At 35.4% G+C, this 111,165-nt stretch overlaps 1 protein-coding gene and 1 long non-coding RNA gene across 2 annotated transcripts; one reads left to right on the top strand and one right to left on the bottom strand.

The window, feature by feature from the left end:
* The first annotated feature begins 25,944 nt into the window (after nt 1-25,944).
* LOC116446512 lies at nt 25,945-30,875 on the top strand. Its single transcript, XR_004241255.1, has 3 exons — nt 25,945-26,182; nt 26,587-26,772; nt 28,809-30,875. It is a non-coding gene; the product is annotated as an uncharacterized LOC116446512 (long non-coding RNA).
* A 3,124-nt stretch (nt 30,876-33,999) lies between these two features.
* LOC116446511 (sodium channel protein type 2 subunit alpha-like) lies at nt 34,000-104,621 on the bottom strand. Its single transcript, XM_032114476.1, is given in 30 exon segments — nt 34,000-37,286; nt 38,124-38,398; nt 39,489-39,556; nt 39,558-39,590; nt 41,286-41,423; nt 42,621-42,674; nt 44,990-45,271; nt 47,144-47,266; nt 51,450-51,623; nt 52,618-52,772; nt 53,379-53,499; nt 63,407-63,892; nt 64,784-65,140; nt 66,375-66,548; nt 67,680-67,918; nt 70,435-70,567; nt 71,452-71,799; nt 75,067-75,366; nt 78,238-78,444; nt 78,597-78,738; nt 79,609-79,672; nt 79,972-80,244; nt 81,287-81,378; nt 81,886-82,014; nt 83,611-83,700; nt 84,581-84,699; nt 88,286-88,602; nt 94,814-95,068; nt 95,642-95,888; nt 104,357-104,621. Coding segments are annotated over 27 exon segments (6,033 nt in total). The 5' UTR covers nt 88,553-88,602; nt 94,814-95,068; nt 95,642-95,888; nt 104,357-104,621; the 3' UTR covers nt 34,000-36,096.
* Between the last annotated feature and the right edge of the window lie 6,544 nt (nt 104,622-111,165).

Below are 111,165 nucleotides of genomic sequence, written 5' to 3'. Positions count from 1 at the left end.
GCTCCTTCAAAAAAAATCTCTAATCATCTCCATGACAAGCTACAAGCTGACATGTATTCTTGTGTGACTAGTCAGATGACATGACTCAGCAAAGAAACTTTGAGAGGCCTAAGATGCAATTCCCATGATTTGTAGCAGTTATTTTCTTTCTTGGAGTATACAAAGAATTTTGTGTAAAAACAGAGAATTAAGCTGTTTTAAAGCAGAGTGTGATAAAGCATATAGTAGGTTTTCAAGGTAGTCTTCTACCAGATTCTCTATGTTTATTACTGTAGCAATTTCCTCGTGAAGCCTCTGTACCTAACACCCAAGTGCTCTACAATAGTGTCCTGAATAATGTGATTCTGTTTTAATTCTTGTTTGGAGCATACATTAGTTACCTTAGAAAATACTTTGTTTTGTGCAAATACTTTCTCATGTATAACCTTATAATTAATCAGATGCATCCTTCAGGCTTTTTTTGACAAATTAATTCAAGCTCCCACTATGCAGCTCTTAGTATGTGATGGGGCTGGTGCCTGAATGTGGCACCCACCTATTTAAGAGTCCTAGAATTTTACTTCAGTTGGTCACACTGAAATGATTCCGAGTAGTGTTTATAAACTTAATAGTTTTAATTCCGTATAGTAACAGTGAATTAGGGCAAAGAATAGGCACTTCCCAAAAGATTGGGCAGAGGTTCTTTTTCCTATGCTATGAGACTAGTTTTTGATTACTTGGATTGCTCTGTGCTTCCTGTTGTGCTTTGGAATGTGGTTATTGTATAGAAAGCTTAATACTGGTTTTATTCTTAGTAGTAAGACTAGCAGTACATTGTGAAAAAAATTACAGGGTGCACTGCAAGTCCATAACCCACTGTTTACATTATGTTCTTTGGGAGTTTGTTGTAGGACAGTTTGTACAATTGTTTACCCCTCTGGTTGCAGTGCAGGATCAAGCTCTGAAGGATGCCAACACAATTAAACCGCAGGAGTAGGACAATTATAAGAAAAAACACACCAGAAGGCACCTTCCAAAAAGATGGGCACAAAGGAAGTTGTGTCTAAAAAAAGGGAACAGAAAGAACCCTAAATTTCCATGAAATGTGGAAACATACCAAGGAGACCAAAATGAGTTAGAGCAACAACCACCAAAAAGGAATCATTATTAGTACCTTTAGTGTTTATGAGCAGAAATTCTGCAAGAGAATCCTGAGGATCCACAGAAATTTAAGGCTGGGTGGGAAGAGCAATCACAATAAAACCAGAACAGAGAAAGTAAAGAGTTGGGGTTTTTTTGTCTACTGGAGAGCATCTTGGGAAATTTTTCATGGCCAAACACTTTCTACAAGGAAGACCAGACAGAGAATATGCCTTAAATTTAATTATCAATAGAGTGACTGGAAAATATAAGTAGTAATGATTTGGGAAGATCAGATGTATTCATCTTGGAACCATAAATTAATTTGTGGCTGGGGAAGGAAGTGCTAAGGTTTTGCTTAATGTCAGTGGTACTAGTGGTATTGAAAAATGGCGCATGTGACATGAGTATGGCTGCCTGAAAGAACTCCAAGAATGTTCCAGGAAACTATGGACAAACATGCCTGACATCTCCACTGGACAAGGTAGTACAAACTGTAATAAATATTAGGATGAGATGGTGTTGAACCATGTTGGCAGAGCTTCGTGGAGAAGTGTACACTGTTACAACTTTTGCTTTGCCAGTGTTACTGCTTGAGAACTAGATTTGTAAATGCCAATAAAACCACTGTCATCTTTCACAAGCCTTAAACATATTAAAGCAAACAAGGCATTAAAAAAAACCAAAGAAGAGTCAATACTATAAGCTCTTTGTGTACTCCAAGGATGTCTAGATCATCTGAAGCCATATAAGATAAATCATATAAGATTAGACACAAAGCAGGCCTAGAAAAAGAAGTCATGTGATGCAAATTGACAGATATAAAAAAGAGACTGCATTTCTTTTTATCACTAAGTGAAGGAATAAAACAGAAAAAAAAGAACCTTTTTTGTAAGGAATGATTGTTATGATCACATGACACTTTAATGTCAGATTCTTTAGTCTTTCCTAAAAAGGTCAGTAACCTTTTACTTTTTAATAGTGTCTTTGTCTTTGAGGTAAATATATTTTAAAAGGACTAATGTTTTCAACAGCAAATTAGTTGAGCTGTGAGATACATAACAGTCCGCCAGGAAGAGATTATGGACCATTTTTAAAAGAGATTTTGTTGAGAAATGAGCTTTGGTGATGCATGTGAGCAATGAGTGGAAACTGTCCAGCTCTATTGTGCCCCCTGCAAAGATGGTCAGGACTACAAGGGAATGCAACCTCCGAATATGACAGCTGTGGGCAGTCTGCCTGCATTGCTTAGCTGATGATCTGAATAAATACCAAGCGCCTGATCTCCTGTAAGGGTGTATAGAGCTTTACAGAAACTACTCAAAAGAATTATGGTTTGAGGAAGATGTTTGTTTATATTCTAAAACTTCTAAGCTGGCCTTCATAAGAAGCTGTAGTATTTGTGAAGGTAGTGGACAAATGCTAAATAACTGACCTGGAAGTTATCGGTACAGCTTTTCCTCTCCTACAAGTTGAAGATACCATAGTCTGTTTTGGAGAAACATAGAGTCTTTAAGCTTATCATTGATAAGCCTTGTGTATTCAGTTTTGGTAACCTTTTGTTGATGGTTCTCACTGTGGAGCCTGGGGCTTCAGTCTTACATGATAACGTTTTCTGCCTCATGTCCTGCACTGTTATGGTCAAAGGAAGTGTATGGAGGGAAGACAAAATCTCAGACTGCAACTGGTGATGCCTTACTAGTTGGTTGTGACAAATAATATACTATTTATTTAATTTAAGTCTCACATAAAACCAACTTCGAGAATTTGAAGCTTTTCATATGAATTTCTCTTATGGCGAATTTGAAATGTAAACTCATTTTTTGTCTCTCTGACTCATTAGCTCACAATATCTGTAGCTGGGAAAATCAAAATCAAAATTCTGGTTCAAAATAGCCACAATGAAACCTAGAGAGCAGGCACACTGGTGTGGGAGAGCTATACTAAGAACTCGTGACTCTGAACTGGGAACTGCCTTGCTGTGTTACACCCTGTAACTCTTCAGCTAAAGTGTATGAGGCCAAAAAGAACTGCTTTCCTAGAATTTGCTTTCCTAGAAGTCTCTTTCATCTTTCTTGAAGCTTGGAAGTTTTTTCCTTGTGTTCTTTTGAATCACAGCAGCTCTACTGTTGGTTCTTTACTACAATTGAGAAATTAAGTAAGAGAATAAATGGTTTCTTAATATTCTGATTACTCAAAGGTCAGTGATGTGGACAGCATGTGGGTGCAGCTAACTGTGCTTCTGTGTAGCTAAGGGTCTAGGATTAAAGGGGATACCACGTTTTTACCTGCTGGACTACCCTTGTTGTGGGGGGGAAAGAGAAGTTGAACGGAGAAGTAAATTGTGTCTCCTTAATTGCTTGCTGGGTATGAGCTAGAATTTGAATGATGAGGAAGTTATAAAAAGTGGGATTTGCTTGAAGTATTGCTGTAACAGATTTTAGACAAAAGGACTTAAAGAGGAGTAGGAGAACTAGAAGCAAGAAAGTGAGGCACAAGTGAGTGATAACTTACTAGCCATCAGCTCACCTGAAGGCATTCAGTGTTCAGAGAACAAAAGGCAAGGCCACAGAGGCATGTTTGGCAGGCATATATTTATGTTTACTTTATATTTAGAGGTGTTTTTGTGAAGTATTCTTAGTTTCTTTGCCTCATGTGTGGTTTTGATTTATGCTGAGTGTAATGGCACTGTGTTACCCATTCCTTAGCTTAAGTGATTCAGTTTTGTTTCTGAGCTGTAGCAGAAGATGCTAATATTGCAAGTGCTGGTATTCTGCTGGTTGTTACTGATTCATTGGTAACGTGAAGCCATGTGCAATCCTAGAGCTTTTACTATGGTATTTCTCCAGTGCCTTAACAGATCCTATACAGAAGCAAACTAAGTTTCTTTGATTACTGCTTTTGTACTTTTATTTTTAAAGGATTGAAATAGGTGTTACGGTATTAATTTCTGTTACTAGTGCTTGTTGTTTCAGCTGTGCTTTTTGTGCTTTAATCCTTGAACGTCTTCAGAACAAATCCTAGTCAATGTCATAATTGCCTTCCTTTTTAGGGAATATATCTTCTGTGTTTTCTGAAGTGGATGGTGAACGGATTCCTTGTAGTAGCATAAAAATGCTGCCCTTAATATGGCAAGCTCTTGGTTTATTTGAAAAACTAAGGTCAAATTATTCAACGTTTTTCTTCTAGTTTAGAACACAATATACTGTGGAGTATAAACAGACCACATTTCTTCATCTTTTGACATGCAAATCCCTTGTATCCCTAAAACGCAATATTGATTCTTCCCTGAAGTTCTTTGCTTTGTTTTTAACTCCTCTTTGCAGAACGGACTGGTTCTTGCTCAGGTATATACTCATACAGCTCATTTCTAAACTATACCGCGAGGAACTCGCCCAGCAAGGGGAAGGAGCACAGTTTTTTTTGCTGGGCCTTAGAATTCGGCGTTACCGCAGCGCCCCGCGCCTCCGCTGCGATCGGCGCCGGCGGGCTCTGCCCTGCCGGGCAGCGCCGGGCACCAGGGGGCGCTGCGGCACCGCGCTGCCGGGGCTCGGGGGCGCTGCCGCCGGGCGGGGCCGCGCTGCCGGCCCGGGCTGCCCGCACAGCGCCGCGGCACGGCCAGGAAATGCTCAAAGCAGCCGCTGAAGCCATTGTGGGCGTTTTGCCGTGCTCGAAGAGATTTACCAGGGATGGAAAATAAAGATAAAATCACGTGATCGAGTGTCGTATTGTAAAAACATGACAAAATTTATGTAGAGTAATTAAGATGATTGTGTCAGAGATTAGTCAAACTCCTGTCTTTTGTTGAATTGTTCAGAGCCATCTTTGTAAATTGGCATTCCTTACAACTGCCTGTCCAGTTATGAGTCTTGACCACTTTCAAACTCAGGTTTTTCCCTATTTCTATGCAGAGTGGTGAGATAAGATGTTTCAAGTCTAATCAAGGAAGTTGGTGTTTGAATGATGCTATGTAGGTATTTAAGATATTTATGGTGTAAAATGTTACAAGCAGTAAACTGATTATAGTTTATTTACGATGTACCAAGGGGCAGAATATTTTTGCTATCCTTTTGGAAACTATGAACTCCCCATAAGTTTTTTCTTGTTTGTTATTTTAAAATATGGTTTATAGAGACAATATGAATGATGAAATCTTGGGCACAGAGAAGTCAGTGGTGAAACTCCTAAATGCTCTATGGTATTGTATGAATATAGCAGAAGAACTAACCAATTCCATACACCTGTAGGATGTTATGGATTACTTTGTTATGCTTCTTGTGTGTTTTTGTTATTTGTAGGTGTGATAGGCTTGTTTGTGTGTATCCTGTGGTTGGTTATGCAGTAATGCAAGTTTGGAATCCATTAGTAAGTGAAAGATGGATGTGTTTTGAGAAGAAGAACAGGTAGTTTTTTTTACTTTCAAAAGAACTAGCCAGGGGAAGGAAGAAAGAGGGAGAAGACTAGAAATGTACTGTAGGAAGGGATAATTTTAAAATGGTAGGGCAAAAATAATTAGGAGGAAATCAGGCTTATCAAGTATTATTTTGCTAATGACTTCCCTGCCATTTAGCCTCTGTTTTGACTGCATTTGCAACCTCTTCTATTTTTCTTTCAGAAGCATTTTCTGATTTGCCAATCCTAATGTCTTATCTTAGTTAGGTGATTAAGTGCTTCCCAATCACTATTCACTTTGTAATCATATCTGATTGCTAATTTTAATCCTAAATGAAAACATTACATTGTGAAATGCAGGCAAGAAGTAGCTGGCAAGAGTTGTTGATTTTATTTTAGAGGTTGAAGAGCTACATGCAAATATTGTTTCCATTGAAGTTCAGTAAAACATTAGATCTCCTTTTAAGTATCTACTTGATATAAACCAAGAGATTTGGTAAACATATAGAGAGTAATGTTAGGTCCAACATACTCCTACTGGTATGTAGGGGCTCCATATAACATACAGAGATTTTCCATTAGCAGTAGCATGTGGCTGTACCTTACAAATCTCTCCTCTTTGTCAAAGCTTATATGACAGATGGTTACAGTGACACCTTAGTTCTGTCTCCTGCTTCAAAATAGATTTGCTGTCAATTAATTCAGACTAGGAGTGAAATAAATTTGGTTATCTATTTTTTTATTGGTTACTTAATACTTACTACTGTTAGCTTTTCCAACTTGTTTGTTTGTTAACAGTTGGCAGGATAAATCATGACCCATAACTGAGCTTCTATCCATTAATATAGTGTGATGAATTAGATCAAATAAAAAAGTTGCATTCAACACTCTGTGTAATCAACATCATGGAACAACAGTGAAAATATATAGCAAAATTTTCCAAAGCACTGACAAAAATTAGGAATGAAAAGGATTGTATTTTCAGAAAGGTATTCCTAATTTCAGCATATTCTTCTCTTATGATGTTGCACATGCAGTTCACTATCTGTGCATGAGTTCCCTACTGCTAAAATGAGGGCAATGATATTCTCCATTTTATGGAACTACTGTGAAGAAAAATCCATTAATATTTTATCTCAGACATTAATGTGGTATATGCTATAGAAAATGCTTCAAGTAAACAAAACCACAACCACCCACCCCCCCTACCCCCCCTCCAAATCTACTACCTTTATCTGAATTTGGGAAAAAAAGGAAAAAGAAGTATTTTTGGTAAGAAGTTAAAGGATAATTTCCCTTTGAGCATTGAGCTGAATTTTTTCTGCTTTTGATCCATTTGGAGAATGACTTATGTAGGAAGAAATCTGAGAGAAGTTAGAAGTTGCTAATGTGGAGCCTGCATGAAGTTGCTAAAAAGGAAAGCTATGTAGGAAGAGCCTATAATTTTCATTCCTATCTTTGGACTTGGATTAATGCCCAGAATAGTGACAAATAGAGCATCACTGGGGAAAGACTGAGAATAATCTTCATTGGCAATAACAACTAACTAAAGGAGTGGATAACTGCGATTATAACAATAAAGTATTTGCTGATAAAAACAATCCTTTTCTATTTTCAGTAAAGATAACTGGCAAGAGAGACTTTTGTAGCATTTTCAATGGGAGGAAGAAATGGAAAGGTTGATACCTGTTTGTATGTGCAACTGTGTGAATATATGTATGATCTATACACACATATCTCTGTTCAACAGACAAATTCAGATGGAGGTTTTATAGATTATCTTCTACCTCTCAAGGCCAAAAATATACTTTTTCTAGGAGAGTTACTGAAGAGGCACTGTTTTGAAGGGCTCGGCATATTAGGTGCATATATACCTGAGAATACCTTTTTCATGGAAGTAGGGGTGGCTTGTAATATGGTAGTGGTATTTATTTAATTTTTCCTCTCTGTAATTTAATCTTCTTAGTTAAAAAAAAAAAAAATACAGACATAGTCTATTTTAAGTGTTAAGTACTTCCCCACACATCTTAGTCCCATTTTGCTATTAATGCTATCCCTTTAGACCTCTGACTTTACCCTGTGCTTCTCAAGAAACACTACCTCACCCGCTGCCTTATTTCTGCCTTCCTTCAAAAGACCTAGGCCTACAGAAAACCACCATGTGCTGTCTGAGTTGATAATATCCTCTGAGAAAAAGGGAATGGACTTTACTGGCTGTCTTTGAAGCCTGAAGGAACAATAGTGGCCCCTCTAGTTCTCATGTCTCTAATTCAAAATTCAAGTCATTCTGTCTCTGTTTTGCAGGCAAAGTATTTATGACGCGGCATGTGGCTCTGGCTTTCTTTAGGAAAGGTTTAAGTGAGACTCTGGCAAAAGAATAACAACAAGAGGGACAAATGGAGCAAAACTGTAGTATTTTGTAATAAATAACTTCACATACGATTTTTAAAGCTTTGTTGGGCTTGGTTTTGTTTGTTTGTTTTTTTAACATGGTTGCATATATGGAAATGGAAAGCAGACCATACCATCTAGGTATGTGTATAGAATACAGTGTTACTCTAGCACTGCATGAACAAAAGTTCCCCTTGTGTAGGGAGGTAATAGTGGTAAAGCTTGTGGGTTCTTGGATTCCTTGTAGTGCTTTTGAACCGTGGTTCATCTAAAAAGAATGTAGAATTGCAAGAAATTCACTGCCAATTCTGGCCAAAAAGCATCCAGAAACAAGACATAAAATTTGAACAGTGGACATATTTTCCTTATCAAATGGAGAATTTACTTACAGAGATGTCAGCTTTTAAGTATTTGTGCCTCTGTAAAATTCTTTGACCTTATGACTTTCCTTATTTTTGAACATTGTTCCCGTCTAGGAAAGGGTTAAATTATATTTGAGAGGGTCTATCCAGGTTGGGTCTATGTTGAAAGACCAGCTGACCACTGAATTCCCTTCATGTTTAGTATAACAGAAGGTAGTCTTCCAAAACATCTTCCTTTATTATATAAAAGTATGTTAATGCAAACATGCATGTAAAGTTAGATACCTTATTTTTTAAAATTCTTGCATGTCCTGCATGTTCTTTCCTAGTACATATAAAATATGATTATGGCTATTGAAACAATTACATTTTCTATAAAGAATGTCACTGTCTTACCTCTTCTATTTGGGGTATTTCCTACTGTGCACGTGGAGTAAAATGAAGGAAGATATAGTAAATAATTAAAGTAAAATATAGTAAATATAAAATTTTTAAATAAGCATCTGTATTTACAGGAGTAATTATCACTATGTGATCAAATATTTTAGGCAATTTCACATATCTGCCATGCTTCTACATATAAAGAGGCAGAATTACTTAAGGCAAACCCATATATATAAATTTATATATATATATATATGTGCTTATGTATATTTTTATAATAGAAGCAAGGGTTAATAGGTACTAGCTGGTAGAGAAATCTACTTTAGGGCTGAAAAGTGTCACTCAAACTAGCGACATTGCTGGGGAGGTGAAGACATGCTGTACATATTAACTGGTATGAAATACCCTGTTGAAGCCTGTTGTTGACACGCGTTCTTTAACAACAAGAGTGTGTTTGCAAGCAGAAATAGGAACATGGGATGATATGGCTGAGCAAAATACAGTTCTCCATATTATGTGCAGTTGCTAAGGATATAAACCTATCAGGGATATCTCATTTTAGGAGTTCAGAGAATGAATAATAGCTCTATGACTAACTATTAATGATATGGATTAAAAAAGAAGCACTGTTGGGTAACAGAAGGTAGAATCATTTTACTATATGCAGTGATGAACATTACCTTGCACAAACAGTACAGCCTTGAAGTAGGGTGGGTGGAGGTGCAGCTGGGTGGGAGGCAGAAAAGGATTGAGAGAATATGATTTATGGGTGAGAAATTTTTACATTAGAAATTTAACACTAGAGATGCTGCAGACTGAGCTGTGAGTTTCCAGATGCTCTCTGCTTTCAATTTTGGATTAATGACGGTTATTTCCACAGCAACCGTTTGTGACATTGCAGAAAGGACTACAGCTAGAGTTTTTCCATTGTTAGACATAGTTGTGGATTACAGCTATTGTATTGCTTTTTAAGATGATCCATTATCAATCCCTTTCCTCTTTTCCTCAATGCATGTTTTTGCTAACATAATATATGCAAATAAGCATCACAATTGTATAATCAAAAATTAGCTAAACCGTTTTGCCCAGGCTTTCTAAATGTTCATTTTGTAGCATAGCAGTAGAGATAGCACATTATTCAAACGTTTTAAAGATTATTTTAAGATTCCTGGTGCTGCCTTAAAAGCAGAAGTACAACTGATTATAAAATTGGAAATATCTGCATGATTGACGTGATAGCCAATAGGTTACTGCTGCAGTTAGAATCATAGAGTCCTTAAGGTTGGAAAAGACCCCCAAGATTATTGAGTCCAACCTTTCACTGACCACCACCATATCAACAACTCATTTGGTTCAGAAGTGCACCGATGTGGTCACAGTCATTATAGGTAGGATAAGCATAGGTCTGATAAAGCCAAGAAACACACATTGTTATGAAGGAATTGAGTGTCTCAATTCCTGGTACAGCCAAGAGATGGAATTGCATGATGAGTTATAGTAGGTTCTTCCCACTTAAAATAATAGTTTTGTTATTATTCTATGAATAATTATTGTTGAACCTTCATGTGATAGTAACAGCTTGTCTGAATACTTTCACTTCAGTCAGTTTTATTTGCAAAATAAATATTTAGTGGTCCTGATCTACAGTGCCAGTTCAGAAAAGATCACTTGCAGGTGTGTTAAATCCTTTTTTTCTTGCTGAATCCTCCAGCAGCAAAAAATTAAGGCCGAGGAGTTCTCTCCCATGCTGGTAACTGCTATGTCACTCCTTTCCCGTGGTGCATCTCCGTATAGAGGAGACTGCACACTGTTGAAACAAGTAATAGTGAGCTATTGCATTACCACACCAGCACACGAGAGTGCAGTGTAGGGGCTGCACAGACAAGGATGTAGCAACCAAGAATACAGACATAACTGATGTAGTAAGTCTAATTTTAGGTGCAAGAGCCTCAACAGTTTCTTTACAAATAACAAGAAAAACTTAAAACTATCTCAGTAGATATTATAAATGAGCAAAATTATTTTCGGTGTTATTTTTTCTCTGTCTTGAATTCGCATTTTTTTGTATGTGTGTACAATTTATTAAAAGAGTTACTTAATTCGTTTTTTCTTCTCATATTGTAAAATACTTCAGTCACAATTTCCATATCTATTTTGCAGATATCTGTGTTTAATAAATTTCACTGCATTACATTTTTTAAAAGTGATGTTTAATAATGTAAGCAGATACTTATTTCACTGAAGATGAACACAGTCTACAAAGCAAATATCTAGTATGACACATTTTAAAAGCATTTCTTTGTGGACTTTCTTTTGAATAACTGTTTCTGGAAATTTTATTTCCTTTGAACTAACAGCAGCTTTTGTATGTGCAGCATTTTGAGGTGTAAAGACATTTATTTAAGTCCTGCAACACATGGGTTGCAGTACCTACATAGGCATAAATACCCTGAGTGAGCACAGAATGACACCCAGCCAGATACACATAAATGTAAAATGCATGCTACAGTACTTGTCAAATCACTTATAAATAGCAAGGGATCAATTTATACAATATGAACCTAGTTATTGGTCAGCCTTGGCTCCAGAAGTACAGCTCACCTTTTACCCTGCTAATTACATACATTGGATTTAACTAAATGAAATTCTCTATGCCTTGAGCTAGATGAAAGACCTTTTGAGTAATACATCCTTGACAGCAGAACTCTACTTAGTATTGTAGAAGGTGACCTGGTCCTTCCTGAGCTGCCTGAAAGCACTTAAGTCATGGGGGATTAAAAAAAATACATTTTTACAAGGATATTTCTTCGCTTGTTACTTCATTTCTCCCTTTACATGTCCAATCTGAATGGATCAGAAAGTGGGGTTTTTTCTTTCTTTTAATTTTTTTTAGATTGCACTTACCTTTAGATATATTTGGTCTAAAGGTCACTTAATGGAGTTAAAACTCCAGTGACACAGACTTTGATGGTGCTGGAGCACCTAAGCTTACATGCAGAAAATCCTGATGCCAGAAATGTGACATCACTAACTTCAATAATTTCTCTGGATAATGCTCTTAAAAATACATATGTAATTGTATGTGACCTAAATTAACTAAAATGTGGGATTATGCATAGTAAGACACTTTGGTCTCATAGCAAGGGTCTGTAGCCTGTAGAGTCAGAACTTGGGCATGTTCCCTATATGCTTTGTTAGCAGTTCAAAGCGGAAAAAGTTGTTCACGACAGAATTTGATTTGCTTTCAGAAGGAGTCTTAAAATTTTGGCTTCTTGTTGCAATACTAGTATCAGAAAGAAAATCCAACATAACTTCCTTATGTAATACAAGGTCAGTAATGCTAAAACCAGTTGTAGTGTTTTAGATTTATACTTGAGATGTTTGCTTTAAAACACTTATGCTTTGCTTCCAGACCTGTGTGTGTTTGTGGAGACCTAGTTCTGTCAAAAGGGAAATGGTGATAAAATATGAATAGTATTGTTAATAGTACAAAGATAACTCAGTACAAAAACCTCTTTAAAAATTTGTGCTGCAGATTGAGGACACAGTAACTTAAACCTGTCTTTAGATAGTTCCTACTTTAAATCCATGTGCTCTTAGGCTTTATAGTACTCCTATTTCTTTTCCATGTTCCTGCAGAAAGTTTCTGATTGCCAATGGTCAAATACAAAAACTGTACTCACAAATTGTTTAATTTTATTCATATTTATAGAATTTGTTGAAACAAGAAAAATATAAATAATTAATTTCAAGCCAACAAGCTGAAGTTCTTATGCTAATTGGTAAAGAATAACATTACAACTCAAAGTTCAGTTGGAGACACGTCACTAATTGATGTGTACCCTGGGCATTGATACTGGGGCCAGTACTGTTCAACCTATGTGTCAGTCACCTGGTGATGGGACAGAGTGCACCCTCAGATTTGCAGGCAATACAAAAATGGTGAAGAGTTACTACTGTACACCAAGAGGTTGTGCTGCCATTCAGATGGACCCAGTCAGGCTGGAGAACAGAACAGAGAGGAATCTCATTATATCAACAAGGGGCAGTGCCGAGTCCTGATAGTACATGCTGAGGGCCAAATGGCTGGAGAGTGGCTACGCAGAGCCCACCAGGACTTTACTGCTCCATACAGACTTAAGAAAGAAACTTTCTAGTTGCAGCTTTTGTTGGATTAGTCTGTCAGCATATAATGAGAAACGTTCATCTGACACTGAGGCATGACAGTAAAAAGAGAGAATGACCTAATAAAATACACAATTTTCACTCAATATAAGCAGGTTTGATGGAAACATTTACAGACAGTCTAAGATATTTAATGAATTGAAAGATTCAGAACTGAGAACTATGGAGGTTAGAACAGCTAGATGGCCACTGTAACACAATTTCTTTGCTTTCAACCCTATAGATCTCAGGTCTTCTTTTTTAAGGCCCATTATTATAGAGATAACTAAAAACCTATAGCAAAGGCAATTAAAAAAAATGTTTTTATTCATCACCACCAATTCAGTAAGATAAGATTTCATAGTAGATTAAATTTTTTATCTAAAACCTGATTTTTATCATTATATATATTAAAAATGCTTTTATTCTTTTTGCTAGGCTTTTTCTGCCCAGTTATAAGCATGTATAAAGTGTCAGTTTTCTGCTATAGTAGATGGAAATTTTCTGCACTTGTAGTCTATTGCCAATGGTGCAGCTACTGGCAGTAGATAATGTTTTAAGCATTTGCATCAGTGAGCACATTTTACAGGCACTTTGAGCTATCCTACCATGCATTTGAAGGAAACATTGCGTCTCTTTTGACCACAAATTGAATTTACTTGCAGGTCTCCATGTTATAAAATATGAAAAGATTTCTGCCAAATTCATTTTTGTGTTTTAAAGTCTCTCTTCCTAAGACAAACTGAAAGGCATTTTGAATTGGGAAAGCCCTTGCTTTCCTGTAAAAGAAACGAGATTCAATATGGTATATGAATACTTGGGGGAGTATACCTGTAGAATTGCTTTTAAGTTTTCAAAACCACATAGAATTCAAACCCAGAAGTTGGTAGGAATTAAAAATTACTTTTATTTTGCAAGATAAATTTGTCTATTACCCTCTAAGCACCTCCCCTTTTAAGAAATTGTATTATTCAAACCAACTCTCTTCTACTGCTGCATTAGGTGCTTTGTCATGAATAGCAAAGTTCTGGCAGGTCCAGTGCTGAGTGCCATTTTTCACCTTCTCCCTTTAAAACTGACAAGAAACAAATATACTGAGGAAGGAGTTTAAGGATATGTAGAAGTGAAAGTTAATTTTGTTTTATTTTTGGAGGCTATCATTAATAGCTTCTTTTTTTACAGAGACTTTTAGCTATGTGCAAGCAGCATTTATCAGGTCTAAGATACTGCAAAAAAGGGAAATGGTAGCCTAGAGAAGACAGGGTAGGCACACTGGAATTTTTTCAGTTCCTGAAGTATATTAAAATAGGCATATTAAAGGCATAGTATATTTTAAAAGGCAGCAATTCTTGGTTTGTATAGGATGTTGCAGAATGTTTTGGGTTTTTAACTATCCTTGTAAAACAAATCTCAGTATGTTTTTTGTCCATGATGATTTATTCTCTGGGAAAAAAAGCCCAGTGTATTGTCACAAATTAGTGAGTTTTCATTGAACAAGGAATAAACAAATAGATTTCCATGCTTTTATGTTCTATGTAATGTCTGGTCTAGTGGTGTCAGAAGTTTATGGGTCCATTGCTTTTCCTGCTTCTTAGGGTGCTACTGGTCTTTTGTAATTCTGCTAATCCTATCAAGTATCTAGGTCTGTTCTCCCTCTTTGTGTCCTGTAGATGTTTTGAAGTTCCAGTCCTAGGAAGATTTATTTGTGTAATCCTGTATATAATTAAGGTTTTTTGTTTTTACAGTTGAGTAATGTCAAGCTTAACTTGCCTAAAGTTTACAGATCTGGAAAGCATAACAAAAATTTTAATACATCCATATTTTATAGGTAGATAAACTTTTGGGTCAGACTAAAAACTCCTGAAGCTATTTAAGTCACTTGTTTGCTTTAAAAATGTGCATTTCCTTATGCAAGTTCCAAATTTAAAATTCTTTATCTTATAGAATTAAAACTGCTTCTCATTTAAGTTAAAAAAGAGGTCTAATGTAATTCTTTTATGGATCAAGATCTGTTCATAAGTGTTTCTGCAGTACCTTCTGAAATCTTTGCAAAACCTTTTGTGCTCCTTGATAAATAACATCTGTATGTGAAATTAATATGCATCAGATGACTTGTGATACTTTTTTGTCAAACTGAGTTTTGCAATGTAGATTTTTGACATGAGTGCTTGATTTTTATATTCTGAAAATGAAACTACTTGTAAAGTGGACTCCACATGGTGTTTCCATTCTGTGGCAGAGAGTAGGTGTTCATCTGCTAGACTTCCTGGCTCTAATGTAAAGAGAATAGGGAGAAAACAAAGGGATCATGTCGGAAATCTGTCAGCTAGCCCAGTAAACAGAGATGGAAATGTCAGCAGCTTATCTGCCAGGAGGGATGAATCACTTGTGCCCGTGTCTGGGGAGAATCAGGATGGAGCAAGCTGATTTGCCCAGCCATGTGCCCAGAGGTGCTGTCCCGGGAGGGAAACTGGCTGTTGGCTAAAAGCTGCCAGGTTAACCTGTAATCTTTCCTCGGATGGTACCACAAGCAAATGAATTCTCTAAGAGAACGAGAGGATGGTAGAAAGGTAAAATCCAAACATGTTATACTAAGGCAGAATTCTTCAATAACAAGATGTATATGATTTAAAGAAATATCTGTTAATATGTAAAGCTGTTCTTCTGGTGAAAAGAATACTGGAGTTGGGCAATTTTGAACTCCAATGCATGTAATGTCATATGCATGATAATACATTGAATCCAAAGAGCTGTTTCTCTGTATGGGGTTTTTTTAAAACTTCTAATTCTTGCTATTTTCTCTTTCTTGAAGGGGTTTTTATTGTTATTTTTTTCTTTTAGGGTTCTAGTAGTAATTCTAAAAATTCCTCCTTGTGAGAGTAAAAGAAGGTGTGTAAATCATAGTAAACAGAGTGATTTTACAGGGCTGCAGCTCTTATCCAAATATTCTGAGATTGGGTATTAGACTTTGCATTTATGACAAGATTATGATATTGAAGAGAATGGTATGCAAGCCATATTATCTCACTGCATTTTAAGAATGTAAAAGGAATATATTCTGCATGTAATTGGTAGATGATAATCACATTGCTTCAGTATTCAGTTTGATAATTGGTATGTGAAACACAGTTTTCATTTGTCATTATTTAAGGTCTAAAATTGTTCTTGAGTCTTTTTTTTTCTCTTTTTGCCTTATAACTTTCACTTTTTCAATTTCTCTTTTCTTCTTGAGTGAGTATGCCAGAATGTGATGCAGGACCATGTTCCAGGCTATGATAAATACATCTATGTTACTGTTGGCCAAAACAGCTACATAGGATCTGCATGGAATGCTCCCTTGTATTAGGAGCATCTCATTTACATTTACCTTTGGATACCTGTATTTTATATGTTGCTGATTTTTTTCTTTCTGTATCTCAGAATGTCATATAAGCCTATTAGAAGACTCTGCAAGGCATTTGATGTCAACACAGTTACTTTGATCAAATAAACCTCTATTCAGAGAAAAGTGATGTTTGGCAAGACTTAGTTCTCCTTGTGCTGTTTCGATGCTGCTCAGTTATTTTACCATCTCCAACTCTAAACTGATTGCAGTCTTTATTTTCTGTTCTGTGATTTTACGCAGGATCAGTATCAAAGTAACAGCATATATTTACATGTCTGGTGTCTTTCAAGCTTTGAAAATACTTTGTATTAATAAGAAGAAAAGGTCTAAGTAAGTGATAATTTAAAAAAAAGAAAAATTGATACAATATAAATACTGAATTAAGATAAATATAAGGAGCAGAAAGTACATAGATGTATAGTAAAGAAAAACTAATATTTCTGTGCTAATGGCAACCTATTCTTCTACATTCCGTTAATGCATCAAGATCAGATATTTATGTAATCAGATAATGCATTTGTACTTTTGAATAATATTTGCGTTTTAAATGTACATTCACAAAGAATGGCAATACATACTTAATTTTAAAAGTGGATTAGTGTCCTGGGACTACCCTATTTCCCATCCTTCATCTTTACCAGTTATTCCTTTTATGAATGCTATAGTCTGTGGAAGCAGAAATGTTGTGTTTATAGTATTGTGCGCTTGTCTGTAGAATGCCACATTTTGTCATGAAAATAGTTTATATGCCTTACATAGAACAAGTAGACTTTCCATGGGGAAAGTCTAGAACACTTGTTTATGTAGATGTTATATGTATTTGTGTAACACATACATTTGGACTCTGAACACAGATGGAAGTAAAGGAAATAAATAACAGTCTAAGCCAAAAGTGTGAAGTCCTGCAGAGGAGCTGGTACCTGGATACAGTCCTGTTTACTTCAGCATTTGTGCTTTGACTAGAAAGCCATCCTTTGGAGCAGTGGCAGGGATGGAGCTAAGTTTACTCAGTATAGTTTTTTTTAATAAAATATATGAAGTTCTTGCACCTTTGTCTTCCAGAACATTTTTCAGGACACGAAGGAGTATAAATTACTTGGGTTTTTAGCTTCCTTTTAAATGGATGTTGTAATGCCCTGTGGTCCTTGGGCAAGTGTAATGCTCTTTGGTCCTTCGGTCCTTTTTCCTGTGTTTTCCTGTGTTTGGTTTACAAGCTCTTTGGAAATTATTTTGCTCTGTATCACCTTTCTGCTTGTAATAAGCAACTAGTTCAATAAATAACAGTAAATCCATCATGAAATGCATAGTCAAATAGTAAAAGATGCAAATGCAATAAAAAAAGATTGCTATCAGAGGAAAACAGTAATGAGTTTGTCTCTGTAAATACTGATGTTTGAAAGTCACCTTTCATGTGGAGTGTTTGTTGCAAGATGAGTGTCTTGAATTCCACACAATAATACATAGGTCACTTAGTTCATCAACTCACGGGTCATTTCTTACTTGAAGAATATCCTGTGAAATTACGCTTTGTGTACATGGTTTATAATTTGAAAGGAGCGGACCAACCTTATCTCCTGAATTGTTTACACCTACTGTTCTTGTATATTTCTTCTTGTATATTTGTATATTTGTATATGTCTTGTATATTTGTATATGTCTGTGATTTGTTTTATTCTAAAAAATATGAATGCTAATTATCTGCTGTTATTTTGAGTTCCGATGTGGCTTTGTATTAAATATTAGTTAATGTGTAACTGGGTTTTTTCACAGAAATTCAAGGAAAATAAGAGTTTGTTCTTTCACACTTGTTTAAATTTTAATTGCCTTTTCAAGTAACAAACAAGCTTCAAGCTAAGACTTGCAGATGTTGAAAACTAGGTCATCTTGTTTATGCACAAACTCTGCTTACTGCTGCAGAGTGATGGTCTATAAAAACACATTAGAAGGATTTTCCTAGGATTAGACAAGTCAATAAGAGTTTTGGAGTATCCTTATTGCAAGTTTCCATGAACTAACCATTATTTTTTATTAGTTATTGACCTATTGTAATTCTGGTTTTTGCTTAATTGAGTTTACTTTATTCATCCAGAATATGATAGTTAATTTTTAAGGAGACTCTTCACTAAAAATGTAAGCCATGGACTCAAACACTGGTATTTAACCAGCATTGATCCATTACTTTCCATAGTTTGATCTCATTTGTGGGGTACCTTTACACAGATCACCACAAAGAGAACAGGGTTGTGCAAAACCACATAATCATACATGGCCATTACAAAGCCATCTTTTTAGCCATGAAATTAATTTAGAACGTGGTGATTTAAGGATCCTTCCTTCTGTCACCTCATGTTAATCAGACCATATGCCATCAGCCATTCAGTTTGCTAAAGTGATGCGTAAACAGGCCGACAGTTTTTGTCTTCACTGCAAAATCTTTTATTTGACCATAAATCAGAAGTAGAGGGTAAGTGGTAAAAAGCTGATGTCACAACTACACATGAAAAAGGTTTTTAGTGTTGCAGCAGAAGTTTGTAAGTAGTTTGTAATGATTTTTAGATTTAAGCTGACACTTATTGAGAGAGAGTAAAAAATTTCAGAATCACAAATAGTAAACTAGGGTAAACACAAAGGCATAGTGAGAGTTTTGAAAATTTTGTTCTTTCTTATCTGTTCTGCCTGTTCATAGCCAGCATCATCAGTGAATTGATTCTAGTGAGTTAAAGTGCAGCCTGGTTTCCTAATGAAGACCTACATGCAGCTGGGTTTTGTTTTCTTTCTGGGAATCTCTTACCATTTTATGGTAGTAATAGCAAAGATATTAAGAAAATTGTATTGGATTTCAGAGATTTTTATGTCATCTTGGCAAAGAGCACAAGAACAGAGCTTCATTTACCCCTACTAATATCCAGTCTTGTTCAGAATAAATAACACAAAGCTATATGAGAACTGAGAGAAAATTGTTAATGTTTTATTAGTCTTAACTCTTCTATATTATCTATCTCCGATTCTGTAAATGAGAAGAAGGTTCATGCTACACTCCATATTAATACCAACTCAAGAGCCTGAGTGTTTGTCTCTGGGACATACCTTTCTTTTGTAATTTTTGTATTTTTTATTTATGTCAACTTTTTATTACTCAGAAATAGGATCAGAATAGATATCCTGGAATCTTATAGTAATGCTTGGTAGGTTGAGAATATTGCCCACGTGAAAGGCTCTCTCCATTTCCCTGCTTCCTCCTGTTCTGCTTCATATCTTCCTGTCTTCTTCTACTTTAGACACATGAATATATGTAAATAGATGATCTTGTACTATTTGTGTTTCTTTTTTATTCCATTACTTTCTGATAGTGTGTGGGGTTTACTCAAAACAGTAGAATTTTAAACTCAGTGGAGTGGTAGAAGAGGAAATGGAGAAAGTTGACTTTTTTGTTTCGAGCATTGCTCACTTAGAAAATTTATTTTATTATTTGAGATGAAATTTGCAAAAACAGCTAGGCTAGGTTGATAGAGTTCTATTTTTCACCAGATGAATGGGTTTTTAACAAAACCTTTTCTTGATGACAAATAGCTATCTCTTTTAAAGCTAAATAACTGAAAACTGGAAAGGATCCTGTTTTCATCTGAAATTGTCCATGTTTCAATTTGAATAATACTGTAGTAAGTAAATAATTATCAGTGTTGATGTCACTGCTTTCACTTTTCTTTGTGCACTGGATTCTTTGACTTCACTACGTGGTCTGCTGCGAATCCTGAATCTTACACTGCCTTCTTTCCCCTACTTCACCATGAGGGAAGAAATAACATTTCCTAGTTATTTTATTCATCACTGCTTAACAGATCAAAACATACTATAAAGAAAAGCTTGAGGCACATTTAAGAGCACATTCAATAGCAGCCAAATAACTGTCCAAGGATTAAAGCAGAATTTAACCCTTGCTAGCATTTCATTGAAGTCTAACCCATGATTGTTTTTATTCATTTATGCACAGATTTCAGTTGCATCACTCAAGAAGTTATGCAGTGCAGTCAGTACTAATGCCGTAAAGTAATTGTATAAGATCTCTTCATCTCATCTCATCTCATCTCATCTCATCTCATCTCATCTCATTCAGAATTATTAAAACAACTACAAGGATATTGTTGATCATACTGGCTCCTGTGTCTTGTCAGAAGCTAGATTGGAATTGCAGGTACAGGTGATATGTTGTCTTGGAAAAATTAATACAGTTGGAAAAGTGGCATTTGGTCACAGAAGCCCCTTTTATGGATCTGAAAGAGAACAACAAACTTCAAAATTAAATACCATGGAGAATAATTGGTCTCAGATAATATGAGAAAGGAAATAGGTGATGCTATGGAGAGAAGCACGGAGAGAGGATATAAACAAGGAATAGAGGTGCCAAGATGATCATTTACTTGGGGATAGTAATAGGTAAATTGTAGTTTGTGGAACAAGAACGTGTTTCAGTCAGCACCAGTAGAAAAACCAGAAATAACCTAGCTTGATCTTCAAGTTCTGTTTCTTGAATTTGAATTTGGAAGGGACGAGAAACAAACCAAACCACAAAATTTAGTGAACGATTTACTTAAGTTTGTCCAATTTGCAATCCAAGCAAATGTAATTTGTGTGCGCAGCACTGAAGCGAGACTATTATTTTAGTGCAATTTTAAAGGCATTTTCTTCAGAGAGTGCTTATAGTTGTTCAAGTTCCTCTGAAGCTACTTTTCATGTATTGTGTATTAATTTACTGCAAGGAAAATACAAGACTGTTGAATAAGCTGTGATTTTTTGTTTCCTGGGAGGTTTTATTTTGGATTGTTTTTTCCTCTTTACTGCTCTGGGGGAGATATCTTGATGGTACTTGTCCTCTTATAACAGTTGACTTGCTTTAGAGACTGTTTAGACATGTAGGTTCTGTGCCACTGATCACAACCCTTTGAGACCTGCCATTCAGCCAGTTCTTAATCCACCTCACCACCCACTTGTCCAGCCTGCACTTTCTGAGCTTGCCTAGAAAGACACTATCCCACTATTGGGGGATAGTGTCAAAAGCCTGCTGAAGTCTAGGTAGACAACATCTACTGCTCTCTCCTTGTCTATCCAGTTGGTTGTCATTGTATGAGGCAATCAAGTTAGTGAAGCATGATTTCCTTTTGTTTGCTTTGTCACCTTTGTGTAATACTGCTGCATCTTTCTTTAGGAAATTTTCTGAACTGCACTTTCTTTATGTATACATAATACATGCACATAATGAGAAAAGGCAAAGTCACAGATAACTGTAGAAATTTATTTCATGCGATACTGTCATTGTGTGAAGCCTTTTTAGAATATAATTGTATTCAGATATCACACCAACACCGGTTAGGAGGCTATGACTGGTACAGGATTGTAGTAAGAATTTTAATTCAAAACCATGTCCCATATCTAGAATTTGGATTTGGAAACAATACTTAAAGTGAACTGAACCAAAAACTTGGCAGTAACTCCCCTGAAAGACTAGTAGATCAAAATCCGTGTCTTAATTTTGTTGCAGGCTTCCATTTCTGATGATACATTTCACTGAGATTAATCAATGCCCCATGATGTAACTGAGACAACACTCATAAAGTAGCAGAAACAGCTCAGGTGGATTGTAGAAATAAATATAATATATGGATATAAATATAGATTTTTCTTAGCTAAACCTGTGTCATACTTGAATTTGTGTATCTGTTATAGTACTTTATAAAAGTGGAAGAAGGTATTTTTATCTTTGAGCTGGTAGGTATAATAATTTTTTGCATGGGGAAGGCAAAATTTTGACTCAGCAGGCTACCAAGCTAGTCTTCCATGAAAATTTTTAATGTCATCATTAAACCAAGAATATTTCTATATTTACTAATTGCCCCCGCAACATCTCCTCCAAATCAGCTACACTGGAGGTAAAAGGTGACCCAAGAAAGGTCTTCTGCTGATCTTGCTCTCCCTGTGACATAGCTTTGCACCTAGGCAGATTCATTCAAGGACTCAAAACAGTAATATGTTTGCAATGCTTTCATGTCTATCTGCTGCTAGGATTTTTATCTTTGTCTGGGTAAACAACCAAAAGCTCTGTAGACTTTTTTCTCAGTCTGAAAATACATCCCAGATGTTCATTAGAAATTTTTTTTTTCCTCTTGAAAAGCATTTTGGAGGCACATGATAAGCTATTGAGCCATACTTTCTATTGCTATTTCTTCAGACTTTTTCTCATTTTCTTAAGTGAAGCTGGCTATTTTGCTTTAGCTAGTCCATAAAGATTCCAGGTTTCTCTTCCAAGAAGGAAGCTAAATTCTCGATACTGCTGAAGAAAAATGTGAATCTCTTCCACAATACTTACACAAGTGACACACATCATGGCTCTAACAATGATGGTTTAAAATGCTATTTGCCCCTCCTTTGAGTCCATTTAATTGTTTTTATTGAAGCACCCAAATTACCTTTTGCTAAGACATAACCAGAGTTTTGATTTCTAATTGTTCAAAAAGCAAAATGTATTAGACAGGTGATGTCTCCATACTAGTGTATTACTTCTTTCTAGTAGGAATATTCCTAGGAAAGCACCTCAGTCTTACAGCTTTGCAAATAGTCATTATCATCAGAGGTGAGGAAAAGTGTCTTAATGGAATACACTGAAATAAATTACCTGTATCTAAAATAGAATCAATATTTTACTGTTAATTTTATAAAGAGTTTCCATACTTCATGTCTAGAGAGAGATTTTCATTAGAGTAAGAACAAATAAAGGACATGAAGGGTGATAGAAGTTTGGGAGTTTCTGCCAGGGACCAACGTTTCATGACACTGTTGAAGTTAATCACCAATTAAACTAATATAATTTTATTATATTTTTGTGTATTAATGTAACAAAATTCCACACAGAATAGAAAGAAGAGCTGTTTGCATTTTAGAGCAGTATTTAAGCACATTTAAGATTTTTTTTTTCTTTGATGGTCATAATTTTCTGGTAAGTTTTATGTATCTGTGGGGAAACCCTTTTGATGTTTGTACCATTGCCGATGCCATTTGGACTTTACCTTTAGATTGGCACTTTCTCTATGCCACGTACAATTTAACTGGCAGCCAAGGCAGTAATGAAGTTTTTACTCAGCACCTCACGACTGATCTTTCTCCCTGTTTGGAAAAGAGTCTGACTTTTATTTCTTTTTCTTTTAAAATTGTTTTTAAAATTACACTAATTTGTTATGTAGTTAACTCATAATTTATAACTGTTTTTCACAACTGTAATTTATTTCAAGGTAACCAAGTTTCCAGCCTAGAGTGTCTGTCCAACTAGAATTACTATTGTAACTCGGGTAATATTCCTCTGTGGTTACTTCTTTAGGACTTACAATACTCATTGTGTATGTCTTATTTACCAGATGGTAGGTTGTATTTATGTCTCACATTTTTTCATTTAGAAACCTTTTGGTAGTTTATATACAAATACAAGATGCTAATTTGTCTGTAATAAATTGTATGGTTGATAATAAAAAAGTGTGTTGTGATATATACCCACAAGATGGCAGATTAGCACATGTGACCTTTAGCATTTGAATATTGGTTTTAGACACGAAGATTTTATGTTTATTGATGCCAGAAAGCCTTTGTCTGCCTGTTAAATGGGTATATGTTGGAAGGAGAGTGACTACGGGCAGAGTGCATGAGCACCTCGCCTTTGTCAGTTGTAAGGATTAGACAAAATGGAACCAATTAGTATCTGAGAGCACTGAAGCACTCTTAATTTCTCCTGAATATATCAAAACGATGCCTTTCTGCTAACCACTTGAAAGATAAAATGTTTGCTGTTTACAAATGATGTAGTAAATGATGCAAGAACATCTGAGGTGTCTCAGTGGAGGAGGGAAAAGCTGAGGATGTCATCTACCTAGGGATTACTGAAGCTTTTGACACTGTTTTCCACCTCATTCTCCTGGAGAATCTGGCTGCTCCTGACTTGGATGTGTGTACTTTTCTCTGGGTAAAAAAGTGGCTGGGTGGCTGAGCCCAGAGAGTGGTGGGGAATGGAGTTCTGTCCAGGGCTCAGCACTGGCACCAATACTGTTCAATATCTTTTTTGATGATCTGAGCAAAGGGATCAAGTGCATCCTCAGTCAGCTTGCAGATGACACCAAGTTGGATGGGAGTGTTGATCTACTTGAGAGCAGGAAGGGTCTGCAGAGGGATCTGGGCAGGCTGGATTGATGGGCCGAGGCCGATTGCCTGAGGTTCAGCAAGGGAAGGAGCCAGGTCCTGCAACTTGGGGCAGAAAAACTCCAGGCAGTGCCATAGGCTTTTGGGACAGAGTGACTGGAAAGCTTTTCAGGCCGAAAAGGACCTGGGGTGTATTGGTTGACAGCAGCTGAACTTGAGCCAGTGTGTGCCCAGGTGGCCAAGAAGGCCAGTGCCATCCTGACCTGTATCAGCAATAGTGTGACCAGCAGGACCAGGGCTCTGACTGACACCATGTACAGGGCACTGGTGAGGCCACACCTGGAATCCTGTGTTTAGTTTTGGGCCTCTCTCTCTCCAAGAAATACATGGAAGTGCTGGAGCCCATCCAGAGAAGAGCCAGCACATGTGAGTAGACCCATAAGAGATCCAGGTATGTAGTGGCATTTGCCCCTACAGGAAAACAGAGGTCCGGCCCAATTCAACAGTACAGCCTCAGAAATCTTATGTACTGTCTCTGATGGTGAATCTAAACCACAAAACAGAGAATTCTGCAGCTTGCTTTTTAATCCTCACCCTCCAGTTCACCCATTTCAGGGAACTTGCTGAACACTGAAAATCCTTACCAGTCTGCATTTCTTTCCTGGGGAAACCCAGTGTGCTGGAAAGAGAAAGGAGATACTCCCACTGTGTCTTACCCAGTGCAAGCTCAGCCTGAGGTAGGGGCATGCAGCCACATCTGAGAGCTGTGAGGTGCTGCCTAATGTATGCATAACCTGAAGTACAGTCTAGATATCTGGGATAAGGAAGAGGAAATGCTCTGCTCCCATTCTATTTAGGCTGTCTCCTTTCTTTGCTGGGATGAATTTCAGCTGCTTGTTTCGTTATTTATAATGTTTACTGCTTCCCTTCACTGAGCTGTATCGTGCTAGTAATTTAGCCAGTTTCTCTGTGATTTTTGGTCAGCTGATGTTTGGAGTCAGTACCAAAACAGGCAAAATGCTGCAAGCTGGACATTGTTAACAGCAGGAAAGCAGTATTTAATAGTATGTGTGCATTTTCACTGGAATAAAAGCAATGTGTGTTAACAGTTGCAGCCTATTTTAAATTCTGTTTCTGTAATGTCTACATTTTCAGCTTTTGGTCATAAAGCATCCATTTTTATGATTTTATGACTAAAATTGCATTTTGAAGAGTGAGAAGCATGTTAATTTATGAAGATTTTTATGCCACTTTGTTTTATTGATTCATTTTCATAAGCCATTATTAATAAATCTGTAACTTTCTTAAGATTTTATATTTTTAAAAGTGTTGTCATTTTCTTTGGTTTCTGTTCAAGTCAGGCTAGTCGGAAATGTGCTGTATGCATTCAGCAGCAGCAAAACAAAGCTTTGCATTCTGGCTCATTGCCTCCATTGCAGGGGCAGACAGGTGGTGATGTCTTGTCACCATGACTACACACAGCCCTTAGGGAGGGCTCTTGTAAGATGATAGTAATTCCTAAGTGGGGGGAAGGGCATGAAGATACTCTCCTTCTAGCTGTGGGTTCTTTTGTATGGGTTACACATGATTACGTCTACCCTGTCTACTCTATTATGTGCGTGCGTCCTCCCTGAAATGCAGGAATGGGAAAGAATTGATCGCTGCAGACAGCGAGATAGGGGCTGCTTGCATTTGCCATTTGAAATCTTTACTGGATTGGAAAGGCAGGAGGACACTCGCAGTTGGACTGCCGGAGCTTTTGCATTGTATTGACCAAAGGTTTTCCGAGTGAGGCACTTCAGAAGGGAAGGTATACCTATATGCTGAGGTGAAAGCATTTTAATACAGCAGTGATTTAAGGTCATTGGTCTGAATAGGAAGGGAGAGCTCTGTGGCTATGACCACTTCTACCAGCAGAAAGTAGACACATATGGTGGGAAATGTTTAATGAGAATAAACAGGAAAAGTCCTTCAGCTCAGTCTTCCCTCAGTATGTCCAGCAAATTTAGGTAAGTAGAAATATGAAGTTGAGCTTTACTTAGGACACACAGACTTTTGCTTGTGAGAGAGGCCTTACAGCATTTTCAGTGATGAAATATGGTTTGACCTTGTTGATGTCATAGCAGAAAAATGGGATTGCATCTTCTTTGGCTTCAGATTCAAGTGGGTCATAAAAGTGCCACCTAGTGAATTATCAGTATTTTCCTTCTACAGGTTTCGTATGGCCTGACCTGGAGCAGCCTCATTTAAACTTCTGCAATCTGCCAAGATCACAGCTGGAGTTGGAGTTGCTGCAGGATGCTTGTTGTTTCAATTCCAGTCCTCCTTTGCAGCAGCACAGGTACACCTCTGCTACAGGAGGAAGTGAAGTGCTTGCGTAAGGACATGGAAACTTGAGAGGTAAAGAAGAGAGTTACCATAACCTCAAAAAAAGTAAAGGACTGTCAGAGTCTGACAGTCTTGAAGGGTACAGAACAAGATAAATGAAAGATGGGAATTTTTGTGGTTTACATGAATGAAATTTTATAGTAAGGACCATACAGCTGTCACTCTGTATGTCTACACATAATATCTAGTGAAGATGAGTTGTGGAAAAGAGTTTGTTATCTGTGGTGTTATTAATATTATTCAGTGCTGGAGTTTTCAGCCTAAAGTTCAGCCAGGAATGCTGTACACAGACAACAGGAAGATGTCCCTGTTTCAAATTAACGTAGGCTGACATAAAGAGGGAAAGTATAGAGCTCTGGGAGAGTAAAGATGGAAAGAAACCCTACGATTTTAATGGGGAATTAATTAGAGCGATTTGGCTAAATGGAAGAACGGACTCCAGCTAGTACTTCCTTGAAGTGTTTAAGTCCCCATGTTAAATGAGAGTTACTATCTGGATCTTAGTTTCCCAAGGGAAGCAGCTCTGTGTATGTTTTTCAGTGCTGTAGAGCAGTGTGGGAGCAGTGGTGAAGCTGCAGAGAACAATTGGTCTTCTTTGTATTCCATCTTCAGATGGAGCCTTTCCTTCACTCCTGCTGTTTGTTCCTAATGATTCAGGAACAGAAAAAGCAGTGACCTAGAAAATATAGGAATATCGTTTTACTGTAAAATATTTACAATCTCTAGCTTCAGCTAGACAAATTCTGCAGAATGTGAATTGGGAACAGCTAAGCCAGTAAAACAGCATTGTCAGTTACATATTTTTATCTGAAGCAAAACAAAGAGCTTATATATTCTTGTATGTATGAACAGTCTGTAAAATAGAAATAGAATTGTTAGAACAAGAAATACAGGCTCACAAAATCACTTTGAGAATTTACTACTCAGCCATTAAATTGCCCTGCCTGTTTCATTAACAGCATAAATCACCTAGCTAAAAATGTTGCATGCTGTGGACAATTCTGGGATTAACTAAACAATAGGGAGCTTTGTATTTTAGTTACCTACTAAGTTTTAGGACTTGTTTTTGCATGACAATCATGAAGACATGCAAGGTGTCAGTGTCAGAGTTGTGGTGAACTCAGATCACAGTACAAAAACAGGCTAATTGTTCTGGATCTAGGAACTGAGAGTTCCCCTACAGGGCTGCCCAATGGACACCAAGTACCCCTTACGGCTATTTGCACTCAGTATGTATTTCCATGTATATGGGCAGCAAGAAGGGTGTTGCTTCATATCTTCTTTTGGAACTCTTGAAATTCTGCTGTGTGTGAGGAACCCAGAGGGCATGAGTAGAGGATGTAGGTAATTGAAATACTTCTGCTGCCTGTTGCACAACCTGGGTGCACCAGGTAATTTATTCTCATTTTTTTACCAAAGAAGAAAAGGAAAAAAAAGTAGTGTGCTAAATGGAGCAGTTATAGCTTTTTATGTCTAAAACATACAATTGAAAATACATGTGTAAATTAGAGTCTCGGTTAAAATGCTGCATTATGAGGTGAAGATAACAGTAAAATAAAAATCATTGCTTGTCCTAATTTCTGAACAGACTCTGCAACACATGAATTAAGGATGTGCTTGGTGCAGATGGGAGATGTTAGTAACATCCTTTCTATGCAGCGCACATTCATGGAAGTAGCATATGCTCTGCCACTTTTGTCTCTTGTCGCTTTCAGAGTTTGAAAAGAATGTGCTGTTCCCTGGACTTGCAGTAGCAAAATCCCATCCAAAGAATAAATACCTATGATAAGTGTCCCACATGTTAGGATCTGACTATGCCAATTAAAACTACTATCCCTTTCACCTTCTGTATATTTTTGTGTTTATGTAATTCATTTATTAGTTCTTAGTTGAGAGAGAGAATTTATACAACTTTCCCACTGCATGCTTTTACATGCTTCTCAGATCTTTCTCTGCTTATTTGCATGAAGAGGTAAGATAAGGCCTTTGATATTCTGCAGAGACAAAATCTGTTATTTTTTTCTGGGTCAATCAATTTCCTTCCTTAGATCAGAGCTGGGATCTCTGAAGTGTATACCAGGACTGAGCTTCCTGCAGTCATAAAATTAGACCGATCACTGTCATCCCCCTGTAACAGCAACAAGAGGAAAATTTGAAGAAGTGTAAATTTTTGTCGCTGTTCAATTCAGTCAATCAGTTCCAAATCTCTGGGAAAGAAATTCATAATACAACTTACAGTGTTTGTGTGACATAATTAAAAAACCTGTGCATGTTATATTTGAAAATAGCTGCTATTATATGAAATGTTAAACTGCTTCTTTTGGTTTGCTGGATTTGATATCACTGCATTAGACCGAGAGAAAAATGGCATGACCCCCTTCGATTTAGGATGACCCATTTCACTCATTAAGGCTGTACTTTGCTTGTACTTTGCGGTAAGCATGTAGCTGGGGCTATGCCTTCTGAAAGCAAACCAAACACTTCTAAATCAGGAAAATGGTGAGGCAGAGTGTTTATGATCCATGTACCAACTATCGGGGTTTTAGAATAAAGAGTAAATATCCCTATGATACTGAAATTCCTGTTATGTAAAAACCCAATAACACTATGTAAGGTCTGCTAAGTGCTTTTTACATTTTTTATGTGTGTTTCCTATAAAAACAATGAATACTTTTAGGGGTGATAGTGTTTTCCCTGTTACCCCTTAATGTAGGTTATGAGAAAAAAACCATGAAGTGGCTTTTATTATACAGGAAATGTACTTGAAGTGTAGAATGTTTGGGAATGAATGCCTCCTTTACTGCTATAAATTGTTCATGATATGTCTTTTCATATATGCATCAAACATAGCACTTGCTGCAGAGATGCATGTGATTTGTCTTCTCTCCTGAGAGATGGTAATTGGCTTCAGTTTACTTAGGCTACTGCAGTGCAATTTATTTTCTTAGCTTAGGCAAGCCTCATGTTGCAGTATGTTTTCTTCTATGAGGGTGCAGTATTTAATTTGTAAAGTGGTGCAGAGTATGTGTTACATTACAAAGATGAAGCACATCCCTGTTCTGTGGTGTTTAGTGGAAACAGATCACAGCACTTCACCATCCCCCTTTACCTTATCTTGTCTTATTATTAAATTGTACGTGATTTAATCATGATCTTTTAGAAAACATCCATTGTAACTAGCTCAGTAATTTGAACACGTGGCTAATGAACTCTGCTTGCTATTTGCTTTGTCTACTTATAGTTATTTCTGTTGTTTTTAAGCTTCACTCACATGGTGTTATTTCTCTTTCCAAGCCTTGTCTTTTTCTAGATAGCCAAACATTCTTCATAATGGCAAAAAAAGTAGAAAATAATACAAACTTATTTTAAGTGTAAGATTTTGTTGTTAGTCCAGTAATCTTTCCTGCTCGGATTTCTTCATGTTTTTTTCCATTTTATCTATCTAGATGAAGAAATAAAGAGATGAACATGAAAATCACAACAAGTAGAACTTAAAGAGAGTTAAGCTCGGAAATATAAAAATCTTCACACAATTTTGACATTTAATGTAGCAATAATAATAATGTATCGTGTAAGTTATATACTAGTGATGAACCATCTGGGCAAGGGCTGTCCTGATTTTTTAATTCCCATCATGATTTTATCTTCCAAAGGATTTAATTTTTTTTTCAATAAAGTACAGTATGCAATTTATAATGGACTGAGAAGTGCTGAGTACTCACCATTTCCTTTAATGCAATAATGAATTTCACAATAAATACATTTGCCTACTCAGGATCCTAACTTCCCATAGTGGCAGTCCTGCTTGTCTTTATTGTGGCCAGTCTGCTCCTACTTGAAGGAAGTGGTTGGGGTTTTTTTTCCACCACACACTGGTCTTTCCTCCTTTGTTAAAATTTCTTCAGTGCTGAATTAGCTTCAGTTAATTCTGCAAGCTCATTACTCTTTTATGACTGTGCAAGCTAGTCCTGCTGCATTAGCTCATGTGAGGCACTGGGACTTCTGGGAACACTTGCTTGGGAACAGCATTAAGCAGTGCTGTCCTATGAATTAATTTGTAATGTACTGAACAGGAATATGTCTCCTTTCCAGGCATCCATGTGGAAATTTTTTCATCTGAAAACTCATTAAGGAAAAGTACCAAGTAATATACTAGGAGAGTGACTTGGCTCTACTGTCAGCATTACTAATGCTCTCTTTTTGGCAATACGTGACAGATAAGAAGTTTAATACAGAGTGGAAGGCATTTTGTCTGTGGTTGGACATGTTGAAAATTCACCTGGACATGGGTCAGTATAGTCATACAGCGAGGATTTTAGGAGCTAATAATATAAGGAATCCTCCTTTGCTGACTGGAAACAAAGGAGGACTAACAGTGGGAAAGGACTACAAGCGCACTATGGCAGTAATATAAAACTATGCTTGACTGGAATAGCCATCACTACTGGCTTGCCTAGTAGCATGTAAAGAGTTCTTTCAAGTGGCATTTCCATTCAAATGCATTGGAAGCATAGGAGAGGAGTAGTGTGAGGTTTAAATTGTACAAATTCAACTGATTTCTGTGTAAAAAGGAATAGGTAGGAGGGAAGAAGTTGTTCACAGAAGCAGAAAAGGGTAATTAGGAGGACATAAACTCCCTCAAAGAAGTGAGCCTCTTTCCAGACCTGGTTGAACCAAGACCCTCAGCCATTTCTGCTGGTCCATGCCAAAAGCATTGCCAATGTTTTCGCACATACTGTGCTTGGTAATGAAGATGGATACAATAACCTTACTTTTACAGAGTACTGTAAGAGACTCCAGGTTCTGGAAAATGAATGATGAACTGGCATTCCTCATCAGAACACTTGCCAACCTGTTCACAGAGCAAAAGTTTTGCAGATTTTAGATGCTGGTTTGAACAGGTAATATGAAAAAATAAGAGTAAAAGGAAATTGTTAGACTTCAGGAACCAAAGAAGCAGAAGAGCTCCAAAAGTCTCTGGAAGTAAATTGAATCATTTATAAGGTTAGATGAGTTAGTCAGAGGAGCAGTGGAATAAATAATGTACATAACTTTGACTTCAAGAATGTACATACTGACATTAACACAAGTTAGAGGATTTTCTCATTTAGGCCTACAGGCCAGGTGCTTGTAAGGATGCCCAGACAACTAGGGAAGGCCATATCTTGAGCTTTAACCCTGTATTCTAAGAGGGCCAGAGACCAGCTCCAAGATCTAAGGGTATGAGCAGGCTACACAAATCTGCGTGTTCTTAGTAAGGCATTTTTCTGGTGCAGGGAAAGCTGTTCAGATAAGCACACTATGTGATGAGTGAACAACTGCCTCATGCATTGGGTTCAAAGGGTTGTAATGAATGGGATGACAGAAAGCTGGTGACCTGTCACTAGTGGGGTTCCACAGGGCTCCATTTTACGCCCTGTTCTCTTAAACATTTCATAAACAACTTGGATGCAGGACTGGAAGGGATATTAAGCAAGGTCACAGAAGATACAAAACTGGGAGGACCTCTTGACTCCCTTGAAGGCAGGAAGGCCCTGCAGAGAGACCTCAACAAAGTAGAGGACTGGGCAATCACCAACCATATAAATTTCAGCAAGGGAAAGTGCTGGATTCTGCACCTGGGATGGAGCAACCCTGGATGTATAGACAGACTGGGGATGAGGTGCTGTAGAGCAGTGCCGCAGAGAGGGATCTGGGGGTCCTGGTCAACAAAAAGTTGTAAATATGAGTCAGCAGTGCCCTGGCAGCCAGGTGGGCCAAGCGTGTCTGGGGGCCATTAGGCACAGCACCTGGGCAAGGGAGGGATTGTCCAACTCTGCTCTCCACTGGGGCAGCCTCACCTTGAATATTATGTGCAGTTTTGGTCACTGCAATATAAGAAAGACATGAAGCTATTGGAAAGTGTCCAAACGGGGACAATGAAGATGGTGAAGGGCCTTGTGGAGAAGCCATATGGGGCGTGGCTGAGGGCACTTAGTTGAGCCTGGAGGATACCAAGGGGAGACCTCACTGCAGTCTACAACTTCCTTGTGAGGGGAAGAGGAGGGGCAGCACTGATCTCTTCTCTGTGGTGACCAGTGACAGGACCTAAGGGAAAGGCTGGAAGTTATGTCAGAGGAGGTTTAGGTTGGGTATTAGAAAAAGGCTCTTCACCCAGATGGTGGTTGGGCACTGGAATAGGCTCACCAGGGAAGTGGTCACAGCACCAAACCTGACAGAGTTCAAGGAGATTTGGACAATGCCCTTGGGCAGGAGTTGGACTCAATGATCCTTGTGGGTCCCTTTCAACTCAGCATTTTCTATGATTCCGTGAAGTATGGCTTCCTTATCGCATGATAGTCCAACTCAGAGACAGCTGCAGCAGCTGCTGATGCTCAGTGTATTAGATATTTGAATAGACTGTAGTGTTACAGTGTTCCATCCGTTATTTTGTGGTTATATGAGCTATTTAATATTTAGCCAAAATATGGTTAATATGGCATAATATCCACAGACTAAGGAACACTGAAAACAAACCAGTGCGAAATCTCCAGGAATATTGTACTTACTGTGAATTTTGAAATATAATAATATATTTTAAATTCAATAATATGATAATGTGTTTCAATGTCCTAAATTTTTCTACCCTTGAACAGCTTGATGACATCCATATTGAGTCAAGCCATGTTACCATTTAACATCCAGATATTTTGGTTATGAACACTACTTGGCGCAGTTGAGTGTCAGTGTTATCCCTTACTTGTGACATCAAGTGAGATGGTATTTATTACTTTTGAGAATTACTGGAATAAAAAGAATCACTGTATAACTAAAACCAGCTTTTATCTGTTTGCAATGAGCCCTTTGGTTGAATGTTATATGAGACCAAACAAAAAAACTTTATTGGAGAGTTTGTTTGCATATTCAAGACTCATAAAACATGGACAGCTTTTTTAGCAGTACTGAGCAGTGCCTTTATGGCTGAGAAGGGCTCTTGAGGGTTGAGAGGACATTCTGGGGCAGAATTGTGTAGGTGTCCAGTTTTATTCCCAGAAAATATGCTGATAAACAAAGAAGTAGAAATAAATGGAGTTTGATCAAAGTTCTCAGATTTTTTTTATAATTATTTTATGTAGAAGTTAAAATGTGAAGAATAAGGTGTTTAGCTCTAGGGAAAAAGAAAGCAATCTTTTGCACCAAAGTCAGTTTTTATCTTGCTTTAACCAACAGAAGGTCAGAGACAAAGCAAAATAAACACAATTAAAAAAAAAGAAATCTTTATTTTTTGGCTCATATGTAATATTGTTTGCGTTGTTTATGATAATAACAATTTCCTGCATGCATTTCACCAACACATTACAAGTCAAAAGCATTTGTAAAAGAAAGTTTCTACATTTAATGTTAGCTTGTGTATGAAACACAAAATGTCCTGATGTCCTCAATTATACAAATGTGCCATTTTTTTCTTGGGAAATATTTTATTTGTACAAGCCTAGTGCACTGTGATTCAAAAAAGAATAAGAATAGACTATGTAAACAGACACTGCAGGATAGCAACGATTTAATCAACTATGAGACTTTCTCGGAACTTCTGATGCAAACAGTGCTAGAAATTCATACATTCCCCTAATGCTTTCTTTGCTATGTCCTGTAACTATTTGGAAACAAGCTGGGTTCCAGATTTACACAATTTACTTCACATTGGAATATATGTAAATATATTATTAAAACAAGATAGTCTACAAATACTCACTTTTTTTCTCATAGTGTGATGATGTCAGTTTGGAATTACTGTGGTTAGAAAATAAGCCAAGTGAATGAGGAAAGAAATATAAGAAACAGCAATCTAAACTCGAAGACACTTTTCTTATATACAGAACTGTTGCCAAATGGTATGTCTTTACATTATTTATATATGGTAACCACATTGTCAACAGGTTTAATAGCTTGCAATATGGCCTGTACAGTCTGATTCTACACCATATAGCAGCCACTTCAAATTTAAAATGCAAAACTAAAAAAGCTCATAAATAGCTGCAAACTATTGCTTGATGATTTGAAAGAATGAGGTCTGGTTGGACAACTTGATTCACTTCATCACTGACACATGGTTTCCTATCGTGGAGACTGTGGACAGTGGAAGGAGCAAGGTACAGCAGCAAAAGCATTGACATGCATCAGTGATACTCTCCTAACTATCTATGACATAGGATACAACATGTCCTGTTGAGCTCTTGCAAATTAACCATACTGTGGTACATATCTGATGCAATCCAATGCGGCAAAGCCATTTAATTCTATGGTCAAATATGCACAACAGTATATTGTTAATATTTACATGGAAAAGGGTATTTTATGGATTCACTGGATGTTGGAGATAATGAGAGAAGACAGTAACCAAAGAATACTCCAGGAAAAAAGTAAGAGCTGTTCAAAAAAAAAAAAAAAAAGGAACTCCCAGATATAATTTGGTGAAGCTATTTTTCAAGTGCAGAAACCGCACAATATTTTTTGAGCTGTAAATATTTTAACATAAACAAGAACTTGTTAATGTTTAATGATTCACATAAAAATAAGTCATTGCAGATTCCTGTAAATTAGAGGAGACTCTCCAGGCACATTAATCTGGATGCGCATAATCTCATAATCTGGATGCAGCCATACAAGTAGTTAGAATACCTCAAATTTAAGAGCAACCCTGAAACATGAAAGTTCTTAAAATCTTCAGCTTTGTGCAACGTCATATTTTTATTTATGCATGATTGACAAGTGCAGCATGTCTATGCAAATCACTTCTATCTGTTATTTATAGAGAATCTGATAGTAGAACTCCTGGTCCTCATACCTCTTTCCCCAACATAAAACCTATTACAAAAATAGTCACATATAATAGTAAACAACCTGTGAATTAAAAAATGATAAATACACTAATACAGTTTTTGTAAAAATATGACAGATGTGGCAGTTGCATTACAAACAGTGAAGAGAATTACTGTTCTACATGATGTGGAACATAAAGTATCCTTTTGCACTCATTTCATGCTCCGTCTTCTCTGTGGAGCCACCTTTTCCCTTATTCTTAGCAGTGTCAGCTGTAGTGAAAACAGTAACCTCTTGTCAAGTTTTTTACCCTGATTAACAGAGTCACAGTTTGATGATGGAGGTTCACTGTTTTGTTATAGGCACTGACCTTAAGTATATATATAATGTATATATATATGCACACACGCACACACACACACACACATATATGTGTAAAAACTGTCAGTTTGGCATAAATCTCCTGCAGGAGTCCAGTTGATGCTTCATTCTCAAAGACTGTAAACAAGTTGTCCCATTAACAAAATTCTTAGACCATTATTTTTTATTTTCCCTGATGTCTTTACCTTTGTAGTTCTTTTCTGCTTTATCTTTTTCATATTTTTCTTTGTCTGGCTTTGTTACACTGTCATAAGAGGGTGGGGAAGTTGTAGAACTCTCATCCGTTTTTTCTGGAGTGGAGTTCCCTTTTAGTTTATTAATAATTATCTCTTTTATAATGTGTCCATCTCCCTCTTTGTTTTTATTTCTATTATATAGACTAGACACTTGTTTAACTTTTAGCCTTAAAAGGTGACGTCTGTAAGCACGCTGAATGATGACAGCAGACACCTCTTCCTGTTTTCGTTTCAATGTGGTTGTAATTGGTTCATAGGAGACTTTAGAAGGATTGGCTGCCATAAACCGATCTTCCATCTGTATTCTGAGGGCGTCCATCTCCCCACTTTCCCCCAATACACGCTTTGTGAAAGCAAACAAGATGTCAAGGCAGTGAATTCTGTCACCGCTCACCATGGGCAGATCCATTGCAATAAGCTGGACTTTGTTTGGTTTTGCTATGAGAAGAGGTGGATCTAATGAAGCTGCAAAATCTGATAATTTACTATATTCTATGAATTGTGTTGCATCAGGATCAAACTTCTCCCAGACTTCATAGAACATCTCAAAGTCGTCCTCACTCAAGGGTTCAGCGCTTTCTTCAGTAGCAACACTGAAGTTCTCCAAAATCACAGCGATGTACATGTTCACCACTACCAGAAAGGATATGATAATGTAGCTGACAAAGAAGAAAATCCCAACAGAAGGGTTGCCACAGTCACCTTTCACAGAACTCCCTGGATGATCTTTATGGGGGTCACAGTCCGGCTCCCCACTGTTAAGGATCGGGGCGAGCAAACCATCCCAGCCCGCAGACGTGGTGATCTGAAACAGGCAGATCATGCTGTTGCCAAACGTTTCAAAGTTGAACATGTCATCAATCCCAACTTCCCTCTTGACATAGGCAAAGTTGGACATGCCAAATATGGCATAGATGAACATGACCAGGAAGAGCAGCAGCCCAATGTTGAACAAAGCAGGAAGAGACATCATCAGAGCAAAAAGCAGAGTGCGGATTCCCTTAGCGCCCTTAATGAGGCGCAGGATTCGACCGATTCTGGCAAGTCGGATGACTCTGAATAGTGTGGGGGATACGAAGTACTTCTCAATCATCTCAGCTAAGAACATACCTAGAAAAAGAAAGTGAATAATTAAAATACAATTTAAAATTAATTAATTACCTATAGAAAGATTTATTTATTGCTATCTCCAAAATAATCAGTATAGGGATTCTATGTTATAACAAAAAATTATAGAAGTTATTACATTTTATTGAAAGCTGTTATTAAGGTGAAAGCATCTTCCTTATGTTGAAATGTTATCCTAGAGAAGGTAAATAAGTAAAATAAAGACTACTTGTGGCAAGTAGGTAGTGCCTGTCTAAACAGGTAGTTCTTAAAACAGTTGGGATGGGGAAGATTATGTCTTAGATACAGTTAATTCTTGAAGCTGAGCCTATAATCACTGCCTTTTATGAAGGACGACATTGGCTTAATTTCTGAAAATCAGAGATTTCTTTAACACATTTACATTGTATCAACACAATCTTTCTCAGATGTATCACTCATTTGCACCTTGGGCAATCACTAGGTTTGAACTGACAAATCTGAGTTAGCAAAAGTAAAAAGAAATCTCACCCATTTCACGTAATTTTCAGTTGTAGTACTGAAAGTAAATCTGTGGTTAGTTTGCATATACCACTAAACACTCCTCTTTGTACACATTAATCTAATGTGCCAAACAGTTCCATTATGTGTTTTGATGTGGAAAATGACAGTGAATCTAATGGGAGAGACAAAAATCTTATATGCAACATTGCATATATTGTATGCTAGATAGTATGAAGATCTGAATCAACATGTAAGTCATCTAGGAAAAAGAAAATTTCATATTCAGTATCAACATACTTGAAACAAATGTTTCATATTTCTTCCACTAGTTCTTTCTTGAAAGGGAATTGGTCTTACCTACTATGGAGAGAATCACAACCACAAAATCAAAAATATTCCAGCCTATAGTGAAGTAGTAATGGCGAAGTGAAATTAATTTCAAGACAAATTCTCCAGTGAAAAGGACAATGAACACCAAGTTAATCCGGGATAAAATTGTTTCCATTTCTTTACTCTGATCATCTGTTTCTACCATCATTGTGACCATGTTAAGGCAGATGAGTATCATGATGCTGATGTCAAATACTTGTTTGGTTACAAAATCAAAGATCATGCCTTGGAATTTGTTCTGCAAACACAAAGATGGAATACAGTTTATACAGTGAAAATAATTGTCTTTTAAAATGCCAAATGAGAAAACAACTCCCTTCAAGATTTAGGAGTGCAGAGCAAGACCCATTCACAATACAGGTGTTAATATAAGCCCAACACATGTCAGTTTATATCTCATCCTGTTAGGGTGAATCAAGAAGTTCACCACTGTTGGCTGAAGAGACAAGAAGGGAAACAGTGCAATAATAAGAGTAATAACAATGACAATTAATAACTGGGGTAAAATAGGTGGTGTAAATTGATAGCCAGCAAGAGTACCAGCTGAATGGAAACAAATTTTCTTATCTTTATTCTCAGATGGTTTTAGAATGCTAACCTTCTTTCTTCCTTAAATTGATTGTGCTTGGTGAAATCACTGGACAGCTTAAGATACATGTCTCAAATACACCATGACTGTAATAGCCTAGTTTTTCTTTAGTACTTAGCTCAATGTTTTTTGCCATATGTCTCTCCTTAGAAAATCTATTTTTAACCACTTGCTGCATAAGGTGCAACAAGTATTTTATTTTTTCAAACAGAGTAGGAGTTCAGTAAATAACACGAGTAATGTCTTATCTTAGAGACAAATTTATCCTAGTCTATGATTTACTCCCTAGGGCATTCTTTTATTCTGTAAGATTTTCTGCATTTGTCCTTCCTATTAGGTTACTAGTGCCCCTTTCAGTCTTCAGCAGCAAGGGCCAGTGCATCCCCGTTTCCTACAAATTCTCTCTGAGGAGAAAAACTAGGAAGTTAATTTTGACCCTGGTAACAAGAACCAATAAATGATCCAATCAGCTGTGGTTTTCCAGGACTTAGGCAGGGAACTTTGAAGTTTATCATATTAACACTATTAAATCATTTTGTTCATACTTCAGTGTGTATGTTTTTCAACAAGTTATGAATGATCTACTCTGATGGATTTATAAAGGGGCAATTTCTACCTTTACAAGAAAATAAATGGAAAAAATATTTTCTTTCCAGACCTGTAATCTATCTTATGTATAAGATCATATTCCCAAATGAGTATTTAATATTAGGGGTATAAAAATCAAATCACTCTTACCACTGGGCCTCGGTATAGGTTTCTGTGGCTTTTTGGATCCCAGTTTTTTCATTGCGTTATAATATTTCTTCTGGTTCTTCTGTCATAAATATATCCTGACCTCCAAAGTAAAGAAATAATATCAAAATTAATTAGTATCATGTCCACACATAAAACATTTAACTACAGTATGCCGCTCTGTAATATCATATTGAAATTATATTTAATTTATATAAAAAGGGAGGGGTTTTTTTCAGGTATTTAGAGTGTGGATGCTCATATACATTTCTAACACGCAGAAAAACCCCATTACTGGTGCCTTGTCAGCTTGACAGTTGAGTTTTTCCAGTGTCTTCAGGCTCACTTTTGCTGAAATGGCTAAAGGGCTCTTGCTATACTGATGCTGTTCAATAATTTGCTGATTAGGATATGTTTAGTGAATAGGAGCGTGACTAGTGCCTTACGTGTCCTATATTCTGTATAGACTTTTAGGATTACAGCTAGACAGGTCTAAAAGAGACATAACTTTGAGGGACAAGTTGTCTGAAAGGACTGTATTTGTATCTAATCTGTGGATTTAATGGCAAAAAAACCCCCCACCTTTGATATAAAAATAAGAACAGTAATTAATGTCATGCCATAACAAATTAAAACACCACTGGAATCTTGACTAACTCAAATTAGCCTTTGTTTGCAGATGCAAATGCTGCCAGTCAGATGTGCAACTGAATGACTGACTTCCAGTATAAGTAAATTGTGCTTATTGATGAATCTGAACTAAGTCAGATGGAAACACAGCGTCAAAGTCACAGTCTGCTAAATTGGCTGTCACAGCCGAAGCATCACAAAATTGATAGTAACCCCAGACATGTTTATGACTCTTCTAGGAAGCTGAAGAATATTTTCACAAGGAAAAATTTCTGTAGTTCACAATTTTCTTTTACCACAGATTCTGTCTGGTATTGCTGTTTTTTTACTTAGTGATTGGAAAAAAGCAAATCATATGAAACTGCTTTTTCACGGCACACAAAAATTTAAAATGACCCTGGCATTCAAAAAACTAAGAATTGTGAGGATTCAAAGTATTTTAAATGTGATTATTTGTGTTTTTATATTTTAAAGTTCTTTAAAACTGAACTGTATACATTATCAATACAATTATTTTAAACATACTTGTATGTCAAATGTATACAGAAACACCATTCCCTGTATACCTCTATTTTACTACTGATAAGAAATTATAGATTGTATTTGTGTCTAAAAAATTCATCTAATTTCTCATAAAAGTGTTACAAAAATAGTCCTTATGTACACACTTTTAATTTTTCCTATAAGCCTATTCATATGAGCTCTACTTGACTTTCTCTTAACTTACTGTTTAATCAGTTTGCAGATCCATTTTTCATTGTATGAACAATGCCATATTGTGTCTTCATTAAGTGTCAAGAGTTTGTAAGAATAATTAAAATTAATTTACCTTAATTTATCTTAATTCTTTAGAGTAAATTGAAAAAGAAATAATTTTGTGCTAGATAGTATTGCATCTAATCAAACCAAAAATGCAGGTTCACTTTTCACATCTTCATTTTAACTGTTTACACAATTTTCAAATTATTATGAACCAACTTTTCACTTGTCAAAATGCTAAAAATGCAAAATTCAGAATCACATCCACAGATTTTAGCACAGATTATCATTAAAAAATAGACACTTTATTTAAGGTCTTGAAATGACTTGTGATTTTTATTAGCTCTACAGAAATAACTTATTAATTCATTATAGCTAGTAATTCATACCAATATGGAAATATTTTAAATACTTATCTTCTTTTTTTGTTGGTTGAAGTTGTCTATAATAACACCAATGAAAAGGTTCAAGGTAAAAAATGATCCAAATATGATAAAGATGACAAAATAGAGATACATGTACAAGTTGTCCTCATACTTAGGTTGATCTTTTACCTAAAAAATATTAAAAATTTTATTACCCATGAGAATACTAGATATAAAAAATGATGTGTATAATTTAAAATTTAGTATATGCCATCTCAGATAGAAAAGCTATCCACGGCACCAATTTATTAAAAAGATCCAACACATCCATTCCAATCAATATTTGGAGAACTGGAAGCTGACAGAATTATTATTCTTATGGAATTTTTAAGTAAATGTGCCCACAGATATGTTTGTGTATGTACATATATAAAAAGTTCCTCATGTAGAAGGAAGAAGCAATGTGGGATTGAGACCAGTCATTAGTACTTAAAATTTTAATAGCAGAAATATAAGTATTTTATATTGGGTTCAGTATATTATCATGCAACAGAATCAATAAATTTTATTTTTGCCTAAATCTCCCTGGAACTTTTGTTCTTGCATGAGCATTCTTACATTCATCTAGGAAAATATGCTCTCAATAAATTTCTAGTGAATATATGTTTTGCAAAATCCATTAAATTGAGGCAAGTTTCGAAGGAATATTTTGTTACTGTCTCTATTTTTCTGGATTTCACATCCCAGCATCTGCACCTCTACAGCACAACAAGCTTGAGTGTAGAAATGCTAAAGATAATGAAACAGGATTATTTACTCTGGGAGACAATATCATTAACATGAATATTTATATAAGTTAAGCAGAGTTTTAGTTTTGTAGCCAAAATAAAATTCTAATCCTCAGAAAGCTTAACAGATGATTTTCAACCTTAAAATCTAATTGCACTTAAATATCTAGATAACATAGGTGCTCAATCTAAGGAAACAATGAAATGCACAGTTACAAATTATAAAACTCAATTAATGTATTCCATATTTAATAACTGCATTATATAATCTTAAATTAATTAATACTCATGATTACCAAAAGAATTTTTAGAAAAACATTTCTTTGGTCTATTACATTAAAATTATCCTTAAAAAAACCAAAAAATCCAGATAAGTTAATTTAGCTTTTTCGGCTAAACAGGAGGAAGTGGGATTAATTCTTTCCAGTAAAAATTCCGAGATTAAAAAAAACCATATTGGTGCTGATTATAATTCTTTGTTGTGTGTGTAGCTGTGCTATTGTTGGTGTAGTTGTTCTATTGGGTGTCTAGCTGTTTAAATTCAATACTCTTTATCAGAAAATAATCAACAGATGACCTTTGAAAGTTTTACACTTACGTCTCGTGAATCAACAGCAGCATACATAATATCCATCCATCCTTTGAAAGTAGCCTAGAAATAAAACAAAGTTGTTTATCTTCCCCATACAAATTCATAATCTGTACAGGAACTAGGTTATTTATTTATCTGGACCTCCACTTTTAATAAAATCATTCCTAAATTTTTAAATCACACTTAACAACTCAGGCATTGTAAAATATTTTTCATAGTGTTATTTTAGTTTTTTGAGAATTTTTTTTTAGGTATTCAAATAATATTAAAAATCAGGCTCTGAAGGTCTCAGCAAGTCAACAGTTTGGAGCTACAGATGAAGAATGATAGACTTAGACAGACATTAATGCTGGAGATACTTAGGTAGGATCTACTAGAATCACTCATGGCCACAGCCATTTTGTTAAGTTTACAACATGAGTTGGTGCAATCAGTAATATAACTTCTGGATAAAAACCAACATGCGTCTGAATGGTTTTTCTGTGTCTAAACTGACCTGGTATTTTTAGAAATGTTTTAATCCCACATAGCTAAAAGGAATAGACTGTTCAAAGTAAAAATATACATTGGTTCATGAGAGATTTGTTTTACAGAAGACCAAAAATTGAGCTGTGAAAGAGCTGTAATTGACATCTATAAAAATTTGGCTGAATTCCTATAGAGACTTTTTTCATTTAAAGAGTGAGAAAGACCTGCCATCACTGCTCTAAGAAGGTGATTTTCATGGATGCAGAATGTCCATTTTCTAAGGAACACCAAAGTTGGTGTGACATGCTGGTTGAAAGTGTGACTGTGCGACTGTTAGCCAGGGTTTCCAGGCTTATTCACAATAAAGAAAAAAAGAGCTAAAAAGCCTGTGGAATGAACAAAGAGCATCACTCCTGAAGAGGTTCAGGAGAGGAGCCATCCCAAGAAGCGTATTTCCATCTGTGCTTGCCAGAAGTAGCTTTGGTACTTTGGTACAGCTGCCAGTTTTCACAGCAGAAAACTTTCACTCTGGAAGTGTTCATCTCCTCCTGAATTTTGCAGTGCAATACCAATTTACCAAGAAGGTGTGCTTCAAGCCAGGCTTCACAGATCTTTCTGGCCCAGGAGGCAATTGCCAGCCATTTGATGGCAATTGCATAGCACAATTACGAAAGGATCAGAGTTAGATAGAAGCAATAAATACAGGAGAAGTGGAGAGAAAATGTTAGTGGAGGCAATTAGATGAAGAGGTGACACAATAAATGCTCAAAGATGCCTTAATCTCTGTGGCGAAAGTAAAGGTCAGAAGGGAATATTTGAAAAGGAAAATTATGAAAAATCAGAACAAAGAAAAAAGAGAAGAAGGATGAAAGGTTCACAGTAGTGAAGTTGTGATATTAAAGACCAAGACTGTCTGGATGTGTGACACAGATGACATTCATACACAGCTTCAAGAGAAGCAGTTTTCCTTATGCATCTTCAGAGGCAATGGTAGCAATGAGATCTGAAGTCAGAGAATTCGAGTCATCTTCCAGTACTACTACTCAGCACATAAGAGTCACATTGCCTTTGCAGGCAAAACAGTTTAAGCTGGGTAGTAAATTTTGGAATTAAAGTCAGCTACAGATATTGACCTGCTCTGAGATAGAAGAGACAAGCATATAGTTCTTAGATAACTTTGAATATCAGAGCTGTAAAAATCTCATGACATTTCTGACATCTTTTCATTCAGTGAAGCTGTATGTTGAGTTACAGACAAGTGATTCTACAGAGTTCAATCTAAATCTTATTGCATGCTTTCTTGCTTGTGTTTTGGATCAGATCCCAGCTATCAGAAGCTCCATTCTAAGCAAGGAACCTGTAAGAGCTAAGTTCTTTATTTCTTTGATGTAAATAAAATATGCTCAGTACCTAGAATAAAGACAGTTCTAAACACAATGCATAGGATAAGGAATTGAAGGAGATATGGAATTTACAGATTTTGTATAAGTAGCAGTAATTAATGGAATGAATATGCTATGCAATACAAAAACATCTAATACTTCACAAGAATAATACTATAAGTAACATAATACTTATTTAGTGTACTATAATGACTCTTTTAAAAGCATTAAGGAATATGATAGTTCTATACTGTGCGCCACTGAAGAGATTCTTTTGCATTTTAAACTTACTGTTTTCACACTGTTATTATTATCATCATCATGACACTGTATTCCCTAGACTTGGAATGGAAAATTACTCTACTATCATTAACAAAAAAATTTACAAGAAACAATGTAATAGAGTTGTGTGAGCTGTAAATTATTGCTATGAAGAAATGATTCCAGTACTTAACAGTCTTTAATTACCCATTTTTCCTAGATATCTTTAAAAAGAGCAAAAAGAAAATATATACATTTACTTACTACTTGAAGCAGAGCAAGATATCCAGCTCCTACATTGTCGAAGTTGACTTTCACATTCTTCCATCGGGCACTTTGATTGCTTTTTATGAGTTCTGCACACTGAGTATAATTGTTGACATCACTGATATCAAACATCTCACCAGTTGTGGTGTTGACACAGTGATAGAATTTTCCAGCAAACAGATTTACTCCCATGATGCTGAAGATTAGCCAGAATATAAGACATACCAGCAATACATTCATGATAGATGGGATTGCTCCTACAAGGGCGTTTACAACCACCTAGAGAACAAATTAGACAAAATAGCTGCTTAGCTTATGAAAAGAAAATGAAAAATACTTTTAAAATACTTTTAAAATGTCAAAACAGTATTACTATGGGATGGAAAGTTAAAATATTACATTAAAATTTATGGGGGAAAATTTAATTAAGGTTTAATAAAATTCTAATGAGATTACAAAAAGCAAGAAATGAGATGGAAATGATGACAATGCAAAAGTCTGAAAAAAAATCAAAAAGCAAAAGAAAACCTGTTAGTAGCAAGATGGATTCTTAGAATTTGTGTGCTCTAGAGAAAAAGAGAGAAATAAATGTTAAATTCCAGCAACATAAATTAAAATATATAAATAGGAAATAAATCAGAAAAAGCTCAAAGAACAATGATGTGAAAAACTGAATAAAAACGTCTGCATGTAAAACTATCACTAGTAACGACTTTATTCTTAGAAACATTATGTATATATTGGCATCAGTGTATTTTAATATCCACATAGAATTCAACATAATAAAGGATATCTTATTTAGTCTTTATTAACAGCATCTCCTCTAAGTCTTGGTTTTAAATTGCCTGGGTCACTATAGTTGCTCTTACACTTATCCCTCTTTTTCTTTTTAATTGGCTGCATTTAATTCCCTTGAGCTACTGTGTATGGGCAAGTGGCAGTAAAAGACCAGATGAAATCCCTGGACAAAAGTTTTCTTGAAAAACATAGTATTTTTCATTTCACTGAGTTGGCCAAAAGTAGTCTAGCATCAATATCAGTTTTGCCTATTTATTAGATAGGGACTTAAAGTGTTGCTTGGATTGCAAATCATGTAAAACATAGTGGTGATGGTGATATGCTACAGGACACACTTTCCTACACAGGCAGGCGTGGCCACCTCTAGGATACCAACAGTCTTACCCAGACAGGAACCACACTTTTTATTTGGAAATTGAAGACCTGTGACTGAGCTATAAATATGTATTGCAGCACTGGGGTATTTTGAGGTGAAAGATTGAAAGGAGATTTCTCAATAACATTTTCTTTTTAATTTTTTATGTGTCAATTTCTCAGTAAGTAGCATAGTCTGCATTTTCAGCAGACAGTTTATAATAGGGTTTTTCTTGGTGGGTTTTTTTTTGGTTGCTTGTTTTGGTTTTGTCAGAATATGAAAATAACAATCTCCTCAACAGGAAGGTTTTAGCTCTCTAGGAGATGTAAGATTACAGCAGAGACATTCATATGAAGTAAAAGGTCTCTAACTGAGAAAATGATTTCCCGTCTCTCCCCTTCTATACTTCCAAACCTATCCTTATTTCAGGTGTCTGTTCAGAAAACCTTTCTCTAATACTAGAGCATTTACTGTGGGATTTTTTTCCCCAGGCAGGTAGACAGGAAGACACAGTGAAGCTTTCATTTCTGACGTGTCACTGTTGTCAGCTTTTCCACCTTTTTTTGGTTTGTTTTGTTTTCTGGCTAATCCTGTTCCATCCTGAACCACTGACTAACTAACACAGAATAGAGGTTAGCTACAGAAATTGATGAAAAAAAAGACCAGATAAACTGCAGAAGAAACCTCCAACCCCATACTGTAAAATTTGTCATGTCCTTTTATTTTCCTAGGTCCACAAATCAATGGAAATTTTAAGTCAGGGGGCTGGGAAAACACAACTATGCATCAGTGACCAGGCAAATTTAATGAGCTCAAGGTCTAATTTCCAAATATAAGGTGTACATAGGTTGTTTGTAAGGACGTGTTGAAAGGCCTTTTCCCACACATTTTTGCATGCCTTTCCATTGTGGAGTTCTCTGAAGAAAGCGTGAGTGTAACCATATATACATTCATTTTTGTATGCATACATTTGTTCAGACTCATTCATTTTATCTCACCCTCATTCCTTCAAATCGTGACAAGGCTCTTAAAGGTCTTAAAGCTCTTAATGTCCGTAGCGATTTAATGGCACCAAGTTCAGAATAGCCCAGAGCATTGGCTATTAAACTAACCAATGAGACCTATCAAATACAGAAAAAAAAAATTTTAAAAATCGTTCTACACTGTTTATTTAAAAAGAATACAAATTCAAGCAACAAATCAACAGTGACAAGTTGTAGAATGCCACCATATTCATACTTGCTGGAAAGGCAAGAGGTCTCAAAAAGACATGGTTGAAAAAGGAATATATGCTATTAAATGTCTGTTATGGTTGGATAGGATTTAACAGTCATATGGAAGCATACTTTTGGATAAAATTTTCAGGAATATTTGAAGACGAAATAGCCATACTTTCTGTAACTTCATTAAGGTTCAACCTTCCAAACATTTAAAATTCTGAATACATTAAATTATTTTATTAACTTCTGGCAATATTTTGAATATCTACAAATGCTAATAATATACTACATATTGTAGTAGCTAATTACAAATATTTGTTATAAATATTACTTGTAAGTCAAACAGTTCATAGCAACAATAACCAGGATATCTCTGAAATATGTATTGAAAGAGGTGGTACTTTCTGACTTGCCTGCCAAGTCTCTGTTATTTTTTTTAAATGTTCTAAGTATAGGAAAATATTATGGGATAGATATTAACAGCTGCTAGCCTTATAGCAGTAAGAGCTTTATTATCTACAGCAGTATTAAGGTCCTGATTCATGTTATTGGGATTTTGTTATAAGACAATCCACTTAAGTAAAGAGCAATTAATTTGCTTCTCAAATGGAACTGAGCTTTAGACAGTGTTAATATGAAAGAAATTAATTTTCTTCAAGCAGTTTTGAAGATAGGAGTGGGGAAACACCATACCTTACTCATATTTTATTCATTTCTACCACCAAAAGCATAGATTACATGTAAATGAACATAGGCATATTTTGGTCCTTGAGAAAATCCCTCAAATGTTCATTTCTGTGCCTCAGTTTAAAGAACTCTTCAAAGACTGTACAGAAATTGGCATTCACTGATAATGGTGGTAAGATTTTGCCCGTTATGTGAAAAGTTGGTTTCTTGGTTTCCTATGTTACTTATATCCATAAAGAACAATTAGATCAATCACAAACACAAGAGTTACAAGATCATGTCTAAGAAAGACAATCTGAGAGCAAACACAAATCAATTATTCATTGCTATGTTGCTATGTATATTATCTAGCAGAAAATAGTGTTTTAGTGAATTCATATTGCTGTACATTTCAACTGGATTACATGTCAGAATGTAATTCTTTCTATCAAAGGAAAGGATTAATTTATTGCTCTAATGGATAAATGGAACTTGCTGTGATTATAAGCATATTAAGAAGAAAATCTTACTGATTTTCTTAGTCTGTAACTGAAGTCTGTTCACTTACAAGAGATAACATTATTTTTTCAGACATTATATTAAATACTGACATTAATTATTCTTAATAATTATCATTAATGCAGTTTATTTGTCCTGTTATGCTACAGTGAGAGAGATATTTTTCATCCTTAGCCACCCATAATATATTCCAGAGATAATAAGACATGGAATTTTCTGCATTTTTAATAGAATATTCATTTATTCAGTTAAATCAACAAGATACCCCGGCATGACAATAAACCTTAGTGTAAATACAGCACATTTTATGAATTAAAAATAAAAAATGAAACATTTTTAAAATCTCTCTGGGAGAGCAAGGTGTCCTATGAAATTGAACTCACATTAATGGCTCCTTCGTTTTGTACTTTTGTCCCCAAATTTGCACTGTGCTTTAGCTATCTTCCACAAACAAGACCCCTTCTAAACTGTTAGGTAGCAGCAGCTCCTGAAAGCCTTCAGTGGCACTGTGTGTATTGGCAGTTCTTCGGTTCTGTTTGTAAGATTCTTCAATCTTGTTTGTGCTGCCTATTTCAGACTATATTCAGACTATTTCAGCTTTCTTACCATGGTGAAACTGCTCTTACACCAGAAACCTTATGTCTTTTCTCACAGAAATACTTTATTTACTGGAAACAATGTGTTTTTCTCTGGAGAGTTCATATGGGATACAAAGATTTGCTTGGAATTATATTGTATATACAGCTGTTCTGTTCTTCTCTGGTGTTCTCAGTCTTGTTAACTTGGTCTTCTCTCATCAGTTCCACCTGTTTTGTTGCTAGTATGTGAGAAAGTAAATGTCTCTCTACACTGATAAATAGATTAATCCATGCAGATGCAGTAATTTTAAGAAATGAAAATGATCTCAAAATGGTAGAAAGATATGTCTCCTAAAAGTGAAGGATTGTATATCCTCATTTGTGTTTGTCTTCTAATACAGACTACGTGTTGCAAAAACTTGTAAAATCTTTTGAAACTTAGCAGTGACAGCCCTGCTCAAGATCTTTGGCCAGGCCATACAGTAGGATTGCATGATAGTCTTAAACTGAGGTAGGCAGATGTACCAAGAGTCATCTGTCACAGTTGTAAAGTGACAGAGCTGAAAATCAGCATTTCTTAGTGTAATTATTAAAATCTAATTTGGTCACAATCAGTGAGAGTAGCTATGGCTACTTGATACAGTGAGAGACTCAGGTATGTGAGATATTAAAGGTAAAAGCCCTAAAGGACTATCTGTATATACTCTTGAATAATTTTAGAGAATGGAATTAAACAATCTGATTAGTCACTTCTAATGAAGAAGGAGACACTAGTGTTCTCACTGGCAGAAAGCCACTGAATCACACCTCTTTAAACTGCCAGTTAAAGCAGTGTAGTCTCTGCTTTTCTCTGGGAAGATAACATGAGCTCACATATTTGTTTCAAGTGCTGTCTGGTGGTGCTAAAGAAATTGCTGAGTTAGCTTTAAACCGACTAAAACATTTTTTATCACTTGCTGGAACACTGAAAATAATTCTTCAAAAGTGGAAACTTCTAACCTTATTTAGTCATGCTTTTGTTTATAGAATTACAAACTATGGTAAAAAGTTAGCAACATAAGCTTCTTTACTTATAATGATGTATTTTTAAGTTTGAAAGCCTGCTCAGATAACAGCATGTCTGAAGCTAAACTAGGAAATATAGAATATGGCTTAGAATAATCTGTTTAGGTTTAAGTTACAAAAAAAATAATTAAAACATGAGTTGTAGTTTATCTAAAAAAAAAAAATCCATTCTTAACATAATCCTGTTGAGAGGCCTCTCTTACTTCATTAACATCCTCTTAGGAAAACCATTCACACTGCTTCATTCTAGATTTTCAGCACAGAGCTAGAGATTAACTGTATAACAAAACTGTCTCGGGCAGGTTAGAAAAAAAGATAAGATCACCCATTTTGAATTATGGGCCAATCTAGCTAGGTTTTTTTCCTGTGGGAGTTACAAATATGATAATTTCTATATACATATGGAATAAGTAGTGATGGGACCAGGATTTATGCAAACTTCTCAAGAAATATGGTAGCATGGGCAGAAATTACTAAAAATGCACAATTGCTGTGAGACGCCATCTCTCAGTTCCACACTGAGGACATGTATAGCCAATGAAATGGGTCAGATAATGTGTGAGGCAAGAGACCAAAATATTCTGGGAGCAAAACCAACTTTGATCCCTTCCGACAACATAAGCAAGGCCTTTGCACAGAAGTATATCACAGCTGGGAAGGCAGCCAAGAAACTCTGTATTCTCTTCTATCATAAACCCTGCCAAGTCACAGCTGATTTTGCTATTGCAGATTGTCAGTCCATTAAAACTAATTATTTTTTAGATCAAATAGCCACTGTCTTTCTGTTTTCACTAGAAATGATTACAGAATAGTTTTCAGTAAGAGAGTTCTGAGAACTTAGATGAAATCTGGACCAAATGAATTGTTTCATTTGAAAAGCTGCAGTGTTTGAAGAAGATATTTGGACAATGAACTGTCTTATTTGCTAAGGAATAAGGTAACATAGTCAGAGCCCATTAAAGATAGCATGCTTAAAAACTAGGTTTTTTCCTCATAAAATCTCAAGTTTGATACATCCTTTGTATGAAAATATTAACCATGAAGAATGGAGAGACTGATAGCCAGCCATCCTTTTCCTCTTGGCATATGAATGGACTTTAAATAACACCTCCAAATCACTGCAGGCCATTACTAATGCAGTATAACTATGAAATGGGAATTATTTTTGCACATTTATAATATTAATCTAGTAGTAATGTATTTTACAACACAGAAACTTTACTACAGTCAATTTTACAGTATTAATTTGTACTTACGTCAACAATCAGGAAGTCCAGCCAGCACCAGGCATTAGTAAAATATATTTGAAAACCATATGCTACCCATTTTAAAAGCATTTCCAAAATGAAAATATACGTAAAAACTTTGTCAGCATACTCCAGCATGGTCTTGATAGTTTTGCGTTGTTCAATATATATGTCTTCAAAAGCCTATAAAAATATATTCAGGTATTACTACTGTTTCACAGAATATGAATGATAAAATTATGCAATAAAGAATAAAAATAATTAGGGCAGAGGTAATATTTCCCCTTGTTTTTCTTCATTCTCTTTTTTTATTTATTTCCCATCTTTAACCATACCATGAATTGGAGCAACAGGAGCCTTGTCTGGAGTTGAAAAACAAATTTTTTAAAAAATTGTATTTTACTAATGAATGAAGAAATAAACTCACAGCATGAATTTTTATCCTCTGTAGTATTATGAAAGTTTCACAGAGACACAAATCCCCCCTTTTCTTATATATCTGTTAGAGATATTTATATTGTTTTCTAGAAAGCAGGTAGATCAATCCAATTTATGTCTAAAAATAAAATTAAAAAGCAATGTATTTGCTAGAATGTACAACTATGCACATTGATATTGTAGCAAATGTTCAGCTTGAGTAAAGCTGGAAAGGTGGGTAATGCAAATCTTTTTGGGTAGTGGCTGTTAGGTTTAATTTGCTTCTGCACTCTTATGTATCTCCTGCCTTCAAAATAGGAATAGAATGAAGTAATTATTCTATTTTGGTATAGTCTTTCACAAGCAAAATTCAAAGAGTGGCTGAGCCTAGGAGGGATTAAGGACTTAAACCATGCATTTAGCTATGTATTCACAGTTAACAGTAGTCCTTTATAGTCAAATCTCTTGACAAACATGCTGAAAATTGGCAGGCAATTTAAACCTTGAGTACCTACACTGTCTTAAAGAAAATGGCACCACTTTACAGAGGCAAGACAGAAATATGACTAAAAAAGAGCATATGAAATTTATCAAACTTTTTCAAGTCTGAGTCAAGTTTCATTCAATCCTGGAATGATGAAATGCAGGGAGTTATATACAGTTCCAAGCAAAGCAAGTCTTTCTGAGCAAAGTTTATTTTTGCTGTTGCTCCTAAAGAGATATCTAAATATTTCAGCATCTGCAATTTTGTTCTACTTACTAGTGCTCCACTGCTGACGAGAATCATGAATACAATGAAAGTCTCAAACCAGTTGTGTTCAACTATGCTGTAGCAGGTTTTTCTAAGATTCCACCAAGTTTTTCCTTTGCCATCCTCTATACTTACTTGACAACATGGAAATTTCTGCACACAACCTGCATTAGATTAAGAGATATTAGTATCCAAAAGCCAATTACTTAAAAGTCAATATTTATTCTGGTATATATTATTAGAGGCTTTAACTAATTTTATAATATTTTTTAAAATTAATCACTGAAATGCTGAATAGGATACCACATCACACAGGATGATGAATATCTGAATTTAGAACACTAATCTGGAGAGAAACTAGACAATAGTTTGTCTATTTGTCTATTATTATAGAAGTCAATCCAAGAAACACCAATATTTTTGACTGTTAGCATGTAACAGTTCCATTTGTTGATGGAGTCACATGAAAATTTATTTCTTCCAAATTTCAAGGGCCCTTTCAAATAGCTGAAAAGCATTTTAACAATAGAAAAGTTAAGGAAGTTTCTTTGTTACAAGATGTATGCAGTGGCCAGATATATGAAGTTACTCAAAGCCTAGGGAAACCTCGTTTTTTCATCTGATTTCCAGCATTCTGGGCTAAAAGTATCTTCTTTTGATTTCTGAGGTCATGAAGGTCCACCAGATTTGAAACACTCAAGAACCTAAATAAGCCTAGTAAAAATGTCATTTTAGTAATACATCTCTTAAGTCGATAGTTATTCTACAACCTTCGGTAAAACAGGCTTCTGGTTCAAGAGCTTCTTCACTTTCAATTTCTGCTTGCTCGCCCTCTCCAGGAGGAGCAATATCAACAGTGCTGCCTTCTGATGAGCTTGATGCATTTAGTTTCTGTAAGTAAAGTTCCACAGAACAATTTTTTCTCATTAGATACATATTCTGTAAAAAATGGTACCGAATCAAATCATGCCAATCTAACTTTTGAAGAATAGCAAACTTATAAGTATGCATCACCAAAAGTAAAACCATAGACATGTAAATGGTATAGTTCTGTTTCCCAGTTTATCTTCTCATAGGGAAGGACTAAATATAATTTGGCTACTAACCTGATCCATGTATATGACTGGTGAAGTATTCTGAGTAGTATTAATACCGGAGAGCTTGCATGCACCACACTCTCAAGTTATTTCATTGTCTTTACTATTATGCTGGATTACATTGAAAACTTGTCTTAGTTTTCCTGGCAAAATGAGCTAACACAAATCTGCACATATATCTTCTTGTCCACTACATATGGTATTTTCACAAAAATACACATTATCTGGATTAAAAAGTTCTAAATTTAATGGCAAATTTTTGCACAATTTAACTTTTCAAGAAAGCACAAATTACCAGAGCTGAAACATCATCTTTGCATTCCGGTCTCCTGTGCTTATTGAGAGACCTCCAGATGTCCTTTTCATCCCAAATTTTTCTATCATTCTACTACTTTTTTTGTACAGTGAAATACTATAGTCCTTACTACAGTAAAAGCACTTCTAGATATGAAAACTGCAAGAACTGGAGAGTGATAGAAAATAACTCAAGTTAAGAAAATTTAAACTGAGTACATTAAAACTGTGATCAGGTCATACAGTTTATCGGCCATACAGTTTATCAGTCACACAAGACTGCCCATAATTTTGCCCTTTTAAGAAAGCATATTTTGAAAAGAAAATCCTGCTAAAAATGCAAACAAAAAATTCAATAATTAGACATAGCATTTGTAATTTGTTTTCAGTTGACAGTACTGTTGTAATTTTTTTCTTCCATAATACTTTCTCTTTTATTGTGAAATAAGGCTTGTAATCAGAAAGCAACATTAAAGAAATCATGGCAGTGAAATTCTTTTGATTTATCACATGTAGCAGTTGTACATAGGAATTTCAAAGGGGATGCAGAATGGACCTCTCACTTAAATACTTTAAATTGTACAGGTACTGATGTAACAAAAGGGCATTCTAGCACCGAGTAGATTTGTGCTTTTAGCTAAGCAGAACTGCTCATGTCCTTTGACCTTTGGAGGAAGGTCATGTTTAGAAAGTATGAAGACCTTTCTATACAATTTTGTTGAGAAAGTGCTTAATAGCAACTACTTTTCACATTTAGTTTTCAAGATAGTGACATTTTTAGAATATAAAAATCTCCTACTGTTCAGATTTTGCAACAAATAATAAACACAAACTTGTTTCTTGAAAGAGGCACTTCCATATATTTTCTTCTTCAGAGACACTGCTGAAAATTAAAACTAGTTATTTAACTCCTCAGTTAAAACTTAGTCTCTTCAGGAAAATGTATTGGCAGCTAAGAACTTTTTCTGCCAGAAATGAAGTAAATGGCACATACATCTTAATACAGCTTTTTAAGGAATTATTTCCTCATATTCAACTTTTACATGACATGAATTAAGTTTTAAACAAAAATCATGTTGAATGATGGATAATTTCAAGGATAATTTTCCAGAAGCTGCCTTTTGCACACACAGTATGTAGTGAATATAGGGTCACTCAGACCTCAGGTCCCATGGTTGTTACTGCATTGTGACCAAAAATATCATGTTTCACTTCTCATACTGCACTTCCTGTATGATTTCCAAAATTTATATATGTAAAATAGTTACAGCCATGTTGCCTCTAAATGGAATAATTTTATTACTGGTCATGTAAGTCTGTGAGTCTGAGATAAAATACTGTGTAGCTCATTGTGAGAATATTTAAAATTTCACTTTCTCTATTACATTTACAACCAAAATACCCAGTAATGTACACTATATTAAACATTATTAGCATACCACCTTATTGTCAACACATAAGGCTGTCTCTTTTTTAAAATTAATACTTGTGAATTAACTCTCTTACTATATATCATTGAAATACCAAGAAATAAGAAACCTTCCACTGAAATCATGGGCAGTTTCTTCATTAAATAAAACCCAAATATTGTAAAAATAATTATCTGTCACATTCAAGTTAGGAAAAGTAAAACTATTCATGGCCTGATCCATCATCATTAAATACATGACTGACTTAATAGTAGCAAGATAAAGGTTCATAGTAAGCATCCATTATAAATCTGTGAGTGCAAATTAAAAGGCAGTCAAATTTTTAACTGCATTTTCCCATGTAAACTCTGCTGCAGATAGTTCATAGTTGCTAAAAGCCAAGTGGCAGAAGTACAGTTTGTAACCAGTACAAACAAAAACTACTATAATTCTTTTCAGTAATTTTCACATAAAGCATTCTCTTCGTTATTTTTCATATAATCTCAAACAACTGCATTATTAAGAGAAAAACCTCATTAGTTAACAAAACTCCTCTTCTTTGCTTGAAGACCCTAAATTAGGAAAGAACCAATACATTTTAAGTAAGGTGACGTTAATGATATTCTTTCTAGCAATAAAGCTAATAAAACTAATAGGAAGCTTGAGACACATGATGGATTAGCACAATCTTCTTATCAGCTCATAAATGTGATTATCAGCCTCTAGGACAGACCATGCCCTGTAAATATTTATTTGCATCTTCAATGATAACACATTTTCCTTTATAAGGAAACATTTGAAAGCAATTGCTTATGGTGCAGCATTCTCAAGGCCTGAATCAGCAAAACGACATGCTTGACTAGAGCAGCAGCCTGAGCAATACTGTGGAAATCACAGACAAAAATAAAAGAAATAATCAGACTACCTCAATGGGATTATATTTTTCTGAAAACAGTATTATAAATATTATTGTGTAGGATATAAAAGAAAAAATGCTTCATCACCCACCCAAATACTTGGTTAATGTATGTATAATCAGCCTCCATAATGTTCTTTCAGAGCAGTGCATCTCTTATCAACAGCTTCGATCATTAAAACAAGCTTTGACCAACAGCGTGTTAATGCGCCCATTTACAAGAAAATGCATTCACTTAAGACCCAGTCTTGCTCTCATTTGATTCTATTCTAGATTTCAACAAGAGCAAGAGCAGGCTACTGAAGTTTTAAGCTTTACAAACGGCTTCATGATTCAAGTGACAATAAAATAAAAGGATTCAGCCATTACAAATTGCCTTTAGTAATTCAGCCATGTGGTTTTATACTTTCAGTCTCGAAAGCTGCACTGTAACTGAGTGAAAAAATATAAAATAATGGAGATTGATGATTCCAAAGTGATTCTAAACTGACTTTAAATCTCAGATCTTATGATATTTGACTTTTATATAATATTAAGAATATAATTTTAAAATCTCTTTCCTTAGAGTCTTATTTGGTGTTTGAAGCATATCTTGGTTTAAAATTTAATTATTAAAATCTGAGAATTTTCAGAATACCCACCAATGTTAATTTTTTTGGCATCTCTGGGCAATTTAAACCAAAATATGATAAAGGTAGATCATGCTGCACTATAATCAAGGCTACAAAATGAACCACTTGGTGATCCTTTTGAAGCCAGTAAAACTCTGCCTGAAGGAAACAGTTTTCAATCCTGCTACAGGACTGAAATCTCAATCCCCCCAAAATTTTGATGCCTAGTTTTACTAGAATAATTTGACCTCCTTAGTTTCATGTAACTTTGGCTCCTGTGCAATATTTGCTGTTCCTATTCCTGAAGGCTCTGCCAATACTCATCAATGGAGGGCATGTTTGCCTATATTGAAAAACATTCCTAGGGTAAATAGGTATATGTGCATTTTATAAAAATTATGCTGACTACTGTGTAGTCTTGCTAATTCACACAAGTAAGTCCCCCAAATCATTTACGGAATGCTATTGTGAAACACATTCCAAATACCACTATTTATAAAGGCATTTAAGAAAAGAGGAGTTGTAAAATGTTTAGCTTTTCAGAGATCTTTAAGGCAAGTTATTAGCTAAGTATAATTTTAGCAATTATAAGACTGTTTGCTCTTCTTCCAGTTTATAAAACTCAAGATATGCACTGTCCAAATGAATAGAGTGTAGTTTGTAGCATCTTGAAGATCTGCATTACAGTGCATTGCAGATTTAAAAGTGTAACTGTAATTTTTACACAAGTAGCTACTGTGATAATTCAAATATTATCCATTAAGGGGATGAAGTCGTGGCAGAAATTATTTCAAAATCACTTTACACATTTCACACATTTCATTAAATATTTACATTTATAAGGGCTGAATCAAAAAGGGTTGTTTTTATTTTTTAAAAACTATGCATGCTCCCTTTTTCTTTGGCTTCTTTAGCATAAAACATTCCAGTACTTTTATGATCCATACTTCAAAACCTGAAGAGCATGCAGGTATTGCTAAACACTGTATTTAAATATTCAGAAAAACCATTAGCCGAGTTAAAAAATACATGTTGGGTTTGCCAGTCCCACCTGACCATGCTGTGATGTGAATCCCATAACTCAGCAGAGAGCAGCTGTGCATGTTTCTACTCTTGCAATGGATAGGGAAGGTACATAGCTGAATAGCATGCAGGCCAGTCAAAATCCATTAAAAAGTGATTATATATATATATACATATATATGTATAACTTGCTTAGGTAACCTGTGTGAAAGTGGTGACACGTTGCTCTACCTGGTTAAAAAGCACCAGAGCTGCATTCTTGATTGCTCCAGCTTGGTTTTACCCCTGTGAGAAGTAAGAATGGTAGGTAGTGAAGTTCAAGACACAGGATCACTAGTTTTTGTCTTTTTGGAATCTCTAATTCAAACACGGCTTTAACACAATTAAAACATAATTATTAAATATTTTATTATTAGCTGGAAAAAGGGAAATACATACCACCTGAAATGTTAAACAAAGTTTTCTAAGAACTTGTTAGTTTATTTTAGAGAAATTAGAAATATAGAAGCTAGAACTACTAATCTGCACACAAAAATTGTGATTCATAAATAAAAATGGAATGAATAAAATTAACAAAGACATTATTAGCAGATTTGGAAACTATTACTGTATTTATATAGTCCTTAATGCTTATTAATGAAAATTTTAAGGGATTTTTTGTTTGTTTGTTTCATGTCCTAGTCTTCATTTAATTGACTATGTGATTATCTCTTTTATTTGAAAAATACGTATGTACAGGAAGCAAAATACTTTGAAGATGTATGTCTTCCCATTCCTCCTTCATCCTCTAATAATGGTAGAACTCCTAGATCTTGATGAAAATACACATCTTTAATTTCTGTTCAGTTTAAATGGGATGAATTATCATATTATGTAAATTTCTAGTTTAGATTTAGTATGCTATACACTTCTGAATCTCTCATCATTATATCATTGTTTCAAAAGAGGATTGTATTGGTGTCTGGACAGTGGAGCATCAATGTATCCAGAGATATGGTTTAAATCAGTAACCACAGGTAGTCCATTACTTAAATAATTTGTTACTTCTGAAGAAACCGCCCCAGAACTGGTCAGTTTTAGAAAAGATAATTTAGATTGTTGGACATTTTAAACATGATAAAACAATCATCCAACAAATTGATGAAATCCTGTGGAGTCTCTTTTGACTATTGTTAGAGCCAATGAAAATGCTTATCTTTTGGGAATGCAATAACTCTGTTCTTGTCTTTTTCACTTCATCTAGGCACAAAGGCCTTGGTGAAGCCAAACAGAAAACTGAACTTATTCATTGTTTTAAAAATTCAGTAGATTAGATGATGAAGGATATTTTTAATTTGATGAAAATCATCTGTTGTGATCATCAGAAGTCAATTGAGTAACCTCATTTCTCCAATCTGAATTTGTATGTACTTTACATACACTGTAGATAGAAAAGCTTTTGGAATTGTGAGTGATTGAGGCCTGTAGGTGTATGTATTTCTTTAGTTGTGAAATAAGCTTTCCATAACTGAGAAATATATTTGAAATTATTTTCCCATGTCAAAATGCAAAACTATATTTATAAAGTTGGCAATCAGCTATAATGAACAGTTGTTAAGGGGTATGTAATATACAATAGTTAGGAGTCTTATGTTAGGTAAGATTAACATAGTCCACTCATTTCACTATGGAAACAGCATCCACATGCTAACGTTAAAACCCACCCAATTATCCCCTTTAGCTCTTTCTAATTTTTTTATTGTCTTCAAAGTTAATGATCTTGAGTACCTTATTTTCAGAGCAGAAATCTGTTTCTTTTCTGATGATTATCTCATTGTTTTTGATTGTCTCATTGATTATCTCTCTTTTCTGATTATTAAAAAATTCTTTTTCAAAGTATCAATGAAATGTTCACTTCTTGCAGGTACTTTCAGCCAACTATTACTCTAAAGGAGTGAGTAACTTAATAATCTAACAAGTATTATCTTTCTGTTTCATCCAAAAAGAGATTTACTCAATTTTCTAGTGATATGTATTAGAAAGATCTTGTTTAGATCTGGAATTTGCAACCAGGTTCCAGAATAGATTCTGGCAGATTTGGGAAGTTATTAACTAGCAAATTAATTAGAAAGTCTTTCCATGAAAGGGGAGAAAAAAAAAAAAGAAAAAGAGCTGGCCTTCCAAAAGAAGCTTGGTGGCTAGAGTTACTTTCTACTATAGCATATCTGACAAAAAAAAAAAAAAATAGGAAATATTACAATTTCTTCCTCACTCACCCACAATTACAATATCTACCGTAACTACCTGCTCCTGGCATATTCCTCAGGGGAACACAGGCTATGCCCCACTTCTAGCATGACAGACTTCAAATAATCATTCTGCTCTTAAGCATCAGTGACAGTAAGACACCAGAAAAAAAAAAAGATTCATTTTACAGCTCCTGTGCAGCTCTAGCTTCCCACAGCTCTGTGGTTAAATAAAACATTGTTATAGGGGATACCTCCTGAGGGTGTTTTAAGTGCTAAGTACTGTCCCAGTTAAAGCAGGGAAATTTCTGCCCCATCTCTTACCCCTCCTTTTGCAGACCAGGCCTTCTAGCAGAAGTGTTTTCTCAGTGGGACCCCTTGAGAGGCAAAACAAAGCAAATGATGGTGTACTGTTCTAGAGAGGTAACTTAAATACTGCACCAGTGTACTCTTTATCTTCCTTAAAAGACAATCAGAAGGCAGCAAAAGATTCAACAGTACGGTTGACTTGGTAGGAGAAGATTGGGAATTTTCACAAATTCCTGTCACACGCCAGAACTTCCATTCATATATTCAGAAAGCTGGTGGATTTTTATACACACAATAAAATAACCCACTTTATTCTTTCCACAGAAATCATCCAGAAGGAATGGAATAAGGAATCCAGAGCAGAAAGTGCAATTAATATAGAATTCACAATTTTCAGGGTACTGTCTGATTAGACACTGTTCACAATATGCACACTTGCACTGTATGAATACATGTCAGACAGTTAAACAATAAACAGTTATGGGTGAGCAGAACTTGATGGAAGTTATTATTGCTCCAGTTTCCCAATGGTATTGACTACTATAGTCTATGGAAATACTGAAGCTGCACAAAGTCCTAAAGCTGTCTTAACCCCGTTGAAAATTTCTCCACAATTTCTTAATATAAATACCATCCATCATTTACTGCTGGATTTCCCACAGTCACCTGAAATTTTCAGTCAAATTGCTTATTAAGTGGTTTCTCTTCCTGAAGACATATGGATAAAAGTCCATTAAAAAAAAGGGCAAAATCCCTTTTGATTTATTACTGTCCAGAAACTTCAGGATGGCCTTAGAAGATAAAGGCACAATGCCTGAACCAGGCAAAGATGGGGTTAAACAGAGAGTTGACTTGTGAAAGTCACCTTGAAATTGGTATTTTCTCAGCACATCAAAAAGGGCTTTTACTCCACTTTCTTGGAGTGTACCTACATCACATATTCACCTGGAAAGCAGTGGAGTTTCTGCCTTTGCATTGCATTTTGCTTTTTCCTCAGCTGTTCTCATAGACTATATGGCAGTACACTGTAAACGGAGCCATTCAATCTTTCTTACAGAAGAAATAAACCAGTAATACCTATGGCACAACCAGTGACTTCCCTTGTAACACAGACCCACAGGCACTATGGCAGAGAAAGTGGACTGCCAGGGGATCACTAGCTAGGTATGGACGGGAACTTCCCAAGTTCCTTTATTGCTGAGGCTAACATGTCATGTAACCACAAATTCAGTATCTGCACAGCCCCTCCCAACTTCCTAATGCATATTACAAACCTTTTAAAAAGTAACATATTCAGGAAATTTTGAGGCTTGTAACTTGATGGAGTTAATAGGAAGACACTCATAACTGTATTTATCAAAGCCACAATGAAAACAGAAAATATCTAGTAAAATGTCATTTTAAAAAGCATCAGAATATATGAAAAGACATAGAAGACTTTGCTAAAGGTTCATTGGAAATGAAAGCCAACTTTTATTAGATCAGCTTACATGAAAAATACTTAACTCTCAGACTCAGAATCGCTCTGAATGTTTTTGGTTTTTTTTTTATACTAGTTGATCTCTTAATTTACACTGCTTTACACTTCCTGTATCTCTTATATTCTACATTTACCATGGATAAGCACTCCTGCTATACTGTCTTATACATTTGCATTGAAACTCTTTGTCTCATAACTGAGCAACTCAGATGATAGAATATCTCGTTCTTCATCCTACAATTCTTAGAGCAACATTCTTTGCAGCTGCAAATAAACACACACTCTTGATGTTCTTTAGCAAAAACCCCATACTATGATTAATTGGATCATGGCTATGCATTAATGTAATGTGGTGTAGTTTGATATTGCTGAGGAATACATCATTATTGCATATATGCCAGATATACAGCTATGATAAAGTCATGAATGCAGGGCTTATTTATAGGAGAGCTTTCTTCATGGTAAAGAAACCCTTTTGGATTAATGAGTTATTACACAACATCACAGCTTCTAATCTAATTGAAAACAAATTTATCCATGGTTCCTGATGTCTTAAATGACAAGGTTCCTAAATTTCTAATGGCACTGAATATAATTAGATTCTGCTAATGCCTTTATTAGCTTGTCATTGATTACTACCCCAATATATAAAGTTTTCCTTGTATACTATTAGCACCTGTACATGATCACTTCTGGTATTTGAGCCACTTAGCTTTTGAAACACATGGCATTGATTTTTTAGACCAACTTTTGTCACTTTGCACAATAATAACAACAGCATAAATCCTTCAAGTAAGCTGTTTCTGCATGCTTCTGTATTACAAGATCACTTTGCTCTCCAGTATAACTTGAGCTGCTGCTTTACCATGACATTCATTGGTACCTAGATTACTTTATTTCAGCCAGCCATAGTCTCTGAACGCAAAGTCTGTTCAAATATTACTCACAAAAATTTTTAGATAATCCAGAATATATTAGTGATCTGTGATGTCTCGGTGTTAATTTTTAGAACTACCCTAAATATTGAGAGAAATATTTTTTCTCCACTTATGTTTGCTTAGGTATGCAAAGCTGTACACTCCTTCATTGTTCCTTAGCCTTCTACCCTTATTCCATAAATTCTTATCATGGAGGTACTACAGAAAGAATGCTTTATCAAGTATGTACCAGTCCTAAAACCTCATAAAACTGTGAAAGAAATAATCACATTTAAAATCAAATATCTTCCAAATTTTAATAAACTAAATACTAAAAATGTAAACTCTAAGGATCTTCTACACTATACCATTATATAATTTTTTTCTTGAATTGTACTACATAAAATTCTAAAACATAAAATATAGGATATTAAAGTTTTTAAACAATTCTAAATATGTAATTAAATCATGTAAATGTATGACTACAGTTTAATAGTTAAGATACGAAAAATCCTACCTGTTTGCTTTCTTCCATATCAGATTCGCTGCTAAATTCTTCTGTATTTAAATTTTCAAAATCTGATTCTCCAAGTGCAATGGGCACTGTTACAGTGAGGCCTGGGTTGTTTATGAATGACATATAATCATTTTCATCAATTACGTATTTTTCCACACTGCTGCCTGTGCCTACACCACTGGTGGTTCCATTCCCGTCTTTAAGATAATTCAGATCTTTGCTTATTTCAACAGCAGTATGATTGGAAATGCAGCTGTCTTTCTTGTTGTTTAGCTCTTCAAGTGCTTTGATTTCCTCTAAAGATTTCTGCTTTCTAACGAAGGCTTTTCGGATGAACTCCTGTATCTTTTTTTTAACAAAATCTATGCCTTTCTGAATCCTTGCCACAGCAATCTGGAGATTGTTCATTTCATTATCATCGTCTGTAGCAGCAAGGTTGTCTGAACTAAATGAGCTCAGCAGCAAGGCCAGAAATAGGTTCAATACCTAAAAGATGAGAGAATACAGCTATATAGTAAATACATACATATCAGAAGTGTTAAATTTGGCAGTGCAAGGTTAACAGTTGTACTTGATGATCTCAAAGGCCTTTTCCAATGTAAATAGTTCTATGATTCTAAAAAAAGCAGTAGAGCAGGTTGTGGATCATAAATAACTTTTTGGGGCTCTGCACATTTTTGCTGAAAAAATGTCAAGATTGCAAGGTCATGTAAATAACTAGGATACAAATATTTTGAATTCTATTTTATAAAAATTTAAGTCATGTTAAAAATATCACTAAAGGAAGAGAATTTTGACAGGAAATTTTGACTGCAAATTTTAACGGTAAAAGAAACTTAAAAATAAAGTAAAAGTGTAAATGGTTCATTCCTTTTATAAGACTTATGTCTAGGAAGTTCTCACCAATTCAATATTTATCAATTGAAATTTTGCATTTTAACTTGTCAGCTTGAATTTAAATTTTTTTATAAAGGTTTCTTGTACAATCTTGAGTTAGAAGTTTTCAAACACCTTTTTAGGCTGGACGGCAAATCCCTCTGGGTTTCATTTTTGTTTTTTACACGTAAACAATCCAAAAAGTTCAGTACTAAAAATTAAACGGCAGCTCTAAATTAGCTGCAGCACTCCCATGACAGGATGTTGGATTTGACATTTTAGTTTCCTTCTAAATGCTTGTACCCATAGTAAGAGTACTTCAGGGGATAGAAATGTGTGAAAAAGAGGAAAATGCAATCATCGTATGTTTTTACCCAAAATTTAGCCCATTCAGATTAATTTTTTAATTCTAAACAGAAGGATGACAAACATTTTCATTGCCTAGCTGTGAGTCCTGTACATCTGCATCAGAGTTAATGTTCAAAAATGTTCATCACGTACCACTAGGTTTCCAATCACCATGACCAGCATGAAAACAATAAGGCACATGGTTTGGCCTGCAACCTCCATGCAGTCCCACATCGTTTCTATCCATTCTCCACACAGCACTCGGAATACAATCAGGAAAGAGTGGAAAAAGTCATGCATGTGCCAGCGAGGAAGCACACAGTCACTGGAGATCTTGCAGACACATTCCTTGTAGCTTTTGCCAAACAGCTGCATCCCAACCACAGCGAAAATGAACACAATGATGGCCAGCACCAGGGTCAGATTCCCCAGAGCCCCCACTGAGTTGCCAATAATCTTAATCAGCATATTTAGAGTTGGCCAAGATTTTGCCAATTTGAAAACTCGAAGCTGCAAAACAAAAATGCAGATGAACTATTAGTGTTAGTTACAAAAGAGAAGCTAGGTTCAAGCTGGCTAGCAGAGCATACCAATTTCTGTATTAATTTGTTCTTCAGTAGTACCACATTATTATTTTAACGGGAAGCAGGGAACATGGAGAAGTTGTCAAAAATGCATTATCATTTGATTTCAGTCATGCACATAGTAAAAAAAAGTCATAATTTGTGGTTTTTTTGACATTTTATTTTACTATTTTTAAACGTCCACTTACAAATGATTCCTGAATTCTTAGAGACATTTTAGACGCTTCTACTCTTTTCATCACTGTGACTACACCCTCTTTGTTGGCTTGGTTCCACATTTCCCTCAGCACCACATTAAGCCTTCCATGCTTAGATAGAGACCAATTTTTTAAGCAAAATCTTGATCTTGATATTATGATGTCCATTCAAATCATAAACACTAACTTAAAAATAATATTCATTACTCAAACTATGTTATGTGAAGTTGGATACCATTGCAAGTAGTGCTAAATAAGTCACTCCTTCCTGCTCTATGTATTAGGAGATAAGGTTTTCAACCAGTGTGATGACTATTGGTAATAAAGACTTTTAAATCATTAATCTTGGGCCTCTAGGAAACACATCTATAAACTAGTTTGTGCACAATACTAATTGCTATTAAAAATACGTTTCTATTAAAAGCTCAATAATATTTCAATTTAAATGTTATCTTAAAGTCAGCTTGTTACAACTGTTATATGTAATGATGTGACTAGAAGTTTATTGTTGGTGCCCATTAAAATAAATGTGAAGAGAGGATCTGCTTAAGTTCACAAGTAACACAAAGTAATGTTCACAATATAAAGACTAAAAATGCTATGAATCTATATGCTGGTGACAATATGTATGTTTTTACAGATATTCAACTTTGATGATTCTTAATGAAATCAGTGTAAAGACTTACAAAATTCTTAAAGGTAGCAGTTAGTCTTATGTTGGCAAAGTATATCAGTTGGATAGATCAATAGGATAATATGATACTAAAAGGTATCAAACACCTTAAATTTGTACTTACCAAACATAGCTTGCAAATTAGGCACATAAGAAAAATAATGTGAGCCATTGAAGTATACAATACATATTTCCAAAATATGGTAATTATTACAGGCACCAGCACTTTTTACTTTTTTTTTTTTGAGTGAGATAATGGCATGCAAATATTTAATTCACAAGGTATTTACCAATCTGAATGACCGAAGAACAGATAATCCTTCAACATTTGCAAGACCAAGCTCCATTAAACTAAGGCTAACGATAATACCATCAAAAATATTCCAGCCTTCTTGGAAATAATAATAAGGATCCATGGCAATAATCTTTAGTACCATTTCTGCTGTAAATATCCCAGTGAATACCTAAAACAAAACGTAATGAATGGTTATGAGAAGTTTATATACCTGAGGAATTTTTTTTAATCCAGTGAGTTCTCTCACCTGTTATTATAAAAAACAGCTGATTGCTATCTCCAAATGGCATCTAAGTATTTCTAAACACTGAAAACAAGTAACTAAATCAGGATATATAGTAGGACAGAGGTTTGGTAAACCTATAAAAAGCTATTGACCAGTCAGCAGTTCAGCTCCCTGGTATGTGCTGGACTATCCATCCAGGAGATGATGTGATGTCACCTGGTGTTTTAAGTCCTGTTTGATGCAGATGGTTCCAGTAAAGTAAAACAAGACTTGACAGCAAGATTTTCCTAGCTTACAGTCTAAAAGTTTTACTCTCTAATGTCAGACTCTCTAAGCATAGACCCTCTGAAGTCTGTCTTGTAGACAAGGGAAGTTGGAGTTTCTTGTACCGGGCTTTTTCTAAGAATAAAGAAGTTTCACACATAGTTACCATGCTGTGTGACAGCTATTTCCTTTAGGAAAGTGAATTTCAGGGTGATAATGTGATGTGAATTATCTCCAAGTGCCAAATGTGAAATTATCAATGCTTTTTAGTGTTTTTAAATCCAGAATTTAACTCAAAACTTTCTTGAACTGTGTAGTGATCAGTTGTTTGTGCAGCGCAACAAAGAAGTTTGGGAGCGTGCCTTTTTTATAAAGGTATTTTCACTGTAGTGTAACTGAAAAAAATTCCAAGAGAAATTCTGACATTGAATATTTCATCAATTTTGTGTGGAAGAAAAATATTTTCTGTGATGTAATATCAGTATCATGGTAAAAATTGCATAATCTACCTTAACATTGGAAAGAAAAAACCCAAGGTAGACATCAACAAGTCTGGCATTCCAGTGAAAGACTGCACTTCCATCTATATTCAGTTATTTCATTATAGTAGTTAGAAAACAAGATTCATGAAAGACAAAGGCTTCAGTAAAAAAATCACTTTACCTGTGAAAATCATATGTACCATTTCTAAATTGATTATAAAAAGACATTTTTGGAATAGATTTAAAACAAATTCAATGCATTTATACATGTCTTCTTTTAGAAAAGGGTATTTTTACATCAAAAAGTAGTGCGTGACAAACTACTTACCAGGTTCCCCACAGAAAGGACACTGCTAAACTGTTCTGTCATTGGGTAATGTTCCATGGCCATAAACAAGGTGTTTAAAACAATGCAAATAGTTATAGCAAGATCAACAAATGGATCCATCACAACTAAATTGACGACATGCTTTACTTTTAACCATGGACTCCAGCAATCCCAGATCAAGAAAGTATTTGCAAATCTGTACCAGCATGGTGGGCATTTCTGTCTGGATTCTTCAAGCTCTGAAAAGAAAAAATAGAAAAAATGAATATTACAAATTTATCTTCTGGAAGTTCTTGCTTTAAAATATGGAAAAAGATTATATCAATCAAATAAACAGCTCTCACTAACATGAGATTTCCCTCACCCATGTGCAGCCACCTTAAAGTAAGGCATCTACTTTATTTAAGATCCTCTACAACCAATGGACAGTGAAGTCAGAGTAAATCATCTGAGACAACTGTCTAAAGAGAGAAATGTATTTGTCTTTCCCATGACAGTAGGGAGAATCTAGAGAGTTAGTTTAGGTTACTTGACTTGCTTACAGCAGATATCTTAATTATAGATATTAAAAGCCAACATGATTCACTCGTCAGTGAGCTGCTATATATAATTGGTATAAGCTTCATAAAGGATTCACATTTTTTCTAGTATGTACAAAACATGAGTACATATTTTGATTTGAGATACTAAAAGTGTTATGTTTGCTACTACACTGAACCACTACAATATCAGATAAATGATCTGTAATGCATACCTATAATTTCTTATTTGAATGGCTATTTTTAATGTATTGCATGCCTGCTTTCTTATTTGTAAATTATTATTTAATTTGGTTTGAAAATGTCTTGTACAGTTGCAGCGTCTATCAACTGAGAAACAGAACAACATATATCTGTATTAGGAGAACAACTCTGTTTAGCAACTGCTTTAAATTAGAATCTTTGGAAACTATTTTTTCTTCCATTTCACTGTCAATATTGTCAAAGTTACAGAAGAAGAGTAACTTCTTCTAAGTTAATAATAGCAAGAATGAATGTCTGATGTGATGGAATGTTTGAGGACAGCGTAGAAGGAAGATTGATGATTGCTTAAGTGAGAAATACTAAGACTACAAAATATGTAAGAAATGTCCACAACAGTTTTGATAAAATTTCCGCGTAGTGCCATCAACTCAACTTGGAAATTTCCCATTTTTCAGGCATCCCTTAGAGCACAGAGAGATGTCCATCATCATGACACTTATGGATGATTTTGCTACAATAGCTGTTCCACAGATTTGCTAATAAGGATTTACTGCAAAAATCTACTTTGAAGACCAGTCAATTGATTTTTGCCTCTAATATTGTCTTATATGGGTGGAATTACTGGAAGTTAAAAGCTTTCAAACTACTGAAATAAACAAGTTCTCCAGGCAGAAAAGGATATCATAAGTAGCTAAAGCTTTCTATAGTCTTTATAAACCACAACAAAGACAGTACTTCAGAAGGAATATATGGATTGGGTGGTATAATCACATTTCTGAACATGCAACTCAGAATGATGAAAGGCAGGACAGGACTGGCCTTGGACAAAAGTGACCACTCATACTGGATGCTGAGTTGACACAGAAGACTCCGTTGCTGTGCTTAGCAATTTCTGAAATGGTGGAAACCAGACATGGGTAAGGAGGTGACTATCAGGACAGTTTTGTTTACATTGACATGTTTTTTTCTGGTCAGGAGAGTGGAAGGACAAACTATTTAACTAGAGGAAGAATGCAGCACTCTCTAAGGCGATATCCTGTTTACAGAGAGGAGAACCAGGATTTAAGAGGTACCAACAGCTCACACTTGCACTAAAGTAGGACGACATACTCATGAAGATACACGTTTGTGAGAACAGGTTTTTTTTAGAAGAAAATAGGTGATATAAACCTTACATTTCTTATTACAATTAGTTTGCGATCTCTTTGTTTATCTGAGAGCAAAGGGCTTCAGAACTCACTTTAAAATTATATTTCAATACTGGCTTAGTAACACTGCAATGTTTCTTGGTAATTTCTTGTCTTTTTAGAATATATGTTGAATCTGCAAGGTTGGTCTTACTGTAACACCTGCCACACTTTGCCAGTATCCAGTAGATAGATACTGCAAGCTATGGCATATATATGAAGAGTGAGCATACTCAGTTTCCATTAAATAGGAAAAAAAAAATCCCAAGAAGTATGCTTTTCCATATAGAAAATACAATATTTTTTTATCTTTGATAACTCCAAAAATTTAAGAAATACTTAAGACACTTTTTGGGCAGTGGCATGGGTTGATTACATTTGGGGTTTTTTTCCTTTATATTTCTCATTCCAATTTCCTATTGTCTATCCTTGGATTTAAAGCCCAAGGGAAATGACTGCTCTAGTACATCACTGTCTTTATAGTGGCAATTCCTGGGTTATCTTAATTGATTTTTCCTGCTGATGTCTAATGGAAAAAGAAATCCCTATATTTTCTGTTTGAGGCTCTGGCATCCCCCTAGCTACCATTATTTGTTAGTCCACTTAGTAGAGTAATATTTTGGAAGGTGCTATGAAAAATAAATGGTTAAGCATTTAGATTGTGTAAATGACCTTAGAAATGCTCAAAAGCCTTTTGTATCTGATATTCAGACACTCCACATGTCCAGTTTTACATTTACAAAGCAAATTATGTAAATAATTTCTCTGTACATGTAGTTAGCAGAACTTCACTGAACTGCCTGTCAGATAAAATGCATCAAATACCTTCCATTGTATTTGTAAGTATGCTGGCTATGCTCATTGCTCTTTGTCTTGCAGCAGACTCTTCCAGCATTTCCATGGAAATTTGATATGAACTCAGTCTTCTTTTCCTTATTTCTGTTTCAGTAGTGGTGCCCTGTAAATGAAATACTGAGGAATTAGACCATACTTTTCAACAGCCAACTAACAGTATTTACTGCATAAATATTGTAGTGATAATCAAAATCATCTTTGTGCAATGTAATATACTTTTCTTACACACTGAATGTTTCTGTTCTTGTCAGGATTTCTTTCTTCTTTATTGGTGAACTCAGTGGGAATTTTGTACAGTGTAGCAAATTACCTGAAGGACCCAATACCAACACAATGTGGGACTGGAGGTGGTTCACATTTAAATGACTGGCTGAACAAAATTTTTGCTAGATACCTTCTTGATAGTGATGATAATAATAATACTAATATATAAAATACTATGTATGGGCAAGGCTTGCTTATTTGAATGTTTGAAAGAACATCTTAGCTTACAGAAGTTTGAAACTGAGGCTGAAATGTTATGTAATTGGAAAGATATTTAGGAATGGTACATGTTTTTCTCATGAAAAGCGTGAGACAAAATTCCTCGAGAAAAAATTCAGAAAGGGTTATTTCTAGTAACTATCATGGGAGTAGTAACCACCTTCTGTTTAATTTTATAGGAGTTTTCCTATACATATTTCCATGCTATAGCTTTGTTTATATATTGAATGTCTACCTTTGTTGAAACAAAACTATATACAAATTGTCAAATTCAATTAATCTTCTTTTTTTTCCATGTGCAGATCTCTTGCTGAAAGCAAGAATATATTACTTTACTAAGCCTTAGACATAGGAGGTTGAGGACTTTTTTCCTTTATGTTCTCTTGTTTAGAAACTATTGCAAATTATTTCTTTAAGAAATTATAAGGAATGCAGAGATGAGGAACAAGAGAAAATTCTGTGCCTGAACCAAACTGCAATAATTACTGATTTACTTATAATTACCTCTGGTATAAGCTGACCAGTAGGTGAAGTTAGAGCTGAAGGTCCTCCAACCAAGGAAACCACTCCATTGCAATCCACAGTGCTGTGCATCTTCCCATTTACTGGAAGGGCTGGTATCATTCTAGATGACACACTCGCCTGACTAATGTTACTGTTGCGCCTTTCTCCATGTCGATTTGGGACAAAGAGAGAATCTCTTCTGCTCTCATTGTCTTCGAGAGTGCTGTGCTCATCATCAGCAAAATCATTTTCAGATCCTATATCCTTTGCATGACCTCTGAAACTGAAAATGCTGGTTTTGCTGTTGCGCCTCGGTGAGAACAGAGAACCACGAATGCTTAACAAAGACTGTAAAAGATTTAAAACAAACCAAACAAAACAGCATTAGAACTAAAGTTGTAAGTTCTTGGCTTTTCAAAGAACAATTACAGTGCTGGAGGAAGGATAGTCATTTTATTATAAGTGTGTCCATTAGGGGAATGTGTTCACCAGGGGACCTGAAGTAGAGGGGAAAATTCTTTTAAGGTAATGTAGCAGGACTAAGGAAAAGTTGTGCAGAAGACATAAGCAAGGTTGAAGAGTTCTGAGTGAAGACGGTGCATAGAGCTGGTATGGACTGTGCTGGAGACAGTTTTCAATATCACTATCAAGGTTTTGCAGGTATTATCTTTTATTCCTTCTATTAGAGTACAGAGCTAAAAGTGCTTTACTTCTCTTCTTCATCCCCCGGATTCCTAGGGATAACAACTAATAATGCTCAATGATCACTGTTTTCTCTTTTATTTGGTAGATGCAGAAGTGATCTTAAGTTTGGTATTGAGATCCTTCTAAACTGATGTAAGGAACTTGACTGACTTCTTCACAATAGGCTCAACAGTGGGGGAAAAATAACTAGACTACAGAGGAGACAGCTTGGGGAAGCTTTGGAGATACAGTAGCAGCACTCTTAGGCATAGCTCTCTGGGGACTATAGCAGGCTGCACACACCTGCCAGAATGTACCACTCTGTTATCAGGCAGCTCAAAGCAAGTATTCATCAGGGACACCGTTACCTAAAGATATTCTGCTACGGGTGAGAAAAATAAATCAGTGGTTGTTGGTAATTTATCTTTTAATTACAGTAGAAGCCGGTTAATGAAGTGTTCTTCTCCCTTGCTACATATTTTATTAACAGCATTCATGAATAAATAAAATGAGTACTAATTGTGGAGAAAAGTAACCTGGCATTCAGCCTTCAGTACTGCATTTGTACAAATCTTCACATCTTTGTTCATCAAAAACCTGGTTTGAGACTATTGTCGCCTTTTCAGTATTTTTGCAGGTGGTAAGTCCTCATATGTAATAGCAATGGGTCTGATCCCAGGTATAATTAAAGTGAAAGTGAAAACTGTCCTATATTATATAATCCTATGTTAATACGTTGAAAATCAAACACTGTATATATACATATATCAACCCATATGTATCTCTGTATATGCATAGTCAGATATATAAATTCACACACATAATGTATGTACTGAAATGGTAGAACTGCCTGTTGTTTACCAGGGTTGGAAGGTGTTTACCATTATGAGATGTATTTTTTTCTGCTCTTTGGTATAGCTCTTATATCTATACCAAATTTTAATAGTTTGGGCTGAAATTTTCTATTCTGGTTGTCAGCCTCAGGCTGAGTTATTTGAAAAATATCAGCCAAATGATTGTGCTAACCCATTTATGTAAACTTGGCTGGAGAAAAAATGCTGTTTTGCTTATACTGAAAGATAATTTTATCCAAAAGAAACCCCTAGCTTCTACAGAATATGACGCTGAATTCTGAAAAAGCGGTAAACTAATTACTACATCCTTTTAACATTTCCTTTTAAATATATCTGGCCAACCTACAGTCCTTCAAAAAATGACATGCTCACCAGGGTTTCATCTGACTACCAGTGATACCCTTGTTCTTTTAGAGAATGTTCCCATGGCTGCTATGTTTTATTTGCAGGCCAATCTTTCCAATATGTGTTACCACATTTTGAGCACAGCTAATTAGATTAGCCCCCTCAGGGATTTGGGAGAAACAATGCCTGTTCTGCAAGTTCCTGCTGCGTTGAGACAAAAGCTATAAGCCAAAGTGGCTGCAATTTTAACACATGTAGAGGCAGAAATATATGTGTCTACATGCTACTAGAAAGTAAGGACTGAAAGGAAGGTTTAACTTTTCTGGCAAACTGCATATGGAATATAGTATCAAAGGACAAAACCTCTTACAGGGACCAGCAGAGCAGATTATCTCTCCTTACCATTCTGCCTCATTGTTTCCTGCTCTGGACCCTGTCTCACCAGGGAGATACTCCATGGCTAACAAAACAAATGAACTCTTCCTTTACCAATTCTACTGTTTGCAATTCTTTCGCTCTTGTGGCACCCAAGTTTTAGTTGTATGCTGTCAACTTTTGCCCCAAAGCTTTGTTACAACTGCAAAAAAAAAAATGTTAAGAGAGTCTTTAATTAGTTATTCTTAATCTGGATGGTATTCTTAGGTAAATGCCATCTATTGGCTCAGACCACACATTATCATTTTGAAGAGATGCATTTTGAGTGATTTTTTCTAAGAATGCCGTAACTGTGTGTAGCCTTGAAATAAGCAAAAGTAGCACAGAATCATTTAGGCTAGAAAACACCTCCAAGACCATCAAGCCCAACCTTTGGCTGATCACTACCTTGTCAACTAGACCATGGCACTAAGTGCTATGTCCAGTCAGTTCTTGAACACCTCAAGGGATGCTGACTCCACCACCTCCCTGAGTAGTCCATTCCAATATTTTACAATCCTTTCCATGAAGGAATTCCTCCTGATGTCCAATCTGATATTCTCCTGGCACATCTTGAGCCTATTTCCTCTTATCCTGTCACTGGTTGCCTAGGACGCTGACCCCCACCCAGCCACAACCCCCTTTCAGGGAGCTGTAGAGACCCTTTGATTTATGGGAGTAGAGCTTTGAACTTTGGATTAAATCATGTCCAGAGGTCCTTCATAAACTACTTTTTTCCTATGATTGCAATGATTCTCTGTCATGTATAATGGATTTCTAACGAAAAAGAACAGTATGACTAAATTGTTATATATATGAGCCTGAAAGATCCCTATGTAGTTTGTCCTTACTGTGCAGTACTAGTGCAACTATTCTCATTATCTTCACATTAAAGAAGCTAATTAAGGAAAATAATAGAAACTACTGGCAATGTGGGATTTCCTGTGCAGACTATTTTGATGTTGCAGTCTGCTAAAAACCCCACATATTTGTACAGTTTTGAAATGGATCCAGAATGTATGGTTCATTAATGCATATATATGAATACTAATCTTTCTTTCTCCAGTCTGCTAGACACATCCTCAGAAATACAGTTTCAGAAATGTGTTAATTAAGTTTATAAGTATTCCTAGAATGTTGTTTTATCCCTTTGCTAATAGAATGGGTCAAACATCTCAAACTTACACTGTGAATGGTGCTTCCGCTGATTTTTCCTTCATTCACCATTTACATAACTTCCATATGTAAACCTGCTGTAATATCAGTGAAAATAAAAGTAGAGTGAACACATGTGACTTAGTAAAATAGAGTGCTGTACCTGGTGAGGAGAAGTGAGCCTTTTTTCATATGTCAGTTGACTTCCTTCATTGGAGAAGCGGAAACTTTTTCTTCTGATACTGTCTTCTGACTCAGACTTGGGGAACTTATCGATATCTCCTTTGTCCTCTGCTTCAGACATTTCTTTCTGTCTTCTTTTCTTCCTTCTGTTTCTTCTTTCTTTAGCACTCTTTGAGCTCAGCTTTGATGCTTCTGAAGAGCTTTCCAAGAGTTCTCCTAATCCCCCTACACCACTGAAATCTCTTGATGCAACTGATGCCGCTGCTACTGCTGCTGTTGTCTGTCAGGTTACAAAGCAAGGTATTCTTAGTAGGCCAAAAAAAGAATAATTTTATAGTCTTTTATCAACTGGTTTTTATTATCACTGTGATAATAATGCTCTTTGCACACTCTTGAGTGTGTAAATATACCCCAAAAAATTTTACTGAAGACAAACTATTGAGTCGTACAGCTCCTCACTGTTTAGCAGCATGAGCTATTTGAAGCACCAACTTCAGCAGAATAATAGCTACACTATTTCTTAAAGTATTGCTGCACAAGGCACTGGTCTAAAATAAAAGTAGTCAGAAAAGTGTTAACATAATGCTTTTTCATGTATTTCAGACCTGTTACTCCATTTTCTCTGGAGAAAAGCCCCACATCATGGTCTAATTCAGCTAATCCCTTCTGAGCTCTTACAGAGAAAACTAATGCCTAACACTCATCATGTGAGTAAATGTATCAAAATCCAAATAGTGCCATGAAAGTAGTTGAATCCAGCCTTTCCTCACTGTCTTCACAGCAAGAACACTCCCTTTACTTTCCTTCTGCCTTTGCTGGTACCAGGCACACTCTCTAGGCACATCTTCAAGCCCTGCCTCCCTCTTCACGTTTCTCCTCCCACATGTCCCACCACATCTGCACTCTAGGTCTTTGTTATAGATATGCAAAGGTACATTTATTGCCTGTTGGTGCTACAGCCTGAGAGAAGAAGAAAAGTTTAGATTTCTTCTTGGATAGAAAGGAATGAGATGACTTACTAGAGTCATCCCAAAACTCAGGACCAGTATCTTTAACTACAGTGGTCAGCCTACTAGTTGTGGTTCATTAGAGAAAGGTTGTCATCAAAAAAAGAAGAATTGAGAGTATGTCCGGTGTTGTTCCTCAAAAGAACTGTGGGAGATTCCTATGAAATTCTGTAGTGGAAATATCTTCGGGAAGATGAAAGGCTGCTCTTAGCTTACAAAAAAGGGTGGTGTGATAAATGGCAATAGACTAGGGTTATATAACAAGATGATTAGTAATTATCCAGCAAAACATATTATATTCAATGCCAATATTATATTCAAGTATTTCAGGAATAATGACATATCTCTCTACAGCAGGAAAGGATAGTTTGAAAGCTCATAGTATGAATTAATGTCTTTCTTTGCCACAACATACAACCCATGCTATAGAAGTTGACTGTACACAGACTTTTTCTGCTAAATGGAATATTAAAGGGATTCTGAAGTGTTTATAAAATAAAAAAACAATACTCAAAGTTTTGTCATACTGGTTCAGAATATCATCCTTCAAAGACTCGAACAGAAACAAAGGCGGCAGATGCTGAGTCATCACCTATCTACTTCATAATACTAACAGTAAAGGTCAAACAAGTGGAGCAACCCAAAGACCACTGTGATGACTTAATTTGTGGATGAATAAGTTCAGTGTCAAGGGGGTGAAGAGATGGGTCCCAAAGTAATTTCTGCCTCAGCAACTAACTCAACACATCAGTGATCCACCCTGTACTGCCTACTTTCTGCTAACGTTTTCATAAACAAAAGAGATCCTGACTGTAATAATGGTTTACTTATAATGAATGTAGTGGTCACTCATTTAAAAAAATATGACTTTCCAGGGTCTTTATTCAACCTGACTTGTAGTCTCTGTTTCATATTCTATTTTTCTTTCTATGTCTGGATCAGTGTCATTTTTCCCCACTTGCAGACATACAAACATCTAGATGAGCCTCCTGATATCTTTTGATATAATGTGATTTAGTGCCTTTAAGGCATTAAAATACCAGATTTAAGAAAAAGCCAGCAACATACACTTTGCTGATATTCAACCTTTCTAAATTTGAGTTTTGCAGGATTCTGCTCTTTCTTTAGTAATGTGGAAAGGATAAAGTTTAATGACTAAAATTAAGATATGCTAATTAGATTTCACAGGTCATAGATAAAGATTTCTGTTCAAGCGAAAAAACAGAGAATTTCTCTTTTTATTAGCACTTTATGGAGTCATTCTAACTTAAGGAAAATACCTGCAAAGTACTACCAAAAACATAGTTTCATAGAAGATTCAAATTTGCTAGCATTTTATAAACACTGTCCTGTTGAAAATGACTAAATGCCATTTGAAAAGCAATGGTAAATCAGTCCAGAAATTAGACAGATGGCTGACTCACAGAGATGAACCCCTGCATATATTTTACTTTCAGATAAGAAAATCTTTCACAAAAGTGTCTATTGAAATGTCTTTTTCTCATAAAACTTTAAATAATTTTCTTCTCTTTTGAAAGGAAACAAAGATTACTTTAAAAGAATTCTGAAATAATATCTTTGTTATGAATATTGCTCATCTGGTTTTGAATATTGCTTGTCTCTTCTAAGAATACATAAACTTCTGATTTACTACAGCGTCAGTTAGGGATATTTTTAATTATTTTGCTGGATAGAAACCTAAAAGAACACTGATTACGATCCTTCTCTCTATTTGATGAATACTATTAAGTACAGCCAGCTTGGCAATTCTCACTCAGATGTAAACCAGAAGTAACATCACTAGACTTCGTTCATGCTATTTATAAGATCTGTAACATAAAAGCACCATTAATTATGACTACTTTAAGTCAGGTTTCTAGAACACTCTTATGACAAACATTTTACTTTTACAATCCTTTGGTGAATGAAGTAACATTCTTTTCAGTACCATTAACTTGCTTTTTTTACTATCTGGTTCGTTTCTGGTTTTCATTGGCTATTTCCACTTTTATAACTTGCATGGTAAACAAGACCTTTTATTTTCCACAATTCATTGCACAATGTGTATGTGTTGTTAATCATAAAAAATTTTTTTCCATGCCTTAAGAACAAGGTTGTTCAGAAAGGACAATTTCTATCATTACCTGAGCTTCTTCCTGTTGCTTCTTTAGTTGTTCCAGCATCTGTTGAAATTCTGCCTCTTTCTGCTCTGCTTCTTCCATTGTTGCTTGATTCTGCTCTTCATAGGCCATGGCGACCACAGCCAGGATCAGGTTGATCAGGTAGAAAGAGCCCAGAAAAATCACCAGAACAAAAAAGATCATGTATGTCTTCCCAGCAGCACGAAGAGTCTGGGGAGCAGAAAGCATATCTATATATTATTTCACCGCTTACCTTTTTCACTGCAACAACATTTTGCTTTCAGCTCATGTAAAAATAAGCCTATTTATGTAATTTTGGAGGTCACCAACAGTTTACTATTTATGTCATAATAATTTCTTACCAGCTGATAGAGGTTTTCCCAGAAGTCCTGAGTCATTAGCCGAAACAGAGACAAAAAAGCCCAACTGAAGGTGTCAAAACTTGTGTAGCCATAGTTGGGGTTTCTACCAGCTTTCACACATATATATCCTTCTGGGCATTGCCTATGTGAAAACCAAACAGGAGGCACTTAGTCATAACTTTTATTCCCTTCTAGAACATATGTATTGTCTCTTGGAAGAATATGCATTATTTTTCCACAGGAAATCCATAAATTACAATTAAATTCAATCAGAAAAAAAATTCCTAAGAATTTAACTAAGAACATAGTAAATGAAAGATACCCATTCCATCCGCTCACTGGTTGAAATGACCTAAACATTAAAACTCTCCTCAATTACATTTTGCAAATAGAATCTTTATTCTAAATGAATTATTTCCTGCCAAAATAATTGCTAAAATGTTGTTAAGGTTACAGACAGATTAAACAATATTATTAGCTAAATCCAATTGTAGTATTAGGGATTTCTCACATAATGCTGAGATATATATATATAGTAAACTTCTTCACTGTTGCCAGTCAGGCATCCAAGTTCAGCTAACAATTCTAGGTTCATAATTTGGCACATGTAAATGGCAGAATTTGCCAAAAATAAGAGTTAGGCTTGAAAAATAGATTCAATCTTGAACTATGAAGTCACTGTTGTGCTTTCTTAATATTTTCCATGTTCTCTTTCTCACTTCTAACTTTTGTTGCCTCCTACCTTCTTCAATCAGTAAGTCACCAAAAGAGACTTTACAAAATTTCAGATTTTATCAATAAAACCAACTTCATTTTCCAATCAAGCAGGGAAAAGGCTGTTAATTGGTATTTTGTTTAGCCAGAGGGTAAAACGTTTTGACACAAGTAAGAAATTCTTGCTTAGCTGCAAAACTTCATAAGTTCTGTAACTCTTCTAAATATGAAGTTGCAACTAGGTTTCATGTTACTGCTTTTTCTACAGAGCATAACAGAATTTTTGAAAGGGTCTTACCCTGCATCAGAGCTATTACCACAAAGTAGGGCATCTCTTTGTCCTTCCAAGATGTAAAAATGAGCTGTGTAGAAAGCATTAGAAATATATATGAATAGATCAAATAAACCTGAAGGTGCTACAAAGTAAAATAAAAAAAAATTATGTTAAATCAAAGAGGCTAGATACTGCTCACTTTGTAGCTTGTTTAGGAACCTTTATGGTTATTTTTTTTTTTACTGTATTTGATCTCTGTCAAAAAGTGACTGTAAGCAGTTCTACATAAGGCAGAAATATAAACCTCTCAATGTTCTTTGATTGGTCACAAATAATTACATATTTTGGCCACAAATATATTAAAATAGTTACATCAGATGTTCTTACTTTCATCCTCAATGTAATCCTTCCAGTTAAACGTGCTCACTGTCATGTTAACAAATGTACCATTTTCATTCATTGTGCTGTTAAAGTAGGAAATAATGTTTATTTCAAAAGTAGAATTGTCTGGAGGCCACTGCAGGCATTTATTCCTCAAGTTGCCCATGAACAGCTGCAGTCCTATCAGTGCAAATACACTCAGACAAAACACAGTCAGGATCATCACATCTGAGAGCTTCTTCACAGACTGAATCAGGGCTCCCACAATAGTTTTCAGGCCTGCAAACAAAAAAGATCCGTAGAATTATCAAAGAGTATCTTTGCCCTTCCCATATAATTAAGAGGCCATGCAGACACTTAAAAAGAAATTTTATTTTATTTTTTAAAGGTAAAGCTTCATGAGCAGCCTCAGAGCTTGTGAAGATGAATGAAAGAAAAAGATTCCTTTTTATGAATATGCAATGTACATATATTCCAATAAATCAAATATATAATATTATTCTCAAGCAGGAAAATTTATCAATCATGGTTTCCTAGTACAGATTCGATTGCATTTCCTAATTTTTCTCTGCATTAAATATTCTGCCAATAATTCAGTTTCCAGTTAATACTAAACTGGAACACTTCACAACAACGCGAAGACAGCATGAGATAGAATTGCAAGTAATTTTGAATGAAAAAGTCATTTGTATTTGATAAATTTTCCTGTGCATCATTTATTTTCTCTTTGGTATCTTCTTTTGTTGTTACTTGTTTATTTTTAAGACTAATATCAATTTTAAGTGGTAAAACAAAGGAAAAATTTCAAAACCAAGAAAGCCATAGCACTAAGCTTTTATAAAGTAGAGGCAATTTGTCACAATAAAATGCAGAAAAACAAAGCAAAATAACCCATAAGCCTCATATTTTATGTTTCATGCAAGACTCTGTTAAACTCAAAGGCTGATTTTGCAAAATAAAAGAAGCTAATGCTGAAAAGGCAAAGAATCATAATCTAGGTTAATGATCCATGCCTTTTTTTTCTTTTTTTTTTTTTTTTTTTGGCAACATGAGCAGCCAACAGCAAACTTATGCTCAAAGAAAGTGAATTCAATGGAACAAAAGTCAGCCTCGGTGTTTAACCTGGCTCTCACCTGGAATGACTGATATTGTTTTCAAAGCTCGGAGAACTCTGAATGTTCTCAACGCTGAGACATTGCCCAGGTCCACAAACTCTGTCACATATCTGTAATAGGGGAGTTCACACACAAACACAATGACAGCACACAAATAACAGTTGGAGATACGAGGGGCCTAACACCTTACACCAACTACTTCTTACCTGGAATTACAGAAATAGTTTTCAAAGCTCTCAATACTCTGAAAGTTCGAAGAGCTGAAACATTGCCTAGGTTTACAAATTCTGTTACATACCTGTAGGATTAAATCACAGTTATTCAGAATTGAGGCAGAGCTTATACTAATTAAGTGGGTCTTCAAAACCTCTGTGGCAATACTAGCAATCATACTTCAAAATTTACCTGTCTCTTCAGTACATTTCACTTTAATAATTATTTTCATCAATTTTGATTAAATGTCATTGAAGTGAAACTCACTGATTTGTATTTGAACATCTAGTTAAACTAATTAGCTTGTAATGGGACGGTGACATGAAGTCAAAGGGATGGCTTCATTGCTGGTGAGCGGAAAAATGTAGGACATGAAATTAGTGTCCCTCAGCAGTAATTACACTAGTGGCTGACACTCCATTTCGGCTTCTGCCGTATTTTACTTTGATTTATGAATACTAAAATGTGTGATACGGTGTCTAAACTTCAAAGGTGGCAAAAATTAAATATGTGTAAATAAATACATTTATTATAATAATATTTACCACTAATTTCATGCCCTAAAAGCTTAAAAAGTTCTTGAAGCACTTACGCCATTAAAATGACACTGAAGTCAAGCCAGTTCCATGGGTCTCGCAGAAAAGTAAAACCTTCTAAGCAGAATCCCCTTGCAAGAATTTTGATAAGTGATTCAAAGGTATAAATTCCAGTGAAAGTGTACCTGAAAATCATCAGAGCAGGAATAATGAATTTTTGCATACTTATAGACAGTGCCAGTCTTTAGCAAAGATGAATTAAAAGAAACGAAAAAGTATTTAGAAGTGAAAGGAATAAATTATCAACTTTACTTGCCCTAAATATTGTAGTTCTGTTCAGTGTTCATTGAAATTTGAACCTGATGTATATGCTACTCATTTTCTAAAAGGTTGATTTAATCTTAGTTCTTGTGCCTACAAATAATTTCTGACTCTAGTATTTATGGATATATTTCAGACTTTGATATTTATATGTACATTCTTTGGCACTCACAAGGTTGCCTCTTTGCTTGCATTCATAAATCAGGTAGACGTCTAAGGAAAAAACCGAAGAATTTTTTTTATGTCAAAATCAGAAAGTTTTGTAAAAGTCAGTTTTGGATAATAACTATACTAATGACTATATTACATGTCTATTTCATAAACAATAATCAAATATAAGAAATCATGCCCAGACTGTTATTCTCAAAGATGTAGAGCATGATTACCAGTTTACCTGGTGTGTGAGCAGCTATTCATTTAAGAACATAGAATAGTCAGTTATAAGCAGCATAATGCAGGCACTTCCTGAGACCCACATGGATCTCCGTGGTCCTCCAGAATAAAGGAATTCTACCTACAGACCCTACTGCTCTCCTTTCAGACTCTCAGCAATTCTAACAAGCCATCGTCACTGTTAACTGGGAATGGGTTAATGGTAGCAGTTTCCAAACAGTGTTCAGTGTAAGGTTCATTATTGCAGAGAAATAAACAAATAAAAACCAGTAATGGCTACTTGAGAAAATGAGGGAATGAAAGAAGCAACAAGTGGTTAGAAGCAGGTCTTTAATGAGTAGTAGTATTTCAAATAAAAACATAAAAGGCTTTGAGGAACATGACCTAGTAGAAGGTGTCCCTGCATGCCAGGGAGTTGAAACTGGATGATGTCTAAGATCCCTTCCAACCCAAACCATTCTATGATTCTACAGTATTTGAGAGGAAAACATGTATCTGTATTTTGTTAGAGAATAAACGTGCATTTATAACCATGAACAAGAAAGAGAAATATTCCTTATTTAGGTCAGCTCTTTGTTACTCTTTCATAGGTAAGGCCCTTTCCTTGGCAGTTTAAGTTTCTTGTGGTTTGTGGGTTGTGTGTGCTTGTTGTGGCAGGTACTTACGAGTTCAAATCAGTAAGGCACAATAAAAGTCCCACTGTGATGAGATCATGGATACTCAAGCAAGGTATGGCAACAATTTTACATGCACAATTTTACCTGCACATCTGTAGCTCCTTTTCTAATTTACAGCTCAGAATATCCAAGGACAAGAGCTCCTATTTGTATTACACAGCAGAAGTTCACCTATTCCTCAGACATAATTTTAATGAACATGGTGTTACTCTTAAATCATTTAAGTTATTCAGGAGGAAACCAGAAAGATATTGATGATCTCATGGAATCTGGTTCTTCATGACTCTGGACCAGCTCATTCTGGCATTTCACATTTTTATAAATGCTTCTTGTTTGGAGTCACGCATAAAAAAAGATGTAAAAATAAAGAAGTAAAAATATTTAACTTACTCTACATTCTTTGTCCAGTCTGGAGGGTTACTCATGGTCATAAATACACAGTTGGTCAAAATAGTGCACATGATAAGCATGCTGAATAATGTAGGTTATAGTTAAGGCACATACATCAGAAAAGTAGGACAGCTTTATAACACTGAAATTGCTTTAAAATATTAAGTGTATATAAATGTGTACAAATAACATGACATTCTAATTAAAGTCTGAAAATAAAGCTTTGCACATAAATTTATGTATTTTAAATAGTGTACCATCTGGCATATTACGGTGCACTTCTGTAAAACAATGCAATACTTTCGTAATTATAGCAGGTTCAAGTTTTAAATGAAATTTAAACACATCTTTAACTCTGTAAATCATGGAATGACTGCCCAAATGTAATTACTCATTTAACACAGGTGGATCATTCTAAAAGATCTTTAGTCGAGGTTGGTTGTTTAGGCCCAAGTTCTTCTTTGAACATGATTGAAATATATTTGAAAATACGCTCCTTTATCCTGAATCTTTTATAGGACACCTATCCCAGTGCTGAAAATATAATGCTGAAAAAGCAGCTCTTTACCCATGCTCTTTTGTCCTTGCTAAGCGAGTCTAGTTCATGAATAGTATTACTGGTCTTGGTAAAAGTGTGACCTTAGATATGTTCAAGTGCAATGGTTTGTTACTAATGTGGCCTTAGCTGCAGGGCTTAGTACGGGATCAGGTCTCCTTTTAGATATAAAGCCTGATATTTAAACTCTGACAGCTTTAGGTGGTTCAGTAGAGAATTCTCTCAGCAGGGATGAAGATCATACTCCAATTCATGTGTGATACTGCTCCTTTTTTAAAGTGTGAACAACATATATTTATTTAGCATAGTTCACCCCCATGGACACAATTTGTATATCCACATGAAAAGTATTATTTCAGTCATTAAGTATTTTTAAATAGCAACACTTAAATCAACATTAAGAAAAAAGGATATGAATGTACCAAAATCTTGATAGCAATTTTTCTGATGGGATTAAAAGGAGTTAAAATATACAAGGCAGATGTGGCACTGAAACGGAAAATTGCTTTTCCCTTATTCAATACTATGAAAGTCTGCAAAAAAGAAATACAAAATTAAAATACAGTGTTGACTACATATATATCTTCACCTTCTACTAAAACTTTCCATTCTCCACCTGAGAGGTACAAGTTCCATTCTACTGTCTTCCTGTGGTAGGAAAATAACTGATTTCTATGAATACAATGGATTAAGCCCTCCACAGCCAATTCTTCAATGTGCAAAATTTGCCAGCATGTGGAATGAATTCTGATGTTATTAAAATTGGGGGGAATTACAAAACACTATGGCAGCTTATCAATAAAAGCAAAATGCAGCATTTTGTCACTAAAATAATTCAATTTTATTTTTAATGAAGTCTTTGATTAAAGTGAGACCTTCAAATTTATCAAATACATTCTACCTTGTGAGTGAACACAAACAAAACCAAAATAGCAAAAGGGCAATTCTAAATGCCACTTTGTATTTGGAACAAATACTTGACAGAATTGTATACACACAGATATATATAGTGACAAGGAGAAATTGTAACTCCACAATCAACCACAATTTAAAAATAATTTTGCTTTCATTTTCTATTTTAAATACTACCAATATCAATTATATGCATCTTCCAAAACATATATCTGTGAAAAAATTAAAATGATTAATAAATTGCCAGTTAAGGTAGTTCTGAGCAATGTGAGACAAACATACACCAGAATTCGGCATCCTATCACAACAAATCTTTTTTTAAAAAAAAATTGCTGGTTTTGTTATTAACACTGTGCTCTTACTCTCCCTATATGTGAGCAGTAAATTTAGCTAGTCATTATCTTTTAAAATTTGGCCTGATAAACGTATGGCTTTTGTTCAGTTTATTATGTTTCTGTGGGCAGTTGCTGCCTAAGTGTATTTGTGTGTGAATGAGGTTTGCTTGCATCTTTGGTGCTGCTTGAAATTTCTTCAGGACATGACTATTCTTCATTCCTTTTGCTCTTTGTCGATGGTAATGGCTCTGCTTTGTGTTAACATAATGGGGTCTTTGTTACACTCTCAGCAGAGCTATATAGTATCACTGTTCTCCATGTTGAATTCCATTCTCTGTAAAAACTTGGCCGTGATCAGAAAAATGCTGCCCTCTTTGTGGCCTTTACTGACTATCTGGTCAGTCATCTCAGGCAGGGAAAGCAAACCTCTCCATGGTGGGAAAGAAAATAGGTGAAGGAGTGTGGCTGGTGCCTGTTCATGGAATAACATCAAGCTAACACTGAGGGTGGCAGAGAACGGACACACACTCCTTGGCATTTCTCCCTGCCCTACAGTCCTTCACCCTGCTGGAAATGCTAGAAAGATGTTGCCTGTCCCAAGGTCACTGCTGCAGCTGAGCCTGAAGACAGACTACAATTCACGTATGATTTCCTCTGCATTGACAAGTCAATGATTAAGGGTACTTGCTACTATACACCAGAGGAGGGATGACTAACTCTAACCCATGATTTAAGATGTCCATTTATTTTCTATTGAGCCTAATTATACTGCTACGTAATATAAATACAGATGTCACCCGTGACTAAAGATTCGACAGTTTACTAATTGTTCTCATAGACTAAGAAGTCCATCATTAGTGTGAGCTTTTACACTTTTGTTCCAAAAAATCTGACTACGTTTTCTGATCAATGGAGGTTAGAAACTATACTTCAGAACTCAGGTTTTCTGAAACTTCACTTGTAGAAGGCTTGTTCAGATAACTTTATCCCTGAACTTATTTATGCAACTTTATTCCTGAATTTTTGCAGCTAGTCCAGAAAAGCCCTTAGTGCTGAAAATTATACTGTAAGTAAGAATTTGCATGGAACTCTTGTTATAACCCAAAACATATAAATTTAAATAACCCTTGTCAATGCTGTTTCTTTAAGCTTTAATTTCTTTACATTTTCTTAATAATGTACATACTTGTATTATCTACAGCACTGTTTATTTAACTTTGGTAACTGTTAGGTTATGCAATTACATACATATTCTGCTTTATTTTCTGTTCCCATTACTGAGGCCATAATTTTTAAACCAGTTTTACAAACCAAAGGCAACCAAAAATTTAGCCACAAAAGTGAGAGTATTATTTGCATGATCTTTTCCTGACAAATAAATTAAGTTTCTTTGGAGTTTAAAGTATTTTATGCCTTGATTTTGTTATAGGGCTCAGCATCAAGTTTCTTATCTTGATGGCAGCCTGGAATGCTTCAAGCCATCATTAGTGCAACTGTGTCGAGTCCTTTCTCTGTTTCAGAGAGATGGGAAAAGATACTCCCAAGTACTTTTCCATAAAAAACCTTCTGCATTTTTTAATTTAGGGGTGTTATTCACCTCTTCATCTTCCTTCACTCTCCTTACCCACAACACTTTGCAGGTCTATCAGAAACTGAGAGAAGATCTTAATGCTGCTAAAGGAGCCCACAGAAATAAACAAGGGTGTAGATGAAAACTGGCTCTTACTGTCACCTGTACCTTTCAGTAATCAGTGCAGGACCTTAGGTACTTTTACCTATTCCCAGGTATTATTTCAGACCCTGGAGAATTTTAAAAGTCTACAGCTAATCCCAGCTATGGAAATATACTTGTTTGTTCCTTGTCTTTCTCCTAACTCAAATAACATTAGTCTGCTTCCAATTGCATGCATCATTGATACAAGACCAAAACCCATACACTCTACTGCAAATCCTGACTTTTAAAAAGTCAATTTTTTTACTTGAATGGATCTGTTTGAACTACCTTTTCTATCTCTGAGTCCCTGACTTGGGGATCACATGAAAAGGAGGACTGTGTATGACTGTGCAAATTTGAAGGGAAAATGCATCTCTTTTAGGAGTTTACATTCTTCATGGAGCACAGTTTTTCTACTAACGGTCCAGTTGTGTTACAGCCCCACACATTTTACTTAGATACATAGCTTTTATCTCAAACCTCTTTGCTCTGGCTTTTCTGTATGAACTCTTCAGAACACCAAAAATGTCTTTTTTCAATTCCTTCATCAAAACTCAGCTTTTCCATGGTGTCTGCCAGAGACTTCTAATTGACACCTTTGCAGTAGAGATCTATCATAGCAAACCCAAGCACCTCAAGCAATAGTTTGCATTGTGGTAGTTTCATATGAGCCAAGATTTAAAGAGTCTCTATATGCTACATATATAGAGATACATATGTATTTCTTACATACATATATATGTTTGCATATGTTATACAGCTGTACAGAAACAAAGAATATGCTTACAGTCCTCTATTTCACTAACTTGGGTGGATGCTACCTTGTTATCTACAACTATTTCCATTGCAAAACCATGCTTGAAACATCTCTTTTGTCATATCCACTCTTACTATTATATTGAAATCAGGAAAATTCATTCTGTTCTCAAGGTCAGGCAAGATCAAGGAAGATACATCTTCCTTATGATGAAGTAAGTAACAAGTAACTCAACAGAATTGAAACAGTCACAATATGGAAGAGCATCAATCAGTTCTGTTAAATTAAAGGATGATTCTGGATATTTAGTGGATTGATAGTTCTAACCATCCCATTTTGTGATTAAACTTTTCTAGTGTATAAAGTTATATTCTCTTTTGTGCAAAACATTATTCACTCACTTTTTTATTGATATAATATGGGTCCAGGTCTTCCAAAGGTTCAGATACCATTCCTGGAGGTATGTCACCATAAATAAATGGCAGTGTCTTTCCTGCCTCCAAGTCACTGTTTGGTTTTGGACCATTTTCATCATCATCATCTGTATGGTCTTGCTTGGGCTTTTTAGCCTTTTCTTCTGCAGAACGTTTTTCAATAGCTGCGAGAGAATCTCTAGTAAAATAGCGGAAGCTTTCAGGTCCAGGTGGTACCAGCAGTGCCTGTGCCATGTTTTCATCCTGTAAATTTAATTACTTATAGATTCTTGCATAAGAATGACCTATAATAGAAAATGAAATAATTTAGGCAAGCGAGATTGTACCAATGGAAAAAACCCCAACATTTGGTCAGAAATTCTTTCCAGGCTTAAATAGAAATAGAAGCAGTATATTTCAAGGCTGAATGACAGTTAAAAGCAACTGTTCAGAATTTATTTAGATATTTTATAAATTATTTTTCAGCTTTTTCCTGCTGATCCAGAAAAAGACACTATTTCTGCCCACAGACACTGCTTTGGCTGTGTCCTTGGACACTCCCAGTTAGAGCGAACTGCTGATACAAGTGTTTTAACAGTACAGCTTTTTTTTTTTTAACAGCAAATACAAATGCATAGTCTGTGAGGTACTGTTGAAAATTGTAAACCTGCATTCTACTACTTAATAGATTTTATCTTTCCATATTTTTTCAAGCATAGGCAATACAACCTTACAAATGTAAATACTTTCATTAAACTAAAAGATTTTGCATGACTGGTGCTGTTTAAATGACAGCAACTGAATTATGGGAGGAACAAGCATAATTCTTTCTTACTGACACTTAGCTGTGGTGAAGGCTAATATTAGATACCAGAGCAGGTTAGGTTGCATTTATTGACTGTGAGCTGTGAATCAAAACCAGTCTTTTGAGTAAAAGGAAACAGGATGTACAGTCTAGGCTATGTGGGAAAAGATGCTGCTTCTGATTCTTTGCAAGGCCAGTGTCATAGTATTATTGCAGACTGAAACTAGTCTGAAACCTAAGACTCTAGTTCCCTGGGAATGTCTTTAGTACCAGGGGTGGATGATGCTACTTTTTCCTGCTCTCTGCACTGAACTCTCTACTGTACAGCAGGTTTCTTTATGAAGTCCTGCAGTGCATCAACTGAAAGCAGTGTTATTTTTCTCTCTTCCAACTCCTTCTGCAGTAGGAACAGTAATTTAAAGTGATGTACTGTACAGCACAGCTGAGAGGTTTGAATAGCTGGAGGGAGAGAATGGCAAAATGAAGGCAGATATGGTTAAGGAGTGGTGCCACCACAGAAGAAATTAAAGCCTTACTTGGTGTCTACTTTGCAAGAGTTTGTGGCATAGTGTTGTAAAAATTTTAATTATGACAACCAATTTTAAGAGTGAGTTTCAATGCTTAACTAATGAGCTTTAATTATGTTTTCTGTTTAATTATATTTTCTGTTACATTAAACCATGTAACCTTCCCTACATTACTTCATGAATGTGCAACATCTGTATACTGGAGATGCCACATCTAGATTTGAGACATAATATTCTGCTCATTTGCACTCATTCAATAGTCTTTGTCCTAAAGCTTCTTGCCTGTCTGAAGCAGTTTGTAGAAATACACACACACAGAGACACACGAAGTGCTACAGTAATGATCTTAAGAAATAAGATATGAAGGCAGAAGGGGATGTTAAAAAGTGCTTGAAAAACCTAGAGTAAGAAACTGGAGGAAAGAAATGAAGCAGCATATTCCTAAATCTGAGTTACCAATCCAATGACATAGTAAGAACTCATGGTCCTGTGCCACCTCAAGTCTTTATCTCTGGAGTGGGTTCACAGCACAGCATCAGTATGTATGATCAGCACTGAGGTCACTGAAACAATTTAGACAGTAGATTATAGCACCAAGATAAGTAATACAAAACCAGAACCAAGATACCTGACCATAAATTCAGAAATAAAATACACTGTACTGTAGACACAAAGAAGAAAATATCTCTCAAGAAATATCCTGGAGAACTATGAGTTAATGTAAAGTGCAGAATGACTGTGGAGTGGCTGGGGGTACAGATGCAGTATTAAAGGAAAAATAAATTATAAAGCCAGCCAGAGTCTCCAGCAAGCAACCTTATCACAGGCTTCTATGCTGAAATTTCTGCTACTCATTTTTTCTTTATACAAGATGAATGCCTTTGCTAATCCTTTTTTTTAGTTAATGTAACTCCCAATTATAAAGATCCTAAACTCACACTTGCCCGGTTTTTTTTAGAATTAAAAGCACACTCATTTTCTGGATACAGTCCTTTGATTACTACTTTTGCTCATGCAGGATTAATGAACTAAGAATATGTCTGAGGTTTACCTTTGGTCTTTCTGAATAATTCATTCTTTTTTTCCCCATTTTACAGGTCTGTGACTCAATTTGTCACCCTAGGTGCCTTTTCTATGAAACTAGTTTCAAAAGATGCCTCCAAATCAAGTCATCAGTGTGCCTGTCTTGTCTTTATAGTTCAGTGCATTTGTTTAGGCTGCTTTTCATTAATAGTTACGGGTATGAATAGTGTAACAAAATGCATTGTCCTCACTTAAAAGATATGTATTTGTATTGCTAGAAATCCACAAAGGAGCCAACAACTGACTGGGGAAAATATTAGCAGACTTAGGGATTCACTGTATTTCTCAGGGAAAAGAACATGCCCAAAAAAGTTTTCCTGACGAGTTGGAAACATTACTTGAGACGTGCCTCCACTACTGTCTAGCGCAGTTACATCTTTTCTTTGCTGCTGCTGTTACACAAGAAGGTTTTTCCTATACTAAATATGCCCCAAGCATTTTCATTCAGATTACAAAGCTTAACAGAACAACACAGAAATATGTATCTGATTACTGTTGCTATACATGCATTGATTTAATAGAACAATGAAACAAAAGTTGTGCTGTTGCCTGTACTGAGCCCTGAACAAGTTCTAGCAATCCTTGAATCATGAACTGCTCATTTGTTAGTGATAGCTTCTCTCCCCTTCCTTCACTGGTTTTAAAATCACTTGTTATCTGGTAACTAAACTACCAGGATATGAATGATAATAGGCAGAATCCAGACATTCTGTATTTCTAATAATTCAGAGTAACTATCATTAAAAACCAATCTTTAAAGAAAGAGTCTCAAAACTACATGTGGTCCAGGCCTCTGAGTACCTTCTGCTGCTCAGCAAAGAGAGTTTCAAGTATTTGAAATACAATTTTGGTCTATATATCACATATATAATTCTCTATAATTAAATACATTTCATTAGAAAAATGAGGTTCCCATTTATTAAAGACATGCTTTTGCCATTTAGTTGTAATTAAGCATTGCATTCTGTAAGTCCTTCTCCAGTTTTCCTTCAGTCCCTTCCTTTAATAATAAGATTTAGCAATAAACAGTATCCATATTTTTAAAATTTTATACATATTTCAGCTAGTTATATTATGTCCATGGATAACTTTTTAAATTTTATTTTTAATATAATAATCTTCTCACCATTTACATAAGATGAGTCAGAAAGTAAGTAAAATATCTGTGCTAACAATGTCAAATTAATTTTTCTGTGTCACTGAAAAAGCCAGAAGAACTGGCCTAAAGTTATCTATTTTTATGATATCTTAAATAGAGCAAATAGTAAAAGTGAAAGTACCAGTGTAGGTACCAGGTAGATACTATAATTGTTTATTAAAATCCTCAGGTTATCTAACAGGTTATCTGCATTTTGCATGAAACTGCACACACCCCCTTCAAAATTTTCAAGGTGGAGAAATGGCAAACCTTCCTGGGTTTTTTTCCCTTTAAATTACTGTCTGCTAAAACCTTGAAAAAGCTGACTACTGAGATTTTCATTCCATTAAAACTGAAACAGTTGATTTGGGTTGGAGTAAGAGCAAGGATAGCAAATGGAATCTGTAAAATGACCGGCTATCCTAATTTTCTTATGCTAATCTTTTATTTGAGAAGCTGTAATTTGGAACTAATATCTTCCCCTGTGCCAAGCCCTGCAACAATCTCTCAGATGCTAAAGCCTGCATTAAAAACTTTCCTCTAAATCACTACTGTTAATAAGACCAGCTGTCTCAATGGAAGTAAAGCTGTTTGTCCAAATCAAAAAGGTGGGTCTCCCACAGTAGGACAGATAGAAACAGCAGGGCTAGTGGCACCACCTCAACATCAGCTAGAGATTACTTTCTGCAGTTTAGAAATAAAAAGTGTGGCTCTTGTGTGCTGATGTCATCAGAAAATACCTCAACTCAAGCTCTTACTGTCCTGAGGAGGAAAGAGATACAAGAGAGTGTATGCTGGGACAGTTTAAAGAAATGAGTCACCTTAGCTCCCTCTCTTAGTGTTTGGGAAGTTGCTTTGCAAAATTCAGGTATTGGTTTTCTGGAAGTGAAGATAAATTACATTTAAGTTACTGTGCTCTGATCAAACTCCAAATCAGGAAATGCTGCCTTCAGTTTGTTCTAGAAAGAAAAGGATAGGTAAGTACAAGTTTCTTGTGAAGAACTAAAATTAAATATTTTCATTGACATTTCTCATGGCTTTTGTGCACAGAGAATAATTTCAGGAAGAAAAATGTGGTCTGAAATTTTTTTTTAAGTTATAGATCATTATATTTTCATAACTGACATTTAACATAATTCACCATTTATCCTGGCATATTTACCCTATTTTTTACTGCTTTAAAAATATTTGAGTAAGAAACAGAATTCCAAAAAGAAAAAAAGAGACCCAAAATGTCACTGCTGTAGTTCACAGTAGTAAATGCAATGCAATGCAGATTTCTTTGAAATATGTAAAGAGACATTCAGTTAAAATTATCTGTGGGTCCTAAGGCAAGGAATATATGAAAGTTGATTTCATAAAAATAGGTATTTCAAGGAAAGGAATGATTTCCTCAAAGGTGAAAACAGCCTCCAGAACTTAGCACCTGGTCAGAACCTGCCTATTATTTAAACTGTAATCTAGTAATTTAAAGTAAGCGAATTTGTGTTTATATGTCCTCCCTGACTAACACCTAGGATTTTCTTTTTTTCCATTAAATTCAACATTTACCATTGATCCATTGTGTTAGCTTTTTTAGATTATAATTTATCTATAGCAATGACTGTATTTGTGATTTGTATTTTTGTCTGTATTTGCACAGTCAGCCTCAGTAGCCTATAGGCATTAGTGTTACATAACTATTCAAAATAAAAATAATGAAATCACCACCAGCTGTTTATTAATAAAATTAATAAATCCCAGAAGACAAAAATACTTGTTATGAGAATATGAAATCAATTAATAAGGGTATGTCACAGAAACAATATTCCTTAATAAAAACTTGCCTTAAAATGATTTAGAATGGGGTGAATTAGAATAAGTGGCTGAATATGAACTGGTAGTTCACATTGGCTGAAAACCCGGCCAAAGAATAGTAAATGCAATAAATGCTTCAGGTGCTTCAGGGGTATTACATGCAATTTTATTTCATGTTCTCAGTAATGACTTGAAATTAGGTGTGAAAGTACATTAACTAAACCTTAGAACCCCAACCTCAGCAAAAGAAAACACTGTAAGACTTTGGAAATCTGTATAGAATATGTTACATGAGGTTCAGTCTGATTGGTGAAAGACTAGGCAGATGGGAAAACATTCAAAACATTAGATTAGATTAGATTAGATTAGATTAGATTAGATTAGATTAGAGGCTGGAAAGCAATTTCAGACCTGACTGAAAGATCCAGAAGCCACTTCTTGGGAAAATATTATTGGACACTGCTCTCTCACTAGACATTGCTATGGATAGCCTTTCTCCCCATTTATTTGTCTGTTTCTGCCCATTGCCATTCCAGTCACCTCCCTCCTTCCTTCCTTCCTTCCTTCGACCTCTCTTGAACATTTGCTTTCGAATTTGTTTGTTCCTATTTCTTATCTTAGTCCTTACTAATCAAAAATTGATAGGTTATGTAAAGGAATGGACTTGAATTCCTCAGATATCTAGCTGCAAGTTGTAGAACTCCCAAAATAAATCATCTGACCCATTTATCTATAAAAATTGACCAAAACCTCTAGGAATTCTTTAAATGCAAGCCTGCCTTGTATTTTCTTTAACACCGTGAGTTGCCTCTGAAAATGTGTGAAAAGAGATCATGTGTCAATACTTGAAGTATTGGAGAAACCTGAAGACAAATGAAAACCATATGCAATTGAAGAGGAAGAGGAAGGGTCTCTTAGCCCACCAGCCTAATTGGAATACTGTACTCTAATCAACATTTTGCAAATACTTTCCAACATTAGAGATCCTTACATTCCAATGAAAAATAGCTACAATATATGTAACACAAACTTCTACAGCTAGACCTCATAAAGGTGTTCATTTCATTCATCCACTGGTATTTTAGTGAAGATACACAGCGGTATATCAACTGGCCAGCTTTTGCAGTGAAACATTATTTCTGGCTGAGAAGAATAGAGAGTCTTACCTTTATTCTTCTAAGAAATGCCAAATCTCAGAATTTAACCTCTGCATCTTTTGCTAATGTGAAAAGAAAAAGACTGCATTTCTAGCAGAAAATGGAATTGGGAAGAAAGGCTTCTCCTTAGGACCTGAAGCTTCTTCAGGACTGCAGTTCCTTCAAGGCTCTCTCATTCTTTGTTCCTGTGTCCAAAGCTTCCCAAAAATTAATTGCAGTAGACAAAGATAAGTCTACATATTCACATGGACATATTTTTCTAACCTAAGAGCACCAAGAAGTAAGAAAAACAGGATTGAAAATTAGTTATTTCACAAAACCTAATACAGACCAAAAGTACATTTAAGAATATTCTTTAAGTGATATGCTTTTCAAAGATCCCACTTCATCTTTTACCTGTGTGCTTTAACTAAAAGGGAAAAATGGGTCGTGTTGAAATTCCTGCATCACTAGTAAAGTCTTTGGTAGATGGGGTAACTGTGCCCAGACTAACAGGAGTGCTCTCACCCGTCATTTGGGGAAGTCAACAGTGTATCATTACTCCCAATGGATTTACTGTCTTTAAGCACGCATAGAAATTAATTAACTCTATATTTGCATGAAAATATGGCTACTTCTTCAAGTTATTTATCTTAGAGATTACAAGTGTTTTTCTTTGTGCAACAAAATTTTTCTTCCCTGCCAAGTAATATAATAGCAGAAAAACACAGTATCTTCAGGTTCTTCAGAATAAATTACTTGCATCCTTACAAGCGCTGACCAAAGGTTGGCCATGTCTTCCTCAGGCTTTAATAATCTGAGTATCCCATTTTCATTAAATTTAAGTAGTCTACTTACATCTTACACATATTAGTCTTCAGCCATTGAGATTGAGATGAGCTGTCTTTGAGACATTTATTCTCATTTGGATATCTCATCTAGATATATTTCTGGCCTTTTTTACTTTTCTGTATTGTTATTTTGCTTTTACTCCTAGAGAAGAAAAGAAGACATCCCTCTCTTTTAGGTCTCTGCTCTTTCCAAAGCAGCCCTTAATAATACTTTTCTCCAAATACAGTGAGATTGAACAGCCACTGTAGAAACTCTGTAGATAAAATAAAGAAAATCTGAGTAGACACAGATCAGGTCAGAGAGAACACAAAAAGTGGGAAAACAAAAAGTGAAAGCTTAGACCACTGCTTCTCTAACTCTTAAAGATAGAAGATCTCCAAGTACTTCAAGTACAGAAAATATGTTTCAAAAACTAACGTAGAATTCACCTAGTACTATTTCCTATCAATCTAGAATTGCATTTTCCCAAATATACAATAAGTGGTACCACAATTAGATCTTCCATTGTTTAATAATGTAACCTAAACTCGTCCCAATGATGGCTAAGAGCAAATTCTTTCAATGCCTTTGTCATTTTGAGTAAGGCACTGATTCAGCACATTTTTCTGTGGTGAGTCACTACTGGAGAGCTTCCACCAAAGACATCTGAAAGCTGTATCTCCAGTAGTGACCTCAGGGAATTATGACTCTGCCACCATTGATACTTATCCACCAATGCATATTTTACACTGAATGCAGCTTTCCCTGGGGGTACGTATGAGACTTCCCCATCCCTTGGACTATTGGGTGCATCTGGATTCTGCCTCTCAAGCAGCAGTGGCTGAAATCTGATCTCATGGTCAGATACAGCAAAATGTTTAAGTGCTGTTGCTCACAAGTTTTTAAATAACATGAAAGGGATTTTAGAGGTTCCTAATAAAAGAGCAATCACCAATACTAAACATTCATATGACATTTATTTTCAAAAACGGGAGTGTAACCTCTCCAGTTGTAAAATATTTGCTAGTTCGCAAAATGTTGAGGAATTAATTTTTAAAGTGAGAATTATTAATAACACTAGAAGTGCCAGTAATTTCAACATATCTGTATTTTGAATTAAAGCACAAGGCAGAGAACCTTTTTTCACATGTAACCCCAACCTTGTCTCCACCTCAATGCATCATGCTAGTATAATAGCATCAGTGGTAGTCACAGCAAAACTTGAAGGAAGCAGGTTGGCTGAATTGTGTGCCCTTTGTCCTGAATTTATAATAGACCTAGGCCATGTCAGTGTAATTTCATTACAGGATTTCAACTAATATCTCATCTCATATAGTTTTGAATATTTTTTCTGTATAATGCAGATATTTGCAATACACTAAATAAAGAAAAAAGAAATAACAACAACAAAAACCTCAACAAAAAACGCCAAACAAACAAAGAAAACCCAAACAAATAAAAAACCCCCCAAACCTCTGGGGTTTTTTTCTTGATCTAATATCTTTGGTTCTCACTCCAATACCAACAATTTTCATAGGTGGGTCCAAATTATACAGTTTTACTGTAGATGAAAGTGATGATAGAAAATTATTTTGGCTGATACCACATCGACCAAAATATTTTTATTTAGGGTATCTTATCTTAATTCATCTCCTAAGAATGAATCATAGGTAAAATCTCAGGCCTAGTCAGAAGTGATTCCTGATGGACAGATTACACATATTCTTTCATGCAGGGCTCTTTCCTGAAGTCTTCTGCATATATGGCATGAGCATTTATTCTAAAACTGGTTAGAATATGTTTCAAATTCTGAGACATGATACTGCTTCAAAGAATGTTTCAAACTTTATCCTCATGCTCTTGAGCTTCCTTTCAAAGTAATGATAAACTGGGAAAGAAAGAAATGGGGTTATTCAAAAAGAGATGTTCTTATAAAGACCATTACAGGACAATATGCCAGTGATGGTTGTCACCTAAGTGAAATCTCATGGTAGAAGAAATTAATCATGGGCAGCTGTATCAATATTTGGTGTTGAGCAATTATAGAAGTGTTAACCCAGTTCTAGATTAACAAGAAACAGAGTTACCCACAAAATTAGTTGTCCAAATTCAACTAATTCCTAAAATTTTGTGTATTCAAAATTTAAATGTGCTGACAAGCGAAACACTGGTACATACAACAGTATACACTGGAAAGGTGTTAAAGAAATTACAATAAAACATCAGTGAGCAATATCTAAATACATCACAGTATTGACTTTGCTGTGTAAAAGAAATAGAAAGCTCTGTTTGTAAAGTAGTACTCTTCTAAATTTTTCTAGGGAAACTTATGAAAATGCATTTGCAACAGAAAACATTGTTTATGAACTTAAGAAAAAGAGAAACAAACTAAACTTGGAAAATTAATTGAATCATTAAGAACTATGCAGCTGAAACCCTTACTTTCCAAGTCTGGAAATGCCCAGAAACTATGCCCCAGAAACTAGTCAATACAAAATATGAAAGAATAAACTTCATATAACAACAGATTAATGGACTGTATTTAGAATTTGACAGTTGTCTAGGAAACCAAAATGGAAAAAATTGGAACTTCTGTTTGAGAGGCTTACACACAGTCCTTGGCTGAATGTAATCTTTACTACACAAGGAAGAAAATGCACATAAAGTCAACATGAAAATAGAGTGCTTTATACCCAGGGTTTAACACAGCATATGAAAAATGTACATGGATTTCTCCAAGGCATTTATTCAGGTATCATAGAACTGTCTATTAAAATGTAACCAAGCCTTAAGTTTGGAATGTTTTCCAAATGCAATATGGAAGTATGACTTAGATCTAGTCTCTACCTGCATGTTAAAAATCCAAAAGTGCAAAGTCTATCACTTACAACTTCTACCACCTCTTTGAAAGTTATCTCTTATAACATTGAAATTTCAGTATATCAACAAAGTATTTTACTAATTAGATGCCTATAGCTTTAAGTGATATCTGCTATGGAATGATAGCTAGTGCTGTAGCAGCTACTAGAATTCCGGTATTCTACCTATTGTAACACTAACTAAAACAAATTGACATGTAGGAAATACATGGCAAGTAACTTAAACTGCTGTTAGCAAAATCCTTTCAGGAAGACTCCTCTAATGCTCAGTTACAGCTTCACTCAGCAGGTAAGAAAGGCTTCTCCTTTGAAGGTTGAATTTTATTCATATTGATTTTGGTCAGAACTTCTGTCTCAGGTCAGATTTCTTCATGCGAGCATTTCGGCTTTAAATATTAGTGACAGGCTTTTCTTTAGACATTTCATCTAAATGACAGTAAACATTAGGATTGCCCTCCTTCAGTTCAATCTGACCTTGGACTCTTGGGCCCTTTTGAAATTGCCTACTTATTTCTGTCATCAAGTTTATACCACTCAGACATAAAAATAGCATTACTGATTGCTTTTCTTACTCTAAAGCCTAGTACTTTTGCTTTCATCTGTTATAAACAAGTTTTGAAGATTACTGGGCTATTAAGTTAGAATAAACAAAATTTTTAAAAATGATTAAAAGCTGTTTGTGATGAGTGGAATTTATTTTGCTCCTTGATAAGGTGCAAGAGTACAAGTTAGGTGTATACCTTCACTCATCATTAAAAAGTGCCCTCTATGTAATGTAAAAGTCATCACACAACTTAGATTTAGAGAACTTTTTTTCTACAAAGAGTGCTTTTCAATGGAAAACACACTCAAATGTCTGCTGGAAATAAGAACAATTTTCTATCTGTCTGTCCCTGAGTGTCACTGTGGAGTTAGGTTAACTTTGCTAAAATGTATAGGGATTCTTCATTCCTATGACTTAGTATCCTAATTTTGTAGTCTACCAGTTTGACCACTGCACAAGCATATATACACTCTATACATTCAAAAGTAAGCATATATACACTCAAAAGTAAATGTTCTTAATAGTAATAACGGTGGAGAAATTTCTGTGCTCAAGGAAATCAAGTTGGTATCATGTTAATTGCATCTGAGGAAAAAAAATCCTGCATTTTTAGGTGGGACACAGACAAATTCACATTCAGGTTTCCAAGACTGCCACATGTATATTTCAAATATTAATAAAAAGGGATAAAAATATTCTTGTATCAGAGTCTTCGTACAGTTACAGAGTTGTCCTCTGTGACTGGCTTTTGAGAAGGCAATGAGGGTTGTTTGTTAAGAAAGCACATTCATTTAACATCTGAAAACTTTGTATGTGGACATATTTAAAATTGAACCAAGAAATTTAGGTTCCTATGAGTATATTTTTAACCAACACAAATTTGGAATTCCTCAGTGTGTCCAAACATTAAATGGTAGTACAATAATGCCTAAGAAAGGGCAGGGGTTTTCAGGATATGCAAACCTAGGCAAGCAAGAAATTGGGACATGTGGGCCCAAATTCAGGCTACATGGACTCAAACAGTTTCTGCTTCTATTCCAGGACTACCAGGCAGTGAAAGGACATAATTTATGAGGAATGGTTACAGACATTTTCTCAATTAATAAAGTAGCCAGGCCACATAGTGCTATGTTGCCCTACATAAAAGGAGCTATTTTTCCTGAGAACAATTAATTTCCTCGTTTACTTCTTCATCTGCATTTCTGTAGTGAATTTGAACACAAACTTGTAACTTCCTAGAATCCTATATAATCATGCATAATAATTTATGGTGAAGCAGCTAAAGGAAGTTTCTTGCTTCAAATTGTTCTTAAAATAAATTATGCTAAAAGACCATAAACACTGATCCCCTCTCATATTGCAAAGGGGGCCCTTAAAATGAAACAAGCAACATCTAATTTAAGCATAAATAATCTATAAATGGAAATTGCCTGCAGTGTATACTTATTGCAGGATCTTCCTGTTAAGTGGTAATAATGGGTATGGTAAGGGGGATCACAGAACCAATAGTGCTGATGCTCATCCCAGCCATTTTCTTTACAGGACTCTGTGATATCCTCTCAGATTTACCAGTGTGCCTCATTAATTTCATTCAGGAAATCCTGTAAAGAAATATGAGATGAGCCTGATGCATCTCACGGACAGGGAGTCAGCTGTATGTGCTCTTCAGCTGAGCTACACACAGATAGTAACTTCAGTGAAGCATCAGCTTTGCTGAGCAGGTACAGCTCGTATGCAGTTGATATATCTGGGATGTGCCAGACCCATGCATATGGACCATACACTCAAAATATGCATATTCAAAATGTGACCATTTGATATGGGTATATGACATCCAGAAGGTTGATCCAAAAAAGTAGCAGGAAAAACATTTCTGTACTAAGGTTGAAGAAGGGACCTGTGCATGTGGTAGGCTCTATGATTACACTTCCCTAAGTAAAACGACTCAGTCAAAAAAATATCAATAAAGAATAAAAATAAATAAAAGAATAAATAAAGAATTAATAACTAGACAAATAATTAAGCTGATCATAAATAACCTTTTCCTTAAGCTTTTACATGTGAAAGCACCTCATAAGTGCTCAAGCTCTTTAATTAATTTTTTTTAGTTGTATTTTTCACTGTAAAACACATTCTGTGATCTGTCTTAGTTGATAGAGTAAGTGAACAGTAATTTTTTGTAAGAAGAGGTTACCAAGACTGGTACCAAGACCACATTAAAGTTTAGTAACAATTTAAAATCCCAGTTTTGGGGTGCATTACCTGATACTTTTTGTTTGAGATTTGGATCTTTGTGGGGGTTTTTTCTGTTGTTAGTTGGTTTGTTGTGTGTGCTTGTTTCTTTGTTTGTACTGGGAAGAAGTAATTTGGGGTTGGGTAATAAAAAAATTTTAGGTCACTTTTGTTCACCTAGAATTTAACTTGCTTACTCCTGTTTAGGATTACAGTGGTAGTACACACACATTATGGTTACTCAAGAGCATATACTGTTCCTACTCTATATTTATATTTTCAAGTATCACAGTCCCTGCCTGAGTTGCTCTAATCCCTATTCCCTCTGCTTTACCTCATCATAAGGCAAGGAAAGTCAAGCAATAACACTATCACAGTAATATACTAGAGATTCCAGCTGTTCATAAAGAAAATTTTTATGAAAGCAGATGAAGAGGTTGTATGATACCAGCTCCAGTATCAAGGTCCTATGGGAGTCCTATTGGTCAGTATCAGACATGCCATTGCAAGGTGCTTCACAGCTTTTAATCAGGAGTAATAGATGTAATGAATAATATCAGGTTTCCAATTAAGAGAATGCCTTCTTGCTACAGGTGGTTTTTATGGTGGTTGGCACTTGCTTTGACGGACTGATTGACACCGCAGCTCAGAGAATGTACATGTGTTCTGTAAGCAGCCTGAACTAGCAGGCATCAATTTTGCTATGATACCTTATACCATTTATTTATTTGAGTGAGAATGAAAAAACCAATATATCCTGCAAATGAACAGTATGTATTACTGATTAACAACTGTAAGGTAAAAAAAGAAAACAGAAGAGTTACACTGACTGGAAAAAAAGCTATCTAGAATTTTGAAAGTTAAATTTCTAACTTCTAAATAGAATTTTGTGATAAAGAACAGAGTAAATGTCACTTTCTGAAACTCACTTTCAATAACCATTGTCAGAATTCAGAAAATATACAAATAAAGAACCAAATATCAGAAACTTGCATTTATTCTCCTTATATTTAACTGAAGCAGAGTTCAAGCAATTCTTTTCCTTTGTCACCTTATGGGAAGAAGAGCATATAGGCAAAAGGAGCCAAGATTTGTACTTTAGAGAACAAGGTCACAACTTGCTTGCCTTGTACAAAGAACTTTTTTAGTATCTGCTATTCACTGATTCATCAAAAGTTGTGGGACTCCAGTAATGTAATTAGTACATAGCATATAAACAACAAATTATATTGGGCTGAGACAGGAGCAGCAGAAGGAAGTGGATATCATCAGTCAGAAAGTTCCATCTTACATCCCACTATCCTTTTTTCCTTCTAAAATCCTTACTCTTTTGAGGGCAAATAAATTTCTCTCCATGCCTAATCTTCATAAGGTACAAGTTAACTCATCTAATGCCATCTGTGAAGAAAAAGAGGTGAAAGCACAAAAGGTGTCACCAGCATATTGATTAAACCCACCCTACTTTTTATGCTCTCTTCTTTCACTTCATTCTTACCTGATAATAACCAAACTACGACTCTGATAATCTTAGAGGGCACAGGGGAATTGTTTCATGTTCTCCATTGAAAACGTGAAATTGTCTTTCTTTGCTAGCATCTAGTATTATCTATACAGAATTTTGCAATACTGAGCTTAATTGGCACAGCTCTGAAAATCAGTATAGGGTCCTAACTTCTGCTCATTAGAGGGAAAAATTGTAAACTGACAACACAAGCATAATTTCTGTAAATATCAAGGCCTAATAAACAATGTATCTATTTAACAGGTGCTATGGAGCTTCAAATTACTGCAGCAGCTCGCATTGCTGTCTTTAACAAAATGGAGATGTGTGAGAGAGCAAATATGAAATATTAGACTGAGTTAAAAAGTCCCTTCTGAAACTGTTCTCTTGACAAGTCAATTATGAAAGCACAAACATGATATGTTTCTAAAACAAGCATCATTATCACTGATTATTTATCTTGGAGTTAAACAAGGACACCACAGGCACCATAAAGAATACAAATTAAAAACTTCTTTCTTTCACATCACTGCTTCAGGTACAGGCCTTGCTTGCTACTGTGAATATCACCTGAGACCCAATCCTGCTTTTTTTTTTTTAATATGGATTGAGGTGGTGATTTATAAACTGTGGGCTCCTTATTCTGCTGTATGGGCTTCTTTGGCTTTTTTTGTTTTTCTACTGTTCTCTTTTGGAATAATTTCCAAATCAATACTAACATAACACATGTACCTCTAATGTCTATGTGTGTCTGCAGAACCACTAGTGAAAAAAAATTCACATATCAAAGTGATCCTCAGCAGATATTTTCCTTCTACCTTTAAAAACTGACAGCTTTAATTATTACTGATAACAATGAATGAGACAATAGATGAATGGACAGTGAAATGAAGAAGTACAGTAATTCTTGTGTTGATTTCTTCAAACAGTCCTATTAAGAAGCATATATTAAACTTGACAGTAATGTTACAGATAAAATGTGGACTATATATTTGGTGTGGACCTCTGGTTAATTAACAGTTGGTGAGTCCATTCTCTCCTACACACAACCATGCAAAAAATGGCACAGAAAGAAAAGATTTTCTTATATACTTTTTACAAAATTCAGCTAATAAGGGAATTTCTTCAAATACCACACATATATATTGAAAACAGCAGTAGCAAACAACGTAGATTTTATTCCTGAATCATCAGAATCTGAGATGCTCAGAATCTTATGAGACCTGCTCTTCCTGAGTCTGAATATCACCAGATTTTTCTTCCTAGGAAACAAGGTCATTTCTACAAAATGCTTGGAATTGATGTTGCATACCTTGATTATAAAATGATCTGATTTTTTGAGGAAGACTACTGCATTAAGACATCACATTAAGAGTGAGAAACCAGATATCAGATTTAACGATGTTAAAAAGAAAAAAATCACACCATCATCACAATCAGTCAGTACAAAATGGCTTTGAATTCCCCGTTCCATCTTTGACTCTACCTTAACAGCAAACCACAGGGAACAATCCAATTCCAAAATGTGGAAAAGATCATGTTGCCATGATTTATTATGGATAAAATTAAATGTTTTGCCAGCTTACCTGATTGAAAGAGAATGAAAAATCACTGCAAAGCCCAGCATCCAAAAATAATATAATATATGTCTCGTCCTGAAACAGTCCAGATTTCCATCCACAAAGCCTTATTAATTGATCGTAATTTCTGTATTCTCGGTGGAAAACACAGAGACCCTTCCAGAATCCTCTCTGCTTCTGCCTCCGCTTCCTGTTCTCAGTCACTCTATGGTACCCAACATATACGAGAAAACAGCTTGTTATGCGGAGGGGGGCCGGGGAGGGGGATGCAGGGGCGCAGTGACGAGCCCGCAGCACCTGACGTGGCAGCTCCACCTACTGGTGGCGATCCCGAGCGCGGAGCGAGCGCAGCCTCCCAGCCGGCTCCCTCCCGCTCTGCTCTGCCCTGCGCTCCCAACAGCTCTGGGGAGGGAGTTCCTGCAGGCAAGGGGCAGAGCAGACCGACAAAACCACGCTGATTACTGAAAAACCCTTTAAAATATCTTTTTCTTAAAATAATGAAATTTAAAACCAGTTGTCTGTATACATTGAACAGAGCATTTGGTTTTAAATGTGCTGTTTCCTTTAAAATGCATGTGAAGGGAGGAATGAGTAAATAACAGAGCACAGACACTGACTGTCTCCCTAACTGGTGTGTGCAGAACTTGCTGATTGTCTTGATACTTTCTTATTCATTAAATACTACAATGTATTTTTGGCACCATGTTCATGTCTTTCAAGTGTAAAAAATGTACTATGCTTATGTAAAAAGCAAAGCTCAAGATCTTTCCCTTAGACAGGATTCCTCAGCACGTGCAGATTTTTATCTGCTTACCTAAGATTCCTCTGGCCATCCTCGGAAGAATTATTAGAGCAGTGGCTCCAGCACCGCCTGCTCCATGGACAGCAGTATTGAGTGAATAATGTCCCTCAGGCACCATACTGTTTTGTCCTGCCTGACAGTTTGAGGAGTATTGTGTCTGTGGAAAGTGAAGTGTAGAAATGCTGAGCAGTGTCAGCAAGTGTTTACAATATATTGGCTCACAGCCTTGGGGTAGAGGCCACTATGGATCCACCTAATCGAAAATCAAGCTACCAGCTTTGTTCAGTCATGTGGGATTTAATAAACAAACAAAATTCCACAAAACAAGAATAAATGAGTATAAGAAGCAATTAATATTTTGCTTTCTTGTAGCTCCTGTAGTTCCTTTAAATGCCTTTTCTGTGCAGCTTAGAAACAGCCCCATTCTCTGTCCCTGGTCACACACTTGGTTTTGGAAGCAAAGACCCCATGGCAGCCAGCATGTATCCACCCTGATGGCACCTACCAAGTCACAACTGCACAAAGCAGTAGGAGTGGTGATAACTGCCTACAAATCATGTCCCATACCCCCCATATCAATAGATATCCCCTTTCAGTTAGCATTTATCCTAAAACATTTGTGTCAATTTGTGAGTAGTCCTTTTGATTTTAGTTACACTTGCTGTATGCTTGACAGACATAAACACCAAATTCCTGAATGTGGCAGGAGAAAACATTTTAAAGGGATAGATGTATTCTGTATGTGCAGAATAATCTCTGTATACTAAGTGAAAGAGATGTACCCTCACCTTCAAAATGTTTGGGTTTTGTAAACCTAGAGCACACAGGGACACTCCTGATCATACTGCTCACACAAATTCCTGTTTGTTTCAAAGAGACGTTGTGGGTGTGAACATATACCACAGTCTGATATGAAATTGAAAAGTAAAAAAATCTTCTCCCTTTTATTTTAATATTATAAACTTCCAGAGGTTAAGAAGGAATGTGTTTTTAATTAAAAAGTGTTCATTGTCTCTACAGACAGCATAGATTTTGCTTTCACAGGATTATGTTTATTTAGCAAACCCACGAATAATGAGAAACTGGTGTCTACATTTTAAATTGCTTAGAAACATTTTTTTGCAAATACGCCATGTTTTGAAAATCAAACCAGTTCTTGAATAGGACTTTCATTTGCTTATATGCTGCATTTCTTTTATTTATCAGTTTTAATCTTTAAAAAATTTCTTAGAGGTCTTCGGACTTTACAAAGTCTTTACGTCATTGTCCAAAGGTAATCATCATCTAGTAACATCAGAGTTAAAGGGCAGTTATACATGCTGAATCTGTTTCTCCTGGAAAAATAAAGAAATTTGAATCTAAATAACAAACTATTTCAACTTTAAATAAGAAAAAATAAGAAACATAGTCCTTAATACTGGCTGTGCAATTCCAACAGAAACAGGTATACGAAAAACAGTTTTGAACCTGAGCTGGTTCAGAGATTTGATTTTCTGTTAAGTTTTATAAGACTGTATTCTCAGAATAGCTAATTTTTGTGAACTAATGTTCAACAAGGTGGTTAGAATAACATCAAATTACTAGACAATTGCCAGTCCTGCTTTTTTGTGGTAGTGTCCTTATATTTATTGCAATCTTCTGTGATATGCAGTTGGCACAATGACCATACTTAATGTATTTGTCTATACCAAGATAGTCTTCCCATAGGCGTAGATGTGCTATTAGAGAAATGTTATATCATTGATATACACAGTTCAATTATCAATCTTCACACTAAAAGAAAAATCCAGAAAATCTAAGTTGTGTTTGTACAAACGCTCATGCCACAAAAAGTCATGGTAAATATTCATTTACAGAACCACAGAATGGTTGTGTTGGAAGGGACCTCTGGAGATCGTCTTGTCCAACCTCTCTGCTAAAGCAGGCTCACCTAGGGCAAGTTGCAGGATCACATACAGCTGGCTTTTGAATATCTCCACAGCCTCTTTAGGCAATCTGTTCCAGTGCTCTATCACACTCAAAGTAAGGAAGTTCCTCCTCATGTTCAGGTGGAACTTCCTGTGTTTCAGTTTGTATTCACTGTCCCCTATTCTGTCACTGGGCACCATTGGAAGGAGTCCAGTCTCATCTTCTTGACATTTGTCCTTAAGATATTGTATGCATTGATAAGACCCCCTCTCGGTCATCTCTTCTCCAGGCTAACCAGGCCCAGATCATACATAGCTCGTGTACGGCCCATATTCTTCTTTAATCACATACATCTTTAATCACATACAGAGTTTGAATCATGTCCTTAAGAACTTTAAAATCTATCAGTGGAACAACAGGGCACAAACAAATAGCTATACGCATTTATAATATAAATGCATCAAACCATCTATACAGAACAACTCCCCCCCCAAAACCACTGAATTTTTAAACATGAAAATATCATTTAAAAAAAATAAATATCTATAAAATTGGATATATGTGACGCATAGTTCTGGATACAAAATGCTGCTAGCAAGAATTTTCTTGCTTCTTTCTAAGCCCGTGGGATACTTTTCTCTCTCATGAAGAGATTAGCAGAAGTTCTGTAAACCATGAACACCTGCGACCTTGTAGAACTTTGTTTATAGTACAGTAGGAAAATATTTTGACAATGGAGGTTTTAGGATTTTAGCCAATCACCCCAAGGGGTGGCTGATCCTTTGTCCAATTAGACTGTGAAGAAAAAAAGTCTATAAAAGAGTTTGTAAAATAATTAAATAAATCAATCTTGCTGCACAATTCCTTCCTGCTGGATCTTCTCTCCTCCTCCTCCCTACGGCTGCAGGATACAGTAATACATAGTATATATACAAAATCTCCTTCCTTTCCTCTGCCTCACTAGATCCCACTGCCAGATCTGAAAATCGGAAGTGGGCATTCAAAGACAACAACAAATAGGCTGCTTTGACAGAAGTAATTTACATAAAGTATTAATATTATGCATATTAATTTATAAAAGTAAAATATAATTCCAGACTGACACTTGTTTCAATTTAAATTATGTACAACTTTTAATGAATCATCACTAGAAGTTCAACTTAGAAACTACATTTTAAAATGTAGCTTGAAAATTTCTAAATAATCTGACATTTCTAAGCCTGACATTTCTAAATAATCTGTCTGGGAATCCTGCCCCAGGTGCAGTTTTGCTCTCCGTAAAGACTGAATAAATGAAAAGCTATCCAGTCACTTTTAAGTAAACAGCTGAAATACAAATGTTGAAATATCTTAGTTCCAAAGAGAAAAATAATTCTGAAGTGATAAATACGAATGAATACAGCCCTTGTATGGGGTTTCATACGGGCAAACCCTTCAGCTAACATGTAAGTTTTCAGCAATGCAGTCATCAGCTTGTTTCAACATCAAATATTTTATTTGATTAATACAATTATTTTTTGACAATAATTCTCTTTAGTAATTCTCAGGCACTTTTGTGAACCCTAACATGTACTTAAAAGCATCAAAACATAAGACAATATTATAACCATTCCTTCAACTACTTACCAATATTACCTTTGAAAGAGATCAAAAATGCAGTATTTAGCTAAGTGTAATGAACGTGACTTGAATTCAACACTGGCTGATATAAGTGTATAAATATACTTTTAGTTTCTCTCTTTTTTGTTTCTCCTTTTGTACCTAGTGTGCCAGATTAAAAAAAAAAAAAACAACACACTTTTAATAAATTTTGTACTAGCTACTAATGCATATTTACAAGCCATGGACCTGACATAGTGGCTTTCCAACCAATAATCTGCACTTTTACTTGAGAATTTATTTTAACAGGCCATAGAGCATACTATCTGAAAAATTAGCTGCTTTAAGTTATTGCTAACATCATAATAAAGATATATGAATCAGCAATCTGTACTTTAATGGTTTATAGATTTTAATAATAGCAAAATTATTTTAACATTGTTATTAAATAATAGTTAGACCCCATCCAACTCTTGTAGAAGAAACCAATAAGAAGGCCATAAGCAAATGGACTCAGTTGTGATAATTCCATTCATTCAGTAAAAAAGAACTAAAATTGTCACAAAGCATAAACCACCCCCAACCACCTTCCATATGTGCCTAAGTGCTTCCAAAATATTGACCTCAGGTAAACTCTTTCCTGTCATTCAGATGAACTACAATCACAATCATAAAATTATCATGAGCTGAACAAAATATACACAACAAACACAGAGATACCTTAAAATATTCACTTTATAAAGGCACATACTCTGTTCATATATTTAGAAAGAATAGGACTCTTGTGTATCTACATTTTGAAGAAATAAAATCATTGTATGAAACTGATGTCTAAGATAATTAGCAGCAGAAAATAATAAAACAACTGATCAATAAAATTTTTTTTCTTATGCCAGTGATCCTCAAGCTGAGTAGGGGTCTAGACAGCACCCTGCTGGTACTTCAGGAGCTTCACCAACCAACTTCACTTGGCATTGCTCACTACTTAGTGAGAGATTTAGTGAAGAGTTCCATAGGTTAACTGGAAAGATGTAGCTTTCCCATCATATATGTTTCTAGATGTTTCTATCCTCTAGCATGTAGCAGGCTCTGCATCTGCTGCCACTGCAGAAATAGTTTACAGATTTCCAAGTGCTAGAAGCAACATTTCTTCTAATCTTGTTAATCCTTGCTTGATAAGGTTTTTTTATTTTATGTCTATTTCAGCACAACACAGAGAGAATCATAGGAGGCAACTAATTTATTAGGAAATATGTTTTTTTTTCATGACATATGCCTCAAGAACGTACACAGAGTACAGGCAAACTTCTTACGAGGATTCTGAAAAATACTAGATATTTATGTGAGTAAATAAAAGTTAGAACAGGGAACAGGCACTGACAAAGACAATAAGGGTTCAGTATCTAAGGCCTTGCAATCTCCTTGGGTAACTTCCAGAACTTAATGTATGTATGTGTCTCAGTTCCTCTCCTATGAAATTGGAGATAATTCCTGAAAACAGAAGGGGCTATAGGATAAATTAATTTTGTTAGTCAACCAAACTGTAGAGATCAAGAGTGAAGAAATATTTTTATTATTCCTTGTAATGTCCAAAGAGGCCAGCCAGGCCTAGGAAAGCTATTATTTCAAGCACCATATGTTCACAGGACATGGACCATGTTGAAAAGAATTGACTATATATATGACAAGACCAGTAAACAAAGATGAAATGAAAGCAATCGATTTCAGAGTGAACAAATACGATTTAAGGTAGGTAGATTTTAAGAGTGGAGAAATGAATTAAATGGTACCTCAGCAACAAGTGCACTAGTGTGCTCTCAGAAGCTATAACAAAATCTAATAATGTTCTCCCAGGACACCTATAAACAGAGAATTGCATGTCATAATGTTTCATTGTCCATTTATGCTATTCTGAGTCATGTGGTTTAAGTGGTCAGATGAAGGGTAATCATCACTCAAGAGAGAGAGGAGGTTTGTTAAGCAAACCTCAAGTTATGACTTATTTATATTGGTAGTCTTTAAAAGCTGGAATGCCTAGAATAATTGCTCTGTTTAATAAACATATGTTTGCTAAGTTGACTTTGCTTTAGAAAGTTTCTCTGCGTCTCTTAGTACATGTAGCAGTTATCTGCACTAAAAAAAGTACCTTTATAACTAAACCATGAAAATATATTACACTGAGAGAGATGAAAAAACATTTCAAACAATTGACTTAGTATGTTAAAGAAAAATAATTTTACCTCGATCTGCTTTTGGCCAAGAATGATAAGGATACAGAACAAGTAAAGTGTTTGCTGCACTGAATCGTGAAGTAAGCACAAGTTAATGTCTTAATGGTTCTACTATATGCATACAATGTCACAGAGAGCAAAGATGGAAGTGATATGTCCTTTCAAAAACCATTGTACTTATTCATTTTCAAATCTGTATCCACCACTGGTCATTAAAAGGGACTTCATTGTTAGCCTCAGGCAGAAAAGAAATTACTGGTTTTAAACTTTGAAAA

Source organism: Corvus moneduloides, chromosome 7 (genome assembly GCF_009650955.1).
Source record: "Corvus moneduloides isolate bCorMon1 chromosome 7, bCorMon1.pri, whole genome shotgun sequence".
Classification (NCBI taxonomy): domain Eukaryota; kingdom Metazoa; phylum Chordata; class Aves; order Passeriformes; family Corvidae; genus Corvus; species Corvus moneduloides.
The sequence above is the reverse complement of the archived record's forward strand: the minus strand, read 5'-3'. Positions and strand labels throughout refer to the sequence as shown.